Source organism: Chiloscyllium plagiosum, unplaced genomic scaffold (genome assembly GCF_037043375.1).
Source record: "Chiloscyllium plagiosum isolate Xiang-an unplaced genomic scaffold, Cpla_swu_hap1 HiC_scaffold_37, whole genome shotgun sequence".
NCBI lineage: Eukaryota > Metazoa > Chordata > Chondrichthyes > Orectolobiformes > Hemiscylliidae > Chiloscyllium > Chiloscyllium plagiosum.
In genome coordinates, this window is record NW_028270175.1 from 23,667,092 (window position 1) to 23,789,284 (window position 122,193).

The 122,193-nt window shown below is 43.4% G+C and overlaps 1 protein-coding gene across 4 annotated transcripts; it reads right to left on the reverse strand.

The window, feature by feature from the left end:
- Window positions 1-19,285: 19,285 nt before the first annotated feature.
- On the reverse strand, window positions 19,286-117,537 carry c1qtnf12 (C1q and TNF related 12). Of its 4 annotated transcripts, none has more exons than XM_043675814.2 (9): window positions 116,588-117,537; window positions 89,168-89,305; window positions 86,026-86,136; window positions 83,284-83,395; window positions 79,071-79,252; window positions 54,710-54,818; window positions 48,594-48,684; window positions 35,516-35,594; window positions 19,286-25,919 (listed from the first exon to the last, which is right to left on the reverse strand). In XM_043675814.2, exons 1-9 carry the CDS (start codon window positions 116,729-116,731, stop codon window positions 25,821-25,823), a joined length of 1,065 nt encoding a protein of 354 aa, XP_043531749.1. In that variant the 5' UTR covers window positions 116,732-117,537; the 3' UTR covers window positions 19,286-25,820. The 4 variants fall into 4 exon arrangements, with proteins under 4 accessions (XP_043531749.1, XP_043531748.1, XP_087836591.1 ...); XM_043675813.2 differs by having other exon boundaries at window positions 86,020-86,136; XM_087980465.1 differs by lacking the exon at window positions 89,168-89,305.
- Window positions 117,538-122,193: the final 4,656 nt, after the last annotated feature.

Here is a 122,193-nt window from a genome sequence, read left to right on the forward strand (position 1 = left end):
CAGGCATCTCATATTCATATGTTTTGACCAGACAGAAACGTCCATCTTTCTGTGCTAATGTTTAAGAATGTAATGAATGCTGGCATCAGTTTGTTCGGTTAGATGGAGAGAGATTAACTGTAATCACGACAGAAAGTGGAAGACAGATGTGTTTTGTTAAAAGGGTACAATTGCTGTTTTTTTTAAGAGCTTCTGCAAGAACTGAAAAACAAATCCTGTGACTTTCTCAAGAGGCACCAGCTTGTCTATCAACAAGAGGATTAGGAGGCAAATCCATTAAACTCACAAACATTTACTGGGATTAGCCTTCTGCACAATTTTTCACTTTCCGTCGCTTGGTTTCCTCACTCGCTTGTTGAATCTAAGCTTTTCTTAAGTCAAAAGGTGCCAAAGTTATTCAGGCCAGGCACCAAAAGAAAGTGGGTAAATATTTGACAATTAATTAGGGGGATGCCCAGGGAGGACATTTGGCTCTATGTTACTCTAAGCTGGTCCCATGTTGACTGATTTTGTTCAGTAAGAGTCTCTGCTTTTACAAAACCAGCCCTGATTTTAACTCTGGATCAGGTCATGGTGAGACTTGGTTATAGTTTAAAGTTCACTCTTTGCAGCCAAACATTTCCAAAGTATTTAAACTTCAGGGCTGGTGGGCCTTCTGAGACATTGGTTGCCAATAGAAAACCAGTCCTTTGTCGGGTATAGTTTATGACCCAGCTACAGTGCAGAAAGTGACTTGACTAGAGTGGTAAGGGTAAGCACTGCCCATTAATTATCAGTTGATCTCTCTACCATGCCATCCCGGTTCAGCGTGCTGAACAATTCCCTCTCCTTCACCATCTGCTGGAAAGATCCAAGGGACCAGTTCTCACTTTTATTCCCAACGTCTTTTCCTTGCTGCCTATACGTTATCATCCACCCAGAATAAAGAAGCAAACATAACACCCAAAATGAGTTGAGAATGCCGAGTCACGATGAATAAGGCAAACACTTCAAAGCACAATCTTGAGGCTCAGAAATGCCTCAGCAAAACCACTAATCACAAATGTACAGAGACCTTAATGAACCAAGTCTCCACTGGTGAGTGAACCTTTAAAGAATTCTTCCATTCATGTCAATAAAACCATTCCTGGGAAATTTGCCTTTTGTTTAGTTAACAAGGCCTCAAGAACACTGTGGTTTGAATATACTCATTAAGCGCCTGGACTGATGGATATATTTTCCTGATCTCAGTCAGTGAGGGAGTTAAGATTCCACTCAGAGTACTTGCAGCAAGAATTTTTGATCCTAACACTCAGCAAATGAGTTGGTCTTGTGTGTCTGTGCTAAAATATTGCCTTTTGAATCAATCAGTTAATTCTTGCAATTTTAACTCTATCCAACTGCCTGTTGAGCGGTGGATGTCAGGGACAGAGGGGCTTAAAAGAAAACTCCATTGAATTTGGAGTTATGATGTTGAAACTAAGAACTTAGATGCAGCAGAGCAGGTCAGAGAATGATTCAAATGTTGGGTGGTGTAAATATTTGCAAAGCTTTCTTTTTAGTAACTTGGAGGTAAGATTATACGTGATACCTGTGTGTAGTTACTTTGAGAACTTCCTTCTTAAGGAAGAGGAGAAGATTTTAAAAAGACATGAGGGAATGTTTTACACAGAGGTTGGTTCATGTGTGGAATGAACTTCCAGAGGAAGTGGTCAATGCAGGCACAGTTACAACATTTAAAATATACTTAGATAAGTACGTGAATATGGAAGGTTTGGAGGAATATGGGCCAGGAGCAGGCAGGTGGAACTAGTTTAGTTTGGGATTATGGTCAGCATGGACTGTTTGGTCCAAAGGGTCTGTTTCTGTTCTGTATGACTCTAAGACTCTATGATTGTACTTCAAGTGGATATGTGGAGACAATCATATAGAGTGAGCATCGTAAGTAACATGTGATTTTGATATCAAGATCATAACCAATAACCCAGATGCAGATATGCATTTTCAAAAGGATTTAATTTGATCAATTTGCAGGTTATCACACACCCCCCTCCATCTGAGTAATGCAAGTGACTGCAAATTAGCCCATGAACTTTTGATCTTATAATTCTAGACATGGATATTGCTAGGCTTTCTTGCTGACTGGTACTAACTTGAACAATCCCTAACTGGGCTGTCTGAACAGATCAAGTAGATCTTACCCTCCAGCCCTGAAAGAATCCTTTGCTTTTATGGCATCCTGCACAGTATTTGACAATCAGCTTACTCAGTTGGTTTACTGATGCTGTGATGCCAACAGTATGGGTTCATTTCCTGCATTGGCTAAGGTTACCATGAAAGATTCTCCTTCTCAACTTCTCTCCTCACCTGAGGCATGATGACCCTCAGGTTAAACCAGCAGCAGTTGTCTCCCTCTGATATGACAGCAACCTATGGTCCAATAGGGCAAAGCTGACTTTTAGTTTACCTTTAGATCACTAACATTAAAGTAGAGGAAGTTATGCAGCCGACAGATTCCAAAGAGGAGCAATGGCTCCACATGGAGAGGAAGATAAATATCCGATACCAGCTGATGTCCGATCATTCTGAATGCATGATCCCATTCCCATGACTTCTGTCCCCAAGTCTAATTGGGAAACAATTTATCAGTAAATGTCCCAAAGATGTTGCAAAGTTTTTTTTTGAATTGCAACATTGTGTCCTTGTAACATTGTTTCAGTGTGTTGACCTCGATGATAGGGATGGGGGAGATGGCCAGTTTCTAATCTCAGAGTGTTTGTCAAGTGGAAGGAGCTAAAACAGTGTCACTCCCAGGGGGGCTCTGGGTTCAGCTATGGTGAACACCCTGTTTTTGCCATATTGCTGCTGCCAGTTAAATCATCAAAGAGTGATACAGCACAGAAGCAGACCCTTCAGTCCACCTCATCCAAGCCAACCAGACATCCCAATCTGACCTAGACCAATTTGTCAACATTTGACCCATATCCCTCTAAACCCTTCCTATTCTAAATGCCTTTTAAATGTTGTAATTCTACTGTCCTCCACCATTTCCTCTGGCAACTCATTCCGTGCACACATCACTCTCTGCATGAAAATGTTGCCCCTCAGAACCTTTTTAAATCTTTCCCCTCTCACCTTAAATCTATGACCTCTAGTTTTGGACTCCCCCATCCCAGGAAAAAGATCTTGGCTATTCACCCAATTCCTGTCCCTCATGATTTTATAAACCTCTATAAGGTCACCCCTCAGTTTCTAGTGCTCCAGGGAAAACAGCCCCAACCTCTCCCTATAACTCAAACCCTCTAACCTTGGCAACATCCTTTCAAATCATTTCTGAATCCTTTCAAGTTTCACAACATCCTTCCTATACATTCCAATTGCATGCAGTATTCCAAAAGTGGCCTCACCAATGTCCTGTATAGCCATAACATGACCTCCCAAATCCTATACTCAATGTACTGAACAATGAAGGCAAGTGTACCAAACGCTCCCTTCACCAACCTGTCTACCTGTGACTCCACTTTCAAGGAACTATGCACCTGCACCCCTAGGTCTCTTTGTTCAGTAACACTCCCCAGGGCCCTACCATTAACTGTATAAGTCCTGTCCTGGTTTGCCTTACCAAATATAACATCTCACATTTATCTAAATTAAACTCCATCTGCCATGTCTTGGCTTATTGGCCCATGTGAATAATGTCCTGTTGTACTCTGAGACAACTTTCTTTAATTGCCCACTACACCACCTACTTTGGTATCATCTGCAAACTTATCAAACATACCTCCTGTATTCACGTCCAAATCATTTATATAAATGAAAAAGAACAGTGGATCCAGCACCGAACCTTGTGGCACACTGCTGGTCACAGACCTCCAGTCTGAAAAACACTTCTTCTGCCATTCTCTGGGGAATGGGATTAGCTGGAAAGGCAGATCGATCACTAACTTATCAAAACTGGTGATTTTGTCCTGATCAAACCATAAATTGTGTTTTATTTTAAACTGGGAACGGATGCCTAACTTTGGTAGTGGCTGGAAGTGCAAGTCTTCATAAAGGCAATGTGCTTTATGAATCGATTTGTGTTGCTGTTGTGGGAGGGGTTATGTTGAACTTGCTTGTTTTCCAAGGATCACCAATTAATGTCAGGTGAGAACACTGTCCAATCCACGTGAAATTACATCTAGCCTCTTGCCCATGAACTCCTTGGAAATCTGAGATGTGGCTTCCTCTATTCTTTAGCAATTTATTTTGTTACTGTTGGCTGCTGATTTTATCACAAGTGCAACCTTTGAAATAGCCAACAATGGAGAGTAACTCCAGCTCTGAATGCGGAATCATTCTGTGTGTAAACGATTGGCCAAGTACAGCATTGGACCTCCCCTTTGGCGGATGCTAATTGGATTTGGTGCTGTATGTGGTGGGTTCGAAGGTGGAACATAAGAACACAAGCCTGTTCTAGTCAATCAGTTACCTCCACAAACCGCAGTGATTCTGTACAAGTAGTTATTTTATAATGCGATGGTTGCATTCTTGCACAACCCCATGATATGGAAAAATCGCACTTGAGAATCAGTGCTTAAAGTGTTGGCGATATAATCATGTTACAGCCAACACACACTTTAGAAACAGTGTCCCCAATCCATTGATAGCCTTATAGCAAATTCACGTTAATGAAACACGTTTTAGAGCAGAATGACCTGTAATACTTATCTACCTCTTCGGGGTGGCACATTGGTTCAATGGTTAGCACTGCTGCCCCATAGCGCCAGCGACCCACTTTGATTCCACCCTTGGATGACTGTCTGTGTGGAGTTTGCGTGGATTTTCTACAGATGATCCAGTTTCTTCCCACAATCCAAGGATGTGCAGGTTACGTGGATTGACTGTGTTAAATTGCCCACAGTGTCCAGGGATCCGCAGGCTGAAAAGATTACCCATGGGAAATGCAGGATTACAGGGATATGGGGGGGTTGTGTCTGGGTGGGATGCTCTTCAGAGGATTGGTGTGGACTCGATGGGCCAATTGGCCTGCTTCCACACTATAGGGATTCTATGATTCTAACAAAAATTCATCATTCACAGTTTTGACATTTTCAATTGACTCCCAGCAGCCCTTATTGTTGGAAGAGAGTTTCAGAATTCCACAATCTTTTCTGCGAAGAACTGAATCTTGCTATCACCCATAAAAAGCCTGGGTTTAATTTTACGGTTATCTGGCCTCTGCAAGAGAGAATGATTTTTCTCCATATGAGGCTGTCCAATTTAGCACCAAACCCAAAGGACAGTGCTTGCGTCTGTCACAAATGAACAAGTTCAATGACTGTGAGCACTAGGGGAGACAAAGTTAAAAATCAGACAACATCAGGTTATAGTCCAACAGGTTTAATTGGAAACACTAGTTTTCGGAGCACAGCTCCTTCATCAGGTGGTTGTGACACTTGACATCAGGTGACAGCCACCTGATGAAGGAGCAGTGCTCCGAAAGCTAGTATTCCAATTAAACCTGTTGGACTATAACCTGGTGTTGTGTGATTTTTAACTTTGTACACCCCAGTCCAACATCGGCATCTCCAAATCATGACTACTAGGGGAGAAAAAGCAGCAAATAAAATAATCTAAAGAAGAAACTGTCTCCAACTGTATAATTTGTCTCATAAATGGCCCACATGTTGCTTGTATTCACGTTCTCCTTTTTCACTCTCATCCCCACTCAACCCTCAAATGACCTTAACAGCCCACTCTGCAATTCAGCATGATCCATAGTACAGGGTGGCACACCAAGCAAGGAGGACTGGGGAATAAGATTCACATCTAACACTCTCACATCTTCCAGTGTCATATTGAATTTTAAAAGTAGCCTCACTTATACAGTCACTTACGACCAGCCAGGAGCATGCAGATTGGCCCCGTTGCTGTCAGTGCTCCAGACTCCCTTGAGGACTTTCTTGCCATCTAACCAGACACCACAATCACTACTTGGAGAATGTCTGCTTTGGTTCAGAGCTGGAAACTTGCTGAAAGTTGTTGAGGCAATTCCTGGGGGACTAGCTGTCGAGGTTATAGTGGATCTTGTACCCCTCCCGCCACATCAGGGCTTGGGCAGCATATACTCCCACTGAACCCTTTGGAAACCCTCCTGAGGACCAGGGACATAACATTGCAGTGAAACCTGGCTGGTAGTGGGAGATTAATAAAAAGCTCTCAAAATTAGCTGACCTTCACTCAATCTCCCTGAGAGACTTGCCTCCCTGAGAGGCCAGTTGGAAAAACCCAATGGAAAGACCAGTGAGATCCAGGTGCATCAGCTCTGACATAAATTACAGACGTCTTTCTTTAATTATTTCCTTTAAACCCTTCCTTAATCAGACACAGCCATTTCTTTCTATAGGTCAATACTTAAGCTATGAACCAACAATTACAATACAATTTGTAGTTCCTCTCAATGTTTTTTTTAACTTTCCATCTTTCACTCAACATTTTCTTTGTTTCTTTGTTTTCTTTGTTATTATAAGTCAAAGGCTGTTTATAACTTTTTTTAACCTTCTGACCCATCCATGATCCTTTCAGATGGGTGAGACAGGTCCTTAAATACCTTCCGTTTTATTCAGCAAATCTCACTGAACAGGACAGGACCATTACTTGCAAAGCACAATGAGATTTTTTAATCACTCGCTCCCTTTTCCAAGGTGTCACTCAACTGAACTTCCAGAGGTCAGCAATTGGATTTGCCAGATTGCAATCAATTTGACAAAATACAGATCTCTAAATCCATTCCATGCTCCTTCATTCACTTTGTTGATGTCTAAATTATAATAAGAAAGACAGATCTCTAAGTTCAACGCATGTGCTGGGTTAGTCTTATGTTATTAACCTTATCTACTCAAGGGCCACGCTACATTAATCAATCTAATACTCTGAAGCTATGGGGCAAATCTCAAGCTGGTAACTGTTATAAACAGAAATCTCGGCAAGATTGAGCTGTGAGCCTCTTTTTCCCATATCTGGTTACTTACCAATCTGCAAACATAAAGTTTTCTTTAGTTTCTCCTTGGGAGGGAACACTTAGTGACAAAAGTAACTGACCATGTCGTGCAATGCAATTAAACAGCTACAAACACACCAAACCATCTATAACTATATTAGATTAGAATAGATTTGATTTGATTCCCTAGAGTGTGGAAACAGGCCCTTCGGCTCAACAAGTCCACACCGAGGCTGGAACCAAACCTGGGACCCTGGTGCTGTGAGGCAGCAATGCTAACCACTGAGCCACCCCCATATCATTGACTAATGAATAACTGCTAATGTCATATGATTGATGAAGCTCAGAAAGCGAGCAGAGTGTGTATTTTGTATAGATAGTAATTCTTCAGAATGAAGGGGACGCTCGCTCATGGCAAGAGCCAGTGAGTGGAGTCTTCTCCTCTCAGAAAGCCATAAAACCAAGGATATAGGAGCAAAATTAGACTATTTGGCCCGTTGGGTCTGCACTGACACTCAGTTATGGCTGATATGTTTCTCAAACTCATTCTCCTGCCTTTGCCATGTAACCTCGGATCACTTTACCAATCAAGAACATATCTATCTGTGTCTTAAATACACTCAATGACTTGGCCTCCACAGTCTTCTGTGGCAATGAGTTCCACACATGAACCCACCCTCTAGCTGAAGATATCCCTCAACTCCATTCTAAAGGGTCACCTCTTCGCTCTGAGCCTGTGCCCTCCAGACCTAGTCTCTTTCCAGATCCACTGTATCCAGGCCTCTCAATATTCTGTAAACTTCAATCAGATCTACCCTCATCCTTCTAAACTCCATCGTGGTTCAGACCTAAGGTCCCCAACCCTTCCCCATATGACAAGCCCTTCATTTGCGGGATCATTCTTGTGACCTTCTCTGGACCCCTTTTAAAGCTGTTGGTTTGTACCCACCACAAGGATCTGGCTGCCCTGCCCTTACTGCCTGCCATTGGTGAATCTGAAGGAGGTTCAGATTGAGTGCCAATTGCTTGGCCACATTATAAGCTTAAAGGCCTGAGGTGGGGTTTCAACTCAGAGCTTCTGGCCCAGAGGTAGGGACACTATATACAGCTTTACGTGATGTGATCAGATATATTCCAATTTGAGAAATGAGCATTAATGAATGTAGCCAACCACAAGCCTAGGCAGCCTAAAGTAATGCAGTTATGACAGATTAAATATTGATTTTAGCACTATTTTTAACCACAGTCCATTCTCAAAACTATCCACCTTCAAAAGAAGGCCCACGAGTGCTGAAACATGGCGAGACTTGGCAACACCAAACCTCTCACCAGTCAGAAGAGGAAGTGAGTAAAACTGGTGTATGGTCAAATTCATCAGTTCCCAAATGAAAACACTGCCAAGTGTGACCAGGTCAATATGATCAAGAAAGTTAGTGTCAATTTGTTTTGCTCCAAGCAACTGGAAGGTTAATACTGTGATAATCACAAAAACCTTCCAAAAAAGGGCAAATACAATGAAGTGCTCCAGCCATTCATATTCGACATATCAATGACATGTTTGGCATGGTATAACGTCCCCAGATACTATGCTGATGAGGTCTAGTATTATGTTCTGGTCCTATCTAACCAGATCTGGTGCTACTCAACAAGCTCCAGTCCTGCCTACAGAGCTCTGATATTTCCAACCTGATCACAAATTAGATAACAACACTTTTCGTTGTTATTTAACCATCCAGTGGGGTTGGGCATTACCTACTCAGCCATGGTACTGTTTAGCCCATTAGAATAAAAAAAATCTTTGCCTCAGTTTAATACATAATGCAATGCTTCAAATTAAGTAACAATGCCACGACAAATCCAACATTTGGATTTAATTTCATGTTTTAACTTGATTCTGGGGAATTGAGCCTCTTACGCTCCATTAATATTCAGCCAGCAATAAAAGATTGATGTCTTTGCATAGCTTTACACCTCCTAAAACAGGCTTAGTCCTGTCTAGTATCAACTGAGTGTAGAAAGTCTCGAATGTATCACATTACTAAATATTTTTATGTGACAGTGTGAGTTCCATTCTGTCTCATATCTGCTTATTATAAAAATATTATTTAGAGTCTGGAAATTGGTGTCTATGGGTTCACAGTGGGTTACTCAAAGGTTTCTGAGGACAGTTATTCATAGATCATGCAGCGTGGAAACAGACGCTTCGGTCCAGCTAGTCCATGCCAACCATATTCCCAAACTAAACTCGTCCCACCTGCAGTGGTTGGCCCATAACTTGCCAAACCTTTCCTATTCATGAACTTTTAAATGTTGTCACTGTACCTGCACCCACAACTTTCTCTGGAAGTTCATTCCACACATGAACCACCCTCTGTGTAAAAATGATGCTCCTCATGCTCTTTTTAAATCTTGCTCCTCTCACCTTAAACATATGCCTCCTAGTTTTGAACTCTCCAACCCTAGGAAAAAGACCCTTGCCATTCACCTTATCCTTGCTCTTCATGATTTTATAAACCTCAATAAAGTCACTCCTCAACCTCCTACACTACAGTGAAACAAGTTCCAGCCTTTCCACACTATTTTTATATCTCAAACCCTCCTTTCCTGGCAACGTTCTGGTAAATCTTTTCTGAACCCTCTCCCATTTAATAATATCCTTCCTATACAGGGCAACCTGAATCACTCACAGTATTCCAGAAGAGGCCTCACCTACATCCTGTACAACCGCAACATGACACCCCAACTCCTATACTCAAAGGTCTGAGCAATGAAGGCAGGTATGCTAAATGCTTTTTCAACCAGCCTGTCTACCTCTGACACAAATTTCAGAGAATTATGGACTTGATCCCCTAGGTCTCTCTGTTTTACAACACTACCCGAGGCCTTATTATTACCAATATAAATCCTGTCTTCGTTTGTTTTACCAAAATGCAATACTTCACATTTATCCAAATTAAATGCCATCTGTCACCCCTCAGCCCATTGACCCAATTGATCAAGATCACTTTGTAGTCTTAGATAACCTTCTTCACTCTCCACTATACCACCAATGTTGATGTCATCTGCATGCTTACTATCCGTATATTCTCATTCAAGTCATCTATATAAATGACAAACAAAGTGGTCCCTGTGGAACACAGCTGGTCACAGACCTCCAGTTTGAAAAACTGTCCTCCACCCTACCCTCTTTCTCCAACCATAAAGCCAATTTAATTTTCCAATTAGCAAGCTCACCCTGAATCTCATGTGATCTAACTTTACTCATTCGTCTACCATGCAGAACTTTGTCAAAGGCTTTACTAAAATTCAAGTAAACAATGTCTACTGCTCTGCCCTCATCAATGTTTTTGGTTACACCATTAAAAAATTCTATCAAGTCTGTGAGATACACTTTTCCTCGCAAAAAACCATGCTGACTATCCTTAATCAATCCTTGCCCCTCCAAGTGTATGTAAATCCTATCTTTTAGAATCACCTCCAACAACATACCATTATTGATGTCAGACTCACAGATCTATAGTTCTCCTTCCAGCTTTTCCTAAATAATGGCACAACATTAGCCACTCTCCAGTCCTCTGGTACTTCACCCGTGTTTATAGATGATTATTTATTTATGTTTAATCTTTATTTATTCCTCCTGGTTCTGCTAATATATTGCTGTTTTAATTCTGCAGGTAAACTGCTGGAGTATTCCCCAACAAAGTGGGCCAGGCAATGACAATGAAATCCTGAATTTGATATAAGCTGTGGGTTGGAGCCAGAGATGCAATGGCAGCAGTACTGGAGATGCAAAGCTCTCTGAGCCCTCGGATTACAAGCTTTTGAGTGCCAGTGGAGAAGAATTTTCACAGTGGATTCTTCCACTCACCCACTATAATTGCAACCACAAACTGGCTTCTGGAAAACCTCCTGGAAATCGATATGAGCATCTTGGACTGAATGGCCTTCTTCTATGACGTAAATGGTGGGTTTTAGCTAATTCATCCAGTTCTGTAAGGGGTTCCATTAATGGTCTGCTATAGTGTTGGCGGCACAGTGGTTAGCACTGCTGCCTCACAGCACCAGGGTCCCAGGTTCGATTCCAGCCTCAGGTGATTGTCTGTGTGGAGTTTGCATATTCTCTCTGTGTCTGCATGGGTTTCCTCTGGGTGCTCTGGTTTCCTCCCAAAGATGTGCAGGTTTAGATGAATTGGCCATGCTAAATTGCCCATAGTGTTAGGTGCTTTAGTCAGAGGGAAATGGGTCTGGGTGGGTTACTCTTCGGAGGGTTGGTGTGGACTTGTTTCCCCGAAGGGCCTGTTTCCACACTGTAGGGAATCTAATCTAAAAAACATCAGAAATCTCCAGCCCCACCCCAACAGGAAATTTCTAACAACAGACTCTTGTTCTGTGGATGTCTTTGCCAAAACTGCCATATTAGTCTATCCCTGGATCCGTGTAGATCTGTTGCCTCTTGGAGGAGGCAGGTTTGGGCTGTAATATAGATGGTGAATGAAGGCATGTGGGAGACTGATGATGTAAAAATACAGAATATGAAAACGCTCACCTGGCTGGGCTCCAATTGTCCTTCCCTGCTCAGGCCCTGGGTTTAAATGGCGACTGTGCCATGGAAGCCTGATGCCCATACTTAAAGGAATCCCATTGGCTTCTCATCTTACCTCCTCTGAAGAACAGGTGAAAATAAACACCAATAGGATTTGGGAATTGATGGGTGAGATCCCCGGTCAGGTTAACTGACTGTCACAAGGTTTCCAGTGAAACACATAAAATCCTTCCACCATGTTGAAAACCGTACTAACCTATGAAAAAGCTACTTTCCATCTCCAGGATTGCTAGGTGTAGTGAGTCGTTTTGGTGTCACTGTAATGAGTTGCTAACATTCTGTCGTAGCTGGTCTAAGTGCTCAGGTCAGTTGAAAATAAGTGCCATCTGATGCTTTCTGATCAAATCTCAGATATTAAAATCCACCTTCCCCTCAAGGCCGAAGCTGACAATGTTAAAGCTAAAGTATTCAAAGCTATGGGAGCTGAGCCAAGTGTGAAAATAGAGATTCCAAATCTTATTTCTCCTAAAAGATCCATTTGCACGTAGTCCGCTTCTTAGTGCATCTGAATGAAAACAACAAGGTCACTCTCTCGTGTCTTAATGGGGTCTTTTAACTCACTGGGTTAGAACAGGCATCCCACATGATTCAGTGATAGTGAGGGGACCTCACTCTGAACCACTACGACAAAAACACCAATGTGCATTTATCTGGAAACCTGTAAACAAAGATAAAAATGTTTCAACTGTACTTAACAGAAGTATAAGAATAGAGACGGCAACTCAGAGAAGGGGAAGGGGAAGCCCAATGTGTGGGCATTGAAAGAGGATCACAAAAACTGACAACGGAGAGTTGGGAAGGTGTGGGAGGGAATAGATAGTTGGAGGCGTGGCTGCAAATGTTGGGACAAGACATAGATATGCAAATAGAGTTAAAAGAAGAGGTTGCAGGGCTGCAAGATGGAACATAGGAAGGGAGGAGGCAACAAGGCATTTAAACACGAAGAAGCTTCTGAAAGACATTTCCCGCCTCCGGCAACTGTCTGTGTGGAAGTTTGCACATTCTCCCCGCGTCTGCGTGGGTTTCCTCTGGATGCTCCGGTTTCCTCCCACAGTCCAAAAATGTGCAGGTTAGGTGAATTGGCCAAGCTAAATTGCCCGTAGTGTTAGATGAGGGGGTAAATGTAGGGGAGTGGGTCTAGTGGGTTGCTCTTTGGAGGGTTGGTGTGGACTTGTTTGACCGAAGGGCCTGTTTCCACACTGTAAGTAATCTAATCTAATCTAATTTATCAAATATGTCACTAATAAGATTGACTCATAAACCATGTCTTCATTGCAACTAAATTCCGGCTGAAGAACCTTGCCATTCTTTGGCTGGTACCAGGCCAACAGATATTACCTATCTCTAATTCCCTTTGAGAATTTGGTGCTGAAGTTGGCAGTTCTAGCCATTAAGATATTCTACAAGGTTAAAGATGAAATATTAAAGCAGTAGAGGAGTTTATACAATTTATGTCTGTATAAAAGTTAAGGTTTGTACTTAACGTCTAAGTGTTTATAAGTTAGATAGCATATATGAAAGGATGCTCACAGAACAAGATGATTTGACCTTCTGTAATAAATAGCTTGATTGTTTGAATGTTAACTATCATTTTTATTGCTTAATAAAATTTGTTAATTTGTTATTTGTTCTTTTTACAAATGTGATCATTTCCTGACAAAAGGTTTAGTCTTCGGGATTCAATTTTAAATGCTAAAAACTGAATAAATCCCAACCTTGCTGGCTGCACTGAGAAATTATTTTTCTTTCTATTTATTCTTTCCTGGGATGGAGGTGTTGCTGTCTGAGGCAGCACTTATTGCCCATTCCTGATTGCCCTGGAGGAAGTGGGGGTGAGCTGCCTTCTTGAACTACTGCAGCATTGGTTCTCATTAACTCCAAGTTTGCAAGGATTCCTTGAAGCCTCACTCAGTCAAATGCTGCCCTTGATGTCAAGTGCCCTCATCTTCAATCTAGATCTTTTGTCCATGTTTAATCCGAGGCTGTAATCAGCATCTGTATGGACCTGTCAGAACTCAATCTGAGCATTAGTGAGAGGATTATCGCTGATATGGTTAGCTAACATTCCGAATCTCTGTGGTCTAAGTGGCTTACTTGGCCTCTTCAGAGGAGAAAGTGAGGTCTGCAGATGCTGGAGATCAGAGCTGAAAATGTGTTGCTGGAAAAGCGCAGCAGGTCAGGCAGCATCCAGGGAACAGGAGAATCGACGTTTCGGGCATAAGCTCTTCTTCAGGAATGAGGAAAGTTTGTCCAGCAGGCTAAGATAAAAGGTAGGGAGGAGGGACTTGGGGGAGGGGCGTCGGAAATGTGATAGGTGGAAAGAGGTCAAGGTGAGGGTGATAGGTCAGACTGGGGTGGGGGCAGAGAGGTCGGGAAGAAGATTGCAGGTTAGGAAGGCGGTGCTGAATTTGATGGATTTGACTGAGACAGGGTGGGGGGAGGGGAAATGAGGAAACTGGTGAAATCCGAGTTCATCCCTTGTGGTTGGAGGGGTCCTAGCCGGAAGATGAGGCGTTCTTCCTCCAACCGTCGTTTTGTTGTGGTCTGACGATGGAGGAGTCCAAAGACCTGCATATCCTTGGTGGAGTGGGAGGGGGAATTGAAATGTTGAGCCACCGGGTGGTTGGGTTGGTTGGTCCAGGTGTCCCAGAGGTGTTCTCTGAAACGCTCCACAAGTAGCCGGCCTGTCTCCCCAATATAGAGGAGGCCACATCGGGTGCAGAGGATGCAATAGATAATGTGTGTGGAGGTGCAGGTGAATCTGTGGCGGATATGGAAGTTTCCTTTGGGGCCTTGGAGGGAGGTGAGGGGGAGGTGTGGGTGCAAGTCTTGCACCTCCTGCGGTTGCAGGGGAAGGTGCCGGGAGTGGAGGTTGGGTTGGTGGGGGGTGTGGATCTGACGAGGGAGTCACGGAGGGAGTGGTCTTTACGGAATGCTGATAGGGGAGGGGAGGGAAATATATCCTTGGTGGTGGGGTCCGTTTGGAGGTGGCGGAAATGACGGCAGATGATGCGCTGTACATGGAGATTGGTGGGGTGGTAGGTGAGGACCAGTGGGGTTCTGTCCTGGTGGCGGTTGGAGGGGCGGGGTTCAAGGGCGGAGGAGCGGGAAGTGGAAGAGATGCGGTGGAGGGCATCGTCGACCACGTCGGGGGGGACATTGCGGTCCTTGAAGAAGGAGGCCATCTGGGTTGTGCGTTTTTGGAACTGGTCCTCCTGGGAGCAGATGCGGCGGAGTCGAAGGAATTGGGAGAATGGGATGGCGTTTTTACAGGGGGCAGGATGGGAGGAGGTGTAGTCCAGGTAGCTGTGGGAGTCGGTCGGTTTGTAGTAGATGTCCGTGTTGAGTCGGTCGCCTGAGATAGAAATAGAAAGGTCGAGGAAGGGGAGGGAGGAATCTGAGACTGTCCAGGTGAATTTGAGGTCGGGGTGGAAGGTGTTGGTGAAGTGGATGAACTGTTCAACCTCCTCGTGGGAGCACGAGGCGGCGCCGATACAGTCATCGATGTAGCGGAGGAAAAGGTGGGGGGTGGGGCCAGCGTAGTTGCGGAAGATGGATTGTTCCACATATCCTACGAAGAGGCAGGCATAGCTGGGGCCCATGCGGGTGCCCATGGCTACTCCTTTTGTTTGGAGGAAGTGGGAGGATTGGAAAGAGAAGTTGTTCAGGGTGAGGACAAGTTCAGTCAGTCGAAGGAGGGTGTCAGTGGAAGGGTACTGGTCGGTACGGTGGGAAAGGAAGAAGCGGAGGGCTTTGAGTCCTTCGTGATGGGGGATGGAGGTGTACAGGGACTGGATGTCCATGATGAAAATAAGGCGTTGGGGACCGGGGAAGCGAAAATCATGGAGCAGGTGGAGGGCATGGGTGGTGTCCCGAACGTAGGTGGGGAGTTCTTGGACTAAGGGAGACAGGACGGTGTCAAGGTATGCGGAGATGAGTTCGGTGGGGCAGGAGCAGGCGGAGACAATGGTTCGGCCGGAGCAGTCAGGTTTGTGGATTTTGGGCAGGAGGTAGAAGCGGGCGGTGCGGGGTTGTGGGACTATGAGGTTGGAGGCGGTGGATGGGAGATCCCCCGAGGTGATGAGGTTATGGACGGTCTGGGAGATGATGGTTTGGTGGTGGGGGGTGGGGTCATGGTCAAGGGGGCAGTAGGAGGAGGTATCTACGAGCTGGCGTTTGGCCTCAGCGGTGTAGAGGTCGGTGCGCCAAACTACTACCGCGCCTCCCTTGTCTGCTGGTTTGATAGTGAGGTTGGGGTTGCAACGGAGGGAGTGGAGGGCTGCGCGTTCCGAGGGTGAGAGGTTGGAGTGGGTGAGAGGGGTGGGGGAGTTCAGGTGGCGGTTAATATCGCGGCGGCAGTTGGCTATGAAGAGGTCAAGAGCAGGTAGGAGGCCAGCACGGGGTGTCCAGGTGGATGGGGTGTGTTGGAGGCGGGAGAAGGGGTCGTCAGAGGGTGGGCGAGAGTCTTGGTTAAAGAAGTAGGCACGGAGGCGAAGGCGGCGGAAGAATTGTTCGATGTCACGCCGCGTGTTGAACTCATTAATCCAAGAGCGTAGGGGAATGAAGGTGAGGCCTCAGCTGAGGACTGATCTTCAGAGGGCAACTAAGTGGGATGGTCCATCAAAGCATGGGCTCAGCTCATGATGGGAGTTAGAACATTATGATGCAACATAGTTCACCTTCCAATTCCAGCTCCACCTTCACTTGTTCTTGGAGGTTTTGTTTTCAAAGTGGACAATGTTTAGATTCCCTACAGTATGGAAGCAGGCCCTTCGGCCCAACAAGTCCACACTGACCCTCCAATGAGTAACGCACCCAGACCCATTCCCCTGTATTTTGCCCCTGACTAATGCACCTATCACTATGGCCAATTTTAGCATGACCAATCCACCTAACCTACACATCTTTGGACCGTGGGAAGGAAACCTATGCTGACACAGGGAGATTGTGCAAAGTCCACATAGACAGTTGCACGAGGCTGTAATCGAACCAGGTCCCTGGTGCTGTGAGGCAGCAGTGCTAACTGCTGAGCCACCGTGCCACCACAGTGAGAGAAGCAGGCAACTCCAAACCATACAGACACAGTGCTGAGGAAATGTCCTGACCTCTGCTCCCAACTCCATGGCAAACATTTGCTGATCCAAAATATTTCCAGGTAAGCATAATTTGTTTTTTAAAAATGGTCTTCATAAGTAGGTGAAAAGCTGCTGGAAATACAATAATTTCAAACAGAAGACATGATTTGGTTCCTCAGTAAATATCTTTTTGACCATTGGTACATATTTTTGTGATTTTGAAGCTTACAATTTACAGAGATATTTTATTATTTTCAATTAAATTGGAAGACATATTCAGTTGCTAATTTTAATTTACTAATAAATTCATAATTTTCTTCATATTTTAAGTATGCTTCATCTCAGTTACAGCAGATAATCAGTTAATTACTGCTGGAGTTTCAGGAGAGAGATAGGATTTAAAATTGCTGAATAACGAATCAAGGATTTAATTCTAATCTCTTGAGACCATTCCAGTCAGGATTTGGGAAGCCACTTTTGAATTGCCCGCATTCTATACAAATTTTATCATCTTCCATCCTTCCTCATGTGGTGGCGGATGTGATGGATCATTGAATCATACAGTGCAGAAGAGGCCCTTCAGTCCATCTAGTCTGCACGATCAAAAACATACTACTATGTATACTGGTCCCAATTTCTGCACTAGGGCCATAGCTTTGAATGTTATGACAAATGTTACGATGCTGCAAACAAGCTCCCTAAGCGTTGTGACATTCAAAATAATCCAATCTGTTCAATCTAAAGCATTTTATGCTTTGCTGTTGTTTTTTTATTTATTTAAAATGATAGGCAAAATCACTGACATCTGATTTTTCAATAGACAAACTAGATCATCCTCAGTTTTAGATTTAGACTTTATTGCCATGTTTCCTCAAGTGGAAAAGTACAGGAGTACAGTGAAAAGCTTTCAATGTCACCACACATGGTGCCATCTTAGCTACAAGAACCTCCGTACAACAACTTAAGGGTAAGGTAGAAAGAAATAAGGAACAAAGTTAAACATTACCCTGGGGTGGGGGAGTCCAGAACTAGGGGGCATAAGTTTAGGGTGAGAGGGGAAAGATATAAAAGAGACCTAAGGGGCAACCTATTCATGCAAAGGGTGGTACGTGTATGGAATGGGCTGCCAGAGGAAGTGGTGGAGGCTGGTACAATTGCAACATTTAAAAGGCATCTGGATGGGTATGTAAATAGGAAGGGTTGGAGGGATATGGGCCGGGCTGCCAGGTGGGACTACATTAGGTTGGGATAGCTGGTCGGCATGGACAAGTTGGATCGAAGGGTCTGTGTCCATGCCGTACATCACTATGACTCTATGACAATTACAGTCCTTAGTATTACATTGAAAAATAAATAAATAAAGCTAAAAGTTCAAACATTGCAGTCTTTCTTAAGTGCTTTGCCATGCTAGGACTGCATTTTCGACAAGGGCTCGATCACAGGCGGCACAGTAGCTGCATGGTGGCTCAGTGGTTAGCACTGCTGTCTCACAATGCCAGGGACCTGGGTTCAGTTCCTTCCTCGGGTGACGGTCTGTGTGGAGTTTGCACATTCTCCCTGCGTCTGCGTGGGTTTCCTCCGGGTGCTCTGATTTCCTCTCACGTTCCAAAATATGTGCACGTTAGGTGTATTGGCCATGCTAAATTGCCCATAGTGCTGGTGCATTAGTCAAGGGTAAATGTAGGGAAATGTGTCTGGGTGGTTTACTCTTCTGAGGGTCAGTGTGGACCTGTTGGGCTGAAAGGCATGTTTCCACACTGTAGGGAATCGACTCACCTCAGCTTTAGCATGTTTTCCCCGTGCTGGCTCAATCTGATCTGCTCTCATCATCGCTGCAAATGTTGGGGGAACTTCCATTGCTGTGTTGGGCTTGCTCCTGTTCTCTCTGGCTGCTAAAGCCCCAATCCAAGTGTCGTCTGTACTGGCCCTTGGCCTTGCGTTCGGTCTGCGCACCGGGTCAGGCTCCCAGCTACTGGACATCGAGCTGACTGCCAAACTCAAGGAGCCCAATTCAAGGTAACGTAGTAAGAACAAAAACTAAAATTGCACTCGAAAATCACGTAATTTCTCCATCCAACTCCTTCAATCACCCACTTCACTGGTTTATAGCCATTTGAACTTTACAGTAGCCTCCCCAAAACACTGAGAGGTTGAGATGACCCTCTCAGCAGTGGTGTTTTGATGGAGCCCATTCTGCCATTATGGCTGAAATATAACTCTCCAATTATATCCTTGGTTTAGGCTGGGGTCCTAGGAGTGCTCTGCACACCAACAGGAGCTTGTCTACAGAATCCTGGTGGTCTTGCAAGATTACAGATGGAAAGAGTGATCCCCCTCACCCCAGACCCAGTTATCAGAAACTCTTTGCCCCTTCAATTCCCTCAGACTTTTCCTCTTTCAATTTAACTCAGCATTCCGCTCCCTTTCAACATAAACTATAGCGTTCCTTCAATTTGGAAGCTTCCCAAGTAACAACTGCGGGAAGCCAAGGAAAAGTATCTCGCCAATTCACTACTAAATGGTAATGATGGAAAATTCGTACCTTCAAATTACTTTATTTAAAATCAGCTAAAAATATCAAAACTCTGAGCCGGGTTTTAGACTCCACTTTAAGGGCTCCACTTTAAAGAAACATAAACCAACACAAACAATTCAAACCCTTTTATTATTTATAGCCTTATTTTGGACATTGGAAATTTCATTTACAAAAAGGGATTTTGCAGTCGGCAATATTTTCAGAATAAGTTTGATCGATTTGTTGAAAGAAAAGGAATTTAAGAAGCTGTCACCTTTTGTTTTGAACTTGCAATGATGTGTTTAAAAAGCTTGAATGATTAGAATGGGGCAAAAGAGTTGCAATGAATATGTACCAGTGATGCTAAATGGGTTCAATGTGAATCAACCCCCATTTTACAAGATCTTTAATTTTCTATTCGACTGGAGTCGAGCCTGTTTTGTGTAAAGAGGCAAATTTCACCCCCTTCCTACACCCACAGGTAATCATTGGAATTCTAGCTATAGTGAACCAAAAGGTAAGAAGTACCAGGTCTTTTTATCGTGACGTTTGTGTGGGAATGTTTACATTGGATTTTTCATTACAACACATGACAATTTTAATGTTATAATGGTGAATACTTTATTATGGTGGCATATTTAGGCTGTTGGGGATAATTGAAATGATGAGTAAAAATGATAATGAGAGGTTATATAGAATCAGAAGTGTGTGGAATGAAAAATAGGAAACACTACATAATTAAAATATTTTGTACAATTAAAGAAGTTCAGGAATAAACCAACTTTAAAATATATAACAGCATATTTAAACAACTTTATGTATGTTTGTATAGTGCTTATGTTTGTATGCAGAATAAATATATCTATTTATAATACATTAATAATCATATGCCTGCATGCACATCCATTATAAACTTCCATGTCATAAATTATAATGGAAAATGCTCATGTAAATTATCATGCAGGTATTGTACATGCTTACTGTGGTGGGTTTCAATTATTAGCCTGTGACACAGAGAAATCCTTGCTCCCTGCTCTCAAACCAGTTTGACTCCTCTCCATCCTAAATTGTCATAGGTTTGTAAAATAACTACACACAATTACTTTAAATCTCCCCCCATTAGGCTTGGTCAGACTCCCACTGTAAATCAGGCAGGGATTCCCAACCAAGTCAGGCTTCCTGAGTGTTGCAAAATTGGATATCGGGGTCTTTTGTCACTAGGTGTTCCTAATTCAGTGACTCAGATTAAATCTGACTTAATATTGGAAACCTCAAAGAAGTGAGCTATATTGGCCATCAAAGTAGCCTGGATAAAGCTGACTAGCTCTGGGGTCTAGATGAATAAAAATCAAGAACTTGCTTTTACATTAAAAGGTGCATGTGCAGAAACTTCCACAACCTCAGAATGTTCCAAAGAACTTTACGGCTAATTAAGTACTTTTAAAATGGAATCACAGTTCTAATGTAAGAAACTTGCACCCAGTTTGTACAGCAAGCTCCCACAAACAACAACTTGATAAGAACAAGATAATCTATTTGAATTATGCTGATTGAAGAATAAATATTGTTCAGGCCAGAAGATGTAACGGGATCCTTTACCGCCTGGGGATTTGGATTTGAAAGTGTTCTGAATTTTCAAAGACAGGTACACTTTTTTAGGTCCTTAACATAGAGGGAGAAGGGCATGGGCTAATGGGACAGGTAGTGGGGAGGACGTCAGCACGGCCTTTGTACCTCAGCAGGTAGGGGTTGGTAATTCCAGCAGTAGTAAACAGTGGCCATAGGCACATCGTTAACAAAACTCAAGACGGCTAGCCCTCATGCAAAACAAAATGCCCCACTGCTGCCACCCAAATCCAATATGGCCAATGGTAGATTGGGAACACAAACTGATCAGGCTAATCATTTAAATAATATCTAAATATTAGGTAAAAGGATGGGATGCCTAACTTTAGAAAAGGGCCTGAATTATATTTGCCCATCCTGTATTCCAACCTCGGTATATAGACAAGCTATCCACAGCCTCATTTTCTGTTCAATATGTAAACATGGATAATTGAATTCGAGTGTGCAAACAGCTTTCTGAGGCTCTCACAGTGACATAATTGAATCACCCAAAGGCTTTTTCACTGTTAAACAGTAGCTGAGATCTACACTGTCCAAATTAAAAGATTTAAAATGAGTTTTAAAAGCTTGGGTTTTCTGATTAACATTAGCTCCGACATTGCATTCTGTGCCCATGATCTCTTTGATGAAGGGTTTGGGCTCTGAGGCCTCACTGTTTCAAAAGATTGGGCTACAACAATCTATTTTTATCTCCCAAAATGTAAGAGCTTTCTGGGTTGGTTGCAGAATTTAACAGTGTGTAATTAGTGGATTAACAGACACTGTGGCCTCATCCTGTAAGAATCTTCAGTGTGCCTTTTTTTCCAAAAACACTTTGAAAGAAACAGGATGTGGGAGTAGTGTGTACGATGGTTGTGGGAAGCTGATGCTGGATTTGGAAGATGTGGGGCATGGTTATGAAATCTTCGAGCAATGAATGCTGTTTTAGAATGAGTTGCATTTTGGGAGATGGGGCAAGAAGACCAGGAAATGGGTTTTATGTGATATGGGAGCATTAGCAGCCAGAGGTGGAAGTTGAAAGTTGAGAAGATGATTTACCAAACACCAGAACAGAATATAAACAACACAGACGACTTATACACAAAGCAGCAGAGGGAGACTTAGGAACAAACAGCGAAGGGAACTTAGAAGCAAATAGAGACTTTGGGAACAAACAGAAAAAAACCCCCCTCAGAACTAGACCTATTAATGCAAATCACAGACAAGGCTGCTAGATTGAGGAAAACACAGACAGGACAGCAAGATTTCTCTTTCCAATCCTTGTCTCAAAAACACATCAGATAATGAATACTTGTAATTCCCAGTTACAAGTCCAGAAAAGCAAAAAGAAAAATTGTTCACCGACCTTCATATTCTGTACAGATGGAGACTTGGGGCAAGATTGGCTCATAGCTGAAGAACAAATGTTAAATGCTGTTCCAAGTCTGGCTCATTCAGAGCTGGGACCCTGGACATGAGGCCAGCTCACGTCCAGAGGGGGAAAATACAAAATGGAACCTGTGTTTCTAACTGGGAATTTGCAGGCAGACTATCTGACAACTGAAGACTGAAGCCACTGTGCTTAGGGATATGGCCAGTGCAACGCTGACAATGAAATTTGAGGTGCATTTGTAACTGCGGTGTCAGTTCAAGGCTGTTCTACTGACAATGTCACTGCAGCATTCAGGCAAAGTTTTCTCCTTTCACGTTGATATTGGAGCTAGCATCTAAATACAGCATGAAACTGGCATAGAGTTTAACATTGAGCTGACACCGCAGCTCCCATTGCAGGGCCAACATTAAACCTGTTCATGTTAATTGACTACCAAGCTCATCGCATATAACCTCGTGGCAAAACCATTTCATGTTTGTGTTGTTTCCAGCCAACACTAAAGGGCCACAACAGCTTGGCTACAGGAAATAAATGAACCATTTTCCTCCCAGCAGATCGCTGGGAATCCTCATTGGCTCAACCAAAGAGAGATGTTTCAAATACATAACCCACAACAGGCTTTAGCATGAGTCAGGGAAGGATTAACACATTGAAAACAGAACTTTACATCACGGTCAAGAGTCGGGTGACAGAATGGAGCTACAAGAAGCAGCCATTTGAAAATAAAGTCCTGATTTTAAATAAACCAGGAACAGAACAGTTCTGGATCATACACCCGCTCTACACCCTAAAAGACCATAAGACGAAAGCGCAGAAGCAGGCCATTCAAGCCATCCAGTTTGCTCTCCCATTCAATTAGAACATGGTTGATCTGATAATCCTTAACACCACTTTCCTGCTTTTCCTCAGAAACCTTGATTCTCTTACTGATTAAAAATCTATCACGACCTTGAATATACTCAATGAGCCAGCCTCAACAGCTCGCTGTGGTAAAGCATTTCATAAGTTCACTGCCCTCTGAGAAAAGAAATGCCTCCTCCTGTCTGTTTTGAAAGAGCAACCCTTTATTGTGAGATGACGCCCTCTGGTCTTTGCCTCTCCTTCAAGGGGAAACAACCTTTATGTATCTAGCCTCTCCAGAACCCTATGTATATCTCAAAAAGGCTGCCTCTCTTTCTTCTAAAGTCCAATGAATGTAGATCCAACCTACTTAAGCTCTCCACATAAGACAGTCCCTCCACGCCTGGATCAGTTTACTGCACATGCTCTGGACTGCTTCTAAGCCAGGATATCTTTCCTTAGATAGGGAGCCCCTAACTGTTTATAGTATTCGAGCTGTGGCCTGATTTGTGCCTTGGATTATTTTAGCAAGACTTCCCTATTTTTACACTCCATTTTGAGATAAAGGTCAACATATCATTTGCCTTCCCTATTACCAGCTGAACTTGCATGTTCGCTTTTTGAGATTTTTGCACGAGGATTCCCAAATCTCTCTGTGCTGCAGCTTTCTCCGTTTAGATAATATCCAGCATACATATTCTTCCTTCCAAAGTGCATAACCTCACATTTTCCCACTTTTTTCCCCCATCTGCCAAGCTTGTGGCTACACACTTAATCTGTCTATATATCTCTGCAGACTCTTTGTGACATCCTCAGCAAATGCCTTCGCACATCAGACTTGGCTAAAGAACATTTACTTTCCTCAACAAATTGTGGCCCCAGCACTGATCCCTGTGGCACTCCACCTGTTACACCTGCCCAATTTTACACTCAACCTGGCATTCACACTGAACTCTGTTTGAAAGCAGAAGAATAGCAAGACTTGGGCTTAGTAAGTGTGACAATAGGAGGTTTTGCACTTGACACACATTATTTGGTAATGTCCTGTGGGATTTCTCACACTGAGTCAGAGGTCATACGGCTTTATAGTTAGTAGACTCGTGTACAAAAGATGGATCAATGGAGTAATCCCACTTGGTAGCTGGCAAAATAAAAGTTGCAGAGAAGCAAGTGACAATGAAATTTCACTGTAAGTAATGGCAGCTATTTCTGAAAGGATGCTACTTACATCAATCACTAATTTACATTAAAAAAAAGTTTGTCTGCAATAAAACCTTTAAGAATTCAGTTGTAGCTTTCCAAGTTTTTTAAATCAAGCACACTCTCAAATGTTCCAATCGTCAGAGGACTGTACCTTTTCTTTCAACCCCTGCTTATGTACAAGATTACATGCTATGAAACTGCAAGTTATATACGTTCAGAAGTGTATTGAATTTACAGCATAGAAAGGTAATTTGATTTATCTGGGTCTATACCCCAGTGTTAATGTGCAACATAAGCCTAATAACAGCTTAGACAGCCGGCTGGTAAAGTGACCCAGCTCTTGAGGTTTCAAAGTTTACAAAGAAGTTAATGAAGGTTTTATAAAGACAATTCAGTGGGGAATTGTTATGCCATTTTTAATGTTTTGTAAAATTTGATTGCAACCTTTAGTATGGATATTAGTAACTTCAGTTATGAAGAAAAAATGTGGACTTTGCTTTCGACAAATATTTTTCAGTAGAAGTAATTTGTGGGGCCACAATACTATGTCTATTAATTGTGCTTCCATTCAAGAGTGGTGTATTTTAACACTGAAATTTCCATTTGAGTACTGTGCCATCTAGTAGCATCACAGGTAACAGCTCTGGGGTACTCAGTGTTCCATTGCAATTATTTACATAGCAAAGTTTCAGCAGGGTACACATATAACACAAGACCTTATATATATGTATAAGTACATGTAATATGTCAAAGTCTGGCTTCAAAAATGCTTGAAATTGCACCAGAGTGTCACAAGTCTAAATGCTAGGAATAAAACTTGCTTGCAAGTCCACTTCCAAATCGAGGAATTTGCCCCTTACATTTTCTCAACTCTGTACACGGTTACACATCTCATAGCTCATTTCAAATACCAATGTTTGTCATCAATCAAATCCTCTTTAATCTGGACATTCGCATTGTGAACCACAACATTTTCGTTCAAGTTGTAGTGTGTAATGTAGGGTTTCTTCTCTCCTTTCCCATGTGCAGCTTAGAGTTTCTGCACAATTAGTAGGTGTGCTAGTGAATCCAAAAGTCATACCAGTAACCCAGTGTCCACTGAAACAACTCAAAATTGCTGGGCAGCAATGAGCCATTAATAAAGCTGCAAGATACTATATCACTGAGCATACAATAATGTAGAATCAACATTCCAATATTACAATGATATTTAATCAATAAAATTAATTTTTTTGTTGTTGTGAGGAGCTTTACCATTAGCAAGGCAATAACAGCTTCAATGTGCATGTCTTGGTTAACCTTTCTACTGCTGTGCCTGAAGGAAAGTTATGTACAATCACTTTAGCATTTTGCAGTCCAGTGTTGCAGATGACAACCTGCCACTGAGCGTGGCACTGCGTATTTTTTTTGAAGTTCTAACCAATATGGATTTCTTAAAGACTGATGAAAGAACAATGAGGCAGGGAACAAAAGGTAGCAATTGTTGAAGGTAAAATCCCACCAGTCTTTCTTCATGTCAACAGTTACTTGAATTATTCCATCACTGACGTTTTTTTTAAAAAGAGCAGAATTCTAACGTTAAAGTTGGCATCAAAGTTAATTTCTTCAAAAGAGGATATGACTTGCTATACTCCAACAAGTATTCCCATAAAATCTGATCCACTCTGGATAGAAATGGGTGCTCCTGCACTGTTGTCCACAAATATGGAGGTATATTGGCCAGCCTGAAAAACACAGAAGAAGAAAAAAATATATAAATCTAATGTAAGGGTCAGCTTCTGTCATCTGCAAGTGGAAGCAATCTTTTTTTTTGACTAAAACAAATTTGCCTGTTTTCTTTAACCATTAATATTTGAACCACAGGTTAACTATGCAAGCTTCAGTGAAGGTACATTTCTAATTAAAATGAAGGTAACTGAAAGCGAATGGTATCGAAAACATGGGCAGAAGTACAGTTAGAGCACATTACAGTGTTATGCCAGCCTCAGAGGCAAGTAGGCCTTGAGTAATTGCATTAGTACCTCAACTATATATTCATTACTGACCTTGGAAGTTGCATAACTTGCACTGAACATTTGCTGGGTAAGTGACACAAAGGGACAACGAGCCATGTTTGAACTTAGCACAGATTCTTCGCTTTATGATATGATTGAGGCTCAGGAATATTTGAGATCCTAATCCCACACTTGCTGTCAGAGAACCTGCTTCATAGATCATTCTAAAAGCTGCTAATTCTGCCGCCGGACTCATGGGAACTGATTTTCTTCTTCTTTAAGATAGCAAGGACGCACAAAATTGTCCTGAAAACGTAATACAAACTCCCGGAAAGTGGACATTCATCTATTACTGCATCAATATTCTCAGAGCTACTCTGCAACAACGTACAACAAACCCTCGGGCATGGGAGCTTGGCTGTAGTCATTGGATTCCCAAGCTCTTATAAAACCGGGAGACTTCTCCTAGTGGGAGTTGGTGCACTGAAAAATAAATAACTTTACAGAATAAGGCATCAGTCACCAGCCTGTGTGGAAAATTGGCTCACATTGCAAACATCTCCAGTCCCTGCCAGAAACAACTTGAAGGCATAGAAAATACTGGGTCATGGTGACTTGCACTGCCACTGACAATTCAATAGTAAATTCACTCTGGAGTCCTTTATCTCCCACATGGCATATCACTGGCATGGCCTTCCAGCTTAACCTCAGGGTTTTAAGCAGTGCTCCATGGAGTCACCCTCACAAGCTCCTGATGAATTCAACTCTTTAACACTGACCAGCCTCTTGTTTCAGATTTTGTTGTCGGGTGAAATATTCCATGTAAAATTGCTAAATAACTGACCATCTTCCCCCAAATGGGCACAACATGATAAAGTGGTTCTAATAGCAGAACCGAAAATGTGTTGCTGGAAAAGCGCAGCAGGTCAGGCAGCATCCAAGGAGCAGGAGAATCCACGTTTCGGGTATGAGCCCTTCTTCAGGAATGCATCTGCAGTCCTCACTTTCCCCTAATAGCAGAACCACTTACTTCCAGGTTTAAAGTCAAGTTTTCTTGAGTTCTCTGCCCAGTGGTATGTCCGATCCACAATATCATTATTGTCATTAGTATAGGGCAAGGAGGCTAGTCCCAAATCCATCCCAGTCGGAGCAGGGATCAAAACCCACACTGTTTATACCTATCTGATTCATACCAGACGTCCAGCCAATCGGGAGCCCAAACAAATCCGGGTTGCTGAGCAACGTACGCTTTTCCAGGCATATTGTAGTTTGCAGTTATGGACTGTGGTAATAGAGGCTCCAATTCTGTCCATCACAGTTGACCAGATACTCCCCCATCCTGACCAACTATCACTGATGTCGGTTGAAAGAATTTATAAGTTGACACTCAACCTGCTTGGCCACGGTGGGAATATGGTTTCCACAATCATCGTGTCTTGGGGTGGAACATGAACGCGAATGCAAGAACAGAACCCACTCACCACAAGACTTCCTCAGTTTAGTTTTTTTTTTCTCTATTTCCAATTACTGAGGTAAACTCCTGGAACCTCAAATAGGACAATATGTACAGCAGCCAACTCTATAGCGGGCAAATTTGGATGATGAAAGATTGTTAATGGACTTCTAAGAAGGGAGCACCCAAAGAGGGAAGATAAACAAAAATGATGATTAACAAGATTTGCCCCTCAATGTAATCTTCAGGTAAGCAACTGGAAGAATGCCCAATGCTGTCAATGGAGGCCAGTCCCATTTGGAATGGTAGACCTCATTACCTCAGAGTGGGGAGGGCCAGGAGCAGAAGCAAGTGTGCCAGGACAACCCATCATCACCAAACCACTGCAATATCAAGCAGTCCAAACAAAGCCCAGGCCCAGATAAAAGGGAGAATGTGAAGAAACAGGTTGGTAATGTTGGGATGGGTGAAAAGGGTGGTTGTGGGGGGCAGGTGTTTCCAGATCAGAAATGACCCAGGTTATTTTGTTCAGAGGAAAGGAACAATCCTATTCCATGGGGCCACTGAAAGTACTTTTGGGCCTCTCTTTAGCTTGGCTCTAACTGAAAGCTAAGCTGATAGGAGCCCAATTTGACATCTAAATTAGCTGGACCACAGTTTCAGATATCTATTGAGAACCTTGGTTGGCCCGCATTGATGATGAGATAGAAGGATTGAGGTGCTAGTTCTTCCCCATGATTTACAGCATGCTCTCACTCAACTTCCTCTGGGCAGAGAAACCAATTCTAAAGAAGAATCATATCAGACTTGACTTGATTCTGATTGAGTTACTCCAGCAGTTTCTATTTTTATTTAAGATTTCCAGCATTTTCAGAATTGAACTTTTATTCAAAATCACCTCCACCACTTTCAGAGAAGTGAGAATAAGAGTGCATTTTGCCGCAACTAATCGAGACACAATCCACTATACAATTGGATACATATTTAAATTGCACATAATAAAGTTGCAATAAGCCAGAAACCAGTTTCAAAATGGACAGCTTGAGTTGAAGACATAGTATCAATGGGGTGGATGCCTTCTGGGCTGTACTTTCTGCAATACCTCAATGCTTCCTTTTCTCTCCCACCTCCTCCCCCCACACTCTCTCTCTAAGCTCTATCTTCTTAACAAAATTGTTAGCAATTGACATATTTTTTGCAGTGAAAGCTTTACTCAGCAAGATTGCTTGGGTAAACAAGAAATCTTAGTGCTTATGTCAAATTACAAGATCTAACGGTGTGCAGGTTAGGTGGATTGGCCATGCTAAATTGCCCATGATGCCCAGGGATATGTAGGTTGGGTGGATTACTTATGGTAAATGCAGGGTTACAGGGATTGGGGAGGGGGTGTGGGTGGGTCTGGGTGGGATGCTCTTCAGAAGATTGGTATGGACTTGATGGGCTGAATGGCCTGCTTCCACACTGTAGGGATTCCATGATCCTAGAAAATGTGCCTCAAGTTGCACACTGAAAGACACTGGTGCAGGAGATAAGCAGTAATAGTGTATGCTGTGCTGCAATCTTGCATAGATCTCAGGAAAGCACTAGAGTTTTAAGACAGCTACAAAACACCACAACATGTGATGGTAGGTAAAAACAATAACTGCAGATGCTGGAAACCAGATTCTGGATTAGTGGTGCTGGAAGAGCACAGCAGTTTAGGCAGCATCCGAGGAGCAGTGATGGTCCAGTGTAAGAGATCTTCATCTTAGTTTCTGTTCATTAAGGCATCCATTTAATATTGCATGTAATATAGTAGTAGTCCTAGTAAGCATACCAGACTGTATATGTGAATCTGAGATGTTATACTGTGTACATGATTGAGAAAAGGTCTCATTATGTGATTTTTCAGATAAGGGTAGCAAACAGTTGTTGAGTTGGTGACAGCTTCCATTGGCGTGGAAGCTTTTCAGAGTTGAAAAATATGGTGCTGGAAAAACACAGCAGGCCAGGCAACATCCGAGAAGCAGGAGAATCGATGTTTCGGGCATAAGCCCTTCTTCAGGATTCATGAAACGTCGATTCTCCTGCTCCTCTGATGCTGCCTGGCCTGCTGTGTTTTTCCAGCACCACATTTTCAACTCTGGTCTTGAGCATCTGCAGTCCTCACTTTCTCCTAGTGGAAGCTTTTCAGGAAGGTTTGCAAGAGAAACCAACCAGAGATACCGGAGGGATAGATAATCCTCATAGGTCAATAAAACTTACAGATCCTACAGACAAACTTGAGGGTTGGCACAATCAATAGTATACCCAAAGATATCAAGGCCCGTGGACAGGATATCTGTCCACACGCAATAAGGAAATGATTTGCCTTCAATAAATTTGCAAGGCATATGGCAGAAAATCTCATTGGCTGAAGCAGTACACTGCAGCAAAAGCTCCAGGAGCAACAAAGAACCATGTACGTGCCCAAACAGAATGACTTCAAGCTACGATAAAGACCAGTTGTTATCCCATGTGTCTATGCAGGGATCGAGAAACTGGGGTTTGATGATTTACATGATGCGCCAAAGGCTGATGAACACGTCTCACACTTTCAATCTCATGAAAAACATTAATGCTATCACACTTCCCAAAGTGTTTGCAAAAACTCAAATTATCCGTCCTCAGAAAATTGGTGACACCTTCACAGTTGTCTAAGATTGAATTGCCAATGTACTTCCCCTGTGAATTCTGACATGGGAAGTCAGGATGAAACTCAAAAAGTAAAACTTTCAGCATAGAACAGTTCCCCAATTCCACATGCAGGATTGATAGTTCTGCAGTGCAAATACAGTTAATTTGCCTTGATGTCACAGATGTTCTACACTGCAGATACTGCTCAAGTGTCAATTGTGAATCTACCATTCTAACACTTATCATGATCCATGGAATCAATCAGACAAGCAGAGATACCCAACAGATATCTCTTCAAACTATTCAAAAATATTTGTAAAACTGAATATGACAGAACAGAACAATGTGGGTGTAACGACTGCGAACAGTGTGGGTGGCACGGCGCCAGGGACCTGGATTTAATTCCACCCTTAGTGTGACGTTTGCACATTTTCCCCTGCATCTGCATGGGTTTCCTCCGGGTGCTCCGGTTTCCTTCCACAGTCCAAAGATGTACATGTTCAGGTGGATTGGTCATGCTAAATTGCCCATAGTGCCCAGGGATGTGTAGGCTAGGTGGATTAGCCATGGGTAATGCAGGGTTACAATGATAGGGTTGGTCTGGATGGAATGCTCTTCAGAGGGTTGGTGTGGACTTGGTGGGGCAAATGGCCGGCTTTCTATGATTCACTTCACTTCCTTCTGATTTAGTGGTGCCAGAATCTCAGCTCTCTGCTGCGGAGAGAAAAATGTAAGTTCAAGAGGAAGAGGCTAAAAACGAAATCGTATCCAATCCTGAGAGTACTGAAATGAGGTGAAGTCTTTAGGTGATACCACCGCTCAACTCACAAGGAAAGAAAGAAAAGCGGGAAGATTATAAGCTTCATTTATCTGATCAGATGAAACAATTGCCTGTTTACAAGAGGATATGGAGGAACTTGCGTATGAAGTCAATCATGCTCAGCAGGAGCAGCTATGGAAACATCACCTTGAGTTTGAAGCAATGCTGGAGAAAATAGCATTCGTGCAAATACAGGTGGAGATGCACAGCACATACAAAAAAACTACAAATCATTAATGAGAACATTCTTTCAAAAATAAAGGCCAGCAATTATACTAAAGCAGGACAGAGAGGAGGTCAAACAACCACTGAAGCATTAAGTAGAAGAGGCCCAGACTTCAAAGAAAATAAAAAGGAAAAGAAAAGGTTGGACAGACTGAACAGTTATTGGAGCAGGAGGTACCAATAGTTTGACGTACAAAAGCTCTTTAAATGTCGAATGTTGTTGAATGGAAGTGGATGTCTGTCTGGGTGCTCCTTTTCATGCCCTAACCTTTGACCCTGGGGCTGTCCACTTCCTGTCTATCCCTGGTGCATGATTGTCGGGGGCTCCTTGGCTGTGAATAGCTAACTGGCATGGCTAGGTGTTTCATCTGTGATGCCATTTCCGTTTCTGCCCTCAGAACCCTGCAAAGCAAGAGGCAGATTCTGCCTGACGTGTTTTAAAAAATGTACGTAAATGGTCCAAGAAGCCCCAGGAGAGGGCAGAATACTGGCATGAGGAGGTTCTTACCATGACCTTATTTGCAAGGCTTTTTATTTGGGATCGGGGAGGAAGAAGAGATCAAGTAGATTAGGTTTCACCCATTAGCTGACATTCACAATGGCATGTAGAAGCCCATCAGTCTACTATTGACTGGCATGGAACCGGGTGAGCACTGAGTCACCAGATAGAAAGTTACAGAGACTGGTGTCTGCTTCAATGTGCAAACAAACATCCATCGTGACGCCAGACTGTTAGTGGCTATTATAGTCTGCTTTTGTCTGACATCTGTGCTGCTTCCATAACACTTTTGCAAAGGTCAAAATGTACATTGAAAATCATAGCAGCCTTTGTAGTCTCTCCTAGCACTTTTATCCCCACATAAAAAATACTTCAAGTCTTAGAGGTAAAAAATGTAATTAGAATGTATGGTAAAGTCAAAGGATACCTTAACCAAGTTAACAAATGCTTGTGATTATGTAAAGTTGCCAGAAAGCCTGATGTGACTGCAACATTATCCCCTCAGAATACTCGATGGACCTATTACAGGTGATGTAAAGCAATACTGGCCGACTGGAAAATCACAACTCTTTATGGATTCCCTAAACTGAGTGCCAGACTGATGCTTGTTCAGTACATCGTGTGAAAGCAATCTTTAGAAAGTAATGAAGAATACTAAGCGCTCTTCATCTTGCTGAGGATAATTGTTAAATTCCATTCAGTGCTAAAGTTCATTTGCATTCATTCAAGATTAGCAATGTTTCAGGACAAACCCATCAGGGTAAAAAGTGCATTCATTTCACAGCAGCTAACGGCTTCCAGCTAAACATGAGCTGGTTGACAGAAGTCACTTGTCAAGGTTAAAATTACAACAATGATTACGATTCTACCGCGATCACCATACAGGCTACAAGATCTGGAAATCTGATCTAGACAATGTGTATGTACTTTCCCAACAGCATTTTAGGGGCCCTCAGTTAATACCATCATGTTTCAAAATAGTATTATGTCATTGTTTGATTTGTTGGTACTTGATTGGCAAATTCCTCAGGCATAACAGATCCAAAGCCGAGCATCTGCTTAGGAGGCGGCGATGGCCTACTGGTATTATTGCTGGACTGTTAATCTAGAGACCCAGGGAAAGTTCTGGGTTTGAATCCCACCACAGCAGATGGTGGAATTTGAATTCAATAAAAATTTTGGAATTAAGAGTCTAATGATAACCATGATCATTGTTAGGGAAAAGCCCATCCTTTAGGGAAGGAAACTGTCATCCTTACCTATTCTGACCTACATGTGACTCCAGATCTACAATGTGACTGACCTTTACCTGCCCTCTGGACAATTAGGGATGGACAATGAATGGTGCCTAGCCAGAGACACCATGAATGAATAAAAAGAAATTAAAGGATCCATGGCAAAGTGTTTGAAGGGTAAAGTTTCCATTGCAGTCATAAACTGTTTCCAGTGCTTCAAAGCTTTTCAAACAATTTTGAAAATTCAGACACATGAATGTAGCCACAATTATTTGGAGCAATTATCTCATTTTCCAGTCTCTGTTGGCTGCCTTCGCAGTTTCCAAATGTAAGAATCATAATTGTTGTAAACTTTCTTCTACCTTATCATTTGATGCACTTGTGTTTCTCAGCTTGAATCTTGTGAGACTGCTGTTTCTCTAGGTCAGCAACTTAAATAGAAAATTTCTTACATCACTGAAATAAATTCACACAGTGGAGTTAAGTAAAAATCCAATTTCTGAAAATTCTTTAAGGGCTTAATTTTGAATCAGTGCAGTTAGAATAGTCATTTTGAATTCAAAAAATGATGAGAAATTAGAAACAGGAGAAGCAAGGGATGTACACATCCTTAAATCATTAGAAAATTAATGCAGAGGTACACAAAGTAATCAAAATCTAATCGAATATTGGCTGGTTGCTGGAATGAAGGGATTGCTCTATCGAAAAAAGCTAAATAGGTTCAGCCTTTATTCCCTGGAGTTTGGAAGAAAGAGGGGTGATCCTAGTGAAACATACAAAATCCTGAGAAGGCTTGAGAAAATAGATACTGAAATGATGTTTCCACAATGGGGAATCTCGAACTAGAGGACAGGTTAGCAAATAAGGGGACACTCATTTAAAAATTGAGGTGTGAAGGAATTTCATCTCTCAGACTGTAGTAAACGTCTATGGCTCTCTCCCCCAGAGAGTCGTGGAGGCTAGATCACTTGACATAAGGTTTTGAAATATCAGAGAGTTGAAGGATATAAGTAGCTGGCACAAAAGAAATGTTGATGAGACAGATCATCTTACTGAAAGGGGATCAGACTTGAGGGCCTAACCCTGTTTCTTATGTTTATGTCAAAAGAGCTGAAATGCAAAGGGGAGAAATTTATACATCAGTTTTTGAAGTTTCTTGGTCAGACACCAATCAGAAACAGTGTTCAGTTTTGGCCATCACACCCCTGGAAGAGTCGAAAAGTGTGGCGCTGGAAAAGCACAGCAAGTCAGGCAGCATCCGAGAAGCAGGAAAATCAACATTTCAGGCATAAGCTCTTCATCAGGCGTATGCCTGAAATGTTGATTGTCCTGGTCCTCAGATGCTACATGACAGGTTGCATTTTTCCAGCGCCACACTTTTCGACTCTGATCTCCAGCATGTGCAGATCTCACTTTCTCCACACCTCAGGAAAGAGTTATACTGGCCTTTCATGGGGTGCAGTGCAGAGTAGATTTACAGCAGGACTTAGAGGGTTCAATAAAGAGGTTGGATTCCATAAACTGGCTCCTACTCCCCAGACTTTAAAAAGACTGAGGGGGTGCTCCAATTGACAGGTCTAACATGATGGAAGAATGTAGTGAGGGCATAGAAGGAGAATCTATGTCCTCTAATGGCAGAACGGGACAGCACAATCTTAACACTGGAGCTAGGACATTAAGGATTGAAATTAGGAATGACTTTTTCCCACAAGGGTAGTGGAAATCTGGAATTCTCTCCTCTCAGAAATAGAGCTATTTAAAATTTCAAGAACGAGATACCAAATTTTGATTAGGTAAAATTATCACAGGAATGGGCAGGCAAATCAAATTGAAGTACAAATCAGCCATGAGTTAGTTGACTTGTGATTCAAGTTCAAGGGGCTGACTGGCCTTTCTTGTTTATTAATTTAAAAATATACACACAATAAAATATTTCTGATCTTTCTTTCTGCTTAATTATTCCACAAATCGTTCAGCTTCCCTAGTACATCTTTCTACTATGATCAATTGAAATGTGCTGTTTTGCAACAATTTCAAATACCTTACTTTGTACCGGTTTGTAAAATCTCTTGCCTTGCTTTCCTAGATTCTGGAATTGATAGTCACACAGATCTAATGAATCCAGCAAAAGAAATTCACATTGGTTTCCACAATGATACCCCACAATAAAGTACAACATTAGCAGGGAAACGTGGTTTAAACATCTCATGGCATGCTTTTGACATCAAACCAGCATTACTGTCCAGTGAGTCACAACTCAAGTCGCTTGCCCATTACGCTGTAATAGCCAAGAAGCCAATTTCTTCCACCATGAAACAATCAAGAATATTTTGTTCCATTTGCTGTGAATTTGTACCAGGCTTGCGGGAATGGAACCACTAAACTGTCACGTGTATAATCACTTCTGTGAAGCCCGGTGTGTTACTGATGTCTACTAACCTGTAACTGAAGTAGCCCGTGCACATTGACTGTGAATATTTTGCTGTTGCTTTCCAGCCCAACTATAACTTCGAGGGAACTGAAGGGAAACAGTTCAATACACAATTAAAGGTAGACAAAAACAGAATTGAGTAGATCATTAGACACATAATTATAACTTCCATTGACCTTAAGAAATAGATACACTGTTACTCAAAGTTTCATAAATGCGGGAAGATCTAAAGACTGGAGAAAAACATGGCAAAGAAGTACCAAAGTAGAGCGTCTCTAAGAAAAAAAAGAAAAGTATCTGTGTACAATATTAGCTCCATTGCATACTCAAAAGGTCTATGCCCGTAGGCACTGGGATATGGGGAATATTCAGGTTTGGGCTAGCAAATAAGTTTCATGCCATGCAAGTATCAGGCAATATCCCAAAGAGAATTTAACCTGAAACCAACACAGAAATTGCTGGAGAAACTCAGCAGATCTGGCAACATCTTTGGGGAGAAAGTAGATTCAACATCTTGAGTCCAAGAACCCTTCCTTAGAACTCAGAGTCACTGGTTTTGAAATATTAACTCTGCTTTCTCCACATAGATGCTGCCAGAGCTGCTGAGTTTCTCCAGCAATTTCTGCTTTGGTTTCACACCTCCAGTTCTTCATTTTATTTGAAGAGAATTTAACCTGTTCCTCTTGATATCTCAATGGCATCACCGTCACTGAATCCCCCCAATATCAATATCTGGGCAGTGACCACTGAGCAGAAACTGAACTGTACCAACCATATAAATGCTGTGGCCACAAAAGTAGGTTAGAAACTACAAATTCTGAGGCAAATAGCACACCTCCTGACTCCCCAGTGCCTGTCCACCATCTCATAGAAGAATCATAGAATCTCTACAGTCGGGAAGCAGGCCATTTGGCCCATCTAGTCCACCCAGATCCTCTGAAGAGCATCTCACCCAGATCTACATCCCTACTTTGTCCTTGCACAAGGCACAAGTGTGATAGATCACACTCCATTTGACAGCATGAGTGCAATGGCAAGCAAACTTACATCCATGGAACTATATTGCCAGTCCTGCACTGTCACAATCCTGGAACACACTTCCTAATAGCACTGTGGATGTAGGTCAGTGCTGCCTTCACTACAGCAATGAGGGATGGGCAACAAATGTTGCCTTAGCCAGCAACACCTACAACCTGGAATACAAATGGGTGACACAGTGGCTCAGTGGTTAGCACTGCTGCCTCACAGCACCAGGGACCTGGGTTTGATTCCAGCCTTGGGCGACGTCTGTGTGGAGTTTGTACATTCTCCCCATGTCTGCGTGGGTTTCCTCCAGTTTCCTCCCATGTTCCAAAAGATCTGCAGGTCAGGTGAACTGGCCGTGCTAAATTACCCATAGTGTTAGGTGCATTAGTCAGGGGTAAATGTAGGGGAATGGGTCTGGGTTGGTTACTCTTCAGAGGGTCAGTTTGGACTTGTTGGGCCAAAGGGTCTGTTTCCACACTGTAGGGAATCTAATCTAATCTTAAAGGAAATGTCAGCGTCTACAGACACGATAAAGGTCAGATTTCTGTCTAGTTATATGTTAAACACTTGATATTCAAAAAAAAAGATTAATTCACATTTTAAGTGACTTGCTTCAGCGTTGTTCCCTACAAAATGCAAAAACTAAAGACAGTCTTTATTTTTGTAACCTGATTATCCGATAGGTAACTGTGGCATTTTTGAAGGATTTTTGAGATTTTTCCTTGTGGGTCAAAGCAACCATCAGGCTAAAGTTTTACTGTTAGCTATTTATGAAGACAGAATAAAATAGGCATCTCATATTGGCTAACATGCGTAGGTTGACTGCTGCTATTGTAGCATTTGGATAGAGACCCATGCGTCGTGTTTGGTACAGAGTCATGAATTGAAACTATTCAATTTGAATAAAAGCATCTTGTGAGGCTGCCCACAGTTTCTCTCTGTTTAACAGATATATTTTCAGGGCAAATGTCATTTTGAATCCTATGAATGGTTGGTCAGCAAACATAACTCAGAGAAAGAGTTTTTAAAAAAATTCCTTTGTCCTGGGACATCTTCAAAGAAACTGAGAACTATAGACTGTACTGCAGCTAAACAGCAAGAGTCATCAAGGGGACATCAACAATTCAGAAAACTCTGTGGTGGACGCCCACATGTCGAGTGTTAGAGGGTTCATTTCAGAGAAATAGCCTTGCGTTTTGACATTTTGAGAGCAGTGAATTTGGGGACTGTTATAAATATATGAATAAGGTTTCAGGGTCACAGGAATGTAGCGGCAGGCAGGAAGGCGGTTTGAAGTGTGTCTACTTCAACATCAAGAGCATCCGGAATAAGGTGGGTGAACTTGCAGCATGGGACTTTGATGTTGTGGCCATTTCAGAGACATGGATAGAGCAGGGACAAGAATGGGTGTTGCATGTTCCAGGGTTTAGATGTTTCAGTAAGATCAGAGAAGGTGGTAAACGAAGGGAAGGTGTGGCATTGCTAGTAAAGGACAGTATTATGGTGGCAGAGAGGATATTTGAGGACTCGTCTACTGAGGTAGTATGAGCTGAGGTTAGAAACAGGAGAGGTCACCCTGTTGGGAGTTTTCTGAAAGTTGCCACCTAGGTTAATAGGATTGTTAAGTAAGCATATGGTGTGTTAACTTTTACTGGTAGAGGGATTGAGTTTCGGAGCCATGAGATCATGTTGCAGCAGTGCAAATCTCTGGTGCAGAAGCACTTTGTACGGTTCTGGTCGCTGCATTATAGGAAGGATGTGGAAGCATTGGAAAGGGTGCAGAGGAGATTTACTTGGATGTTGCCAGGTATGGAGGGAAGGTCTTATGAGGAAAGGCTGAGGAACTTCAGGCTGTTTTCATTAGAGAGAAGGTTAAAAGATGACTTAATAGAGGCATACAAGATGATCAGAGGATTAGATAGGGTGGACAGTGAGAGCCTTTTTCCTTGGATGGTGATGGCTAGCACAAGGGGACGTAGCTTTAAATTGAGGGGTAAGAGATATAGGACAGATGTCAGAGTTAGGTTCTTTACTCTGAGAGTAGTAAGGACCTGCAACACTCTGCCTGCAACAGTAGTGGACTTGCCAACGTTATTGGCATTTAAATGGTTGCTGGGTAAACATATGGATGATAATGGAATAGTGTAGATTAGATGGGCTTTAGATTGGTTTCACAAGTTGGCGCAACATCAAGGGCCGAAGGGCCTGTACTGCACTGTAATGTTCTATGTTCTATATATCACATATATCTTGCACTCTTCATTTCCTGTTAATTCTTCAATGAACCTATCCATAGTGCGATCACCCTACTAACACAATGTGTAATCTTCAGCCTATCGCAGAGGATGAGGAGATTACTCAACAGCACACGATATATTCCACACAGCAGAAGTGCAGTGTTATGCATAAAATGTAAAACATGTGGTAAGCAAGAGTAATTAACTCTGTTGTTTTGGGAACTTTGGAGAGAATTGGCTGTTGTGTTTCCTCACATAACAACAGTGATTGTACTTCAAGACTACCTCATGGACAGCACAGTCCTTTGGGATGTCCGAAGATCATGAAAGGATGTTGTATAAACACAACTCCTCTTTTACATTCTCTTAAAGCATGAGACAAAGCTGGCAGAATGTGAGTGATGAGTTAAGATAGTTCAGATAAATGATTAGCTTCTTTTAAACATTGAAATATAACAGCATGGGTATGGTATTGAGTTTGGTTTCTCCAGACTCTTCAGAAAAGGATGACGATTGAACAGAAAGACATATGACTTCTCATTACATTTACAATATAATCTGAAAAGTCCTATGTATTAATCACTTTGGAGCATTTGTGATGAAGGTGAATTAAGCAGCCATTTTACAATGATGAGATGCCACAAGCAGCAATTATCCCTTTGATCAGTGATGCTGGGGCTTGAGTGAGTTGATGGGAAATCACAGTAGGTTTGTTGCTCCAACAACAAAATGGTAGGGTTTTTAGGTCTCAGTTTGACATGGTGGCTGTATTTTTAACTATTTTTAATGCGGAGGGATGTTGAAGAGCTAGCAATAATCAGATAGTTACTCCAGGCTGAACACAATACAAAGGTTTCAACTTTTTAACAACAGGGGAAGTTAGTCTCCCCATTTACTTAAACAAGGAATTATAAGGGTTAAAAGAGGCTATGAAATGTCCTTGGAAATCAGGATTAAGGAGAATCCCAAGGCTTTTTATATGTATAATAGGAGCAAGAAAGTGGCTAGGGAAAGGGTACTGATATCCTAAGGGAGGCAAGGGAGGAGATTGCTGAGGCCATGACAGAGATCTTTGTATTCTCGTTAATCATAGGCAAGGGCCCAGAAGAGTAGAGAATAGCCAATGTTGATCCTTCCTTCAAGAAGGGCAACTGGGGCAATCCAGGAAATTATAGGCCAGTGAGTCAGTAGCAGGGAAAATATTGGAAAGATTCTTAAAGGACAGGGTTTAATTGCATTTGGAAAAGACTGGACTTATTCGGGACAGTCAGCATAGCTTTGTGTGGGGGAGGTCTTGTCTCACAAATTTAATTGACCTTTTTTGAGCAAGTGACGAAGATGATTAATGTGGGTAGGACAGTGGATATTGTCTACTTGGGCTTTACTAAAGTATTTTGTATGCTTGCCTTCACCGGACGGGGTATTAAGTATAAGAGCTGGCAGATCTTGTTAAAATTGTACAAGGCATTGGTTTGGCTGCATTTAGAATACTGTGTACAGTTCTGGTCGCCACATTATCAAAAGGATGTGGATGCTTTGGAGAGGGTGCAGAGAAGGTTTATGAGGATGTTGCCTGGTTTGGAAGGTGCTAGCTATGAAAGAGGTTGAGTATGTTAGGATTGTTTTCATTAGAAAAAAGGAGATTGAGGAGGGTACCTGATTAAGGTCTACAAAATCATGATGGGTATAGACAGGGTAGATAGATATAAGCTTTTTCCCAGGGTGAAGGATTCAATAACGAGAGGTCACGCTTTCAAGGTGAGAGGTGAAAAGTTTAAGGTGGAAACACGGGGCATGTACTTCACACAGAGGGTGGTAGGTGCCTGGAACACATTGCAAGCAGACGTAGTAGAGGTAGGCATGGTAGATTCGTTTAACATGCGTCTGGACAGATGTGTGAGTAGGTGGGGAGCAGAGGGATACAGATGCTTAGGTATTGGACGACAGGTTCAGACAGTGGATCTGGAACAGCTCGGGCTTGGAGGGCCAAAGGGCTGTTCCTGGGCTGTAAATTTTCTTCGTTCTTTGTTCATTTGACAAGGTCCCTTATGATAGCCTAAGTTGCATGGGATCCATGGTGAGTTGGTAAGTTGAATACAAAATTGGCTCGGTCATAGAAGACAGAAGGTAGTTGTGGAGGGGTGTTTTTCTGACTGCGACCAGTGGTTATCCACAAGGATCAATGCTGGGACCTCTGTTGTTTGTAATATATATATAAAAACAATTTGGATGACGATTTAGGTGGTCTAATTAGTAAGTTTGCAGACAAGACGAAAATTGGTGGTGCTGTGGATAGTGAGGAAGGTCAAAGTTTGCAGCAGGATAAAGAGCAATTGGAAAGTTGGACAGAGAAATGCCACAGAATCATTGGGTCATAGAGATGTACAGCACAGAAACAGACCCTTTGGTCCAGCTCATCCATGCCGACCAGATATCCTAAATAAATCTAGCCCCATTTGCCAGCATTTGGCCCATATATCTCTAAACCCTTCCTATTCATATACCCATCCAGATGCCTTTTAAATGCTGCAACTGTACCAGCCTCCACCACTTCCTCTGGCAGTTCATTCCATACATACACCACCCTCAGGTCCCTTGTAAATCTTTCCCCTCTCACCTTGAACTTATGCCCTCTAGTTTTGGACTCCCCCACCCTGGGGAAAAGATCTTGTCTATTTATCATTTCCCTGCCTCTCATGATTTTATCAACCTCTATAAGGTCACCCCTCAGCCCCCGACACTCCAGGGAAAACAGCCCCAGTCTGTTCAGCCTCTCCCTATGGCTCAAAACCTCCAACCCTGGCAACATCCTTGTAAATCTTTTCTGAATCCTTTCAAGTTTCACAACATCCTTCCTATAGCAGGGAGACCAGAATTACACGCAGTATTCCAAAAGTAGCCTAACCAATGTCCTGCACAGCATGACCTCCCAACTCCTATACTAAATGCTCTGACCAATAAAGGCAAGGATACCAAACGCCTCCTTCACTATCGTGTCTATCTGGGACTCCACTTTCCACAAACTATGCATTCCAAGGTCAGCAACACTCCCCAGGACCTTACCATTAAATGTATAAGGCTTGAGGAGAAAGTGAGGTCTGCAGATGCTGGAGATCAAAGTTGAAACTTTATTGCTGGAACAGCACAGCAGGTCAGGCAGCATCCAGGGAACAGGTGATTCGACGTTTCGGGCACAGGCCCTTCTTCAGGAATGAGCAGAGAGTGTTCAGCAGGAGAAGATAAAAGGTAGGGAGGAGGGACTTGGAGGAGGGGCGTTGGAAATGTGATAGGTGGAAAGAGGTCAAGGTGAGGGTGATAGGTCGGAGTAGGATGGAGGCGGAGAGGTCAAGAAGAAGACTGCAGGTCAGGAAGGCGGTGCCGGGCTGGAGGGATCCGGCTGAGACAAGGTGGGGGGAGGGGGGATGAAGAAACTGGTGAAGTCCAAGTTCATCCCCTGCGGTTGGAGGGTTCCCAGTCGGAAGATAAGACGCTCCTCCTCCGACCGTCGGGTTGTTGTGGTTTGGCGGTGGATGAGTCCAATGACCTGCATATCCTCGGTGGAGTGGGAGGGGGAGTTGAAATGCTGTGCTACAGGGTGGTTGGGTTGGTTCGTCCGGGTGGCCCAGAGGTGCTCTCTGAATCGCTCCGCAAGTAGGCGGCCTGTCTCCCCAATATAGAGGAGGCCACACCAGCTGCAGCGGATGCAGTAGATGATGTGGGTGGAGGTGCAGGTGAATCTGTGGCGGATATGGAAGTTTCCTATGGGGCCTTGGAGAGAAGTGAGGGGGGAGGTGTGGGCGCAAGTGTTGCACCTCCTGCGGTTGCAAGGGAAGGTGCCGGGAGTGGAGGTTGGGTCGGTGGGGGGAGTGGATCTGACAAGGGAGTCGCGGAGGGAGTGGTCTCTACGGAAAGCTGATAGGGGAGGGGAGGGAAATATATCCTTGGTGCTGGGGTCTGTTTGGAGGTGGCGGAAGTGACGGCGGATGATGCGCTGTACATGGAGATTGGTGGGGTGGTAGGTGAGGACCAGTGGGGTTCTGTCCTGGTGGCGGTTGGAGGGGCGGGGCTCAAGGGCGGAGGAGCGGGAAGTGGAGGAGATGCGGTGGAGGGCACCGTCGACCACGTCGGGGGGGAAATTGCGGTCCTTGAAGAAGGAGGCCATCTGTGTTGTACGTATTTTGAACTGGTCCTCCTGGGAGCAGATGCGGCGGAGACGAAGGAATTGGGAGAATGGGATGGCGTTTTTACAGGGGGCAGGATGGGAGGAGGTGTAGTCCAGGTAGCTGTGGGAGTCGGTTGGTTTGTAGTAGATGTCCGTGTTGATTCGGTCGCCTGAGATAGAAACAGAAAGGTCTAGGAAGGGGAGGGAGGAGTCCGAGACTGTCCAGGTGAATTTGAGGTCGGGGTGGAAGGTGTTAGTGTAGTGGATGAACTGTTCAACCTCCTCGTGGGAGCACGAGGTAGCGCCGATACAGTCATCAATGTAGCGAAGGAAAAAATGGGGGGTGGGGCCAGTGTAGTTGCGGAAGATGGATTGTTCCACATACCCTACGAAGAGGCAGGCATAGCTGGGGCCCATGCGGGTGCCCATGGCTACTCCTTTTGTTTGGAGAAAGTGGGAGGATTGGAAAGAAAAGTTGTTCAGGGTGAGGACCAGTTCGGTCAGTCGAAGGAGGGTGTCGGTGGAAGGGTACTGGGTGGTACGGCGGGAAAGGAAGAAGCGGAGTGCTTTGAGTCCTTCGTGATGGGGGATGGAGGTGTACAGGGACTGGATGTCCATGGTGAAGATGAGGCATTGGGGACCGGGGAAGCGGAAATCCTGGAGGAGGTGGAGGGTGTGGGTGGTGTCACGAACGTAGGTGGGGAGTTCTTGGACTAATGGGGACAGGACCGTGTCGAGGTATGCCGAGATGAGTTCGGTTGGGCAGGAGCAGGCTGAGACGATGGGTCGTCCGGGGCAGTCAGGTTTGTGGATTTTGGGCAGGAGGTAGAAACGGGCGGTGCGGGGTTGTGGGACTATGAGGTTGGAGGCGGTGGATGGGAGATCCCCTGAGGTGATGAGGTTATGGATGGTCTGGGAGATGATGGTTTGGTGGTGGGGGGTGGGGTCATGGTCAAGGGGACGGTAGGAGGAGGTATCTGCGAGCTGGCGTTTGGCCTCAGCGGTGTAAAGGTCAGTGCGCCAAACTACTACTGCGCTTCCCTTGTCAGCTGGTTTGATGGTGAGGTTGGGGTTGGAACGGAGGGAGTGGAGGGCTGCGCGTTCCGAGGGTGAGAGGTTGGATTGGGTGGGAGGGGTGGGGGAGTTCAGGTAGCGGTTAATATCGCGGCGGCAGTTTGCTATGAAGAGGTCGAGGGCAGGTAGGAGGCCAGCACGGGGTGTCCAGGTGGACGGGGTGTGTTGGAGGTGGGAGAAGGGGTCGTCAGAGGGTGGGCGAGAGTCTTGATTGAAGAAGAAGGCACTGAGGCGAAGGCGGCGGAAGAATTGTTCGGTGTCACTCCGTGTATTGAATTCATTGACCCGAGAACGAGGCTTGCCCTGATTTGCTTTTCCAAAATGTAGCATCTCACATTTATCTAAATTAAACTCCCTCTGCCACTTCTAAGCCCATTGGCCCATCTGATCAAGATCTTATTGTACTCTGACGTAACCTGCTTTGCAGTCTGCTACACCTCCATTTTTAGTTTCATCTGCAAACTTACTAACTATACCTCCTATGTTCACATTCAAATCATTTATGTAAATGACAAAAAGCAGTGGACCCAGCACCAATCCTTGTGGCACACCACTGGTCACAGGCCTCCAGTTTGAAAAGAACCCTCCACCACCACCTTCTGTCTGTTCCCTTTGAGCCAGTTCTGTATCAAATGGCTAGTTCTTCCTGTATTCCATGAGATCTAACCTTACTAACCAGTCCACCACGAGGAATCTTGTTGAACACATTACTGAAGTCCATATAGATCACATCCACCACACTACCCTTATCAATCCTCTTTGTTACTTCTTCAAAAAACTCAATCAAGTTAGTGAGACACAATTCCCCACACACAAAGCCATGTTGACTATCCCTAATCAGTCCTTGCCTTTTCAAATACATGTACATCCTGTCCTTCAGGATTCTGTCTAACAACTTGCCCACCACCAATGTCAGGCTATAGTTCCCTGGATTTTCCTTTCTTAAATAGTGGCACCATGTTAGCCAACCTCCAATCTTCTGGCACCTCACCTGTGGCTATCAATCATACAAATATCTCAACAAGGGGCCCAGCAATTACTTCCCTAACATCCCATAGAGTTCTAGGGTACACCTGATGAGGTCCCGGAGGTTTATTGACCTTTATGCGTTTTAAACTGTCCAGCACTGCCTGCTCTGTAATATGGACATTTTGATGCAATTTAATCTGGACAAGTGTGAGGTGATGTATTTTGGGAGGTCAAACATAAGCCAAAAGTATACAGTAAATGACAGGACCCTTAGGAGCATTGATATATATAGAGGAATCATTAGGGTTAAGTCCATTACTCCCTGAAGGTTGCAACACAAGTGGATAAGGCGGTAAAGAAGGTGTATAACATGCTTGCCTTCATCAATCAGGGCACTGAGTATAAAAGCTGAGAAGTCACATCGCAGCTATATAAGACTTCAGTTGGGCCATATTTGGAAGAATTTTGTGCAGTTCTGGTTGCCACACTCTAGGATGTGGAGGCTTTGGAGATGGTGCAGAAGAGGTTTTTGACTGGATTGGAGTGTACTCTATGTAAGGAGAAGCTGGACAAATTTGAATTGTTTTCACTAGAGCGTCAGAGGCTGAGGGGCAACCTGGTAGAAGTATATAATATTATGAGGGGAGTGGATAGTTGGGGTCTCTATCCCAGGGTGGAAATGTCAAATACTAGGGGGCAAAGGTTTAGCGTGACAAGTGAAAACTTTAAATGAGATGTGTGAGTCAAGTTTTTTTAAACAGAGGATTGTAGGTGCTTGGAATGTGCTGCCAGGGAAGGTGGTTTGAAGCAGATATGATAGCAATGTTTAGACATATGCATGAACAGGCAGGGACCGTGAGCAGGTAGATGGAATTAGTTTAGAATAGCATTATGGTCATCACAAACAGAGTGGGCAGAAGGCCTGTACCAGTGCTAGTGTTAGAACAAAAACAAACTGCATTATTTGTTGAATAAGGTCTACAATGGCCAGTTACTTCGGAATGTGTCAGTTATTCAAGTCTAGGAATTCCCATCATCTGCTCTGGGAAATATCTGAAAAGCTGAAGCTGGTGAATTTGGACAGACGTCTCATTTGTGCCTGGCAGTAATCCCATAACAATGTCTATCCATCAGAATCCCATGCCCTCTTAGTGGATCCTGTTCAGTCCTGATAATGGCTTGGAATTTCTGAAGGAATAATTTAAGACAGACTGCGCTCCTGTAATGGTAGGAAATAGCAAGGAAGAAATGATGGGCAATTAGTAGTTCAACGTTGTTCTGAAAAAGCCAGATGACAGGATTCCACTGCACAACTTATTTATGCCCTTGTTTGTCTTATATATTTGCTTAAAAATGTAAACTTAAAACAAGACCTAAAGTTATGGCATTGAGCGAAAGTGGGAGGGGTTTAGGAATTGATAGAGTGGATAGTTGGGCACGTTTGTCATCAGTGAACTTCCAGATATCAAATTGGGAGTCTGTGATCTAACACGTAAAGGCTAACAAACCTGGAATAATGAGAGTACAAAGTACCAAAATCTGGAGTTGTTACAAAGGAAGGAAATCTAACCAAAAGCAAAATACTGTGACTGCTGGAAATCTGAAATAAAAACAGAAAATGCTGCAGGTCTGGCAGCATCTTTGGAGATGGTGTGTGCTGAAGTGGTAGGCAACTGGAAGCTCAGGGAGTTTTTTTTGCGGACTGAAAGTAGGTGTTCTGCAAAGCCGCCGCCCAGTCTGCGCTCTGTCTCCTCGATGTACAGCAGACCACGTTGTGAGCAGCAAATACAACAGACTATACATTGTGTGCACTTCACGTACTTCAACAGCCCACCGTGTTCCCTGGCCAACATCTCTGCCTCAGGTTTGCTCCAGCAAAGCTCAGTAGAGTTTGGAAGAACAGCGCCTCATTTACTGCTTGGGGATGCTGCAGTCTCTGGGACTCGATACTGAATTTAATAATTTTAGGGCCTGAGCACTTTCTCCCATGTTCTTACCCCAAACCCCACACACCAGGCCTTGTCATCACATGGGCTACTACCACAACCATCCCACTGCCAGCTACTAATGGTCCCCATGAGCAGCTATTGATTCTCCCAGGCTGACCTTTACTGTTCTTTAGGTCCAACTGTGCTTACTCTCTCTCTGGGTTCTGTCTCCACCTATTGTTTACTCCCCCCACCGCGACTCATCTTCAGCATATTTTACCAACCTTTTCCTAGCTACAATCAATCCTGAAGAAGAGTTGCTAGACTTGAAATGTTAACTCTGCTTTGTCTCCACAGATGTTGCCAGACCTGCTGAGTTTCTCCAGCAATTTCTGTTTTTGTTTCTGATTTCCAGCATCCGCAGTTTTCTCGTTTGTTTTTGTTTATGGATATTGTAAACCCTGCTGGGATAAAGGGAACTTTCCTATTTCAGGTTTTATATCCCTTCTGTGATTGTGTATTAATTGTGTTTAATTGTAGGGAAGTTCTGGGCATGAACTGAGCCTTGAGACCCTAAAAATACATAGACTGAAACTGTGTTTGTTGAGTTCAGGGTTTAAGCTTATAATCCATAACTCTAGAAACGAATATAACCATTTGTAATGATTCAATGCCAAAAGAAATAGGAGCAGGAGTAGATTATCTGGCACCTCAAATCTGCTCTGCCACACAATATCAACACTGTCTTAATTCCACCTTTCACCCACTCCCTGTGTCCCTGGCTTCCCTGAAAGATCAAAATTCCATCTCAGCTTCAAATGTATCCAACAATGGAGCATCCACAAACATCCACATCCTGGAGTACAGATTTTCAAAGATCAGAGCCCTCTGAGTGACCCACTCACATCAAGATTCCCAAAGTCTGTCCACCATCAATAAGGCACAGGTCAAGAATGTGATGAAATACTTTTTTGGAAGAGGGGGGCAGTATGGTGGCTCAGTGGTTATCACTGCTGCCTCACAGCAGAGGGAGTTGGATTCAATTCCAGCCTTGGCCAACTGGCTGTGTGGAGTTTGCACATTCTCCCTTTGTTTGTGTGGGTTTCTTCCAAGTACACCAGTTTCCTCCCACTGTCCAAAGATGTGCAGGTTAGGTGGATTGTCCATGCTAAATTACCCATTGTGTCCAGGGACATGCAGTTAGGTGGATTAGCCGTGGTGAAAACCCCAAATGGAGTTATGAATGGGATGCTCTTTGGAGGGTCAGTGCAGACTTGATGGGCTGAACGGCCTCTTTCCACACTGTAGGGATTCTAAAAAATGAGCAGCCTTTTCTTCTGAGACTGTGTCCCTAGGTTTCAGATGTTCCAGCCGTGGCAACAACCTCCCAGTGTCTGCCCTGCCAAGCCCCTTCAGAATCTTCAATGAGGTCACCTCTCATCCATTTAAACTCCATGAAATACAGAGCCAATTTGCTCAGCCTCCCATCACAGGCCCCAGATGACTTCCTGGAATAGACTGCCTTCGAAGCCTGTCTCCTAAATTTCCTGCTACATTAAATACCTTCAGGAGAATGAGCTTCATTCTGTTAGTCAATCTCTACACCTTGCAACAGACATCTTGCCAGGAATTAAGACAGTACAGAAGCTAATAGCTGGCAGAGTGCATTCAAATGAGTTTAAACGCTTACGTATTCCGTTGGCAGAGGGACTCGATGCAAATGAGAACTCGCACATTATCCCTTGGACGAAGTGGTCCTTTGCTCTTCATTTCACTGTGATCTAGGTTGGTGAGAATGAAAAATCCATGAGTGATAAAGATCACTTCAAACTAGCTACAATATAAATAAGAAAATACTTTGAATTTTGTTTCTTTTGATGAAAATGGAACCGCTCAGTAGCTCAGCTTGAAGAACATGTTCCTTGTTCTTTTTCCATTTGCAAAGGAAGAAATCACAATGTAAACAACATCCCTTGCTTGATCTAAACTTGTGGCGGGAGACTATGAGTCTACTGCAATTATCTTTCATTAGCATTGTCTACCAGATTCCATAATGCACTGTCTCTATCCTGTAGACTGGCAGTCTGCTCCAGCACTCTATCAATGTTCTTCAATGGTAGGGGATAATGAGAGCAATGTAGAGGAGGGACTCACCCTCTGATTTTCTCTTTCCTTGAAGGAATTTGCCTCGTCTTTGCCTGATACCTGCTCTTGAGAGCCAAACAGCTCTGAGGAACTGACTCATGCATCATTTTAACTCAAGCACTTGCTCTCATTCACAGAAACAAATATCATTTAACCACTCACGCTCTAAAAAGTGGATTTAATTCACCCCTTTATACTTTCCTACACTGTCTGCCTCCCTGGCTGTCCATTCTGGATGTTCATTACTGTATAAGTTAGTCAAATCTTCACTGGAATTTGCAGCTTTCCTCTTCAGTCAGCGTTCCCTTGTTCTAGATCATGAAGCAGAAGCTTTAAGTTCTTTGTTCTCTTAAGAACTGGAATGCTTGAACAAAAGGAACTGAATTACTTTCACTCTCTATCCAGGGTTCAGATTTTGAGTGGGTGCGTTAAGCATGTAACTGGGACATTCACCTCAGAAATGTACAACACAGCCTTATTGACAATGGCACAAGTTCTAAGAGCCTGCATGAATCAATACACAGGCAATGTTTTGCACTATGAACACTGACCCCTCAGTGATAAAGCATTACACAGTTTGAGAGTCAAGGTTCTAAAGCACATTCAGTAGTGCCGCCTCTCTGGGTAACCCATGCTTATGAATCAATGCCCACCATGCCTATCTCCCTTCATACATTATAACTCTTAACATTTGTCTGTCATTCCCAGTTGAACAATCAGACATGTGGACAATGAAAAGCATCCCACTATTCTCAAAGCTACAAGGCAGAGGATAGCCCCAGTGGGTTTTTTTCTTTTTGAGTTCTGAAATCTCTTTACATCGTTCAGATATGGGACATGAAGGTTCAAGTTTGTTGCCTTGTTGTGCTCTGCACCAGATCCTGAATTTCTTTGTTGTAGTGAATGCAGAGTAGAATCTTTCACAAAACTCGAAATGTGATCCTATTACATTCTGACCATTTAGGATTGTATTGCATCCTGGTGACTATAAGTCTCAAGGTATGGTTAGTTTTCCTCACTGCTGCCTCACGTGAAGCCAAAGAAATATCTCCTAATCCCTGGAGAGCTGTCAAATTGGAGAGGTTCAATTGCTCCTCTTTATTCTCACTCCCTTGTAGATCTCAACGTCTTACCATTCATTAATTTAAGGGCCCCAGATTGGTTTGCTTATTCCCAATTGATTGAATCTACCCAATACCAATTTCAGGTCAATTACAAGCTTGTTAAAAAGATATGGATTTTTGTCTCCAAGTAGTCCCCAGTCAGGTAGGGACACATTCTCAGACAACCGTCCTCGTGACTACGGTCATTATTGAAGTTTGTCCCACAACCATCCTTCTGGTTATTTTAACCAATTTGATCAGAAACACTGATTATATGCATCGAGAGCAGCTGGGACGTGAACATGGGTCTCCTGGTTCAGAGGTGGGTACACTACCACAGCACTATGAAGTGCCCTTAAATGAGTTCCATCATCTGCCATGGTGGGCTTCGAACACATGTCCCCAGAACATTGGTTAGGGGCTCTGCATCATTGGCATCACCGCCTCCCCTCAAAATATTTTGAAATTGATATGTTCAGACATGTTGTGACACATTTCCTGCATGTTCAAGATTTGAATCTGAAGCTTTACTTGCCGAGAGGTAGGGACCCTATCACTGTGCCACAACAGCCCTACAGTGAGTCTTGTGTCCTGTAGCCACTTCTCAATCCACTTTAGACTTGACACACATTTATCCTCATACACCAATCATTAATTCTTTAACAATTAGAATCCCAGAAGAGGAGAAACAGGCCATTCGGCCGAACTAATCCACACCTACCCTTCAAACAGCAACCCACCCAGACCCATCTCCTGACCTGTAACTCTGCATTTTCCCATGGCTAACACACCTAACCTACACATCCCTGGACAGTACGGGTAATTTAACATGGCCAATCCACCTTGCCTGCATAGCTTTGGACTGTGCGAGGAAACCAGAGCACTTGGAAAAAACCCATGCAGACAGAGGGAGAGCATGCAAACTCCACACAGTTACTCGAGGCTGGAATTGAACACAGGTCTCTGGTGCTATGAGGCAGCAGTGCTAGACATGGAGTTGCCCCTCTCGTATCATCGTAACAAAGTGAAATGTTTGAAACACAGAACAAGTTAACAGCAAGGACCATCATCCTCAGAGAATTCCAGTAAATTGTCAGATAACATCTAATTTTGTTTTGATGTTTCCTGGCCAATTACTTCAACTCCTCATATCATAAATCTCTCTGACAGATTGATCGTACTCTAATCTTTTCAGAGATTACAACTATTGTTGTATCATGATCTACCTGAGTGTTTGATAACATGGCCAGATAATTTAACAGGAAGTAATGTTTGGTAATGATTTTCTGGGAATGAACTATCTTATCCTCCATCAGGTTTTGCAAGTGGGAGTGAGGCACATCAGTGGATAAAAAAAACTATATGATTTCGGGAATTTCAAACTATTCAAACTGCTACTGAGCCGACTGCTTAACAATGTTATGGGAGATACAGCCCAAAGGATTTTGAATGAGATAACTTGCTGATTTTCTCTGACAGTTAGCAGTCAGAAAAGATTCAGGGATTTGTAAGAAGTCTATTGGAGTCGTTTAGGAGAAAGTGAGGTCTGCAGATGCTGGAGATCAGAGCTGGAAATGTGTTGCTGGAAAAGCGCAGCAGGTCAGGCAGCATCCAGGGAACAGGAGAATCGACGTTTCAGGCATAAGCCCTTCTTCAGGAATGAGGAAAGTTTGTCCAGCAGGCTAAGATAAAAGGTAGGGAGGAGGGACTTGGGGGAGGGGCGTCGGAAATGTGATAGGTGGAAAGAGGTCAAGGTGAGGGTGATAGGTCAGACTGGGGCGAGGGCGGAGAGGTCGGGAAGAAGTTTGCAGGTTAGGAAGGCGGTGCTGAATTTGATGGATTTGACTGAGACAGGGTGGGGGGAGGGGAAATGAGGAAACTGGTGAAATCCGAGTTCATCCCTTGTGGTTGGAGGGTTCCTAGCCGGAAGATGAGGCGTTCTTCCTCCAACCGTCGTTTTGTTGTGGTCTGACGATGGAGGAGTCCAAAGACCTGCATATCCTTGGTGGAGTGGGAGGGGGAATTGAAATGTTGAGCTACAGGGTGGTTGGGTTGGTTGGTCCGGGTGTCCCAGAGGTGTTCTCTGAATCGCTCCGCAAGTAGCCGGCCTGTCTCCCCAATATAGAGGAGGCCACATCGGGTGCAGAGGATACAATAGATGATATGTGTGGAGGTGCAGGTGAATTTGTGGCGGATATGGAAGTTTCCTTTGGGGCCTTGGAGGGAGGTGAGGGGGGAGGTGTGGGCCCAAGTCTTGCACCTCCTGCGGTTGCAGGGGAAGGTGCCGGGAGTGGAGGTTGGGTTGGTGGGGGGTGTGGATCTGACGAGGGAGTCACGGAGGGAGTGGTCTTTACGGAATGCTGATAGGGGAGGGGAGGGAAATATATCCTTGGTGGTGAGGTCCGTTTGGAGGTAGCGGAAATGACGGCGGATGATGCGCTGTACATGGAGATTGGTGGGGTGGTAGGTGAGGACCAGTGGGGTTCTGTTGGAGTCTTTTGCCACGTAGGAAATGAGCAACAGTGTTCAATGATTAAGCATATGTTAGGTGTAAGTGTAGAGGCACCTTTGACAGGACAGGTAAAGGTTCTCTTTGTACAGGGTTTAAGGCCTACTGAAGAGGATGTGACAATGATACTGACTGAAGAATACTAGTTATCAGCAAATTTGGGAAATACAACATGTTCAATATTTGGTAGCCTCTTCTTTAAGGACCCACTCAGAGAATTCAAACATATCTCGTAATATTATATTGTTTTGTTGGTTAGCATTCTTTAATGTCATATCACACTCAGGCACTTTCCATTGTGGCTTGCTGAGAGGCAGGTGAGGGGAAACAAGAATAAACCACCCCCCCACCCCCAACGGCAGCTTGTTGAGGATAGTCACCCAGTTTGTTCATGAATCATTCGGTACTGCTTCTTGTTTGCAATGCAAGACCCCTCCCTGACTCTGATCTACCCCAGTTGAGAAGTCCCATTGGTGAACAAGCACTATCCTTCCATTCTCCACCACCTACCTTTACACCAACACTTGCTCTCCCTCGAACTCTACTCAGTACCATAGTGTTGACCTTTAACCAAATTTCTCCAGGGATGCTCGTAAGGCTCCTGCCCCAGTGCAGTAGGAGTCCACTCTTTCTCAGGGAGTGACACCTTTGACTGAGCTGATGTCAATCAGAGTCAATCATCAACCTCCAGCAAGCATCGTCAGATTGCAGGGATGGCAATTGAGTCTGCGGAAGTAGTCTAAAGGAAAACTATCTTCCTTTTTGGGTGGCGTGGTGACAAAATGATTAGCACCGCTGCCTCACAGAACTAGGGACCTGGGTTTGATCACACCTTGGGCAGCTGTCTGTGTGAAGTTTGCACATTCTCTGTGGAGATTTCCTCTGGGTGCTCTGGTTTCCTCCCACAGTCTAAAAATGTGCAGGTTAAGTGGATTGGCCATGGGAAATGCAGAGATAGGGTGGGTCTGGAAGGGCTGCTCTTTGTAGGCCTAGCATGACTTGATGGGCCAAATGGCCTGCTTCCACACTGTAGGGGGTCTACCTCTTTTTTGGGTCAGAAACCTTTTTGTTCTCTCCTGGGTTTTGATTTAACAGCCCTCTTTAATATTACTGCTGTACCCAAGGCTCAGACAAACACTAATCTTCCTCTTAACTGCCTTGCTATGATCAATAGAGAGCGCCCTATGTAATTTAGCCTCTACATGAAGCTCTGGTGACCAGGAAGGGCATTCTTCTTTGTCTTTGTCATTTTATTGCCCAAAAGCAGATCTCTACCATGGGCAGGTCAAGGAGACTGGTCCCAAACTCATCCTGCCCAGAGCAGGGATCATACTCTCTGCTGTAATCACCAATTTGATAAACACCAACTACCTGTGCCAACTCAAGGATTTGCAGTGTTGTGGCAATGTGGACTTTTTCAAACTTGCTGTTCAGTACAGCATTCATTCTATCACATGACTGACCTGGAATTGTTCCTGCTCTTCCCACCTTCCTGTGGAGTGTGTTCCAAGGATTGACAGATTAATACACACTGGCGGTGATTATGAACTCACATTCCTTGGCCATCAAGTCCTGGAATGGAATTTGGACCCAAAGCTTCTGGCTCAGAGGCAGGGACATTACCGACTCCAACACATGGCCTCCTCTCTGACAGCATCAACAGCCCTGAAAATTCTGACTGTATCATACATTTCCAAGCAAACTGCTTATCTCTTTATCAGGGTTAAATTGAATGGTGCTTTGGCCTGTATTCTATATAGTAAATTGGCATGATTTTATCAGTTCGCAATAAAATCTGGTTTTACTCTGGTCCAATTTGTTGAATCAAACTTTTTAAAAGCTCCACTTGACAATGACTCAGATACAATCAACAAAGATCAGAGTACATTAATATGTGGCATCTTTAGAATTTCCTGTATCATGTCACAATCAAATGGATTACTCTTGAAGCAGAGTCACATGCAGTCACGATTTAAGGCACCTATATTTCTGGTTCCCTATCAAATACACATCCAATGTGTGAATATTGAGCTCTGAGTGGCCACTTACCGATGTGTACATTGGCAGAAAACTGGTAGATGCCAGTTATTGGGGCTGTAAATCTCCCAGTCGACACATTCATTCCAGATCCTCTCAGGAATGCACCTTTTGCAAGTGGCTATAGTAAAACAAACATGTTTTTGTAAGGATGTTAAATGAAACCAATGCAAAAAATCATTGGCCCTAAATCACTGTGTGTACTCTGAAATAGCAGCAAACGCTTGGCACCTTCTGATGTCTGGTATTTTAATGAGATTTATTTGAAAATAGGTTCGTGGCTCTATTGTGGCTGGCAAAAGAATGTTATAAGAAATTATTAAGTAGCTTCTAATTTTGCCAACAGTAATTTCTAAGCTTTGCTCTACTTTGTTTGATACTTGCAGTTAAGCACAAACACATTTTTCATCCATCTGTAACCACATCAAAATATAACAATATTTTATATTTAATATTTTCTTGCTTTACATGAGCACTGGACCACCCATATAAACGCAACAAGACAAATCACAGGCTGGGAATTGTGTCATGAGTAACTCATCTCCTGATCCCCACTATTTACAAGGGGCAAGTCAGGAAAACTCTCTACTTCCCTGAATGAGTGCAGCTTCAACAACACTCTCACAAAGCTCAAAATCAAGGTCAAAGCAGTCTGCTTGTCTGGCATCCCATTCAGGCAGCAATGTGGACCATTTATGATATACATCACAGCCACTCACCAAGTTTCCTGTGACAGTACCTTCCAAACCCACTGCTGTTTTTGTCTCATAGTCAGTATACCTTTAAGAGACATCCTCATGATATTATCAATGTATCATGGCAAGTGATCTAAGGAATATAAAGCTCTGTTATACACTTAATGGTAAAGTCCTGGGGAGCGTTGCTGAACAAAGAGACCTTGGATTACAGGTTCATAATTCCTTGAAAGTAGAATTGTAGGTAGATAGGATAGTGAAGAAGGCGTTTGGTATGCTTTCCGTTACAGTATTGGTCAGAACATGAGTATAGAAGTTGGGAGGTCATGATGCAGCTATACAGGACATTGGTTGGGCCACTTTTGGAATATTGTGTGTAATTCCGGTCTCCCTCCTATGTTGTGAAACTGGAAAGGGATAAGAAAAGATTTACAAGGATGTTGCCAAGGTTTGAGGATTTGAGCTATTGGGAAGGTTGAATAAGCTGGGGCTGTTTTCCCTGGAGCATCTGAGGCTGAGAGGTGACCTTATAGAGGTTTATAAAATCATGAGGGGTATGGATAAGGTAAATAGACAATGCCTTTTCCCTGGGGGGAACTAGAGGGCATAGGTTTAAGATGAGTGGAGAAAAATTTAAAAGGGACCTAAAGGGCAACTTTTTTCACGCAGAGGGTGGTGCATGTATGGGATGAACTGCTAGAGGAAGTGGTGGAGGTGGGTACAATTACAGCATTTAAAAAGCATCTGGATGGGTATATGACTAGGAAGGGTTTAGAGGGATATGGGCCAAGTGCTGACAAATGGGACTAAGATTAGGTTAGGATATCTGGTTGGCATGGGTAAGTTGGACTGAAGGGTTTATTTCCATGCTATACATTTCTATGACTCTCATATTCCACCTGGAATGACTTGAACATGCTACTGGAAAGATAATGTTCCATTGTAATCTCATAATTTATAGCTAGCCCAATACTTATGTGCCTGTGAATGTAATGTTTATTAGCTCCAATAAATGTCTGTTGGATTCCTCAATACCACAATATGCACACTAAGTTTCTTGTGTAACAGGAGATAACATAAGTATCACCACATCAGGTAAAATATCATATGGAGGCAAAATCACATCATGGTCAGCAGGAGTGGCCATTTATAAAATCGACTCTAATATCTTTGAGGTAGATATTGAGAAAACTAATTGAAGACCAACTGGACAACTGAAATCAGATAAACTTAAACAATCAACAGCATTAGTTCCTGTGAGTACAGATAGCTGCACCTATCTGTAGGTAGGCCACTGACCTAGAGGGACAGAGCTAATTTCTTTTTTGATTATAGGTTCTTTCAAGAAACTATAAATATCTAAGAATGCTACGTGAAAATAAGACTAACGTTACAAGGCATAAAGACAAGGGACTGCTGATTTAATTTAACAAAAAACAGCGGTTAGATGGTCCTGGAGCACAGTTCCAAAGCTCCATGAAAAGAAAATAAGGCTTTAAAACATTAAAATGTGGTTTTCTATAACATTTACTTCTGTCCAGACCTGGATCAATTCTGCCATTTTCTCTTTCCAATTTAGCACAAAAGTAGTAAAAGCCCACGTGTCATTACTCCTTATTTAGTGCAAGTGCCACCTACAGGTAGAAGCCTGTACTACCAGCATTTCAATCTCCAACAATAAGCCTGTACTTCTTAAAGCAAAACCTATAAAGGGACCAAGTCCAGTCGAACTTTTTATTTACACTGATGGGCTTTTGCCCGAAATGTTGATTCTCCTGCTCCTTGGATGCTGCCCGATTTGCCGTGCTTTTCCAGTACCACATTCTCGACTCTGATAATAAAGTCAGTGACATATAGCTCAAGGAGGGGCAGCACAATGATTATAAGGCAGAATCATGGATAACACAAACTTCAAAATAAATTAGGAAGTATCCAGTAATACTTTGACCGAATTACAATTTTTTCAAACAATGTATGCAGCTCTAATTTACAGATCAAACAACGGCTGGTCAAGAAAAGAGCTCTGAAGTTCTTGCTTGTCATTAGCATGGAGGGTCTTCACTTAATCAACATATCTGGTCTTTCTGTGGATGTTCAGAAAGATCCAGAAAAGAACTTTAAATATCTTTAGGAGCAGCTCAAAGTAATCATTCACTCCAAGATTAACAGTCTCCAACTCAAAGGGTCCATTAACAAATTTATCAGAAAATGCCACAGCATTGGGCATGATCCTGACTTATGCTTCTATCTACTCAACATGGCCCCTTATACCCTCATGCTAATCTATGGCCCTCTATTTATCTTCCACGGCCTCTCTGGCTTCCATGCCAACTTATTCCACTCTAGCCACCCCATTGGCTCTTGATAGCCGATATGCAAACTTAGTTCTAATTCATGCCAATCCAATCCCTGCAACTATCACCTTTTGTCCTCACAACATCCGTAGAAACTCCATAGGCAGATCTCAGGGGCCACAAAAGACAAAATAAATAAAGCTTAAGTGTCTACTACAGTACTCATTATTTTAATACAAAAAATATTCACTAATACAAAAAACATTAATGTCCTTCAACTACATAACTTTTTATAAAAGCCAATACTTCAATGAAGTACTTAATACTATTATTTTTTTCAAAAAAACATTTGAATTCATAGTCCTACTTTAAATATATCAGATGATTTGGAGCCATGAATCAAATGGTGAAGTGACAGAGACCACTCTGTGATAATGGTAGCTTGTGAAATCAGTCATACAACAGAGATGATCATGAATACCTTCACATTTATACTGTCATGACATGAGGTAAACCCTTCTGCTAATTTCAACCAAACACACAGAAAAGCCTACCTTGCCTCGTAATCTGGTAAAGTATGAGTGACAGAGATCTACTCAAATTTCACTATTTAAATAAAAAATGTAACAATTTATTCTCTAACTTCAAAAGAGAATATTAAACAATAACTACCTACACTGTAAGCCTTGTTTGTCTTAACGATTTATCTACCTCCCAGTCTATAAAAATATACTGATTTGATAAAACCCCGATTAAATTTACAATAAATCAAGTTTCAAAACCAGCCAGCTGTCGATCCTCCTCTGTATCTTCCTGGATCTTTTCTTAGGTCTTCTGATGCACAGATCTTTTAATGAAAAGGTACTATTTTGAGAGCGGGTCTACGGGCAGTTTGTATGGCAATAGGTGTTCCCAGTCTTTCTGGCTAACTGCTCAAAATGGATTTTTATACCCCAAAACATTGGATCGTCTCATTGGCTTGATGTTGCCAAAACAGTAAAATTCAAATTCGAATTGGTTTTAGTATCTTGGGGCATAATTTAAACTGATTGGCTGATTTCAAATTGTTGAGGGAACATAGCAACACAGCTCAGCTATTTGTTTCACAGCCAAATGTTACATTTTAAAATTTTCCAGCCCTCTCTGTTCCTGCTAGGTGCTTGCCAGCTTTCACTTTCTCTTAAAGGTACAGTACACACCTACAACTTCATAACAATACCAACAAATGGTGTAAATTAGCAAGTATGTTTTTTTTCTAAATTAAAGGGCAGGAAATCCACTACCTTGATGTTTCCAATGGTCCGGACATCTGGAATGCATTTATCCATTTTCTCTCAGCCACGTTCATAGACATAGACACAGACACACACAAAACACACAACACACAAACACACACACTGACACACACACACAGCGTCAGGGGTAGAATCTAAACTGTAGAAAGACAGTGACAGAGTGGTATAGTGACTGGATTAGTAATCCAGAGAGATAGACTAATACTCCAGGAACATGGGTTCATAATTCCATAGTGGCAGATGACAAAATATGAATTCAAGTAATAAATCTTAAATGAAAAGCTAGGCTGACGGCAACCAGTCTGGATTTTTATGATAACTATTGGTGTTCTCAATACATCTCTCAGCAGGTCATTTTAAACTCTAATATAAACTAGAACTTTTCCTTACATTGTTGTTAACAAGTAAACTGCATGCAGAAAAGATAATTAACAGACTCACAATACTACATTATCAGCTATGATGAAAAATGTACGAATTATATATCATATCATATTTCAGCATCTGGATGTCAAACTAGTGGTGTATGGTGCTGGTTACTTTTGTGTGGAGGTTATAAAAATAACAAGGTCAGATAGTCTTTCTGGAACTGTGACACGCTAAAGAGCAGGTGACCACAAGGCTCCTGGAGTGTTAATGGAAGATGCTTTGCTTATGCTATGGTGCTTATGACAGGGAGAAAACATTAGCTTGCTTTTGGTTTAGAATAATCAAGGATTGATTTTAGTTTAGAAAACACAGAAATGAAAGCTTTTAGGGCAGCTTTGGAAGTTACTAAGGTAGGTCAAAAGCAAATAATTTTCTCTCCTAGAAATGAGAATAGCACAGTTCACGGAAAACTCAATCACTTCAGTGCAAAAGTTTAACCTGTGAAACGTCCAGACCAGAAGTGTTTGGTTACAAATCGGCAGATCATTAAAAGACCGAACAAGTGTAACCTTTGAGTTTCATAAGCATTCATATAAAATAACTTTACAGCTCACAAGGCAGAATTGGGAAGAAACAGTGATGTCAATCTGAAAGATTTGGTATAGAACAATAATGTCTCTGGAATTGGATCAGGATTGGATGGATGAGGCTTTATTTTGCTGTGTTATAAGATTGTTCAAATTGTGTTCTATGTTTGGAAAGCTTTTTTTTCTTTTAAGTGATTAAGTTTTGTTTTATTGTTAAAGGAAATCTGCAGCCTTAAGTGACTATGTTTTAGTGAACGGTAAGTAATTAAAAGTATGGGACTTAACAGTTTTCATTCTGGGATCTGACTTCATAGAATCATAGAATCCCTACAGTGCAGAGAGAGGCCAGTCAGCCCATCAAGTTTGCACCAACTCTCTTCCTACCCTAACCCTCTAACCTCACATTTACCATAGTTAACACAGTCGGCCTGCACATCCCTGGACATTGTGGGGAAATTTCCCACAGCCAATCCATCTAAGCTACACATCTTTGGACTGCGGGAGGAAACTGAAGCACCCAGAGGAAACCCATATAAACACAAGGAGAATGTGCAAACTCCACACAGACAGTCGCACACAGATAGAGTTGAACTCGGGTCTCTGGCGCTGTGAGGCAGCCGTGACAATCACTGCCCAGTAGTACCATCTGCTGGTACTATAACACAGGCCTTTTCAAGCCACTCACCATTGTATGAGCTGTGAATGTAGGAAGTCACCCTGCACCACAATCACATTCTCAAGTTACCGTTAGCTCACACTCCCATTCAAGGCAGACTGCAGTCTAACCTCAATTTTGTGTAATCATCCTCTTCTCTCTTGCAGTCCCTTTGCAAAGTGCTTTAATGTCTTGAATTTGCTTATGGTTCACCATTCAATTCGATGCAGCTTTTCCCTGAAGCTCACAGGATAGTTTTTTTTTTAATATATTTTTATTAAGAAAAAATAGATTTTTAAATATTACAACAAATACAAAACAATGCAATTCAAAACAGTACAAAAATAGTACAAAACTAAACTCAAGTAATAAAAACAAATTCCCCAACCCACCCTGCTATACGAATGTATAAACATATACAGAGAGGTATAAAATTTAAAAAAAACCTAAACTAGCTATTTAACTAACTAAATAAACACCTAACAACAAACAAATAAATAGTAATAACTCAGCCCAGCCAAACAAAACACTCATACATTCACAGTTTCTCCTCCCTGGATATTGGACTCATGAAACACAATCGTTACGGCTATATAAAAGCCCTTGTTAGTGTGGCAGATAAATCTGTGTCCAGGTATTTCAAAAAGGGTTGCCATGTCTTGTAAAAATTCTCAGTTTTGTGGTGTACCATATTTGTGAGAAAATCCAGGGGAATATGCTCCATAACAATCTTCCGCCAACCCGACAGGCCTGGGGGGGTTTTCTGATATCCAACCTAGCAAGATATACTTCCTTGCACAGAACGTAAGAATATTGAAAAGTTTTGCCTTATGCGAGTCTGCAGGAAATACAATGGGTAGGCCCAAAAGGAGCGAAATAGGGTCCTTCTCCACTCCTACACCTAAAATCCTCTCCATTGCACCCACCACAGCGCTCCAATATGTTTGAAGCCTGTCACAAGACCAAAGACAATGGGGAAGAGTACCCGTACAGACCTTGCACTTGGGACATGCTGAAGATACCCCTGGTTTAAATTTTGACAAACGGTCTGGGACTAAGTGGACCCTGTGGAGAATCTTCAACTGTAAAGCATGGGTCCTATTGCAAATTGATATCTTCCTTGCATTCTCCCAAATATCCTCCCATGCTTCTGAAGAAACTTCAACACCCAGCTCTCTTTCCCACATCTTGCAGAGTCAATCAGACTCATCTGAGGTGGCACCCCTCAATTGGTGATATAGAGTACTGACAGAGAGTGTTACTCTTAGCCCTTAGTACCCCTCTTTTTATGTCAGATTTGTAGGTATCAGTCAAAAGTGTGGTCCTTTTTTGAATAAAATCCCCAACTTGAAAAAAACGAAAGAGGTCTCTATTAGGTAACTCGTACTTCCGTACTAACTGATCAAAGGACATCATTACATCTCCCTCAAATAAATCACCCATGCAAGATATACCCCTAGCTGCCCAACGTTTAAATCCTGGATCTATCATACCTGGTTGAAAACTCGGCATACCCACTAAAGGTGTAAACAAAGATGTTTTGCCAATATTACCTTCCCTCTGCCGAATTGCCCTCCATGCTTTAAGAGTATTGATGACTTTTGGGTTATGGCAATATTCCCTAACTGTCCTCACCTTGTCCAAAAACAGCAAACTGGTAAGGGGGCACCTTGCCTGGGAGACTTCGATATCTAGCCATATTGAAAGAGGGTCCCCACAAACCCAATCACTTACGTCGGTCAAAAGCGAGCTTAATTGGTAATTTTTAATGTCTGGAAGGTCTACTCCCCCCATCCTGAGAGGCAATTGCAGTTTGGCTAATTTAATGAGGGGCCGTTTACGGAGCCAGATAAAGGAGCTGAACCAACTGTTCAGTCTCCTGAGTGTTTGTTTATTGAAAATCAGGGGGAGCATCCGTATAGGTATAGCAAACGAGGGAGAATATTCATTTTAATAATCGCTATCCAACCCAACCATGAGACTGGAAGTGCCTCCCATCTTTGGAGATCTTGTTTAATTTTTTCAAATAGTTGAGTAAAATTGGCTTTGAACAGCCAATCCAGAACTGGAGTAATGAATATGCCCAAATACACAAACCCCCCCTGTGACCACCCAAATGGGAATCTATAGTCACTCTCAAGAGCCAACTCTTTCGTAAGACCACCCATAGGCACAGCCTCTGATTTAGCAAAATTAATCTTATACCCTGAAAAAGCGCCAAACGCGTGAATGCATTGTATCAGGCAAGGCACTGAGACTGCTGGATTTGTCAAGAAAATTAGAACATCATTTGCATACAGCGAGATCTTATGTAATTTTGACCCCACTTCTGGAGCTGATATATTGAGATCTCCACGAATGGCCTCTGTCAATGGTTCAATCACCAACGTAAAAAGTAATGGTGAAAGGGGACAGCCCTGCCGGCTGCCCCTAGAAATATTAAAATTGCTTGATCATACCCCGTTGGTAATGACCGCAGCGAGAGGTACACTGTAGAGAACCTTTACCCATCTTATGAAAACTTCACCCAGACCAAGCCGGTCTAGAGTATAGATAAGGTACGGCCACTCAACTCGGTCAAATGCCTTCTCTGCATCTAAAGAAATCACCAATCCCTGTATTGACTGCTGTTAGCATGCTTGAATTATGTTAAGCAGCCTCCTAGCGTTATTGGAGGATCTGCGACCCTTTATGAAGCCCGTCTGATCCTCTTTAATAATAGAAGGTAACACAATCTCCAGCCTTAATGCAAGAGCCTTAGAAAGGATCTTAAAGTCCACATTTAAGAGCGAGATGGGCCTCTATGAAGCACAGTCTTCCGGATCCTTCCCTTTTTTAAGGATAAGTGAAATATTGGCCTCTCTCAGAGATGGTGGGAGACAAACATGACTGTATGAATCATTAAACATATTCAGCATTGGGCCTGACAGTATACTTATAAATTCCTTATAGAATTCACTGGGAAGTCCATCAGGACCAGGCGCCTTTCCACTCTGAAGCTGCCTCACAGCTTCCTGCACTTCTTGCTCTGATAATGGGGCATTGAGAAAGGATTGTTGGTCGGGAGTTACATCCGGGGAGCTTCAGATCTCTAAAAAAGGATTCCATTTTGGCCTGCCCCTCCTCACAATTCTCAGACTGATATAATTTAGAGTAGAATCTCTGGAACGCCACATTAATCTTTTTAGAATCACATGTTAGGTTCCCAGACCCTTCCCTAATCGCTGTAATGGTTTGTGGGGCACTTCTCTTTCTGGCAAGGTATGCCAAGTATTTGCCTGGCTTGTCACCATGCTCGTATAACCTTTGCTTTGCAAAAGCCAGCTCCTTCTTTGCCGTCTGCGTGAGCACAGAATTTAGTGCAGACCGCAGTGCCGTAATCCTCTGTAGTTTGACCAACGAGGATCTATCAAAATAGGCCTTCTCGGCTGCCTTCAACCGTGCTTCAAGGAGTCGTTGCTGCACACCCTTCTGCCGCTTCCTACTTGTGGAATAACCCTCTGGCATAAGCTTTGGCAGTTTCCCAGAGAACAGATGAGCTATCAACCGAGCCTATGTTGATGTCTAGGAATGCCCGAAATTCCCTAGAGAAATACTCCACAAACTTGCTGTCCATGAGAATAAAGGGGTCCATTTGCCAGTACCTTGAATCCACTGTAACATCCTTAATTTTAACCATGAGGTACACTGGAGCATTTTGAGTGCGAGCAGCAGCAGAGTTTAAAGGAACCCGGAAGGCTACAGCTAAGGTGAGACAGTTTGTTTTAAAATTACTTACCGGTAGCGGGCAGCAGTGTTTTTTTTTCTCTTCGCAGAAAGAGCGGGAGCAGCAGGGGGAAGTGACGACGACCAGAGGGGCAGCCGGAACCCGGAAGCTGGTATAACACAAGCTTACCTGGGTAGGTTTTTTCCCTATAAAAGCGCGCAGGAGAAGAACCCGAGGCACTACAGAGATAGTGCCTCCCACCCGCCCTCCTCCTCTAACCTAATAATAAGACCCGTTGTGGTAAGTAGGTAAGTGCTGCATTTTGCTTGTTCTATTCTTTAGACCCAGTTTTTTTTTTAAAAAAAGGTTACTTTTAGAGGGATGGCAGTGAAGGCAGTGCAATGTTCCTCTTGCAACATGTTTGAGGTGAGGGATGGCCATGGACGTCCCTGCTGATTACACTTGCAGGAAGTGCACCCATCTCCAGCTCCTCCAAGACCGTGTTAGGGAACTGGAGCTGGAGTTGGATGAACTTAGGATCATTCAGGAGGCAGAGGGGGGTCATAGATTGGAGCTTTAGGGAAGTAGTAACTCCAAAGATTGCCGACAGATGGGTGACAGTGAGGGGGACTGGGAGGAAGCAGCCAGTGCAGGGATCCCCTGCGGCCGTTCCCCTCAAGAACAAGTATACCGTTTTGGATACTTGTGGGGGGGACGACTTTCCAGGGGTAAGTAATGGGGCTCAGGCCTCTGGCACGGAGCCTGTCCCCGTTGCTCAGAAGGGAAGGGTGGAGAAGAGTAGAGCAATAGTAATTGGGGACTCGATAGTTCGGGGCACAGACAGGCGGTTTTGTGGGGGTGAGAGAGACTCACGTTTGGTATGTTGCCTCCCAGGTGCAAGGGTACGTGATGTCTCTGATCGTGTTTTCCGGGTCCTTAAGGGGGAGGGGGAGCAGCCCGAAGTCGTGGTCCACATTGGCACCAATGACATAGGTAGGAGGAGGGCTGACGATGTCAGGCTGGCTTTCAGGGAGCTAGGTTGGAAGCTCAGAGTTAGAATGAACAGAGTTGTTGTCTCTGGTTTGTTACCCGTGCCACGTGATAGAGAGTCAAGGAATAGGGAGAGAGAACAGTTAAATGCGTGGCTACAGGGATGGTGCAGGAGGGAGGGATTCCAGTATTTGGATAACTGGGGTTCTTTCTGGGGAAGATGGGACCTCTATAAACAGGATGGTCTACACCTGAACCTGAGGGGCACCAGTATCCTTGGCGGGAGGTTTGCTAGTGCTCTTGGCGGGGGGGGTTTAAACTAACTCTGCAGGGGCATGGGAACCTAGACTGTAGCTTTAGGGTGCAGGACCTGGAGTGTAGAGAGGTTAGGAACATGGCATCAATCTCAAAGGAGGGTGCTTGTAAACAGGAAAGTGGCTTGAAGTGTGTATACTTCAATGCAAGAAGTATATGAAATAAGGTAGGTAAACTTGCAGCGTGGGTTGGTACCTGGGACTTCGATGTTGAGGCTATTACGGAGACATGGGTAGAACAGGGACAGGATTGGCTGTTGCAGGTTCCAGGGTTTAAATGTTTTAGTAGGGTCAGAGGTGGGGGTAAAAGAGGGGGAGGTATGGCATTGCTTGTCAAAGATCGTATTACAGCGGTGGAACGGATGATGGATGAAGACTCGCCATCTGAGGTAGTTTGGGCTGAGGTTAGGAATAGGAAAGGTGAGGTCACCCTATTAGGAGTTTTTTACAGGCCTCCTAATAGTCCTAGAAATGTAGAAGAAAGGATTGCGAGGATGATTCAGGAGAAGAGTGAAAGTAATAGGGTGGTTGTTATGGGGGACTTTAACTTTCCTGATATTGATTGGGAAAGCTATAGCTCTAGTTCGTTAGATGGGTCGGTGTTTGTCCAATGTGTGCAGGAGGGTTTCCTGACACAATATGTAGATAGGCCAACAAGAGGTGAGGCCATACTGGATTTGGTTCTAGGTAACGAACCAGGCCAGGTGTTAGAATTAGAGGTAGGTGAGCACTTTGGGGACAGTGACCACAATTCGGTGACTTTTACTCTAGTGATGGAGAGGGATAAGTGTGCACTGCAGGGCAAGAGTTATAGCTGGGGGCAGGGAAATTATGATGCGGTGAGGCATGACTTAGGATGCGTGGCTTGGAAAAGTAGGCTTCAAGGCAAGGGCGTAATTGATATGTGGAGCTTGTTCAAGGAGCAACTATTGAGTGTCCTTGATAAGTATGTACCTGTCAGGCAGGGAGGAAAGGGTCGTGTGAGAGAGCCGTGGTTTAATAAGGAATTGGAATCCCTTGTTAAAGGGAAGAGGGCGGCCTATGTAAAGATGAGGCGTGAAGGTTCAATTGGGGCGATTGAGAGTTATAAGGTAGCCAGGAAGGACCTGAAGAGAGAGCTAAGAGCAGCAAGGAGGGGACATGAAAAGTCCTTAGTTGGTAGGATTAGGGAAAACTATAGGTATGTCAGGAATAAAAGAATGACTAGGGTAGGAATAGGTCCAGTCAAGGATAGTAGTGGGAAGTTGCGTGTGGAGGCTGAAGAGATTGGGGAGACACTGAATGAATACTTTTCGTCAGTATTCACTCAGGAACAGGACATTGTTGCCGATGTGAATACTGAGTAACAATTAAGTAGAATGAATGGCTTTGAGGTATGTAGAGAAGAGGTGTTGGAAATTCTGGAAAGGGTGAAAATAGATAAGTCCCTGGGCCTGATGGCATTTATCCTAGGATTCTCTGGGAAGCAAGGGAGGAGATTGCAGAGCCATTGGCCTTGATTTTTATATCCTCGTTGTCTACAGGAGTAGTGCCAGAAGACTGGAGGCTAGCAAATGTGGTTCCCTTGTTCAAGAAGGGGAATAGGGATAACCCTAGTAACTATAGGCCGGTGAGTCTCACTTCTGTTGTGGGCAAAGTCTTAGAGAGAATTGTAAGGGATAGGATTTATGAACATCTAGATAGGAATAATGTGGTCAAGGATAGTCAGCATGGTTTTGTGAAGGGCAGGTCGTGTCTCACAAACCTTATTGAATTCTTTGAGAAGGTGACTAAGGAGGTGGACGAGGGGAAAGCGGTAGATGTGGTGTATATGGATTTTAGTAAGGCGTTTGATAAGGTTCCCCATGGTAGGCTACTTCAAAAAATACGGAAGTAATGGGATTGAGGGTGAGTTGGAGGTTTGGATTAGGAATTGGCTGGCTGGAAGAAGACAGAGGGTAGTAGTTGATGGTAAAGGCTCATCTTGGAGTGCTGTTACTAGCGGTGTTCCGCAAGGATCTGTTTTGGGACCATTGCTGTTTGTCATTTTTATAAATGACCTGGAGGAGGGGCTAGAAGGTTGGGTGAGCAAGTTTGCGGATGATACAAAAGTCGGAGGAGTTGTTGACAGTGAGGAAGGATGTGGCAGGTTACAGCGGGATATAGATAAGCTGCAGAACTGGGCAGAAAGGTGGCAAATGGAGTTCAATGTAGCTAAGTGTGAGGTGATTCACTTTGGTAAGAGTAACAAAAAGATGGGATACTTGGTAGTGTGGATGAGCAGAGGGATCTTGGTGTCTATGTACACAGATCTCTGCAAGTTGCCACCCAGGTAAATAGTGCTGTGAAGAAGGCATATGGCGTACTGGCTTTTATTGGTAGAGGAATTGAGTTCCAGAGTCCTGAGGTCATGTTGCAGTTGTATAAGACTCTGGTGCGGCCGCATCTGGAGTATTGTGTGCAGTTTTGGTCGCCATACTATAGGAAGGATGTGGAGGCACTGGAACGGGTGCAGAGGAGGTTTACCAGGATGTTGTCTGGTATGGTAGGAAGATCGTATGAGGAAAGGCTGAGGCACTTGGGGTTGTTTTCATTGGAGAAAAGAAGGTTTAGGGGTGACTTGATAGAGGTGTACAAGATGATTAGGGGTTTAGATAGGGTTGACCGTGAGAACCTTTTTCCACGTATGGAGTCAGCTATTACGAGGGGGCATAGCTTTAAATTAAGGGGTGGTAGGTATAGGACAGATGTTAGATTAGATTAGATTAGATTAGATTAGATTACTTACAGTGTGGAAACAGGCCCTTCAGCCCAACAAGTCCACACCGCCCCACCGAAGCGCAACCCACCCATACCCCTTACCTAACACTACGGGCAATTTAGCATGGCCAATTCACCTGACCTGCACATCTTTGGACTGTGGGAGGAAACCGGAGTACCCGGAGGAAACCCACGCAGACACAGGGAGAATGTGCAAACTCCACACAGTCAGTCGCCTGAGGCGGGAATTGAACCCGGGTCTCTGGCGCTGTGAGGCAGCAGTGCTAACCACTGTGCCACCGTGCCGCCCTTGTTAGGGGTAGGTTCTTTACTCAGCGAGTCGTGAGTTCATGGAATGCCCTGCCAGTAGCAGTGGTGGACTCTCCCTCTTTATGGGCATTTAAGCGGGCATTGGATAGGCATATGGAGGATAGTGGGCTAATGTAGGTTAGGTGGGCTTGGATCGGCGCAACATTGAGGGCCAAAGGGCCTGTACTGCGCTGTATTCTTCTATGTTCTATGATCAGAAATGGCAATATTACTAATCGTACAGGATGCCAACCAGATCCAGGGTTACCGCAGGAGTCAGAAAAAAATCAATCCTCGTGTGACATCTGTGCAGATTGGAGAAAAACGTGAAATCCTTACCTGTAGGGTGGAGACACCTCCAGACGTCCACCAATCCTAATTCCCCACACAAACCCAATAACTGTTTAGATTGTGCCGAGGGTATCGAGGGACCTTTAGGCAACCTGTCTACTGTGGGGTCCATGAGGCAGTTAAAGTCTCCCCCTATAATGATGTGCCGAGGCTTGAGACTTATCAGTTTAGAAAAAGCATCTACCAAGAATTTAAGAGGATGAGCTGGGGGACAATAAACATTTAAAATGCCATATTCTTCCCCATTTATCAAGGCTTTAAGAATCACAAACCTCCCATTTTTGTCTTTAACACATTCCAACAATTTAAATGAGAGATTTTTCCTAACCAATATAGCCACACCCCTACTTCTGGTATTAAATGATGAAATATAAACTCAAAGCCATTCTGCTGTAATTTCAGATGCTCCTTGTCACCCAAATGTGTCTCCTGTAACAAAGCAATATCCACCTTCTCCTTTCTAAGACTCAAGAGTACCTTCTTCCTCTTAATTGGTGAGTGACTTCCCTTGATATTCCAGGTACACCATTTAATCAAATCATTAGCCATAAATTCCAGACAGGAGGAACCCGAACCACAAATTGCTGAGCCTTAGTGTCACATGATCCACCAAATATAAAAACTACATAAACTAAAACCACTACATTTAACAAACATACAAAATTATTAAAAATAAAAAACAAAAACCAGAAAACAATCCAACATATAAAGCGCCAATAGTGCTGAGTAAAGGAACTCACCCCCTGCCCGGAGGCGACAACTACCCATCCCGAACTGCCCATAAATAGGCATCTAACCATCTCAACCATCTTCACTTCTCCCAGCTAGAGCCGCATCGCAAGCACAAGCTAAAAAGAATAAACACCCCATAGAATATCAATATGAATAAAAAAAACATTCTTTTATATTAAAAAAGTGGGAATAAATACCCCACCCATCCTTTGGTATGTCCTAACTTAGAAATTTAAAATGTACATCTTAACCACCACCAGACATAGTTTGAACCAAATTATTATCAATAGAGGTAAAAAAAAAGGGAAAAACAAAGCTCCAACCGGATTTCCTCCATTTCTTTTACAGAATGATAAACGCATACCCAAGCAACAATATTTATACATACTACAATTGTTTAACTTAGGTTAGTTTGTCCACAAAGTCTCTTGCCTTCTCTGATGTGTCAAAGAAATGCATGGATCCACCTAAGGTGATCCGAAGCACTGCCGGATATCTCAGGGAGTACTGAATCCCAAGCTCCTTCAATATTCTCTTGACACCATCATACAATTTTCGTTTCTGGATCACCGCCGCTGAAAAGTCCTGAAAAAACATGATCTTAGACCCCTCGTAAATTAGGGCCTTTGGATCTCTCCCCTGGAGCCTGGAAGCCTCCATGACTCTCCCCTTATCCCGGTAATGAGGGAACCGCACCAGGAAAGGACGAGGGCATGGACCCAGACCCGACCTCCGTGCTGCCAATCGGTGAGCCCTCTCTATCTTCAATCCTCTCATGCCAGTCTCCAAGTCAAGGAATTTCAGAAGCCAATCTTCAACAAATTCCGCAGGCCACTCACCTTCCTTACCCTCAGGCGGACCAATGATCCAAATGTTTTTTCTCCTGCCACTGTTTTCAAGATCATCCACTTGGTCACGCAAATTACGAGCCTGCGTCTTCAGTGCTTGGATCTCTTTCTTGAATGAACTGGCATCGGCTTCCACCACTGTGACCCTGTGCTCCACCTAACCCGTCCTCTTCTCCAGGTCTCCCAGCTGCTGCTCATGCTTCTGCAGCATGAGAGAGACTGGAGCCAGCTTATCTTCAATCTGTTTCCCCAACATCTCGCAAGATTTCGAGAGCTGGTTCACCAGGTCCTGGAGAGTAATCTGCTCTGAGGCTGCTGCAGGCTGAGCTGCAGGCCTGGCCTCAGATGCTCCTCCTCCCTTTTTAGGCATTTCTGGACAGCTGAAAATACAGGTAAGTCAATTTTAAAATGTTTCTTGGGGCTCCACAATCTTTCCAACACCCCAAGAAATCCTGATGACCTGGGCTAAGTGGGTTAAAGGACTGTCCTGCTCCTGCTGTGATGCGAAGCTCTGCAGTGTGATCTTCTCAGATCGCCGCCATCTTAGATCCCCTCCACAGGATAGTTTAATTTTCTCTGTCAGCCTTGGTTCCAAAGTGAATGATTCACAGAATGAACTGTTGTTTATAACTCCAAACTGTGGTCTTCCTTTTTCAATTAACAATTGAACCAGTTTCACAAACATCTGACAGCCAGATGATCTGCAGCTAACGCAGCCATGTTAGGATTAACTCTACCTTAACCCAGAAAACATAGAGGGTCATTTCCTAGCAGAGGACCTCAACACCTGACAGCACAAATGCTGCATATTTTCCAATTTCTGAAACTGCTGGTTCAAACAGCAAGCACACTGTAATTTTCAAAGTGCTTTACTGAGTAAGATAATGCACCAGGAGAGAAGCTGAGAACAGGCCAAACAAGGACATTATATTCACTGACTGGGCAGACATCTCACTGTCGTAAAGCTCCAGCCGCTCACTGCTCAACGTTATGGCAGGCTAGGAAACTTCAAGAGGTCAATCAGCAGTGTGCCACTACGGCTCAGCTGGTAGTGCTCTTGCCTCTCAGGCACAAAGTCCTGGATTCAAGTCCCATTCCACAGCTTGAGTACAAAGATCAAGGCTGTTTACCCCAGTGCAGTACTGAGGGAGAGCTGTTCAATGAGATGTTGAACCTCAGGCCCATGTCAAGTAGTTGTAAAAACTCTCATGGCGTTGCATAGAACATAGAACCGTACACAGGAACACGCCCTTCGGCCCATGACACCAACTTAAACTAATTCCTTCTGCCTGTCCTTGGTCTGTATCCTTTCACTCCTTGGATATTTATGGGCTTATCTAAAAGTCCCTTAAAAACCCTTATTGTATCTGCCTCCACCACCACCTCTGGCAGCACTTTCCAGACTCTCTGTGTAAAGATTTGCCCCCTACATCTCCCTTGAAATTTCCCCCTCTCACCTTAAATGCATACATACAGGAAGCATATGGGAATTCTCCCTGGTGGCCTGTCTGATATTTATCTCTCCATCACAGAAAATGGATGGTCAACATCACGATAGTGTGTGTTGGATCTTGTTATGCAGGAACTAGCTGCTGCAGTTCCACCATTACACCACTTCAAGAGTATTTCATTGGTCTAGCATTTCAATGGCTGTGAAAGATCCTTTATTAAGTGCAAGCTTTTACTTTTAGTTTAGAAGCACAAGAAAGCGAGGATCGAGGCATAAGAGTTAGAGGTTGAAATGCGTCCCTTTAAAATTCTGTTACCAGCAAAATGGGAAGTTGTTGGTAACAGTTTGTGTCTGAGGATCTCAATTTTTCATCATTGACTCTTTCAGGGAGAGGTTCACAGCTCTGGCCAACAGCTCAATATCAACCCCACTCCAAAGGTAAAAAAACAGTAAAACTGGTGAATACAATAAAATACTGCACAGGAACAGGCACTTCAGAGCCCCTGACTACGCAAGTTGCTAATCCTTATTTAGACCAGCTACGTATTGGCAATGCACGGTTTCCTTCTCAAGAATGAGACAAACTGAAATGACTCATGATGTATACATCAAGATGGAGGTCCAGTATGACCAAAATATTCCAAGTATTAAACAAAAACTTGAAGAACTGCAGATGCTGTAATACAGACACAGAAATCACTGGAAAAACTCAGCAGGTCTGGCAGCATCTGTGGAGAGACATCAGGTAACGTTTCAGGTCGAACTCTGAGGAAGGATCACTGGACCCAACATGTTAACTCTGATTTCTCTCCACAGATGCTGGCAGACCTGCTGAGCTTTTCCAGTAATTCCTGTTCTTGTTACATTCCAAGTGTTAATAGTTCATTTTTATTGCTTCTTCCTTCTGAGAAATAAAGCTAGAAATCTCAGATGTTGGCCCTGAATAAAACTTGTTGAAATCAGTTCTTCATTGGTTGGCATCTCTCTCAAGTTTCTGGTTGTGCATTTTCCTTAATCAGTTCATTTTCTTCATGACCGAGACTCCACAGTGAGACGACACAGGGGGCTGTTCCAAAACAAAGGCAGTGTATCTGCTCTGTAATAACTCACAAAGTTTGAAAATTCTGATTGAGCCTGGTCTCTGCCACTCAATTCCAGAGAGGTGTCACTCCACCACACTGCTAAGCACAGTCAAAACATCAACGTGTCTTATTGCACCTTGCTTCATAAAGTGCTAACGGTTGTATGCTGAAGAATGAAAGGGTTGTGCAGATGCACTCTGAAATAAAAATGTGTATTTCCCATTGTGGGCCTGCGGCAGATTTCCTTCCTGTGCTGCACGGTGACTCAGTGGTTAGCACTGCTGCCTCACAGCTTGGCCAACTGTGTGGAGTTGACACATTCTCCCCATGTCTGCGTGGGTTTCCTCCGGGTGCTCCGGTTTCCTCCCACAGTCCAAAGATGTGCAGCTCAGGAGAATTGGCCATGCTAAATTGCCCACAGTGTTAGGTGCATTAGTCAGGGGTAAATATAGGGTAAAGGAATACGTCTGGGTGGGTTACTCTTCAGAGAGTTGGTGTGGACTTGTTGGGCCGAAGGGCCTGTTTCCATACTGTAGGGAATCCAACCTAATCTAATAAAAGCAAAGAAAGCCCCTGTATCTAGGGAAAAGTCTGCTCCACAGAATTCCCTACAGTGTAGAAGCATGCCATTCAGCCCATTGAGTCCATACTGACCTTCCAAAAAGCATCCCACTCTATCCCATGGATGATCCATCCAACCTGCATTTTATGGACAATTTAGCACCTGTACATCTGCAGACTGAGAGAGGAAACCAGGGAAAACACACAGGGAGAATGTACAAACTCCACACAGACAGTCACCTGCAGGTGGAATCAATCCCGGGTCCCTGGTGTCATGAGGAGCAGTGCTTACCACTGAGCCACTGTGCTGCCCTCTATAAATGCTACGTGTAAACATTGGGTGTAATCTATAAATGTTGCATGTAACAAACCATTGACAGTACTCAGACAAATGTTCAAAATTAGTTTCTATTTTACTAGACTATTTCTTGACTGAAACACTATGATTTAACCCCAAGCTCTCCCAATTCTTCTGCTCCTCCACAAGCATCTCTTCCAATCACAATGTCATAATATAATCACTTCGCTCTGCCTACAAGCACACATTCATCAGTCCCTTCTGTGCACAAACTATACTCTGCTGTGACCTGGTTATGACTGGAGTGTACAGCTTTGCTAACTGCTTTCACATTGAAGGTTTTTACTTCTGCACAGCTTTTTGTTAACCCCCTCCCAGTGGGCAATCGTCAAAAGCTGCCTTGCAGATCTGCACTATCTGTTAGAGAGCTACACACTAACTCACTCCCATTCTTTCCATTATTGTTTTCAACTTTTCCTGCAGAAATGGAAGTAAGATCCAAATCCTGCCATCACTGCCTCAGCCAAAAACTGCACAGAGAAGACTCAGAGAGGTGCTGGCAGTCAGGCTATGAGTAGGATGGTGTTACTTCTCTTATCGTTTCTCCCTTGTCAAGACACCAAACAGACCATGTGATAACCTGCTGCTACACTGAACTGCCACTCACCTGCTATTGCTTCCCTTTAGCATTATGTGAAAACAACTGCACATCTGCCTTTTGTCAGGGCCCATTAGACATTCGAGACCAAAACACACATAGGCTAAATGGTGAGAGAAACAAATCTCCCAGAAACGGATAAACAGCCATTCTGGCACTTCCAAAACATATAATACCTCAGCCCACATGCTATCATTAATGGGTGATATATTCACCATAAGTGAACAGGGCGCAGATATACGAGGGGGCAGGCCAGAACATGTTCGCTAGATGCCAATCTCACTCTACTTCTACTGAAGATTTTCACAAATGCACAGTTGGTACGTGCAGTCCTGCTGTGGGCTAGCCATTGGTAAATGCCAAGATGTCCAACCAGGGAGCTTCCGGAATTTGTTGCAGGGGTCCACTAACAGCTTGCATTCAGTTCTACACATGATATCGCCTTAAAGTCAACCCCAAATGGAGTCTTCCTCAGTGGAAATCTGCATTTAGGCTTCTCTTGCAGTGGTCTCTTGAACCAGTTGTGGTATCTCAAATGGATACTCAAACTGGCACCATTCTGGGCTCCATAATCTCCTTTGTCTTGGATATGATGTGTAAACGTTATAAACTAGAGACCTGAGTACATCGGAGATCTTCTGGAGTCTGCTGTCCTGCAGATGAGTGAAAGTGCTCAGTAGCAACCCCATGGTGGTGGATATCACACAATGGGATTGCCAGATGCTGCCCTGCCTCAGGACAACAGATTTGACGCCTCAAACACACCTGCCCTGGTGCCATCAAGCCAAGTGTGCCGGACTGCACTGGCAATGGTCTTAGTGGAATAATTACATGTAAAAGAAGCAAAATCTGCCTTATTGTCCCATTTCTAACAATATAACAAAAACCGAAAGAACTGCGGATGCTGTAAATCAGAAACGAAAACAGAAATTGTTGGAAAAGCTCAGCAGGTCTGGCAGCATCTGTGGAGGGAAATCAGAGTTAATGTTTTGAGTCAGTGACTCTGATTTCTCTCCACAGATGCTGCCAGACCTGCTGAGCTTTTCCAACAATTTCTGTTTTCATTTCTGATTTACAGCATCCGCATTTTCTTTCGGTTTTTACTTTTCAAAATCTCTACTGGTACTGAAAGCCCACTGTTTATAAATGTGTTTATTCTTGTTTGGTTAAGCTTGCAGTATCTTTCTAAGCAGCCAATTGGAGAGTGGGTAGAAAATTATACATTCCTTTACAAAAATCATATTACATTACATGTGCCTGGCATCAGATTCGTATAATTTTCTTGGCATCGTAATTGCTTTGACACATTTCTGTACTATTTACTAACGGCTGGAGATCAGCATGTCAATTCCTGGGGACAAGAGAAGGCAGGTTCATACCAGACCTCCAGCAGATTCCATTACCTTGACCAACAGAGTGTAATTGAGTTGCCTTTCACAATGAAGTGCAATATGATCAAGTGAAACCCAGTTATTATCATACCATTTTATTTCATAATCTGCTCATTAACAACTTCAAAACGTGAAACCATTTAATCTCCACTGCATACTCAGAATGTGCTTTGATTTAATTACAAAAGTTCCTCTTTAATGTGAAGACTTCTCTAAGTGATAACAAGTTAGCCAAGCAACAAACCTGATTACACCAACACAGCGAAATCCTTTTCCCTGTAACAATATGAATGCCATGACATTAACTTCATTCATTGCCATGGGAATAGCTCAGACTATTGCTTTAATCCCTTAATTTCACAAACACACATATCTATCCAGCAAAGACGTTCTCAATTCCCTATGCAGTAAATTTCTGTAGATCAAATCCTGTTTCAACGTTTTCCCAAAATGCATGATGATAACATGATTGGAAAATTCAACAGGATAAAATTCATGTTATTTGTTTTACATTCATTGTAACCCATGAAGAGATTTTTAATTTAACCTATTTTCCTAATCATCCTGTTCAGAAATGTTATCACACATTTCTGGAGCAGGTGGTAGATTAGATTAGATTACTTACAGTGTGGAAACAGACCCTTCGGCCCAACAAGTCCACACCGACCCGCCGAAGCGCAACCCACCCATACCCCTACATGTCATCCCTTTTTACCTAACACTATGGGCAATTTAGCATGGCCAATTCACCTGACCTGCACATCTTTGGACTGTGGGAGGAAACCGGAGCACCCGGAGGAAACTCACGCAGACACGGGGAGAATGTGCAAACTCCACACAGTCAGTCACCTGAGTCGGGAATTGAACCCGGGTCTCTGGCGCTGTGAGGCAGCAGTGCTAATCACTGTGCCACCATGCCGCCCACGTGCCAGTGTGCCGCCCACATGCCACCGTGTCGCCCAGGCCTTGAACCCAGGCCTGGGATATGGGCACTACTATTGTGCGACAAGAGGGACCCTATTAACAGGTTTTTAAAAGTTCATTGGGGTAGATCTTGAATAAATTGGGTAACGATATCAAGAGCTGAAACTTTATTGCTGGAACAGCACAGCAGGTCAGGCAGCATCTAGGGAACAGAAGATTCGACGTTTCGGGCACATGCCCTTCTTCAGGAATGAGCAGAGAGTGTTCAGCAGGAGAAGATAAAAGGTAGGGAGGAGGGACTTGGAGGAGGGGCGTTGGAAATGTGATAGGTGGAAAGAGGTCAAGGTGAGGGTGATAGGTCGGAGTAGGGTGGAGGCGGAGAGGTCAAGAAGAAGACTGCAGGTCAGGAAGGCGGTGCCGGGCTGGAGGGATTCGGCTGAGACAAGGTGGGGGGAGGGGGGATGAAGAAACTGGTGAAGTCCAAGTTCATCCCCTGTGGTTGGAGGGTTCCTAGTCGGAAGATAAGACGCTCCTCCTCCGACCGTCGCGTTGTTGTGGTTTGGCGGTGGATGAGTCCAATGACCTGCATATCCTCGGTGGAGTGGGAGGGGGAGTTGAAATGCTGTGCTACAGGGTGATTGGGTTGGGTTAGCACAGCATTTCAACTCCCCCTCCCACTCCACCGAGGATATGCAGGTCATTGGACTCATCCACCGCCAAACCACAACAACGCGACGGTCGGAGGAGGAGCGTCTTATCTTCCGACTGGGAACCCTCCAACCACAGGGGATGAACTTGGACTTCACCAGTTTCTTCATCCCCCCTCCCCCCACCTTGTCTCAGCCGAATCCCTCTAGCCCGGCACCGCCTTCCTGACCTGCAGTCTTCTTCTTGACCTCTCCGCCTCCACCCTACTCCGACCTATCACCCTCACCTTGACCTCTTTCCACCTATCACATTTCCAACGCCCCTCCTCCAAGTCCCTCCTCCCTACCTTTTATCTTCTCCTGCTGAACACTCTCTGCTCATTCCTGAAGAAGGGCATGTGCCCGAAACGTCGAATCTTCTGTTCCCTAGATGCTGCCTGACCTGCTGTGCTGTTCCAGCAATAAAGTTTCAGCTTTGATCTCCAGCGTCTGCAGACCTCACTTTCTCCTTAACGATATCAAGAGTCTTACATCTGAAACTAATGAAGTTCAATAAACCAAATTTAGTAATTGGCCAAGTTCATTTCCTTCGATCCCTTGAAAGAATCTTGATCTTGCCACCCCAATCCTTATTGCTCTTGATATGACCAGCTTGCATTTCAATCAATCTGCTACAGATCTGGAGCCACACATGGTCCAGGCTGGTAGACTGCCTTCCCTGAAGGTCATTTGTTAAGCAAATGGGCTTTTAGAGCAATCAACAATAGCTATTCACTGTGACTAGCTTACAATTCCACATTGTGAAACTGAATTCAAGTCCCATCATCTGCAATGGTGAGATGTGAAACCCCTCCCTCACAGCATTGGATTACTAGTTTGGTGACTGCACCATGACACCATTATCCTTCTGTCACCTCACCAATGTCATACATTGCTGTTTTGTTTATGGGCAAGATTGTGATTTTTCTTTACCCAATTGTTTATATATTATCTTCACATTTCCTTGGTCCATGGGTTTTACTTGTACTTTCCTGCCTCAAGAATATTTAGCTTTTTGATTCCAATAGATAAATGCATTGAAACATAAACTGCTAGAAGAGCGGGTCAGACTAGATACAGATCGGATCTATTCCTTGGTTGGAAAGTCTAGGACCAAAGGACACGGTCTCAGGATTCAGGATAGGCCATTTAAGACTGAGATGAGGAAACAATTCTTCACTCAAAGGATACTCGACCAGTGAAATTCTCTACCACACAAAGCCAAGGAGACCTAGTCACAGAATAAATTTAATAAAGAAATAGATACTTTTTTAGATTATAAAGGTATCAAGGGGTATGGTGGAAATTGGGAATATGGCATTGAGATAAAGTATTATACTGAATGGTGGAGCAGGCTTAAAGGGTTGAATGGCCTGCATTTGCTCCAGGTTTCTATGTTTCTAAGAGATATCCAAATAAGTAGCTTAAAGCTTTCTTACCGCCTGGAAGTTCTGAAGCTCTAAGAGGGTCCTCTTGTCCACAATAACTATCCCTTTCAGTTTGCAGTGAAAAGCTTCCTCTACTCTTTTGTATGGACGGATGTCTTCAAATGGGAGAGAAGGTGGTGGACTCAAACTGGGATGGACCTCTGTCAGAATGGCTGCCCGTCTCTCTGCTGCTTCTGAGTAAGTAAGCAAAAATACTGAACTATGAGTGTCAGACAAAATTACCTGAAAAGGCCAGGAGGGAGTTGTGACTAAAGCACTGCATGATCTGCTTCATCCCCAGCCTGAACCAGAAAAAGTATGGTATTTACCAGGTCAATGTCCATGGATTATAAAGCAGTTTAATATTATTTTGATGCCACAAAGAACAGAAGTGGAATTTAGCAAAACACAGATAACCCAAATGGGGGCCAATTATAAAATGGCAGGATTAGATCTTGTCTTTTACTCATCTCTGGAATTGTGCTGGTTGGCATTTTGCTTTAGGGTTACATTACCACCAGTCACAACAAGCTCAGCAAACACTTCAAACACTCTGTTCATGGTAAAAGCTCCTTTATCTCACATGTCCTAGAGAAATACCATCATTGAATCAAAATAAAACTCTTCTCAAAAGGCTCCCTTATTCCTGTCTTCACCTCCCCCTGCAAGAAAAGGAGCCATACCACTTGCCTTCCTATTGCCTGCTTGTTAACGTTCTATACTCCTTGTGCGAGTACATTTCAGTCCCTCTGAGCACCAATGTTTAGAAATTTATTTCAAAAATGCACAACCTAGGTATTTGCATGACTTATGAAAATATAGAATAACAACTGTCTGTTAAAAACATTTTTAAAAATCTCAATATGGAGTTTATGGATTTTATTCTGCATTAAACACACTGGCCTGTTGATGGATTCCCCATCAGAAAATGACTGGATCACAAATGCACGGTTCAATGAGGTGCAACTGGTTGCCCTCATCTTCTGAAGTTCCATTGAGATTTACCCACCCAAATACTCTCAGGCCGCAGCCACGTTTTGGGGCTAAATAATCATTTTATATACACAAGTCAAATGCATCATGAGAACGCATGCACCAAAACACAAATATCCACTGTATTACCATCAGCTTCCATTCACAATTTACAAATCCATCCTGACTCACCCCAATCAGTCCACATTGTTAAACTTTCACACTCCTCATCCTGTATTTATGTTTAGCTCTACTTTAGACAAGATTCCCTTAAAAGTGCCTGGCTTCTGTGCTCCCCCTTTGTTGAAGTCAGTTTAATTTTTTTCCAATAAATTGCACCCTTCTGAGCATCGGCACAATTCCTGCTTCCAACGTTTTATGAAAAAATTCAGAGCCTCAGGTCTCCTCCCAAAAATACTTCCAAATTCTGGAATGCACACTATTCCAGTCCAGTGACTTCTACCTACAGGGAGGTCATACTGTAATGGTGATGCCACTGGGCCAGTAAATCCAGAACCGCAGGCTAGTGTTCAGGGGGAACTGTAGCTGATGGCTAAGGTTTAAACTATTCTGAAAAGAACAGCTTCTGGAATTAAGACAAAAGCTGATCTAGTGGCAACCACTGTCAATTTTAACAACCCACTGAGTTCACTGCTGTCCTTTAGGGAAGGAAATCTGCCATCATTACCTGTCTGACCTACATGCGACTCCGGACCTATAGCAACATGGTTGCCTTTTAACTGACCACTGAACTGACCTCGAAAGCCAATCAGTAGGAGGGTAACTAAGGACAGGCAACAATTGCTGACTTTGCTGACGAGGCTCACACCTAACACAAGGGGTAAAAGAAAGCCCCAGACACCCCTCTCCAAAGCTTCTTTCCTGCTCAGAAGGGCAGGGGCTTAAGACGTTCTAGCAGCCATCACTCAGTACAACTTTGTGACTTGTCTGAGAGCTACTTCAGTTTATCACCTCTTTCCCTTCTTCAGCATCGAGTGCTTTGGCCTGAACAGCCAAGTGTCTAAACACTGGTTGTGGTGACAACTTGAATTTGAATGCCATCATTGACTATTAGTTCCACCCAGACGCTTTAAAAACCTTGCCACAGAGCAGCGGGACATGGGTGCAAACCTACAATTCTTTGTGGCCAGGTTTTGTTTCTAGTTGTGGAGGTGCCAAGTATGAAACTTGTGGTTTCCTTTCAGATGGGAAAAGTGAGTCACAGCAGTTGGGAGAACATTGTGCACATAGCAGAAAACAAGACAATATGCTGTAACTTGTTATTATGCATAGGATTCCTTCTTAATCTGAATAGAAACCACAACAAAGACCATTCGCCTAATCTACTGATAATACCACAACTATCACAAGAGACCAGCTCATTTTCTGAAGTGTCATATTTGAATCAGCAACTTTCTTTCGCCCTCCACAGATGCTGCCAGCTCCTGCTGAGTACTTGCAGCTCTCTCTCTTGTTATTCCAGCTTGTCTCATGTGGGTTAAGGGAACAATGTACTTATTAAGGCAGGAGTTTCCCTGACAGGTTAATGGAGCAGGGTTTTCAGTTCTACATGCCATTGGACAACAGAGGTCAAAGGTGACCAGGATTGATTCCTGACCCATGTTGTTTGACAGTTGGTCAGTTGCTGTGAGACTGGAGGGGTGGTCATTACAATTGAACTGATAAATTTGATACATAGGTTCAAAGTCAGATTCGATGGAGATATTCAATATTCAAACAGAATGGATTGGGAGAAACTATTTCCACTGTTAGAAGGGTCAAGGATTTAAGATAATTGGCAAAAGAAATAGAAATCTAGTAAAAAAAAACTTTTGTTTGCAGCATGCACTTTGAGAATGGGATGCACTGCCTGAGTGTGTAGTGAAGGCAGAATCAATCGTGGTCTTCAAAGAGAATTATGCCATTATTGCAAACAGAAAAATTTGCAGGGCAATGGGAAAACAGTGGGGATTCACACTGGCTATGTTGCTCCTGCAGAGGGCTGGCACAGACATGAAAGGCTGAATGTCCTCCTCTATAATGCAGCCACTTCATGTGCCACTGGACTGGAGAGGAAGAGAAACAAGCTGGATTATTGTCTGTTTCGGGTGAGGGGAGGGACATCTTCAAAAGCTTTCTATTCATACAAGAGCTTTTACCAGTATAGCATATCATGAACAGTCTCAAATATTGTTGTCATACATCATGCAGCAGATATTGGGCAATTATTTACGTGCCCATCACTAAAGCTGGATCCAATGCTGTCATTGATGCCATATCAAGAGTAACCATTTAAAACCTGAGACATGAACCTGTCAGGAAGTCGGTCGTTAAACACAGCGTTAGTTGTCTGCTCTGACCTCAATTCTTTTCCTGTCACCTTAAGTTGCTGCTGACTTTGACAAGCTGGTGAAGCAACCACCTGAACTGTGGAGACTGGGGGGGGCGGGGTTGAAGACAGAGCAAGAGAGACCTCCATGGCATGTGAATAGGGAGCTGGGCAGGGAACGCACCATGATTCCTGATTGGCTGCAGCAAGTTGGCAGCTGGTGGAAGGATGAAGAGACCAGTCAGTGAAGACGAAACTTTCCCTTGTGGGACCAGAATGGCAGTCGTGGCTCTCACTCACTCTAGGTTCTGGCATTTTTCATCCAGCTGGACCCTTAACATTAAAGCTCCCTCCTCACCAGGTACCAAGGAAGCTGGCAGGCAGTCAAGAGGCACAGAATCATTTGTTGGCATGTACCCTACACTACCTTCTCACCCAGTGAAGTTATAGCGACATGTGGCCCTGAGGTTAAAAGTAGAGTTGGGGTGAGGTTTAGGAGAAGCTGCCAGTCCCAGTGCCCTGCCCACCATCAATGACGGTGATCAACTCAGATGAGACCTAAGTCCCATTTTTTGCAATGGGGGCACAGAAATTGTCGAATTGCTATGACTTTAACAAACAGGGAGTTCTCAGCCCTCTGTTCCCATACAGTATTGCAACTGTTCCTGAATGATCACTAATGAATGCAGATTCCTATACTCCAGCCCATGTTGCAAATTTACATCTTTATGTGTCGTTTTAATGGCTGGGGAGGAAGACATAGACTTTTGGTCATGTATCCAATAGTCAGTTCCACTGGCTTCACAGGAATGGACTTCGACTAAAGAGGTTATAGAATGAATTTCCATCTCTGCAGTTTTATTAGTGTTCTTCTGTTGGCAATCTCTGTTCCAAGTGCCTGGAATGGATACATCCATAGCTTACCTCTTATCATATCTTTAAACTCGCGCAGCAGGAACTCCTGCGTGACCTCAGCTCCAGCCGGTCCAGGGGGTCCAGGGGGTCCTGGAGGTCCTGGTGGTCCAAAGAGGCTCGGCTTTGGAACAAGATATAGAGAATCGTCATTGGACAATAATCCTGGTTCAGTGTGTGTGCAAACACCTTCTTCATCCAGTCCTTAGCAAACCGAGGTAAGCAATCGCAAAAACAACATAAGTGCCAAACAGGTTTTGGGGTGAGTTTAATCCAAATCGTTCTGGATAGGAAAGCTACAGGATCAGGTAGGACACTGATGTTATAATGTTACCCTCCAACAAGGCCAATGGAAACTTAAATCCAATAGGGTGTAAAATTCAGCATTACAACCAATCCCATCAGTCTCCCATTGGACAAACTAGGTTAAAAACTTTCCTGAACCAATTTACAATGATAATCACTTTAATTCATCTTCATACAACGCAGTTTATTTTTGACATCTTAACAACAGTAATAAAGTGTATGGCATCTCTAAAGAACGGACTGGTTGTTTCTGCTCAGAGAAGAAGCATTTTAATAGATGTGTTTGAATCATGAGCAGCCTTAATGCAAGTGACAAATACCAGAGGACACTGGTTTAAGATGACTGGCAAAGGCAACAACAGTGAGAACAAAGCGTTTTTCTTTGTGCAGCCAATAATTAGAATCTGCAATAGAGTTTTGCTGAGCAGAGTCAATCATTGCTTTCAAAAGGCAATGAGATCATTATGCGAAGAGGAAAAAGCTGCAGGGCCTACACAGCAAGGGAAGAGGAGTGGGACTAGCTGGGGACAGTTAGTATGGACATGATGGGTCAAATGGCCACCTTCTGTGCTGTACTTTCTATGAACCTAACAATGTAAGTATGAGCTCTCTTATTTGCTCATTTTACACAAGCAACATTTTACAAAATGTAATCTTTCATGAAATGTGGCGAGACCAGCATTTATTACCCGTGAGAACTGATCTGGAGAATGGGGTGAGCTGGTGCAGTCCTCGGGATGTAGGGACACCCCCAGTACTGTTAGGAAGGAGGTTCCCGCAGATGGCCCAATGACAGAAAAGGAACTGTGACATATTTCCAAGTCACGACAGTGTGAGGCTTGGAGGAGAGCTTTCAGGTGGTAGTATTCTCAGATATCTGCTCTTGTCCTTCTTTAATGGTGGAGATCACAGGGTTTGGAAGGAAATGTCAAAGGAGGTTTGCTACATGTAAGGGCTTTAAAAAATCGCACATTTAATATGAATTGAATTATCTAATTTCTCTCAAAGCTACAGGTCTTACAATTGAATCAGAGAATATCTATGACGCAGGAGGCCATTCAGCCGATTGTGCCTGTGCTGATTAAGAAGTGATACCCAGTCTCATCCCACCTCTGGCTTTTAGGTCACAGCTCAGCAAATAGACATCCATTTTAAATGTGGCTACAGTCTCTGCCTCCATGCTCCTCTCAGGCAACCCTCCTGGTTATATTCTTACAGCTCTCCTTTGCACCGTCTCCAGTGCACCATTCCCGGACATGTGGTGACCAGAATCCAAGCAGTACTCAAGCTGTTGTCTAACTAGTGCTGGACACAGTCGAGCAGAACCTCAATTAGAAGCAAAGTACTGTGCAGAACAGTCGTAACAGACTTGTAACATTAACCCTGTTTCTCTCTCCATAGCTGTGACCAGACCTGCTGAGTTTCGGTTTGTTTCCAACAGAACCTTGCTACTTTTGCTTTTCTATGCTTTGATTAATTAAGGAAATCCATGCCATATGTCTTCTTAACCAACCTTTTCAACATATTCTGATACCTTTTAGGATCTTTGGACATACACTCCAAGGTCTCTCTGTGCCTCTGCACTACTCAATATGCTCAAACATTGTAGGTATTCCAATGTCTTGCTGGATCCCAAACTGCATTGCCTCAGACTTCTCTGGACTGAATTCCATTTCCCACTTTTCTGTCCAACTCACCCGACTATTTGTAAGTTCCTTCTCACTTCAAATGGCCAATTTCTGCATCATCTACAAACTTTTTGATTTTTCCTCGAGGGTTGTGAGATTTTGGAATCCCCTTGCTCAAAAGGCAGTGTATGCAAGGTCTTTAAATATTTTTAAGGCAAAGGTAGATGGAAGCTTGATTACTGAGGTGATGAAAGACTATTGGGGATATGCAGGAATATATAGTCGAGGTTAAAATTTGATCAGCCATGATTTTATTGGATGGTAGAGCAGGCTCTAAGGTCAAGTGACCTACTCTTGGTTTTTGTTCATTTGTTCTTTACCATGCATCCAATGTGTGTCTAAATCACAATAATAAACTGGAAAAAGCAAGGGGGCAAAAATTGAGCCCAATCCAATTTACTGAACCCCTTGGATCGCAATGTTTGACTAAGCTGCCAGGTGAGGCCTTGCTCAAGTCAAAAGTCTAGCTAATGTTTGAGTGGACGACATCCACTGCATGTGGAAGAAAAAAATTAACTCGGTCAGGGTTCCCATACACAAGTGCCGTCAAACCACGCCTGCTAAACGTTGGGGCATGTAGGCATGAGGATTGGCTTAAGCCGTGATATCATGCCATACTCACTGTTACAGCCCAAACACATTAGGCGAGGTACCTGATGTTCACAGAACCATAATCCAGTAGAGTTATACCTTTGGGAGGAGGGAAGAATGCAAAAAAGCAGGAGTAAAGACAAAAACAAATCATGAAAAATACCAATACTTTCTTCCGGTTAGCTTTGCACTTCTTGTTTTTCCTGACTCCATCTCGTTGCACAAATTTGATCCAGGATGAGTGTGGGTCCACTGGACGATGCTCTCGATTTTCTGGGAGCTAGAAATAAACAAACAAATTATCTCTCCAGGCAGTAGGGTAGCCTGGGTATGACAGAGGCCTGTTAGCCATTTTCTCAGCTGGTGCTGTACTGCTGTTTGCTAAAAATAGTGTCAAGTAATCAAAACAGAAAACTGGGGGCCATTGCTTCATAGGTATTAACAGTATCACTTCAGCTGAAAAGATACGGTTCATAAATGCTGCGCATCTATACAGTTTGCTACTTTTTTTTGCTTACGTGGTCATGTCATATATTATTTCCCCTTCTTCTCGCAATGCAGATCACAGTTATCCCTGAGGGAAGGTTCCACAGATATTTGCTTCCTTTACCAACCGGTTATTTGTAATGAATGAACCAAAACAGCAAGAGGCAACAAGCCTTCTTTATTCATCACTAGTGTCACCAGAATTTATTGCCCATTGCTGATTATGGTCGAGTAGATGGTGATGAGTTACCTTCTTGAACCACTCCAGTCGCTGCGTGGTATATGTGTGCTGTTAGGCACAGTACCTTGCTCTGCATTGGCTTACAATGTTGCCAAAAAATTGCACAGCCTCTCTAAGGATCCACCTGTGCCTATTGCCAAGTCCATATGTTCACTTCCAGTGTCTCCAGCTGCTGTCACACACAGAGCTCAGAGGTCCACCCAGCAGCTGCAGAAATTACTTGGAACACTGGCGGCTGGATTTGATTACTGGGGATCTATATTGGGCTTTTGCAGAGGGCAGTTAATAACCGAACAACCTGGGAAAGAGGGCAGATTTCCTTCCTTCAAGTACCATTAGTGAACCGGATGGATTTTTAAGAGAATTCAGTAGCTTCATGATCATCAGGCTTTCTAAATTCCAGATTTGTTCATTGTAATCATGTTCCACAAGCTGCCATGGTGCGATTTGCACTCATGACCCTCAAGGATTAACCCAGGCATCAGGATTGCTAGTCCAATAACATAACCATTAGGTTCACACTAGTACATTTCAGTAGGAGAAAGTGGAGACAGCAGATGCTGGAATTCCTAATGCAGGGCTTTTGCCCAAGACGTCGATTCTCCTGCCCCTCGGATGCTGCCTGGCCTGCTGTGCTTCTCCAGCACCACACTCACGACTTAGGTATATTTCACACCGAGGGTTTCAAGATGGCAATTAAAATCAGAGAGCCACCACTTACAGGGGCTGTAGCTAAATGTACTGCACCTTAGCTGACACCTCAGAGCAAATCTTTACCCATTAGTGCCAGTCCACATCAATTTGCTACATCCTGCTTCACCTATGCCCAAAAGCTGTCAACGATCAGGTTCCTTCGGTCCTTAGAATGATTCTGCTGTACAAATAGCGAAGAGTGGAAACTCTTATTAAAGTCAAAGACTTGTTTTTGAATGACAATTTCCACTACATCAGGAGCGAACAGCAAGTCAGACTCTTTAAGCTGACGGTACATTAGTATTTTATGCAAATCTTGTGTCCCCAGGGCTGTGGATTAGATTCTCTCTGATTATGCTGGCTGAAGGTTGAACATGATGTGTAACATCAGCAGACCTGAGAGTAACTGAACAGCAGTGAACCCTCATAAACACGGAGCCAAGAATTAATGATTAAATAATGCTGACATAACTAAGTGGGAGAAAAGTGACATCAAGAATCGGCACAGGAACAGGCCATTCGGCCCCTCGAGCTGCTCCGTCCTTCAATAGGATCATGGCTGATCTAACATTCCTCACATCCACTTTCCTGCCCTTTCACCACAATCCTCAATTCCCTGACTTATCAAGAATCTACCTATCGTAGCCTTAAATGCACACAAGGACTCTGCCCCCGCAACTCTCTGTGGCAAGGAGTTCCAAAGACTCACAGCCCTCAAAGAAGACTGGTGCGTGTACAGAATGAACTGCCAGAGGAAGTGGTGGAGGCTGGTACAATTACAGCATTTAAAAAGCATCTGGATGGATATAAGAATAGGAAGGGGAGAGAGGGATATGGGCCAAGTGCTGGCAAGTGGGACTAGATTAGCTTGGGATATCTGGACGGCATGGATGAGTTGGACCGAAGGGTCTGTTTCCATGCTGTAGAGCTCTATGACTCTAAGACATTCCTCCTCAGCTCAGTCTTAACTTGGCACCCCTTTATTCTGAGACTACGCTTTCTGCTCCTGGACTCTCCCATGAGAGGAAACATCCTTCAGCATTCACCCTGTCAAGACCCTTAAGAATTGTGTATGTTTCAACGATATCACCTCTCATTCTTCAAAGCTTCAGTGAGCAGAGTCTCAACCTGTTTAATCTTTGCTCATAAGACATTCCCTCCATGCCAGGGATCATCCTAGTGAACCTTGTCTCTTCTGCCTCCAACAAAATGATATATTTTCTTAAATAGAGTGTCAAACAAGTCTTTTACTGATAGAAATACAGCTGAAACATTTTAAGGGAGACAATGGCAAATGGGTTGTGGCATTGGTGGGTCCATCGCAGGTGGCATTGGTGAGGCTGGCTCAAAGACTTGCAGCGAGGGTGATCTGGACATTTCCTTTCTTCTTTTGTTTCTGTTTCTTTAATTTCCGCTCTTGTCCTTGATTCTAACTACTGCATTTTAAGACAGTGCTGGAGAGTGGCGACCCTGTACGCCTGTCACCGTACTCCAGTACTCAGGTACTCCTCACAATAAATAAAATCTAAAATCTAAAGCTTGTCGGGAAACTAGCATCTTCTCGAGATTATCGAGTGCACAATCTTGTTTTCAATTGCAGGGATAATTAATTTTGCAAAAAATGTAAGAAAATTGGAATGAAAATTGAATTTATAAATGCACAGGATGCGGTGTAGAACATCGCCCAATTAGGGAAAAGATAAAGGCCGGAGCAGTGTAGTTGGGAGAAAGGGCAAAAGACAGTCCAGTTCCAATGTACGGACAAAACCCAAGCCTGTTCACTCCAGAAGCGTGAAGCTCAAGTGCCCCAGCTAATGTTGTTGCCAGACCAACCATGGGCTGGGGGGTGGAAGTTGGCACCTCAGGCACCTGGTGAAGAGGAACAACTCACATGGGTCGTCTCACCCTGCAACGAGGGTGCCACCTGTTGGCTGACCATGGACTGGCACTGGCTTCGGACGTCATGAAGAAGTCCACGTCCTGTTTCTCCACCCTCCCGGCTGGAGGAGGGGATCTGGAGGGAAGAGCCCTTGAGATGGAAAAATGGAGAAAATAAATGAAAATAAAAGGAACATAAATTTAAACAAAAGAAAAGTTGTAAAACGAGAAAAAAATAGTCAGTTGCCAAGGTAAAGGGACGATTTATTTTCAGAACTAACATTTCACAGACAATTAAAACCCCTCAAGAGGATCCCAACTGCAGTCCAATAAAAGACTTGTTTTAAGGCAGAACAGGGAGGGCTCTGACAAGCTGCACACTGGTCAATGTAATGGCACTTTGTTTAAAATGGTGTGAAGGTTCAATAAAAATGTACAGAGGAACCTGGGATCCTGTGCATCTCCACACTATAATGGGCCATGCCTCTCAATACCACATATAGCAACATCGCCAGTGCACCACACAACAAACCAAGGATGGGACTTGGAAATATTGCACCATCTAACCACATATTCCCATCAGTGTCAAAGTCGCTCAAAGAGTATGAATGGTAAATGCCTTCATGCTCCATTTCTTGTTTCAAACTGCTGCACCAACCCTTAGTGCCTACAAACTGGGAGGGCCCCTCGACCCCAATCCCCTGCCTCTCCTTAGACACAAGAGGTGGCCAGAAGAACATTCCCAGTCAAAGGGAGCACCCCTTTCCTTTGCCTATGGACAGGTGTCCTGGGGAAAACAAAATCGACCATCTTGTGCCTGAGCTGTGGGAATGGGGCTGATCACGGGTGGGAAGGAAACATGAGGTTTCATGGCATTTCAAGTTTGCTTCGCTTTGTGGTTCAGGACCCGAAAGACTGAGTGTATAACGGAGCACTGTGCAGCTGTAAAACTGCTCTGTCCTGAATTACCAGCTTTCAAATGGCTAACTGTCCCTTAACTGTCCTCAGACTGCTGCAGGCCTATTGACCTCTTGCTGACAGTTGCAGATACGTTAAATGTGACAGACTCAGAAATATTTTGCAATATTTGACAAAAACAAAGGTAATATTAAGACATCTTAAACCTAAACAGAGCTGTAGACTCACAGGATGCTTGGAACAGTAAAGACCCCTTCCTGAAATCCCTCAGAAAGCTGCTAGACTTCTTTTTCTGACCGAAAATAAGTTTTGTGTTCTTTGAAAATATCTGCTTTGCCAACTTTCACCCATTTGGCAATTTAATCAGCTCATTTATTTGTTTTAAGGACTGCTTGTTTTCCTTTATTGCTGGGATTTGAGTATTTATTGCCTCTCTGTGATGACAGTTGGGAAAGTGGGGGTGAGCTGCCCTCCTTGAACTGCTCCTATCTGTTCAGTGGAGTCGACCCACAGGGTTGTTATGACTCAGTGACTCACCAGGCCATTTCAGAAGACAATTCTGGACTCAACTGTGACTCGAGAAACATGTGGGGCAGGATCTTTCAGATGGCAGCATTTCCCAACCCCCTCACCCAAGAACATCCCTGCCCTGATCGATCAGAACAGCCCAACTGTTTCTAAAACACTTTGAGGAATGTTACTTGGCTGGACTTCATCCATCTTCACACTTGAGAGGAAGTTCTGACTTGAAGGACTAAAGGACAATCAGCCTGGCCTCCACTCGTTCTGTTATCCTAACACTGCCAGTGCTCAGAGCTGAGATTACAACCAATCCCCAGAGTCCAGCCTGAGTTAGACACTCTCATGATGAGCTGGGGGAAGTGAGGCCCTGTCCATGACTTGGAGGGGAGAAGGGGAAATGTTTGACAGTGAGGTCATGGAGGGAGGGACTCTCGAGTGAGGAGAACAGTAATGGACATATCCTTTGGAAGGACTGTGGCATCTGAACAAGATGCCGCCAATATGGCCCTCCTCTCAATCCCCCAAACCCTGAACAGTTTCATCAGCCTCAAAGTTTAGAGCTGGCAAGAAATTACCCTTGAGGGCTTCAAGTGATTCAAGGGTGGCAGGCTTCCCTCAGCCTGACCTGCCCCATGGTGAATTGTGGGAAGGTCAGGATCACCCAGGGAATGTTACAGCCTCCTCATGGTCAAACTGCAATTGAGGAACAATAAGAATATCTCTGTCCATGGAGGTCAGAGTAGATAAGGACAGTAATGTTCCCTGCTGAGTGTGATTAGTGAATCAGATTTTTTAAAAAGTCAACAATCTGGTAGTTTCATGAAGATTATTAACGAGACTTGCATTTTATTCTAGAATGTTTAACTAACTGAATTTAAAATCCCCTCATACCAGTAAGAGATATCAGTGCAAACTTCCACAGTCTAACCAGCTTTGCTTTTCAGTTATATAGAAACATATAAACTAGCAGGAGTAGGCCATTCAGTCCTTCGAGCCTGCTCCAATATGATTCTGGCTGATCATCCAACTCAGTCCCCTGGTCCTGCTTTCTCCCCACACCCTTTGACCCCTTTAGCCCTAAGAACTACATCAATGTTTGGCCTCAACTACTTTTTGTGCAGAGTATTCCACAGGCTCACCACTTTCTGAGTGAAGAAATGGCTAACTCCACATTCTTAAACTGTGATCACTGATTCTGGACTTTCTAGTCATCAGGAACATCTTGTGTAGTCCTGTTAGAATTTTACATGTTTCTGTGAGATCCTGCCCCTCATTCTTCTAAAGTGCAGTGAATATGGTCTGAACCGATCTAGTCTCTCCTCACACATCAGTCCTGCCATCCCAGGAATCAGTCAGCTAACTCTTCTTTATACACGCCCCTCAACATTACAAGACGTTACATCCTTCCTCAAAAAGGAAACCAAAACTGAACACAAGTCTAGAAACATTACAACTGCATGTTGCCCCTCATAATGACCTGGTAACATTGCTAAACCTTTGCGACCTTTGTGACATTTCCAATGGGTATTAGAGTCTTCCATCCTGTGTGGGAGTTGAGGGGATAGGGCTGATCACGGTCGTGAGGGGAACAAGACGTTACATGTATACAAGTTTTCCTTTAACACAGATCCACAACTGTAGGAACAGTGCTGAGGAGAAAGTGTATTGTGGCCCACTACCCTCTGAAAACTATGGATGAACTGCAGAGTATCCACAATGCTGTGGGCGAAAAGTGGCTCAAAATGGGGAAACAAAAATTACCACAATGCATAGTCACGAAGTACAAAGCTTTGCGTGTAGTGTTTTTTAACTCAACCTGCTCTGAAGCAGGTGGGATGTGAATCCAGGCCTTCTGGGCCAAAGGCCAGGACACTACTTCTGCACCCAAAGTAACTCAGCTGAGCTGGACAGGAGACCACACTTGCTCTGGCATTATAGTACAGTGCCATTCTGATGATTTGGGACTTAATGATTTGTACTGAGAGTATGTCCTCTCATTAGGTCTGGGTCTCCTTTACAGGTTTGTTTCTCTCAGGTTAAGAAACTGCATTTCGAACAATAATATCTCAGCTGAAGGTGACCATTTGCAGTTTGTAAATCTGCTGCCCTGACCCAATCCGATCTACAAGTGGAATCCAGATCCACACCATTGTGGTTGATTCTTAAATAGCCAATAAATGCTGGCCTAATCAGTGCCACCCACATCACAGAATGAATTTTAAAGAACACAATGCATTTTAGGCAAAACGTAGCTTCACTTTCTTTCACACCAACTACACCAAGACTGTGGATATCAGCCATATTTATCCGTGCACTCCCTGCTTCATTTGCAGGTTCTGAATTACGCATTTAAAACTGAATATCATCGTGGGGAAAAAAACTGTCTTGATTTCATTGGAAAGTTGAATCCTAAATAGCATTATTTTGGACTAACATTGATGTATCTGATGCTGGCCACGCCTGGTATATGACTTTAATAGTAACTCAGTTTAATTCTTGAAGTTCTGAGTTTTAACATCTTGGAAGCTCAAGGCTGGCCAAAATCTGCTGAAGTATCTGTTCTCTTTAAAAAATGTGGGTGGCACAGTGGTTAGCACTGCTGCCTCACAGCACCAGAGACCCAGGTTTAATTCCCGCCTCAGGCAACTGCCTGTGTGGAGCTTGCACATTCTCCCCGTGTCTGCGTGGGTTCCCTCTGGGTGCTCCGGTTTCCTCCCACAGTCCAAAGATGTTCAGGCCAGGTGAATTGGCCATGGTAAATTGTCCGTAGTGTTAGGTGAAGGGGTAAATGTAGGGGAATGGGTCTCAGTGGGTTGCTCTTCGGAGGGTTGGTGTGGACTTGTTGGGCCGAAGGGCCTGTTTCCACATTGTAAGTAATCTAATCTAATGTGGATTTTTTTTTAAAAGCTTGCATTAATTTACAGTTTATATAATATTAAACATTTCATCAGTGCCCTTTATGAATTGGTACAAACTGAACACATGACTATAGCAATAAATAAACTGGAATCATAGAAACCTAGAATGCGGAAACAAACCATTTGGCTCTTACCAATTGAGCATCCCACCCAGATCTACACACCTATGCTATCACCCTGCATTTCCCATGGCTAATCCACTTAGCTTGCACATCCCAGGACACAATGGGTAACATTGCATGGCCAATCCATCTAATCTGCACATCTTTGAACTGTGGGAGGAAACCAGAGCAAACCCACACAGACACAGGGAGAACATACAAATTCCACACAGACAGTCACCTTAGGGTGGAATTGAACCTGGGTTCCTGGCACTGTGAGGCAGCAGTGCTAACCACTGAATCACCTTTCAAAACAGCATTCTGGCAAATCTAAATCCATTGCTGCCTTTTTGTCCCCAATATTTTCCCTATATGATGACCCTCTCCAATGATACTCTCTTAAGGATGAAACTAAATGATCATCGTCCACAAGCTAAGATTAACTTCCACAAGCACAAACACTCTTATTTGTGAGCTCAGACATTATGTGGCCATTCTCTCTCAAATGATTCGTCTCCCAGCTATATGGAAAACACATGTCATGTGAACAATTGTACATAATCCCCTTGATTACAGTGTCTTAATGTAAGCAATCCATGTCACATGGTGAGCAGGGGAACAACATGGCTTGATCCTCACAGCACATGTTCCCTCCTGTATGGAGAAGGTACAACATACATTCCAATCGTGCTGCCGTTGTGGTTTTGACTCCGTCACCACAGAAACAGGGTTCTCATGCTTGAGGCAGTCTGCAAGCTGCTGAAAAACTTACTACAATATTATTTGGTGTAAACCATCTGAAGGTTTTACTTCATGAGGCCAGAATGAGCTGCTCATAAATCCCATCACTAACACAGGGCTAGATTGCAAAAGGCTGTCAGCAAACTCAGCACAAGATCTGCCAAAGAGGCATCAATCAAAGAGGAAATGAACTAAGACCCAGCATCAGAATATGAGAAATTGACAAAATAAGACATCTGTGATCTAAACTCTGTTCCTTTTGCAAGTAATGAATACTAATTTGATTGTGCTCATCTTATAAAAAGGGTGGAAAGTTACACTGCCTTTTCACATGTCTCTTGAGTCATAGAGATGTACAGCACGGAAATAAGCCCTTTGGTCCAACCCGTCCATGCTGACCAGATATCCTAAATTAATCTAGCCCTCATTGCCAGCATTTGGCCCATATCCCTCTAAACCGTTCTTATTCATAAATGCTGTCATTGTACCAGCCGCCACCACCTCTGGCAGCTCATTTCATACACATACCACCCTCTGCATGAAAAAGCTGCCCCTTAGGTTCCTTTTAAATCTATTCCCACTCACCTTAAACTGATACCCTATAGTTTTGGATTTCCCTACTCCGGGGAAAAGGCCTTGGCTAGTCCCCCTATCCATGCTCCTCATGATTTTATGAACCTCTATAAGGTCACCCCTCAGCCTCCGATGCTTTGAGTAAGCAGTTAAGAGCTGGGATCCAGAGAAGACAATTACAGGGAACTAGCTCATTTTACTTGAACTTGTAAAACATTGATACAATGGCTTTACCCAAAGTCAATGATCTGTCACAATTCTGTCAGATCACACACAGACAGCACTACCCTGTGTAACCCTCAATCATAGAGAAGACATTGAAATTGGTGTCACCTGTTTGGACATGCAAAGCAAAGGGCACCAACCATCTTTTTACAAGGCACTAATTTGCTGTATGTTTTAACCTAGATGCCATCAGACATATTCGCAGAAAGGAATAAAATATTCCATTGCCCTATTTTCCTTTAAACTGAGATGAAAGGACCTTCACCCAGATTTTACTTTCCTGATGGATTGATCCAATCTCCAGTGTCACCCATATTTTGAACAAAGTCAGAAGTCACATGACACCAAGTTACAGTTCAACAGGTTTGTTTGAAATCGCAAGCTTTTGGAGCACTGCTCTTTTATCAGGTGGCTTCACCTGACAAAGGGACAGCATTCCAAAAGCTTGTGATTTCAATTAAATCTGTTGGACTGTAACCTAGTGTCATGTGACTTCTGACTTTGTCCACCCCAGTACCTCCACAACATATTTTGAACAGGGAGAGCTTACAAGTTGAAAGATTTTGCATGATAATGTAACAAGTTGCCATAGTCTTACCAACTGTCCAGCCAAGTGAGCTAAACTAGCAGCCATGATAATGCATAACAGGTGAATGGTAGGTGGAAGTGGGTACTGCAGATGCTGGAGATTAGAGTCTCGATTAGAGTAGTGCTGCAAAAGCAGGTCAGGCAGCATCCGAGGAGCAGGAAAATCGACATTTTGGGCAAAAGCCCTTCATCAGGAATGAGGCTGGGAACCTCGGGGGTGGAGAGATAAATGTTAGGACAAATGTTTGATCAGGTGTACCCGAGAACTCTGTGGGAAGCCGGAGAAGTGATTGCTGGGCCTCTTGCTGAGATATTTGTATCATCGATAGTCACAGGTGAGGTGCCAGAAGACTGGAGTTGGCAAACGTGGTGCCACTGTTTAAGAAGGGTAGTAAAGACAAGCCTGGGAACTATAGACCAGTGAGCCTGACCTCAGTGGTGGGCATGTTGTTGGAGGGAATCCTGAGGGACAGGATGTACATCTATTTGGAAAGGCAAGGACTGATTAGGGATAGTCAACATGGCTTTGTGCGTGGGAAATCATGTCTCACAAACTTGATTGAGTTTTTTGAAGAAGTAACAAAGAAGATTGATGAGGGCAGAGCGGTAGATGTGATCTATATGGACTTCAGTAAGGCGTTCGACAAGGTTCCCCATGGGAGACTGATTAGCAAGGTTAGATCTTATGGAATAAAGGGAGAACTAGCCATTTGGATACAGAACTGGCTCAAAGGTAGAAGACAGAGGGTGGTGGTGGAGGTTGTTTTTCAGACTGGAGGCCTGTGGCCTGTGGAGTGCCACAAGGATCACTGCTGGGTCCTCTACTTTTTGTCATTTATGTAAATGATTTGGATGCGAGTATAAGAGGTACAGTTAGTAAGTTTGCAGATGACACCAAAATTGGAGGTGTAGTGGACAACGAAGAAGGTTATCTCAGATTACAACAGGATCTGGACCAGATGGGCCAATGGGCTGAGAAGTGGAATATGAAGTTTAATTCAGATAAATGCGAGGTGCTGCATTTTGGGAAAGCAAATCTTAGCAGGGCTTATACACTTAATGGTAAGGTCCTAGGGAGTGTTGCTGAACAAAGAGACCTTGGAGTGCAGGTTCATAGCTCCTTGAAAGTGGAGTCGCAGGTAGATAGGATAGTGAAGAAGGCGTTTGGTATGCTTTCCTTTATTGGTCAGAGGATTGAGTTCAGGAGTTGGGAGGTCATGTTGCGGCTGTACAGGACATTGGTTAGGCCACTGTTGGAATATTGCATGCAATTCTGGTCTCCTTCCTATCGGAAAGATGTTGTGAAACTTGAAAGGGTTCAGAAAAGATTTACAAGGATGTTGCCAGGGTTGGAGGATTTGAGCTATAGGGAGAGGCTGAACAGGCTGGGGCTGTTTTTTCTGGAGCGTCGGAGGCTGAGGGGTGACCTTATCGAGGTTTACAAAATTATGAGGGGCATGGATAGGATAAATAGACAAAGTCTTTTCCATGGGATCGGGGAGTCCAGAACTAGAGGGCATAGGTTTAGGGTGAGAGGGGAAAGATATAAAAGAGACCTAAGGGGCAACTTTTTCACGCATAGGGTGGTACGTGTATGGAATGAGCTGCCAGAGGAAGTGGTGGAGGCTGATACAATTGCAACATTTAAGAGGCATTTGAATGGGTATATGAATAGAAAGGGTTTGGAGGGATATGGGCCGGGTGCTGGCAGGTGGGACTTGATTGGGTTGGGATAGCTGGTCGGCATGGACAGCTTGGACCGAAGGGTCTGTTTCCATGCTGTACATCTCTATGACTCTATAATTACACCAAAAATTTGAATCAAGCTTTTTGACTTATTTAAATCAGTACCATCCTACAAACATTAAATATGACATAATCACAATGTTAGGACTGTTTGTAGTGATTCATTCGCTATATAGGTGAAGAGCCAGAGGTGGTGGTACATGTCGGCACAAATGATGTCGGGAAGAAGAGGAGGAACATACTACAGCGGGACTTCGGAGAACTAGGAAGAAGGCTGAAAAGCAGGATGTCCAGAGTAGTTATCTCCGGTTTGCTTCCAGTTCCTCGGGCTGGTGAGGCCAGAAACAGGGAGATAATGGACTTGAACGTGTGGCTGGGGAACTGGTGCAGGAAGCAAGGATTTAAATTCTTGAATCACTGGGGTATGTTTTGTGGTAAGCATAAATTCTACAAGAGATACGGTTTAATAGGTAAGGGACCAGCATTCTGACAGGCAGGTTTGCTACTGCAACACAGCTACATTTAAACTAAGTAGCGGGGGGGAGGGACAAACTGGATGTTTAAGAAGGAAATTGAAGGGAAAGTTAGAACAAGAGAAGTCAAGAAAGACAACTATATCAATGAAGCAGAAAACTCAAAAAGGGATCATGCTGTAAGGTTGAGTGAAATAGGAGTTGATGGGAAGGGTGAGGGCAGTAACAAATTAAAAATACTATACATGAATGCACGAAGCATTAGAAAAAAGATGGATGAGCTTGAGGCTCTTTTGGAAATTGGCAGATACGATATTGTAGGGATAACTGAGACATGGTTTCAAGTGGACAAGGCCTGGGAAATGAATATTCAAGGCTACACGTGCTATCGTAAGGACAGACTGATGGGCAGAGGGGGTGGGGTGGCCATGTTGGTAAGGGATGATATTCTTCAGTCCCTTGCGCGGGGGGACCTAGAATCAGGGGATGTAGAGCCAGTGTGGATAGAGCTGAGAAATACTAAGGGTAAAAAGACCTTCTTGGGAGTCATCTACAGGCCCCACAAACAGTAGTCTGGATGTCGGATGTAAGTTGAATCAGGAGCTGAAATTGGCCTGTCGCAAAGATGTTACTACAGTTGTTATGGGGGATTTCAACATGCAGGTAGACTAGGAGAATCAGGATGGTATTGTACCTCAAGAAAGAGACTTTGTGGAGTGCCTCAGAGATGGATTCTTAGAACAGCTGGTGCTGGAGCCGACCAGGGAGAAAGCAATTCTGGATCTGGTATTGTGCAACGAACCAGAATTGGTCAGGGACCTCGAAGTGAAGGAGCCATTGGGAAGTAGTGACCATAATACAATAAGCTTCAATCTGCAATTTGAGAGGGAGAGGATACAATCGGAAGTGACAATATTTCTGTTGGATAAAGGGAACTATGGAGCTATGAGGGAGGAGCTGGCCAAAGTTCAATGGTGCAATACCTTAGCAGGGATGACAGTGGAGGAACAATGGCAGATATTTCTGTGTATAATGCAGAAGATGCAGGATCAGTTCATTCCAAAAAGGAAGAAAGATCCTAGGAGGAGGCATGGGTGGCCGTGGCTGACGAGGGAAGTTAAGAAACATATAAAGCTAAAAGAGAAAAAGTATAACATAGCAAAGATAAGTGGGAAAACAGAGGACTGGGAAGCTTTTAAAGAACAACAGAGGATTACTAAGAAGGAAATACGCAGAGAAAAAATGAGGTACGAAGGTAAACTGGCCAAAAATATAAAGGAGTATAGTAAGGCAAAAAAATGGTTAAGACTAAAATTGGGCCCTTGAAGACAGAAACAGGGGAATATATTACGGGGAACAAAGAAATGGCAGAAGAGTTAGATTGGTATTTCGGATCTGTGTTCACTGGGGAGGACACAAGCAATCTCCCTGAGGTAACAGTGGCTGAAGGACCTGAACTGAAGCGAATTTTATTTGCCAGGAATTGGTGTTGGAGAGACGGTTAGGTCTGAAGGTTGATAAGTCCCCGGGGCCTGATGGTCTACATCCCAGGGTACTGAAGAAGGTGGCTCGAGAAATCGTGGATGCATTGGTGATTATTTTCCAGAGTTCGATAGATTCGGGGTCAGTTCCTGCAGATTGGAGGGTGGCTAATGTTGTCCCACTTTTTAAGAAAGGTGGGAGAGAGAAAGCAGGAAATTATAGACCAGTTAGTCTGACCTCAGTGGTGGGAAAGATGCTGGAGTCTATTATAAAGGATGAAATTATGACACATCTGGATAGTAGTAACAGGATAGGTCAGAGTCAGCATGGATTTATGAAGGGGAAATCATGCTTGACTAATCTTCTGAAATTTTTTGAGGATGTAACTCTGAAGATGGACAAGGGAGATCCAGTAGATCTAGTGTACCTGGACTTTCAGAAAGCTTTTGATAAAGTCCACATAAGAGGTTAGTGAACAAAATTAGGGCGCATGGTATTGGGGGCAAAGTACTAACTTGGATTGAACGTTGGTTGGCTGATAGGAAACAAAGAGTAGTGATAAACGGCTCCATTTCGGAATGGCAGGCAGTGACCAGTGGGGTACCGCAGGGATCATGAGGAAACTGGTGAAATCCGAGTTCATCCCTTGTGGTTGGAGGGTTCCTAGCCGGAAGATGAGGCGTTCTTCCTCCAACCGTCGTTTCGCTGTGGTCTGACGATGGAGGAGTCCAAAGACCTGCATATCCTTGGTGGAGTGGGAGGGGGAATTGAAATGTTGAGCTACAGGGTGGTTGGGTTGGTTGGTCCGGGTGTCCCAGAGGTGTCCCAGACTTGCGGAGCGTTTCAGAGAACACCTCTGGGACACCCGGACCAACCAACCCAACCACCCTGTAGCTCAACATTTCAATTCCCCCTCCCACTCCACCAAGGATATGCTGGTCTTTGGACTCCTCCATCGTCAGACCACAGCGAAACGACGGTTGGAGGAAGAACGCCTCATCTTCCGGCTAGGAACCCTCCAACCACAAGGGATGAACTCGGATTTCACCAGTTTCCTCATTTCCCCTCCCCCCAGCCTGTCTCAGTCAAATCCATCAAATTCAGCACCGCCTTCCTAACCTGCAATCTTCTTCCCGACCTCTCCGCCCCCACCCCAGTCTGACCTATCACCCTCACCTTGACCTCTTTCCACCTATCACATTTCCGACGCCCCTCCCCCAAGTCCCTCCTCCCTATCTTTTATCTTAGCCTGCTGGACCAACTTTCCTCATTCCTGAAGAAGGGCTAATGCCCGAAACGTCGATTCTCCTGTTCCCTAGATGCTGCCTGACCTGCTGCGCTTTTCCAGCAACACATTTCCATCTCTGATCTCCAGCATCTGCAGACCTCACTTTCTACCGCAGGGATCAGTACTAGGACCCCAGCTTTTTACAATATATGTTAATGATATAGAAGATGGTATTAGCCATAACATTAGCAAATTTGCTGATGATACTAAGCTGGGTGGCAGGGTGAAATGTGATGAGGATGTTAGGAGATTACAGGGTGACCTGGACAAGTTAGGTGAGTGGTCAGATGCATGGCAGATGCAGTTTAATGTGGATAAATGTATTGTTATTCACTTTGGTGGCAAGGACAGGAAGGCAGATTACTACCTAAATGGAATCAATTTAGGTAAAGGGGCAGTACAGAGAGATCTGGGTGTTCTTGTACACCAGTCAATGAAGTTAAGCATGCAGGTACAGCAGGTAGTGAAGAAGGCTAATAGCATGCTGGCCTTCATAACAAGGGGGATTGAGTATAGAAGCAAAGAGGTTCTTCTGCAACTGTACAGGGCCCTGGTGAGACCACACCTGGAGTACTGTGCGTAGTTCTGGTCTCCAAATTTGAGGAAAGACATTCTGGCTATTGAGGGGATCTGATTGAGATATATAAGATTATTAAAGGTTTGAACACTCTGGCGGCAGGAAACATGTTTCTGCTGATGGGTGAATGCCGAACCAGAGGACACAGCTTAAACATACGGGGTAGACCATTTAGGACAGAGATGAGGAGAAACTTCTTCACCCAGAGAGTGGTGGCTGTGTGGAATGCTCTTCCCCAGAGGGCAGTGGAGGCCCAGTCTCTGGATTCATTTAAGAAAGAGTTGGATAGAGCTCTCAAGGATAGTGGAATCAAGGGTTATGGAGATAAGGCAGGAACAGGATACTGATTGAGGATGATCAGCCATGATCATATTGAATGGTGGTGCAGGCTCGAAGGGCAGAATGGCCTACTCCTGCACCTATTATCTATTGTCTACTCAAAATTTAGGCTTAGTGAGAGGGAGCACAAGGACAAACCCTTGTGGACGATATCAAACCTAGTTGGAGGGGCATGACATAACCAACACTGAGGAAAATGCAATGCAATCCAAAGCTGCATTAGAAAATTTGTCGACTGAGTGGTCAAGTGGGAAACACTCTCACCATGTGGTGCACTTTGGTAGGAAACATTAAAACATTATCCACACCTTCAAATAATTAGACGCCTAAAATTGCAGAATAGCAAATGATTCTAGGTGACAAGTCATTGTAAGCAGCATCTAAGGTCAGAAAAGCAATTATTAAGACAAACAAAAAACTTGGATTTATTTCTAGAAGCATCGAACTGTGTAGTGAAGTTATGTTAAACTTGTAGGCCACACCTAGAAAACTGTGCACAGTTTGAGTCTCCACGCTGTTAAAAACCACATTGAGGCACTGGAGAAAGTGCAAATATCAGCACTATTGCACCCATTCATACTGCCACATTCAATGGACCTCTCTCCCAAAAGACCCCTGATAAAGTTTAACAAACTTTTCTCAGTTCGATTTTGGAAGCTAGCCAGATTAGCTTCTGTGGTCTCCTGATGGCCACTGCATTACACACACACACACACACACACACACACACACACACACACACACACACACACACACACACGCGCGCGCGCACACACACACACACACACACACACACGCGCGCGCGCACACACACACACACACACACACACACACACACACACACACACACACACACACACACACACACACACACACACACGTCCATCCTTCCCACCCCACTATACACACACACACACACAGAGCAAATTGTGATGATTGTACAAGCACACTCTGCCTCCTCCTCCTGAGGTTTCCACCATTACTGACGCCAGTCTTCAGCCAATTCAATTCACACCACATAAAATCAAACAGGCAAAGACTAAAGCAGTAGGAGCAGGAGTGCACCAAATAGCCTTTGAGCCTGTCTGCCATTCAGTAAGATACTGCCTTATCCCCATGTCCCTCAATTCTCTTCGGCCAAAAGAACCTCCTGGTCTCAGTCTCGAATACAAACAGTGACTGAGCACCCGCAGTATTCCGGGGTACAGTATTCCAAAGATTCATAACTTTCTGGGTGAAGAAATGTCCTAAACTGCCAACCCCTTCTTCTGAGGCTGACCCCTAGTTCTAGACTCTCAAGCCTTTTAAGGATTTTAATATGAGATCGCCTCTCTTTGTTTTAAGATCTCAACAATATTGGTCCATTGTCCTCTGAAGTCGAGTGCACTGGAGCATTGCAGAGTCTGTGCTTCCCAACTGTTGTGCTCCATAACCAGTCATGTGTCTAGCCAAGTTGTTCAAGTATACCTCCAAAATGGGCATCTAACCGAAAACAGGGCAACAGGGCAGGATAATAGAGGCAATCAAGAAAATCAAAAAAGGGTCATCCAGGCTGTTACCAAGGAGCACTTAGTCAATAGCTGGCTCACTGATCCTTAATTTGAGATCTGCCAGCACCACATGGCTCGAGATCTCATTGCATCTAGCCACTGGCTGCAAGAGATGAAAAGAATTATAAACTATAGGCCCAGAATTTCCAGAGCTGAACTGTCTTACCTGACCATTCTCCACTTGGAGTACTGGATACCAGAATCACACTTGAGAATTTCCCTTCTGACTGAATTACTTTCCATTGCTTGTATGTCTTACTTTTATCCAAGATTTGCTTCACCATAGACATTTCTAATCAACTGACTCAGAGATGTTATGACACACCTCTGGAGTAGGTGTGACATGAACCTGGAGGCCCAGAACCACAAGATTCTTTCATGTAAAAACAAGGGACAACACGCTGATATTTTAGCTGACCTGGTCAGGCAGGTAATGATGCAACTTGAATCCAGGCCTTCTAGCCCAGAAGAAAGGACCCCATAATTGCTCCAAAGGACACTTTCTACCACTCAACACACTTAGCTAGATGGTAAGATGCCAGCTTTGTTCTAAAGTAAGTTTTTTTGTTATCCTTGATCATCTGCTGACATTTGTGCTTCCTAATTGATTAGTGTCAGAACAGGAAATGTAATTCTCCTGATCTGGTCCAGCTCTTCTTCAGCAGGTCAGTGCCCCATGTGTAATACAAGACAGCTGGTATGTCTGGTGCCAAACCATGCAGCCTGTGCCCTCTTCCCTGGGCATGTACAACTCTCATGACCTCCAAACAAGACCTTAGACACAGAGCCACAGGATTTGTTGCCCAAAACACTCTAACTAAAGTCAAACACAGGATGGCATCTAAGCCAACTTGGTCACCAATGGCTGTTGACAAAGCTAACACAGTCTAGCCCACATGACCCTCAGGGAATGCACTTAATCTAAACTGATTATCAAGCATTGATTCATCCTATCACCAAAACCTGTACCAATGAGAGTAAATTTTCATGCATCCTCTTGTTAACTGATGAACATTTCAGACACTGTGCACGCCGGATCCTTGTGGATTCAGACATTGGCAGCTGTGGAGAGGAGGTTAGCTGCAGAGTTGCAATATTCAGGGATAATACTGTTCCAATGGGTGCTACATCTGACAGTGCTTGGGAACAATGGTGGGCCTTGCTGCGACATCATCAATAGGTCACTCAACACAATGAAGAATCACTGAAGAGTCCATTTTAGCCTGTTGGTGGGAAGTAGTCAGGGAAGCAGCCTGCTGATCAGTCAGGTACTCAGGCAGCTAAGGAAGAGTCAAAGGTGCCATTGTTTGTAGTCAAAGGCAGTCAGGTCTGAGGCGAAGGCCTGAGGATCCTAATTGGCAGCAGAAGGCACTGCATTGGACAGGAGATGAAGAACATGCCTCTAGTTAATGTGCTACAGTCGGCTCTGAGGTGTTGGGGTCCTACTGAAATCCCAGAAGCCATTTTTGTAGCTAAGTGAGGAGATGGAAGAGCCCACCTGTTGTATTGGCTTAGTGTAGTTGAAAACTATTGTATCTCAGAGAAGTCTAGGGGTAATCTCAGTTGTGTGTGAATGAAATGGAACTGTGCCCATAAATGGAAATCCCTTGTATGACCTCGGCTGAATGTACTAATGGACAGAAAGATCCCAGGAACCTGGCTTGATAGATTGCATTTTTCTTCCATTTTAGTTAATGTGGTGGTCATTCACTGAAACAAAGCCACACACAGTTACAGTGATGCTTTAACAACAGAACAGAAATTTATTATACAAAAGTCAAAAAAGTCACTTTGATGTTGCAGTTAGGAATATTTTAAAACATCTATTAAAAACAATTTGTTAACCTATTTACAACGCCATTACTTTACAGTGCTTCAAATCTAGAGGAAGTGTCCTTCTACATCAAACATCAGTTTGACTTAACTGATACTCCCTATTTTCTGTTATTTGAACAAGGAGTCTTCTTACATGAATACTTATAAAATTCAGAGCTTAGACTTTCTTAACTTCTAATAAATAGGGATATAAATATTGTTTTAATAAGTACCCTTTTAAATGATTAAAATTATATCGGTTAACCATTTGAAAATTAACAGATGAAAATATCAACTAATTTCTTCCAGCTTTTTCCAGGGAGGAAAAAGAGTATTGGGAAATGGTAGCGATTAATATCCTCAAATATTACTAATGCCTTCTTAAAATAAGTCACTTTTCTACAGCATTTGTTTCCTAGTCTTTTTTGAACATTAGCTGCAATATATTAATGGGAAGACTAACATTTATCATGTAGCTATTTAAACATATACTATTTGACATTCTCCAATATGTCTTAAAACTTTTCAATCTCTAGTCTTCCTCCATTAATGTCAATCCTTGATTATTCAGAACTAAAAACAAATTACTGGCCTTCAATGATTGCTCCATCTATTGTATACCACCCAGTATAAACAAGTTTTCATTTACAATCCTAGTTCTCTGACAGTCGATTAAGACAGTATTCTGGAAAGCCTGTCAGACTTAATTTTGAAAAAAAACCAACTTTCACGCAAGTAAGCAATACACACCGGCCACAACTTTGAAATCGAAACTCTTAAGATATTTATGTCACTGAACATTACACACCTTATATCACACTGACAACAGCACCTCTGCTGCTCAGAGCCTTTTCCCCAACAGCTCAAAAGTAGTCATCCTATGTCAACTGCGTCCAACAAGCAGACGACAAAACTGTTTGTTCAGTGACTTTTGAACTTTTTTTGAGTGACCCATTTAAAAACTAAATGTCATGCCTTGTTCCTAGGCAGGATTGAATGTTGTTGTGGTTCTGTTCGCCGAGCTGGGAATTTGTGTTGCAGACATTTCGTCCCCTGTCTAGGTGACATCCTCAGTGCCTGGGAGCCTCCTGTGAAGCGCTTCTGTGATCTTTCCTCCGGCATTTGTAGTGGTTTGAATCTGCCGCTTCCGGTTGTCAGTTCCAGCTGTCAGTTGCAGTGGTCGGTATATCTGGACCCAATATACCGACCACTGCAACTGACAGCTGGAACTGACAACCGGAAGCGGCAGATTCAAACCACTACAAATGCCGGAGGAAAGATCACAGAAGCGCTTCACAGGAGGCTCCCAAGCACTGAGGATGTCACCTAGACAGGGGACGAAACATCTGCAACACAAATTCCCAGCTCGGCGAACAGAACCACAACAACGAGCACCCGAGCTACAAATCTTCTCACAAACTTTGAGGATTGAATGTATCACGATGTTCCCAGAATATTCCAATTTACCAGCTAACTTCCTCTCCACAGCTACCAAGTTCCAAATGCACCCAGATGCAGAGTGAATTAAAAACATGGATTTGATCATCGGATTTATTATTCCGTAACAAAGGAAGAGTTACATTAATACATGTTTCTGAATGTTTTATCAACTTTTTCTGAGAAGAGTCTAAAATATTAGTGGGAGGTTGCATGGAACTTTAGTCTCATCGACACAATTTTTATGATGAGATGAATGAATATTTGATAATTGGGTTAGGTTGAGTTCCATGGGAGGAAATTATATACATATGAACATACAACTTACCAGCATACAAGAAGTCATTGATGCAGGGCTTTTGAGTTGAAATTGAGTCTTTGAACATGAAGAATGATATCCCTTAGAAGGGAGACAATTCTTAAATGACTTTTTGTGATTTGCAATGCCACTTACATTCTGGGTAGAAGGCTTTGCTGTGAAATCCACATCATCTGTCTTGACACCATTTGCTATTTGATGTTCTGTCTGGCATGATTCACCGTAGTTTGTCTGTTACCTGCATTTACCTCATGTTAAGTCTGGATTTTAGAATATAAGTTGTATGTAAATTGTATTTATCGATATTGCTTATTATACATTCACAGGTCATGGGCACCATTGGCTAGGCCAGCATTTATTGCCCATCCCAAATTAACCTGGAGAAGGTGGTGGTGAGCTATCTTTTCAAATTGCTGCAGTCCTTGTTGTGTTGACACAGTGCTGTTAGGAGGTAGTTCCAGCAATCTTATAACTTAGAATTATATCACTGCTCTTTCACTGTCCCCGAATTAAAGTCAGGATCATGTATGGTGTGAAAGGGAAATGCAGGTTGTGATGCTCTTGTGTAGTAAAATTTGTTTTGTTTATATAAAAACTGTGAAATTTATAGAAAAGGACAGAAGAAGTAAATGGCTTTATTCTCTTTGTAAGTACCTGAGTTCTCAAACTTCATCAACTTTAAACAAAAATGTTACTGGTCTCTTGCCAAACTACACACATTTGCGGTCTCATCAGGGCTCATAACAAACCTACATCATTTTAATTAAGAAAACTGAAAGCTAATGCAAAAAACATTTACTTTGAGCAAAATGTTGAGGTTAGGAGTTATTGCAAATCTCAGTTTTTTTCACTCCTGAATCAACTACTTATTTTGCACCAAGAAAAATGTTTACTTTGATTTCTGAACTATTTTGGGAAGGAGAACAAATATTAAGGGACACCTTGTACTGGCACACACGAATCACACTGTCATAATTAACACAGTCTGAAACACTGCTCCTGTACTCACAAACTCACTTTATATGAACACACCATCTTGTACTGGCACAACTCCTCTACATTACACAACTACTTCATATTGGCACACCAATCCTATACAGACACAACTATCTCACACTGGCACACCAAGCCGGTACTGACATTACTACCTTACACTATCACACACATCTCATCTGGACACATCCATTCAATACTCTGACACTAATTTCACACTGATACACTCCTCCTATTCTGGCACACTATTTTCCCTTTGACACAATTACACTAACATGCAAATCCATTACTGACACAACTCCCTCACATTGACACAACTGACCAACACTGACACAACTACCAATACTGACTCAACTATTCAACACTGACAAACCACCCCAGACTAACATAACTACTCAACACTAACACAACTATCTCACACTGACACAACTAACCAACCTGACAAAACTACCCAACACTGACACAATCACCCCCCTTGACACAACTACCTCACACTGACACAATCACCCCCAAATGATACAACGATCCCACACTGACACAATCATCCCCCACTGACACAATACCTCACACTGACACAATCACCCCCAACTGACACAATGATCCTACACTGACACAATCATCCCGCACTGAAACAACTACCTCACACTGACACAATCACCCCCCCGACACAACTATCCCACACTGACACAATCACCCCTCACTGACACAATACCTCACACTGACACAATCATCCCCATTGACACAATCACTCCTCATTGACATAACTATACCACATTGACACAATCACCCCCCTCTGACACAACTGTCCTACACTAACACAATCACCCCTCACTGACACAATACCTCACACTGACACAATCATCCCCACTGACATAACTACACCACACTGACACAATCAACCCCCAACACAAGAATCCCACACTGACGCAATTACCCCTCACTAACAAAATCAACCCTCACTAACACAACTACCCCATACTGACACAATCATCCACACCGACACAATTACCCCTCACTAACACAACTACCCCACACTGACACAATCATCCCCTATTGACACAACTATCCCCCACTGACACAACTACCTCACACTAACACAATCACCCCCACTGACACAGCTATCCCACATTGACACAATCACCCTCCCACTGATAAAACTACTCCACACTGACACAATCACTCCCCCCACTGACACAACTACCGCACACTGACCTCACACTGACACAATCATCCCCCACTGACAAAACTCCCTCACACTGACATACTGATATAATAACATAACTCATGTAACAAGATTATAGAAGCAACAGAAAATAGGGATTTCACCAGATTATAATAAATATGATTTCCCAACAGTTCTTCAAAAAAGTTTAAAAGCAATAAATATCACAAAACTCTGACCCCCTTAATTTAGAACGTCCATCGATCAGAAAAAGCTAGTAACAGTTCAAACATGGCCTGGCAAAGACACCAGTTACTGAAGCAATCTAGATAAAGCACCCTCCATTCTTCATCCCTCTGTTCAAGGTTTGATTCAATCTTTATCCCATTTTGATGTTCAGTCATGCAAGACGAATGGTCGTCAATTAAAATAGCGAGTGTCAAAAATTTCTGGATCAACATCACACCTATGAGACAGAACAATTTTCGAAACAAATTTGTACTCAGTGGATAGGTAATCAAAAATAGGTATCCATATCTAGTTCTCAAATCTATCTTCCTTGTGAACACAAATTAGGTGATCCACCTCAACTGATCTCCTTTAAAGTGTTGTTGTCACATGAAAAAAATCTTGTGTCATAGGGAACCTACAGGCTATTACTAAGGAAGAAAATATCCAATGATTGACAAACTACCAACATTTTAGGGATGAACATAAACTTTAAAAGGTCCGCTAATGACTCATCAATTGGTGCAGACAAATTTTCCTAATTTAATGTCATGTGAATTCCCAAATTCCAAACAGTACATATTTATGACAAAATAATTCAATGTGCCATGATTATTCCAGTCAGAAAAAGAGTAGAAAGTTAACACAGAGGAAATCGACAGTTGCACTTTTCAGTCTTGACTCATGACATCTCTGCAGAACAGCCTACAACAGCAATGAGCATCTACAAGGAGGTGCACATAGCCAGAAGGATACTCACTGGATACACAATGGGCACATTGAAGCAACATTGCAAAACCATAGCTAGAATGGAGACCATACTCCAAGACATTCTCACACCAAGGTCTCCAAGATCGGCATAGTGTGCTTCACAGATGTGCCTTGCAAAGTGGCACAAGCATGGAGTGGATGCAGAAGGAAGCATCTGGGCACAAGTAATAAACCAGACAATGGAAAAACAGCAGGCCAGGCGAATAATCTCATTGAGCACATCTGTAAACAGCTGGAAACATATGAGAGTCTCTCCCCAGAAGACACGCTTGCCAAAATGCCTCATCCACCCAATCAGTGACCCAGATCAAGCCACAAATTGTCTTAACATGCCAAACCAAAAGATGGTCAACCACTTGGCACCAGCCCAGGCACAGAACCACACGAGCAAGTTATTGAGCCAGGAGAACAGGATTGTTCACCAAAGCAGAAGAGGAGGAGAGGTCCACTGGCTGTAGGGGATTTCAGAAAGATGTGATGAGTAATAGTTGGTTATCTTAGACTTGAAACCAAAAAAAAAGAGATGGAGTGATACTGTACTCATTTCTGGGGAACCAGTTAGTCTAAAGTCCTAGATATAAATACCATGTTCTTAAACATTCAGGTGCTGTGGTTATCGTGAATACATAATCTGCAGTTGTTTATATGAATTATCATCCTGCAACCACATGGTTTAGCTGTGGCAGCATGTTGAGATTGGTTAGCGTGCATGAATGCTGCTTTGGATGGTTCTAAAGTTACAAGCTTTATCTAATTTTGTTTGGCAATAGAGCTGTAAATGTCAGCTTCGCTTTGTCAAAAAACTAGATAAAAACAAGATTTATTTCCAGATTCTTCTTCTCTTACAAGGTCATTTAGACAAAGCAACTCCGTGAACATGTGACTCACATTACGTGCAAACTCCTCACTTAATGATATGGTTTGAAACAACATGCTGTTGCTGAAGGACATGTGATGACTGGACTATTAACATTTGCAGTACCATTTGACAGTACTTTGTCATCCCAACCCATTACCCCCTGCCAAGAAATTCTTTTCATTCCAAGAGACCAGTGGAACTGTGAGAAGGGTGGAGAGTGGTCAAGTGAACTGTATGTTGTAATGCTTAGTTTTCGTCTGCGCCATTATTAGCTTAATTCACTTTATTTTCTGATTTCCTTCGCAATTCTTTGTCCTGACAGGAATAGTACATTCAAATCACCCTCTACCTCTAAAGTTCCAACCAAATTTTGGTGCAGAACATCTTCTATGTAAGCTCAGTGTCAGAAAAAGCCTTGCATCGAGAAATGAAGCCAGATATCAGGCCTGACCAGACGCCTGAATGCCTACTGGTAGCTATTGAAGAATGGAGAAGATTACCAGACCCAAGAGCTGACTAATACATTTCTTCTAAAAAGGCTAAATTAATATTTTGCTACCAAGGCACATCAGAGTATATGATCTGAAGAGATTGGCAACACAAACTCCCATTCAAGTTGGATGATACTATCGCACAAACAGGAAACCCCTTTCTCACCTTGTTTCCTACAGGATGCTCCACATCCCAATTCCTCTCAGGTTCCAGGGCAACAAACTGATCTGTGCCTTGGTTTCTCGTTGCAACTGGAATTTTGGAAGTGAATGCTTGGAAATATTGGCCCTGTAACTTGATGTGATTTTGTAAAGGAATTCTTTTTGCCTCACACAGCGAATAGTTAGGATCTGGAATTTCAGCCTTGAAAGTGTTGAAGGCAGGTTCAATGAGATATTTAAAAGGACACTGGATGGTTATTTAAATGGAAACAACTACAATGACCTGCATGCTGTCAAAATGTTCAGAGAGCCAGTCCAGAAACGGTGGACCAAACTGCCTCCTTTTTCACCAATTCTGCGATTCCAAAATAGATACAAGGTAAACTGCAGATGCTAAAATCTATCGACCTAAAATTACATTAGATTATTGCGAGCTCTGTATCTCTGTTGCTCTGTGAAATTACAAATAGGCCCAGAAATTAGACTGATCCAGTAACTGATCAATGCTTTGTCCTGGAGTTCTTTTCTTTGGAAGACTATTTTCTTCTGAGAGTCATGCATTTGTTTGCTCTGTCTGTTTACCCTGCTCCTCAGTAGACAAATCACTGTGTTTTTCACTGGATTTGGGGTTTTGTCTTCCCACTGTCATCTCTGAGTTGGTCATAAAGGTGTCAAATCTTGAGGCTCTTCAAGTGTCATCCTTCAATCAACATGAATCAAAACCTTACTTGGTATTCTCCCAAAGCTTTAGAAAATTATTACCACTTGCAACCTTTGGGATAGAGTTTCTACTTTGTGTATAATGGGTAATTGCACCCAGTGGGTGAAACCAATGCCCTTTCCTGTGGTCAGTTTGGCACAGTGGACTCTGGCCCCTTCTCGTCTCTGTCCCAATTAAGTCCAGGACAGGAAGGCCTGGGGTCAACCTCCCAGCATTATCATCAACTGACCATCTCATCACCACTGGTATTCACCCATTGGTAGGCAGAGGGCTCACCATGTGGGAAGCCTGAAAAGAGAACCCAACAGGGGGCTGCTTGTGAGCTTCTGGAGTTGGAGAGGGTATTTCCATCAGAGTCTGATCAAAGACCAAGAATTGGGAAGGGTAGTCTCCTTAGAGCTAACACTCAGTCCTCGCTGCCAACTCAACTCCCCACCCCACAGTATCTTCACAACATGATGGTTGGGGTGTATGCCAAGGTATTATTTGTTTTTTATTGTCACAAATGTTTTCATAGATCGAATCCCTACAATGTAGAAGCAGGCCATTCAGCCCATCAAATCCACACCAACCCTCTGAACAGCATATCACCTCACTACCCCTGTAACACTGCATTTCCCATGGCTAAACCACACGGCCTGCACATCCCTGCACACTAATTTAGCATTAATGGGCAATTTAGCATGGCCAATATGTCTAACCTGCTCACCTTTGGACAGCGGGAGGAAATCAGAACACCCGGAGGAAACCCATGCAGATGCGGGGAGAATGTGCAATTCCACACAGACCGTTGCCTGAGGCTGGAATTGAAACCAGGTCCCTGGTACTGTGAGGCAGCAGCATTAACCACTGAGCCATCAGGCTTCCCAACTGCCTTGAGTCAGTATAATTGCAGTGATGCTTGTGGTTGTACATGTTTCTTTCCCTTTCTACTAAAAATATTCTCTGATGCAATTAGGAATGATAACCTGCCATAAACTCTCATCACAGCTCCTGACACCAGCCCTCTCCCTGGCAGCAGCGTGAGGCAGAATCATGGTTCGCAACCGTCATTTGATTCAGAGATGCGTTTCTGACTGCACATCTCCACCATCACTGACACTGCCCATTCCCAACTGTGTAACATCACCCAACCACACATCTGTCTCAGCTCACCTGCTGACGGAACTCTCATCCATGCCTTTGCTCCCTCTGAATTTAATGATCTCAATGCTCTCCTGACTGGCTTCCCATCTTTCACCTTCCATAAATGATGTTTCCCACTTCCTAAGCCACATCAAATGGGGACAGCATGGGGTGGCACAGTGGCCCTGTGGTTAGCACTGCTACCTCACAGTGCCAGGGACCCAGATTCGATTCCACCCTTGGATGGCTATATGTGTGTGGAGTTTGCACATTCTCCCCGGGTCTGCGTGGGTTTCCTCCTGGTGTTCTGGTTTCATCCCACTGTCCGAAGACGTTCAGGTCAGGTGGACTGGCCATGCTAAATTGCTCATAGTATAAAGGAATGTGCAGTCTAGGTGGGTTAGCCATGGGAAATGCGGGGTTACAGGGTTAGGATAGGGAAGTGTGTCTGCGTGGGATGCTTTTCAGAGGGGCAGGGTGGACTCAATGGGCTTCCACACTGCAGAGATTCTAAGTTCCATTCATCAATCACTGTCATTCTCAACGAGTAATATTCATTTGCTATTAATCATGGCCTCAACTTTAGAACTTTTGTTCTTGTCAAATTCTTTAATGGCTGAGCTCCCAGTTGCTTAGGCCCTAAGCTCTGGAATTTCCTCCCAATACCTCTCCAAAACTTTTTTTTCTGTGAAGACACTCCTTAAAAATTATCACTTTGACCATCTGAAAATTATCTCCTTATGCAACCAAGTGTCAAATTTTGTTTGATAACAATCCTGTAGAAAGGCTTGGGAAGTTTGACTGCCTTAAATATAAATGCACATTAATGTTTGATTAATCCAAATGAAAATGGTTTTATCACACAAGACTAACACTTTAAGTCAATCCACCCACCTGTGAGTAACCTGACTTTAAATCACTGAGAGTGACTTAAAAAGAGCTATAATTAGCCATTTAATACTTTCACTGGTATGAACTAGTCAGTTCCTCTGTAAATTAAGTAATTTCTGGATGAAAAATCTATTTCAAACATGCCTGCCTCAACGAATACACTCAGTGAAATCCTGCAATTATGATCTGAGGAGTGAGTCAGTTTTGTGGATGGGGCTTGGTTTTAGATAGAACTGAATTCTTAACCACTGTAAATGTTTGTAGGTGGTTTGGGATAAAACTCACTTAGGTTTGAAATTTCTGATTCTTTTTGTGTTAGAAAGGCTGCTTCTGCCCTGATTACGCTGATATATTGTAATCTCTCCTGTGCAGAAATGTATTATTCGGAAGCACATGCTGACTGGAAACTTTTTAAGCAGAACCATACAACTCACTTGTATCAGGTTAGCACAAGTTAAGAATGGAAACGTACAGCTTTTACTGGCTCTTTATAATGTTTTATACAAATATTTAGATTTATGATGTTTTCCAGTTCAAACAATTGTGGTTTGACATTCTAACATCATTCTAGAATCCAGAAAAACCTCAAATCCAGAAATGATATGGTCCCATGCAATTCAAACTAGAGAGGTTATAGTTCATCACTAGTGGAAATACGAAGAGTTCAACCCCTTTATTCCCAACAAGTAAAGATGCCATGGCCTTCTCTCATGTAAAGGTCTATTACTTAAGAGAACGTATGTGCATCCAGCTTATATGCCTCAGGCAATTTAACATCTTCAAAATTATGCTATTTTGTTAAAAGAATCTATATTGTTTTGATATATCTAAAAGATGTGTAATTCTGGATGTTGAAGATTGTATTTTAGAAAGGAATCTTATGTTCCTGCTTTCTCTCCATACCCTGCCACAAAGTTACAATCTAATACCCTTTGAAAAACTACAAAGCACCCATATCCTGAAAGTGGCACAAGAACATTGCAAAAAGGATTTTGACTCAATCAACACTGGGTCACCTGCCTGTTGTAAGCAACTCTTGATGTTCGGATCTGCTGCAGTCAATATCTACCCCTTAGTGATAAGTGATCTTTGTTCCAGTGAAGTATATCTTTCCTTAAAAATGAAGACCAAAACTGCACACAATACTCCAGGAGTGGTCTCACTAAACCCCTATATAAAGGCTCCTTTATTCCTCTACTCCAGTTCTTTTGCAATAAAGACTAAGATGTCACTTATTTTGCTAACTGCTTGCTTCATTTACACTCTAACTTTCTGTATTCCTTGTACGAGTACACCCAAGTCTCTCCGAACAGTAACATTTACCATCTTCATGTCTTTTAAAATAAAATTTTGCTTTTCTATTTGCATGTATGGAATGAGCTGCCAGAGGAAGTGGTGGAAGCTAGTACAATTGTGCTGTACATCTCTATGACTATGACCAAAGTGAATCATTGCACACTTCGTGTTATATTCTATCTGCCACCTTGGAGCCTACTCACTCAACCCATCTAAATCGCTTTGCAGCTTCTCTGAGTCCTCATCACAGCTTGCATCATCACATAGCATCATACCATCAGCAACATGGATATATTACTCTCTATTTCTTCATTAATGTAGATTGTAAATAGCTCAGAACTAATCCTTGCAGCACCCAATTAGTCAAAGTCTGTATACTTGAAAACGCTTCACTTACCTCTCCTCTCTGCTTCCTGTCTGTTAACCAAAACACTATTCCTAAGAATGTATCAGCCCCAAATTCAGGAGCTTGTCTTGGCTATTATGAGGCACCTTATTATTTAAAAATCCAAGCATAAAACACCTGCCAGTTCCACTTTATTTATCTCTCTTGTTGCATTCTTGGGAAATAAAAACCTCGAATGTATTTGTCAAACCAGATTTGTAAAACTTGTGCTAACTGTACTGCGCTTGTCTAAGTGCATGAATAAGACTTTCCCAAAGATAGATTTCAGCACTTCCCTGATGAGTGGGGCCGAGCATTTTCCTCTGTTCCTTGCTGTGTCTGAGAGCAATAATCTGCATTCACCTTACTCCATCAAATCAAACAGGCCCTTAGTTGTCCCTTATGACACTGACCCTCTCAGCCCTGGGGCGGTCACATTGCACTCTCTCCAAGTCGAGCACTTGCTGAAAGAAGGGTGTGGGAGGCTGTTTATGCTTGACACCTAAACCCGCTGGTATTTACATTTTCTTTATTTCTTCCTCTTTTGAAGCTGGAAATGACGCCTGCCCTCGGTCGAGAAGCCGGAATGCAGAGCCAGCATTGAGCACAGGGACACTGATGGGCTCAGCAGTGTCCCCCAGCCCCACCCGGGGGAAACGACAGGGAGAGGAAAAGGAAACGAAGTGCCAAGCAGCCGGAGGAGAGGAGGGAGCGGCGCCTGGGACTGACTCACTCACCTCGTCGCTGTTGGTCTGCAGGGTGCTGTTGTAGGGTTCGGTGCGTTGGTTTATCCTCAGCGCTCTCTTAGCCACCGCCTGCCTGCAGAGGGCTAGCTGATGCCACAGGAGGACAGTCACGATGGCCAGTCTGCTGCCTTTCATCGTCCAAGCAGATCGGCCTCGGAAACACACAGTGAGCGTTTTGTTTTTCTTTTGGGCAAGGGGCTGGATAAAGAGACACGGTTCAGCAGCGAGCCCTCCTGACACGTGGGTGAAGAGGCGACATCCGATGAATCCTTTCCAGTTCCAAAAGGAAAAGAATTCCTCCCCCCCCCAACAGATGAGGGGGTGGGGGAGTGGGAGTTTCAGAGTGGAGGTGAAATCTCTGGATCACAGCAAGTGTTTGAGTGTCCAGTTGTTTTCACATGGTGAGCGGCCGCTGCTGCTGTGGTCAGTCAGTCTCCCGCCAGTAAACACTGTCGCTCTCGCAGTGTGTCCTCACTCTCTGCTGACTGCCCCCGGCACCCAGTTAACCCATTGGGGGCACTCTGCCGTCCACTCACACAGCCGCTAGTGCCTCTCCCTCCTTGCTGCACAGCACAGCGCCTGGGAGACTCGACAATAACTCTTCCCCTCCTCTCTTTCCCCTCACTTTATACACCTTCCAACTCCGACCCACCACCCAAAAGGAAAAGTGATGCTGCAAGGACGGGCTGATGTTTAAAATGATAATCCGCCTGGCGAAAAATGAAAGCTGACCATTGAGTGTCACGTCTGGGGAATGACAGCGCTCTCAAGACGTCAACACCTCCGACAGGCTCTTCCCTCAAATGCCTTTCCTTCTCTTTAAGGAGGCAGCGGAAGAGCAGAGGCCAAGTGAACGCTCTCGCCACCCCCCCCCCCCCCAGTCACTGCAATCCTGTTCCATCCATTAAACCATTGTCAGCTCTCCAGGGGAAAAAGGCGAACGTTTCCCTCCAGGGACCCAGCGGTTTCTCAGCTTTTCCCACCGCCTTCCGTGGGAGGAGGCTGTTCGGAATGGCGTGTGGTCTTTCCATCTCTTTTGAATATCAGAGAATTAGCAAATGATCGCCCCACGCTGGGATTGCGCCAGATAAATATGATGTTTCCCTCATTTTGATTTGCATACTAAGGCGGCTGGCGAGGTGTTCTCTCCAAACATCTTGCAAAGTTTTCCAATTTCATGACCGCTTTTTTTTGTAACATCAAATAAGAGATTCCCCATGACAAATTATTTATATGCAAGATTTCGGTTGCATCAAACATGCACTCTTTAATATATCCAGATGTTTAAAATGCTTTGAAATGGGACAATGTTTCAATTCTTAATACTCGTGGAACATAGGTTTTAAAAATCTGATGGAATTTTTAATTATGTTAATAGATATGAATTGGTTGAGGCGGATTCCAAGTTTAATCCAAGACTCCATTGGCAATGTATAAACATGCAGCGAAACTAATTAAAATATTTTTTCAAATGCATTAATAAACAAAAATGCAGAACTGACGTGTTATTTGCTGGCCATTATGCCAATTACATTTGTAGTGCAACCAATTAAACACAATTCCTCAAATGCATTATTACGTCCAAAATCAAAAATGCATAATTCAGGAGTGTTAATTGTTGCCCGTTGTGCCAATTACATTTTAACAAAGACATGGAGTGCGCTGGAACTGTCTGTACTCGCAATGTGGCTGTATTACCATAATGACATCTTGCGAGGTAATTCTACAGGCACCAGCATTCAGTGTCCAGCGACTGGGGAAACAGCCAAGAGTTTTGTTGAAAGTGGAGTGTGCAGTGAAAATGAAACCACGTGCACAATGTGCATGCACCACAAAGTGTAACCTTACAATCCAGTCTGTGTATAAAACCAATTATGCAGGGTATAGACAGCTCACTGTCTATGGTACTTATAACCCAAGTCTCTAGACATCTAGTTCACTGCAGAATAAGCAACTGAGTGCAGGATACATGTTAGCAGTGTCTGGATAAGGTAATTAACAAAAGGTTGGTCTCCTTTCCAGGTCTTACCAGCTTTCTCAGCATCCGCAACCCACACCTGCTCCTTCCGGCTGTTTAGCTGCATTTTTAAATTGATTTATTTTTTTAAATCAACCTGTTCATGGAATACTGGACCAGCAACAATGCCATGACACCACAATCTCCACATTACTGTCCTTTTGATCAATTAATCGTGTTTGCCCACTAACCTTCAATCCTCCTCTTGCCCCATTTCTTGCAAATATTTGATGTATTCTCTATTCCAACACCACTACCTCCCTCCCGCGTCCTCCCCAGTAATAGTCAAATGCACAAAAGCTGAACTGTGAATTGTACCTCTCTTTCAGGAGCTGCATGACCAGCTGAATATTATGGTATTTTCAGTTTTGATTCAGATTTCTAACATTTGCAGGACGTTGTTGTGTTAACAAACTTCACTGTATTGACATTGGGAGAAAGTGAGGACTGCAGGTGCCGGAGATAAGAGTCGAGAGTGTGGCGCTGGAAAAGCACAGCAAGTCAGGCAGCATCCGAGGAGCAGGAGAATCGGACATAAGCCCTTCATCAGGAATTGACATTGGTCAATCAATCGTGGAATACATTAAAATACGAAAAAAATGTTTCTGTAGCTCTGGTCTTTAAGGATGTTCGACAGGTTGACTGCAACCTCCGAAAACCAGACAACTGCCAATTTTACCGCCTACGTGGTTTTACTATACCAAAAGGCGCTATGTAAATGCACTGTGCTACGTTGTCAAGTTCCAAAGGAGTAGACACACCGCCGGCCCCTTCCTCCAATATAATACTGTATTGGACTCTGGAGAGTGGGAATATTAAATTGGCGGAATCAATGAGAATCTTAGCGATAAGCACGTTTTACAAAATCTCGACAACAACATGCAAATTATGAATTCCCCCCCGAACATTTAAAAGCCGACATCGTGCCTTTCGAAGTCAGCAGCCACATTCCAAGAGAGACAACCTGGGAATGGATATTTATTTCTCCTAACCCCTCGAAGAATTTTTACAGGACATTTTATGAAGCACATCAGAATCCATGGCTCCGTTTTACAGGCAGTGAATTGCGTGTATGTGTGTTTTGTATGGACGGCAGTTCTCCAGGGACTGGCTCTCTGCGGCTTATTCATAAAGACAGGTGATAAAAAAGCACTCTGTAACGACGAACACTAAATTTATTGCTACCGCCCTATCTATAGGCGCCACGTTGTTGGCAGTCGCCAATTTATTTAGATATTCTCTGTAACGAATGGCTAAAAGATTAGAAACGTAACGTGGATGTTGAGTCTTTCAATACTTGCACGTTGAAGGATGGTCCGGTCTGTTTACCGATTTAAAGCTTAGTTTTATCGTTGCGAAGGAAGATGACTGATGCATATTTGTTGAAAAGACATCCTGTCAGAAACAAATGGGTGGAACCACGCGGTGGGAAGACCGAAAGTTTAGCAAGCACTGCCATCTGCAGGTTAAATATTAACACATTCAAAGTGTACACGGCACATTCTGTACAGGCGAAAGTGAGTACTGCAGATGCTGGAGATCAGAGTCTAGATTAGTGTGGTGCTGGAAAAGCACAGCAGGTCAGGCAGCATCCCAGGAACAGGAAAATCGACGTTTCGGGCAAAAGCCCTTCACCAGAAAATTTTCCTGATGAAGTACTTTTGCCCAAAACGTCCATTTTCCTGCTCCTCGGATGCTGCCTGACATTCTGTACAGCCAGACCTGCAGCCAGAGCAATAATTACACTGTAAACGAGAACAGTATTAAGTGATCTTTCGTCAGAGCACGATGGTTGAAATCCGTTCGACTGAAGAGGAGTGATCCTTTCACTGAGTGGTCACCATCTGGAAGGAACTGCATGAACAAAGGCTGAAAGCAGATTTAGTAAATTGGATACGTACTCCAAAGGGGAAGTTGTCCCATTCATAAGAATATATGCCTGCACAGACAAGAAAGGGCCAAATCGCCCCCACCCTCGTGCTGAATGATTCTTTGAGTAGGCTGCCAATTCTGCACATCCAAATTCCCAAAATCCACCTTCAACCACTGGACAAACCTGATGTAAAATGCAGTAGGGTCCTGCCCCTGGGTTCCACATGTCAGTGTTCTCTTTCCCTGGGTTCCAGCATCCCAGATCTCATGGCACTGTCATCCTGGTTCCAGTATTTCAAATGACACTTTTGCACTAGGTTCCTGTGTTCCATGCAGCAGTGCATTGCTGCAGCTCTGGTTCCACGATGCCATGCAGATAGTGGTAGCCATGCAGTGTTGTGGAAATTCCATCTTGATTATTGCCCTGGCCAGCAGTGACTGGTGTGGCAGACTAAGGTTTGAGCCATGTGGAACCCTGGGAACCTCCAGGCACAGGAATGTCAGCATGGGGATACTGGACCTTGGCTCAGGCCTTACTGACTGACAGAAGGACCGCTTGGTCATTCTCTCAACAAGACCACCTTTGTTGTTCCAGAGTCACAGGCTGCCTTCCAGGATAGGCCCCCTTCATCCTTGGCATGAGGATTCCATTCAGGTCACAGCGATGACCTCTGCTCACAAGATCGCAATAATGTTACAGATGTGCAAAGTTATCTGATTTAACTAAACTCAGTCATGCAGTTAAATCCTAAAGCCTTCCTTTACCTTATCTAATTTCCTCTGGTCTCTGTCTCTGTCCTCTTGGATTACTATTTAATAGGTTGATCTCTCTCCATGTGAAAGATTTGCCCCAGATAGTTTAATTAAATTGCAAATTAGGAACAATCTTGCTTTTCTCTATGAGATCACAGCTTCCCTGGCTGAAAAGGTTTTGCCAGGTTACCCTGAATTCCATGGGCAATTTCTTCTATGTTGTTTTGTCAAAAATGTTTTGAGAAACTAAAAATACCACACTCACTGCTTTATATTTACCTTTACATCTGGGGCTTTTGTCAAAGGATTCAATTAAAATACTCAAGTATGACCGTCATCTTACAACTCGACATTGACTGACACCCATTGGTGTATGACTTCACATTTATTGACTAATATCTTCTCTATTTGGTGTCCAGCAGGCTTTCTATTAAGTTAAGACTAACCTCCCCTTTTCTGAACAACCATTTGGTGTTCAGTAAACTCTCGTATTTTGGTACAATTGTTACGTCTAGTAATTTATACTCATAAAAGAAGTCAGTAGCTCTGCAATTTAATTGTTAACCTTTCTCAATATGTAGGATGTGGTCAAACGTGGAGTACTACCTTATTGACAGCTAGAATGTTAGTCATCAGGCCAGCACTGGAGAAGCAGATTACACAGATCCCATAAGAAAATATCTCTGCTCACTCAAAACAAAGTAGTTCCCAAAGTGGGTTGGGTTAAAAATAAGGATTTCACATACTGGGAGTTTCTCTATCCCTGCCTACCACATCTGTCCAGTACTTCCAGTAGTAAAGGGTTAGTTGAATGACATTTTGGGCTTCATCTTGGAGGTTCAGACAGAGGTCTATGGCCAAGTCACTCAAATAAATGGTTGGGATCTCCTTCCCTCTCAATCCCTTGCCAACAGACTTTTTGATTTAGTTTGATTTGATTTATCATTGACATATG

Excerpts from the sequence above, each read along its gene's own strand:
- c1qtnf12 (XM_043675813.2), bottom strand. The coding sequence starts at position 116,731 with ATGAAAGGCAGCAGACTGGCCATCGTGACTGTCCTCCTGTGGCATCAG. Across the intron at positions 89,306-116,587 it reads TGCAGACCAACAGCGACGAG|GGCTCTTCCCTCCAGATCCC; the intron begins GTGAGTGAGTCA and ends TTCCATCTCAAG. Across the intron at positions 86,137-89,167 it reads TGCAGGGTGAGACGACCCAT|CTCCCAGAAAATCGAGAGCA; the intron begins GTGAGTTGTTCC and ends GTTTATTTCTAG.